This window comes from Ahaetulla prasina, chromosome 2, assembly GCF_028640845.1.
Source record: "Ahaetulla prasina isolate Xishuangbanna chromosome 2, ASM2864084v1, whole genome shotgun sequence".
In the NCBI taxonomy this organism is placed as follows: domain Eukaryota; kingdom Metazoa; phylum Chordata; class Lepidosauria; order Squamata; family Colubridae; genus Ahaetulla; species Ahaetulla prasina.
The window spans coordinates 159,001,571-159,145,749 of record NC_080540.1 but is presented as its reverse complement, the minus strand read 5'-3'; the positions used below and the strand labels follow the sequence as shown (position 1 = coordinate 159,145,749).

Genomic DNA, 144,179 nt, shown 5'->3' with positions numbered 1-144,179 from the left:
AACGCCAAAGGTGCATGGAATGCTGTTACCTTCTCACTAAAGGTGATCCCTATTTTTCTACTTGCATTTTTTATGTGCTTTCAAACTGCTAGGTTGGCAGAAGCTGGGACAAGTAATGGGAGCTCACCCTGTTATGTGGCACTAGGGATTCGAACTGCTGAACTGCCGACCTTTCGATCGACAAGCTCAGCGTCCTAGCCATTGAGCCACCACGTCCCTTTCTGTTATCATGGGAGCAACCAAATATGAGAGTGGGTCTTCCCATGGCTGCTCTTAGACTCTGGAATTCCCTGCCAAGGGACACCTGGTTTTCCTGAAAGATAAGCAGAAGCGTATCTTTACCACATTTGGCAAAAATGCTGTTTTTCTGGTATGTCTTTGTTGTATGGGCTCATATTGGGCTGCAGGATTAGTACTGTTTGCTTTCTTAATGTCCCATGTGTTTGTGTTTTGATTTTATTATTGTTAGATACGCTGAACACCACAGATCGGTGTGAAGCTGAAATATTTGTTCTTCCTAGGGCCTTATTTTACATAAGGTTCTAGACCCTTGCTGTCTTCCCAAATTTCTGAACAATGTATTCCAACTTGTTAAAAAGAGACATTCCGTTGCTGGTAGCTGTAGATTCTGCTGTTGTCAAGAGATACTTATGACAGAGAAGACAAGTTAAAAAGTGAAGACCAATTCTTCCAGTGACAACTTGGTTGGAAGCAGTGGTAGGATTCAAGTAATTTAACAACCGGTTCTCTGCCCTAATGATTTCTTCCAACAACCAGTTTGCAAAACTGCTCAGAAAGTTAACAACCGGTTCTCCTGAAGTGGTGCGAACTGGCTGAATCCCACCACTGGTTGGAAGTCACATTTTATCTCATCTGGAAAAAAAGAAGCTTCAAAAACAGCTCACAAAATATGCAAGTAAATTCCTTCTACCCAGAGGTGAAATCCAGCAGGTTCTGACAGGTTCTGGAGAACCGGTAGCAGAAATTTTGAGTAGTTCAGAGAACTGGCAAATACCACCTCTGGCTGGCCCAAAGTGGGGAGGGAATGGGGATTTCACAGTATCCTTCCCCTGCCATGCCCACCAAACCACGCCCACCAAGCCACACCACACCCACAGAACCAGTAGTAAAAAAAAATTGAATTTCACCACTGCTTCTACCCCATTCTATTAAAAATATCAGAATAATAGTTCAGGTATCCAATAATCACTCGTGTCCTTTAATTGAAAGCAGAAGTCCAGATTTTTTAAAAAAATGAAATGAGGATTAAAATCAATAAGTGACAGATTTGGGAGAAAGTAAAACGGGCAGATTTAACAGTCTAGATAAATGGATTTGCATACTTAAGCTTTTAAACACACACAGATACTCTGCCCCCAGAAACAAACCAACACCCCTATTCATCTTCCTATCTCATACCCACCCACAATCCTTAATATATATTTGTGATGCTCAATTAAAGCTGACATCAGGTTCTATTTCTCCCCTGCCATCTTTTAGAGTTACACAGTGGACAGACTATATTGGTCATCCCCTTTAGGAAAATTGCCTCAGCAGAGGAATAATGCTCAGGTTATTTATTTATTTTTTTAAAAATGCCAATATCTACAATTTTCTCCAAAAAGGGATGGAAAGAACATTAGAACAGAATAGAATAGAATTTTTTATTGGCCAAGTGTGATTGGACACACAAAGAATTTGTCTTGGTGCATATGCTCTCAGTGTACATAAAAGAAAAGATATGTTCATCAAGGTACAACATTTACAACACAATTGATGGTCAATATATCAATATAAATCATAAGGATTGCCAGCAACAAAGTTACAGTCATACAGTCATAAGTGGAAAGAGATTGGTGATGGGAACGATGAGAAGATTAATAGTAGTGCAGATTCAGTAAATAGTTTGACAGTGTTGAGGGAATTATTTGTTTAGCAGAGTGATGGCCTTCGGGGAAAAAACTGTTCTTGTGTCTAGTTGTTCTGGTGTGCAGTGCTCTATAGCGTCGTTTTGAGGGTAGGGGTTGAAACAGTTTATGTCCAGGATGCGAGGGGTCTGTAAATATTTTCATGGCCCTCTTCTTGATTCGTGCAGTATATAGGTCCACACATTTGTTTAAGCTGTGGTTGGTAAATTAGAATTTGCCAGGTGATATCTAAATGCTCAGGTGCTTCAGTCCAATTTCCACTCAGAGCAGGCAGTTCATAGTATAAGAATGAACATGCCACTTGCTTTTTTATCAGTATGTTTGGTACAGGTCATTCTTGACTTACAACAGTTCATTTAGTGACCTCAAAAAGTGACTTATGGCCATTTATCACACTTACGACCTTTGTAGCACCCCTGTGATCATGTGATCTATATTCAGATGCTTGGCAAGTAACTCATACTTATGACCATTGTTGTGTCCCACGGTAATTTGACCACCTTTTGCAACCTTTTGACAAGCAAAGTCAATGGGAAAGCCAGATTCACTTACAACCCTGCTACTAACTTATCAACTGTGGTGATTCACTTAACAACTGTGGTAAGAAAGATTGTAAAATGGGGCAAGATTCACTTAACAAATGTCTCACTTAACAACAGAAACTTTGGGCTCAATTTTGGTTGCAGGTCAAGGACTATCTGCATGTCCTTGGCTGATATTGCATAAATCTTTTCTATTGAATAAAAAACTGAATCTTCAACATCGATGGGGTGATGTGATCTCGTTTCAACTTACCTGCTAATGGGCCTGCTGGTTGCAGAATAGAAAAAAAATAACCTGGGTGGTGGTAGGATCTTGATTTTACTACAGCAATACAGAGATAGTTGCTATGTCGTCTGTATTCTTTCTGGCTCTACAGCTTTTAAATATCAAAGATCTGATTTCATTTAACTGAAGGGAGGGAAAATGAAAGCAATGGTGTAGAGATTTCTGAGGAGATTGCAAGTGGAAAAATAACTTAGGAAGAAATATTCAAAGGAGCTAATTTTAAAGCTATTTTTAAAACTAAGGGGTGTCATATCCTTTTCCATGCACTGGATAAGCTTAGATATGATAAAAAAAAAAGGGATCATGTATATTTTAAAATGTCTCACGTCCCTTATTAAAATCAAACTCTTGGTTTGATTGTTTTAACTAGAACCATGCTTGTTTGAAGCATTTGGGGTATTTAAGAAAAGTGTGAGAATTCTCATGTCAGATTTAGTTTGACCTTGACTTTAGATCCAATAATGCATTCAGCCAACTCTGTCAATGGTAATAATGCTGTTCATGTACTGAAATAGAAACACACGTGTTCATAATGCAATAAACAATGAAAGAACATTGCTATTTTTACCTTACGGTAAGATGAGCTAGGAAATGCCATTTTTGTTTTAGTGATATTAAAAAAGGTACAGGAATATTCATTCTGACACTATGGTGTAGTAATGAAGTTGTGGCTAGGATATATTTTCAAATCCTACATTATCCAGAAAAGCCAACCTGCCTATCTGCCTTCCTTCCTCCCTCCCTCCCTCTCTCTTTCTTTTTTCTTCTAGCATCTTTGCTGTTGCTTTGTCTGCAGAAAGCCCGAGGTTCAGTTGCTCTTTGGTATCCAGTGGTCGCATGGATTTTATCTACTTGATTCCATCTTCTAGTGCTTGTGAACTGGCAGTTAAATCTCCCTCTTTCTCCAAGGAGCCCAGCAGGTTCAGGCCTGAGTGGAGAGATCCTAGTCTCCAGTAAAAATAGTGGATTGATTGCCTCCAATTCTCATTGCCTGTATGCATGCCAGCTGCCTTCTCTGCAGCCATGACTGTGTGACTTCAAGTCATTTTTTTTTTACTCCCTGTGACCACTGGGACTTGTAGTTTTCTTAACACAGTTTTCCCCCCCAGAAATGGTTTGCCATTGCCTCCTTCCCATGGCTGAGAGAGGCTTAAGGTACGACTAGAATTCACAGTCTCCTGGTTTTTAGTCTAGTCAGTACACTAACCATTACACTAAACTGGCTCTCTCTATAGCCACAGCAGACCTTAAAGTCTTAGAATGTTTTTGAAAAGCAGGGCTTGAACTGCAAGATAGAGCAGGAAACCTCATAGAGCAAGGGGAAAAAAGGGGAGCCGGGATTTCCTTTAAAAAGGCTAGTCCAGTCCCAAGAAGAGGGCCCAAACCAGCCAGCCAAAATGGAGGATTATGGGCTGAGATGAGCTTTTGCTTGAGTGACAGAATGCCGTTTGCATCACATGAGGGATAGATAACCATAAATTATCTAGAAGGTTTCCACTTCAACTCCCAACAACCTTTCCTCTAAATAGTAACCCTTACAGTCCAAAATATCAAGAAGGCACCAGGATGCTCACATATATACCACTATATATACACCTATATATAGTATAGAATAACTATATATACCACTATCAACTTCATATTTAATGGATAAAAATTAGCAATGTTTCTTCTAAGTATGGATGATTTCATGAATGTATTACTCTGGGATTTTAATTTTTAATTAACTTTGCCTTGTACTTTCAGTGTTTGTTCTCTAATTGCTCTCTCTCTCTCTCTGCCTCCCTCTCTCTCTATTTCTCTCTCTTCTCTCTCTTTCCTCTGAATAATTACTCTCAGTGATTTTCAATTTCACTGTAACTCCTTCACCCACCTTTTGGGGATCGAAGACAGATTTAGGAATCTGAAACAATTGGTATTTATTGTTATGGAGATGGCTATCGTGAACTCCTGCCTCCTGTTGTACAGAGGAAAAAAATGGTCAACTATGGTATTACAAAAACAGCTGTATCTCAAAATGGATCTGTCATCTCCTCACTCTCGAGAAACAAATCGGCTTTTTTATTGAACAAATGAAGTTATTTAAATATCTGGGCTTTTCCTTTCAAATCCCAGGAGTCTGGAAAAAAACAACCGTGGGCTATCTATGTACAGGTCCACAGATTTTCTAATGTTATTTTGCATTACATCAGCTCTAAGGATAGCAATTATGTGCTCTGAACAATAATACTTTTCAGAGCAAAAGTTATTCGTTTTCTGTTAGATAGCACAGTATAATCCAAGCCTTCAAAAAAAAAAAAAAGGGGGGGGGAGTCCAATCGACATTTTTAAAAATCTTGCTTTGAATACCCAGGTCTGTTCTCAACTCTTGATGACATCTGATAACTAGACTGTTCTCTATAGCAGAGGTTCCCCAACCTTGGCAATTTTAAGACTTGTGGACTTCAACTCCCAGAGTTCCTCAGCTAGCTTTGCTTTGTGTCAGTTTTGGAAGGCAATTTTCTTTTTGCTTCTTAACTGCCACATATTTTAGCTGGGGAAGTTGGGAGGGGGTTGTTGTTGGAGCGGTAGAAAGTTAGTCATAACAACATTCCGTATTCAAGGACATCCTGCGTCTGACGGAGACTGCCTGAAGATTGTATCCAATTGAGTGTGAAGAGTTGATTGGACAATGTGATGAACTTATGGGTGTGGGGCAGGGCTGTGAACCATCAACTGGGTGTGGAAAACCTGGAAGCTTTCAATTTTGGGTTTTCCCAGCTGTGCCAACATAACATCTCTAATAAATTGGAACTTTGAGGAACCTCAAGCCTCAGAGCTTTATTTCATTGGGGGTGTTCCTTGGAATCCTGACACTTTGCTTTGCTGGATGAGGAACTCTGGGAGTTGAAGTCCACAAGTCTTAAAGTTGCCAAGGTTGGAGACCCTTGCTCTAGAATAGAAAAGAATTTTATTGGCCAAGTGTGATTGGACACACAAGGAATTTGTCTTGGTGCATATGCTCTCAGTGTACATTAAAGAAAAGATACGTTCATCAAGGTACAACATTTACAACACAATTGATGGTCAATATATCAATATAAATCATAAGGATTGCCAGCAACAAGTTATAGTCATACAGTCATAAGTGGAAAGAGATTGGTGATGGGAACTATGAGACGATTAATAGTAGTGCAGATTCAGTAAATAGTCTGACAGTGTTGAGGGAATTATTTGTTTAGCAGAGTGATGGCCTTCGGGAAAAAACTGTTCTTGTGTCTAGTTGTTCTGGTGTGCAGTGCTCTATAGCGTCGTTTTGAGGGTAGGAGTTGAAACAGTTTATGTCCAGGATGCGAGGGGTCTGTAAATATTTTCATGGCCCTCTTCTTGATTCGTGCAGTATATAGGTCCTCAATGGAAGGCAGGTTGGTAGCAATTATTTTTTCTGCAGTTCTAATTATCCTCTGAAGTCTGTGTTTTTCTTGTTGGGTTGCAGAACCGAACCAGACAGTTATAGAGGTGCTATAGAGCCGTGATGGTGAACCTATGGTGGGCGTGCCAGAGGTGGCATGCAGCACCCTCTGTGGGCATGTGAGCCATCATTCCAGGTCAGCCTTGGTGTACATGCATGCACGGGTGTGCCTCCTTCTGGCCAGCTGGTCTTCGGGTCTCTGCTGTGCATGCGTGAGGGAGGGTGGGGCACATGCAGGGTGGTGGGGCACGTCTGGGGGCACATGCGAGGGCCCATGTGTGGGACAGGGCGCATGCACGGGGGCCGCACGTACATTGCATTTTGGGAGTTCAGGCGCGCTTTGGGCACTCAGTCAGGAAAAGATTAGCCATCACTGCTATAGAAGATCTCATGTGGTTCTGATGCCTCAAATCCTAACTTTAGTTAGTCTTCACCAATAGCTCCCTATGTTTCCTAATCTTACCTAACTAACATATGGGGGAAAGGCATAGATTTGAACTTAACATTTTATGTCATACTGGCTCAATGGTTGACCTCAGCCAGCCTTTAAGGGCCTTGCTGAATTAAACAACAGATTGTTATTAGTGGATTTGTTTTTACCATGGTTATAAATGATATATGCATTGCTTTTAAAATTTTTTATGCTACTTTATTTATTGTTAGTTGCCCAAGGTCATGAACCTGACGTAGACAACTATATAAACTGAAATGACAATGATGGTAAGATAGATGGCAGATATGGATTTCAGGACTACAATGTTTGGTGGGAATTATTTTATGCAACGCTTCTGCCATCTCCCTAAATCTAAAATTAGATTATGACCTTATTTCGGATTAAAATATCTGTATTAGTTATTCAGTCTGTGATCAATCGAACATTTGAAATAGGAAATCCCCCATTAAGAACTAAATTTTCAAAAGCTGGCAAAATTATTCAGAGTTTAATATAATATAACAACAGAGTTGGAAGGGACCTTGGAGGCCTTCTAGTCCAACCGCCTGCCCAGGCAGGAAACCCTACACCATCTCAGTCAGATGGTTATCCAACATTTTCTTAAAAATTTCCAGTGTTGGAGCATTCACAACTTCTGCAGGCAAGTCGTTCCACTTTGATACTGTATGTTTCGGATTTCAGCTCTACCTTGTGATGTTGAGGGATATTTGAAAATTTCTGTTTATGATCTTTTTATGGTAGTGCTATGCAGCTTTTCAAATTCTTTTTGTTGCCAGCTAATTTATATTGCTGTTTCAGCTGGAGGGCAGAGGTGGGTTTCAACAAGTTCTGACCAGTTCTGGAGAACCGATAGCGGAAATTTTGAGTAGTTCAGAGAACCGGTAGTAAAAATTCTGACTGGCCCCGCCCCCATCTATTCTCTGCCTCCCGAGGCCTGCGGATCGGAAGGAAATGGGGATTTTGCAGTAACCTTCCCCTGGATTGGAGAGGGAATGGAGATTTTACAGTATCCTTCCCCTGCCATGTCCACCAAGCCACGCCCACAGAACCGTTAGTAAAAAAATTTGAAACCCACCACTGAGGGAGGGAGATCCACCCATGGCACAGAAGGCAAGCTGTTGGAGACCTTGTAATACACCTGCATAGATTGTCTTCCCACAATGAAAGAGATGAGAAATGGGTTATATTATGACCATCCACAGATCTACAATTCCCTAGCCCCTGGTTCCAGACATCTCACTCTAGATACCCAAAAGAACCCTCAAGTATATCAATCCTGAAATAGCTTTTTCTTCCCAATGTATCAGTAGAGTTAATGTCTCCCTGCTTTTATATATAATCATTTCCCCCCATTTTTTTACCTGCTGACTGTAGAAACAGGTAGCCTTCCCAATACCACCCATCCACCCACCCACTTAGAAACAGTGCTAAGACTACTTTAACAGACCATCAAGGCAGTTTTGAAGGTGATGTAAATAGGTAGACAGGTTTATATTTCATCAACTGTGTCAGAAATGATTATTCCAGATCAGGGGTGAAATTCAGCAGGAGAACCGGTAGCAGAAATTTTGAGTAGTTCGGAGAACTGGCAAATACCACCTCTGGCTAGCACCAGAGTGAGGTGGAAATGGAGATTTTGCAGTCTCCTTCCCCCAGGAGTGGAGAGGGAATGGGGATTTTGCAGTATCCTTCTCTTGCCACGCCCACCAAGCCACACCACGCCCACCAAGCCATGCCCACAGAACAGGTAGTAAAAAAAAATTGGATTTCACCACTATTCCAGATCAGAAAGCTTCGCAAATGCATCTGATTGTGGACCATACAAAATACTGGAGCCATTGCTCTGAGCAAGATGTTTCCCAAGCTCTCTTTTGTTTAGGAGTTATTGTAGATTTATTATTTTATTTTATTTTATTTTATTTTATTTTTTATTTGTAAAATATTTATATAGCCATCTATTTTACTGGTAGTTCTTGTTAACATTTATTTATTTATTTATAAAACATTTATATAGCCGTCCATTTTTCAACCAACTCTGTTCAAGTTCTGATATTTAGGGTGATGGTGGTGAGTATCAAATACAGTGAAAACACAAAAAAATGCAGCAAGATCTTCTTTATCTGAATCCCTAGGAATTAATTAGAAAAACAATCTATCCTTGTCACAGGAAATAGCTTGCGTAGAAAGAAGCACCTGAAATTAATCGTCCACTCTTTTTTAAGTGTGATACTTTTTACGGTATTAATTTTATTGCACAGCTGCTGATTCATCCTTCCAATAGGTAAAGGTAAAGGTTCCCCTCGCACATACATGCTAGTCGTTGCCGACTCTAGGGGGCGGTGCTCATCTCCGTTTCAAAGCCGAAGAGCCAGCACTGTCCAAAGACGTCTCCGTGGTCATGTGGCCAGCATGACTCAAAGCCAAAGGCGCACAGAACGCTGTTACCTTCCCACCAAAGGTGGTCCCTATTTTTTCTACTTGCATTTTTACGTGCTTTCGAAACTGCTAGGTTGGCAGAAGCTGGGACAAGTAACGGGAGCTCACCCCATTACACGGCAGCACTAGGGATTCGAACCACCGAACTGCCGACCTTTCGATCAACAAGCTCAGCTGTCTTAGCCCCTGAGCCACCGCGTCCCTTTTATCCTTCCAATAGTTGCACCTTATCTGCCAGGCATTAGGAGTAAGCCATCTGTATTAGGTAGTTCAGTATGGTTTAGTGCATGTCAACCCACAGCATCAAAGGCATCTTATACCAAGCACATGATGCATTTTTTGAAAAAAGGCAATCGTGTGAAAATTGCTTCAATTTTTTAAAAGATTTCCTTAAAGAATATAGCATTTCCTTAAAGAATGCTATATGAAAAAAAGGAAGTGATATTTAGCAATACATTTGGAATTATTCATGCACACACAGATACGCAAATGCTGCTTTGATTAAAACATACCCACCCTACTCCCAATTGCATGGAAAAATGATCCAAGGCAACATGCTTCAAGCTTTGCAAAATGAATACCACATGTACAGCAATGGAAAACAAAATCTTGCCTAATAATTAAACCAATTAAGGGGAATTCACAAGTTTCTTTCTATAGAACAATATAGTCGGAAAAAGTGGCCAAGGCCTAATTTAGCCAAATTTAGGTTTATTTCTTCCCTTGATTTTGCAGATATTGGTAGATGCCCTCCCACCATCTGAAAGCATTAGTGAAGTTGTAATTTAAGAAAGCCTGGAGAAAAAACATATTTGATTTTTTTTAAAAAAAAAATATTAATGTGGCTGCAACAAATAGATCTGATCTTAAGATCTCCCGATCTTTGTTTGATCTAAAATTCAGCATAAGCATTACATTGTATTTTAATAAAATATATAAAACCATAGACAAGGAAACCATTGTGTACACAGTGAGAAACTGGATGAGGAGTAAAATGATACAGTAGTTGTTTATGTGATGGGCAGAATAATCCTATGCGTGCTTACTCAATTCCTGTTCTATTTCATGGTCTTCACTCTTTAGGAAGTATATTTAGGATTGGAACCTAAAGCTACTACGAAAGCTTGCACACTTGGAAGTAAATAATGACAGTGCAATTGGTTTACAAGACCTAGGAGAGTATATTGTTTCTGTTTCCCAAATTTTCTCAGCCATAATTCTGGGATACCATTATTACCTCCAGAACCTGCAATTGTAATGCCTGGGGAGGGGACAAGATACCCAAACTAGATAGAGAGATGATGGAGGGAGGGAGGGAGGGAGATAAAGAATTTCTAGAATCCTTCATGCAAGGTTCTAGAAAACCTTGATGTGAAATTTAGCTAGCTTGAACCAGAGAATAAGAAAACAATCGGTGAATTCTTTCATCAGCGTATACAAACAGCTGCTACGTGCTCCTTTTGATCTAGGTCAACATCCTGGAGATCAAAAGGTACATCTTTTACAATTTGAGGTGAAAACGGATACACACTTGGATGTCCATAATAGATGAAGAGCCACTCGGATCCAAGAAGATCTTAATACACACTCTGTATCTGTAGCATATACGGATGTGTATTTGGCTCAGAAGAAGATGGTTAGCTATGACCTGCTCCTTTTACTGGCTCTCAGGATCTTTAGACTTTTTCCATCACTCCCCGAGGCAAAGTCTGGGGAGAGTGCAGCTCCATTGACTGCCTCCTGCGAACTTCACGCTCTTCCCAGTCCTCCTCTGGCTCATAGCCTTTGAAGATCGCTAGCCTCTCTGACAGAGTCTTTCTATGAGGGAAGAAAGCATAATTGTAGAGCAAGGAAGCCACCACTGCTCCAACCATGGGACCCAGCCAGAAGACCTGCGCATGGAAATGACAACATGAGAGAGACTCAGAAGCTGGCAGACACAAAGATTACTCTCGGATAACACAAACAATTGAAATAGCAATAGCACTTATATACCACCCCATAGTGCTTTACAGTATTCTCTGAGCAGTTTACAATGTCAGCACATTGTCCCCAACAATCTGGGTCCTCATTTTACCCACCTCGGAAGGATGGAAAGCTGAATCGGTCAGGATTGAGCTCATGGCTGTGGGCAGAGTCAGATTGCAATACTGCATTCTAAGCACTGTGCCACCATGCCACTACCAAAGACAATTTGGTAGATTTTTTTGAGTTAAACATCACATCATTTCATCTATGTTTTATTCGATAGACAGGAAGAATTTCGTTCAAATAAATTTAAAGTAATTTATTGGAGAAGGCAGGAGAAAAATGGCAGGCTGCTTCCTTCCCCACCATCCCTCCCCATATATGTGGATTCTGGCCCGGACAGTCAATTAATGAACTCAGTGATTCTACACTCCTCTTTTTCTTCTCCTTTTAGTTTTTATTTTATTTTATTAAATATGTTTTCTGCCCATCTCACCATTTTTGAAGGCCTCCTTCTTCCCTTCTATTTATTTCTCCAAATCACTTGTCTTCCTAGGTTTCTCCAGCATTTACAAAGCCATTTTTTTTTTTTTGGAAACTCCTGATAGCTTTTGATCCTTGCATCTGGAATTCCTTCTTCTGTGATCTCCAAACCTTCCTGCTTATCCTGAGATGTGAGTAACTCGATCAATAACAGCCAGAGATCCTTCTGCTCATAATTCAGTTCTTGGTGACAATGGGGCAGCTAAACTAATGATTACTAGTTCATCCTTAATATAAGGTAATTCTAGAATCGGTATACAACTCCTCATCGCAGTGGTTTTCAATCTGTTTCCAATCCAAGAAGCTTCATACAATTGTCAGACATTTCTCGTCAAGGAAACCGGGTATGAAAGCAAAGTATATTCAAGCAGCGGGCAATGGGATATATAGTTAAGCCCTACATTTGGAAAGCATAGTTTGGGAAATGTGGACTATAGAGTGCCAAAGTGCATCCAATGTATTACTGGAAAAGCAAACAAGGTATTGTTTCCTATTCTTCAGATGTCAGTGCTGAGTTATTTCATACCTTCCAACGAAGGCAACATAACTAAGATGCTAACAGTACAGTTCCTCTGGTGGGGAGTTCATGGACAACTGCCAGAGGATTTTGCTTCCTTCATTCTTTCACTTCATTGAATATGAATGTTAAAAGTTTCCAAAAACAAAAAACAAGAAACCAAAGTCACGTCCAGTAACAAACTGGCCTGAAACTGGTTGAAACAAGAGCCTGAAACATTCACATAGAGCTGGAATGGGGTGCTAAACCATTGCCAAACCATTGAAACTTCTTCTCATTAAAAATTTGTGTGCCAATTGCAGCCCTTCTTGGAAGGGCTCTCAATCATTCATACCTTAGTCCCTTCCTACTTTGACCATTGTAATGTAATCTAAATGGGGCTGTCCTTGAAGAACATTTGGAAGCTGCAGTTGGTCTACACGTAACAGTACTGCATCGTTTAGGATGCACTTGGTATTCCCAGGTAGCATCTCTGCTTCATAAACTGCACTGATTTCCAATATTTTTTTTTTTGTTTACATTTATACCCCGCCCTTCTCCGAAGACTCAGGGCGGCTTACAGTGTATAAGGCAAGGTATGCTTCTGGATACAATTGAAATTGTTAGAGCTCACCTGTAAAGTCCTGCATGGCACTGAGCCAGATTATTCATGGCACTGCCTATTCTCAGTTATTTCCGCTCATCCCACTGGATCAGAGGTAAAATCTACTTACCTTCCTTACTGGTCCAGAAGTGCATGCACCGCACACGCACTTGCTGCACATGTGCAGAAGGTAAAAAAACCCACATTACTTCCTGGTTAAAACCAGGAAGTAATGACACCCAGGCGGGTAGGTGGAGCTTTGCTCCGCCATCGCTACCGGATCACCGAACTACCTGTCACGATCGCTACCGGATCACGTGATCTGGTCTGATCCGGGAGCATTTCACTCCTGCACTGGAACCAATAGTATAGGCATACTCTGGATCAGTAGTTCTCAATCTTTACAGTGCTGCGACCCCTTTAATACAATTCCCCACGATGTGGCCACCCCAACCGTAAAAATATTTTCGTTTTGAATTTATCGCGCCTGAAGCCGTATTGGCTAACGATCTGAACTGCTTGCGATTGCCTTGAGGATGGAGGCATTAAAGCGGAGACTCCTCCCCTATTAAGTTTATCATGCCTGAAGCCAGATTAGGCTAGCGATTGGGAGTGATTGCAGCTGGCTTGAGAGGGAGACATCAGAGCAAAGATTTCTCTCTTTTTTAATTCATCGCGCCTGAAGCCGAATTCGGCTAGCGATTTGAAGAGCCTGCAGCTGGCTTGTGGAGTCAACCATTGGAGTGCGATTCTTCGACTCGCAAGTATACTTCCCATATTTCCGATGGTCTTAGGCGACCCCTGGCAAATCATCATTCGACCCCCAACGGGGTCCCGACCCACAGGTTGAGAACCGCTGCTCTGGATCCTTTCTCTGAAACAGAGCCATCTAATGGAATCTAGACAAAAGTACCTTTCAGTTGTGGTGCTTGCCACCTCCAAGATCTGGATGGTCCTGAGACCATCAGACATCTGCAAAGCCCTGAAGACTTGACTTTTCCTTCAGGCAAAGGAACATGTATGGTTCCGGCACTGTTATTTTATTAGTTCTTCTTTTTACATTTTGTTTTGTGAATTGCTGAGATCACAACAGTGAGATAGGCAGCAATATTGTAAGATCCTGAAGACATGGTTTTGCCAGCGGGCCTGGGGAACCCAGAGTGGGATGGAGGAGCCCATGAAATGGTTGATTGGAATGTATGTTGTCACCAAGGGTGTGTGCGTGTGAGGGTTTATTATTTTATTATTATTTTTATTATTATTATTTCTTCCACATTGTGTTTTGGTCTGTAAGTCGCTTAAAGTCTCCATGAGTGAGTAGGCGACGATATAAATTTTCTAAAATAAATTAAAATAAATTAAAAATATGACTTTCATATAGAAACAAACAACAACCAGCCCTCTTACGGAGGCAAGAGTTGTTCCTTGTTCACCAGTCCTGTTGCAACTGTCCTATGTGATAGTTGTTTCCTTCTTGTAAGGTTATGCTTTAATCAGAGGCTTGCAGAGAGGCACCTTGTGCTCAGGGGTGAAATCTAAACATTTTCCCTACTGGTTCTGTGGGCGTGGCTTAATTGGTGGGCGTGGCTTGGTGGTCAGGTGACTGAATGGGCATGGCCAATAATAATAAATAATAAAAATAATAAAGTATATAAAACTTGGGAGTGCACCGGTCTACCTTTTTTAAAAATAGAGGTACCGGTCTACTAATTGCCTTTTTTTGGAAGTGCACTGGTCTACCTTCTTTAAAAATAGAGGCACCGGTCTACTAGCCACCTACAGCGCTGATCAGCTGTAGTGTGGCCCTTTGAAGCGCCACGGCAGTCATTTAAGGCTGTTTGCAGCTATATCACCACCAAGAGCTTCAGGGACAGAGAAGAGGAACAGCGAGGTGTGGGCGGTGGGGATGGGCAGGGATTTTTGCTACCAGTTCTCCGAACTACCTGCCCCCATCACTACCAGATTGCGTGATCCGGTCCGAACCGGGAGCATTTCACCCCTGCTTGTGCTGCTAGAAGAAATGGACAGGGCCACATGGCCAGAGTGGATGATTTCATTTTGTTTCATGCACCTTGCCTTTTGCCTTGTCTATATGGCATTCATCCCTCTGTACTCAATAATTCTTGTGCACAGGCATGAATAAACCAGGTCAAACTCCAAGTCTAAGAGAATCTGGGGGACCTTGGTAGCCTCCTAATATTGTGGTGTCCCTTACTGTAAACAATCTATCCAGGGGTGGAATTCAAAACTTTTAGCAACCGGTTCTCTGCCCAGTTGCTGGGTGGGTGTGGCCATAGTGGACGTGGCCTACTCAGCCTCCTGCACCACGGCACGCGGGGGGACATTTTCGCCCTTCCCAAGCTCCAGAGGCTTTCCTTGAGACCCTGGGAGGGCGAAAACGGCCCCCCCTGAGCTCCGGAGGCCCTCCGGAGGCCGGAAATAAGCCTGTTTCCAGACATCCGGAACTTCTGGGAGGCCCATTTTTCGCCCTCCCAGAGCCTCCGCGCAAGCACTGCACTTACCTGGCATTCAAAATGGGCCGCATGGAGACTCCTGGGCAGGGTGGGGTGGGGTAGGCGGAGCCAGCCAGTCCTTACAACTACCGGTTCAGTGAACCAGAAGTAAAATTAGCATCCAGTTTGCCTGAACTGATCCAAACCGGCTGAATCCCACCACTGAATCTATCCCATCCTGCTCCTCACTTGTATTGGCACATGGATGTGAGTCGGAGAAGAGGGAGACTGTATTCTGAGGAATCACATCCATGCTCCCTGGTGTGAAAAGAAGGGCAGAAAATATGTTTATTCATCAAATTCTTGGTCACAGTTGGCTAGGACAAGGGCATGGATTGTGTGGAATCTTCAGCTTCGGTCTCTAAGGCCCGCCTCTTCTTTCATAGTTTCTCTGAGACTCAGCAATCCCAGTAAGGATATGTTGGGGTAGGAAATCTTGACACCTCCCCTTCCATCTAACTAGTTTTTTCCCCCCATCATGAATAGGAACAGAGAAAATTCCCCTTTTTAAAAATACTGAGAGAGGAGCAAAGGTGAAATCCAGCCGGTTCTGACAGGTTCTGTAGAACTGGTAGCAGAAATTTTGAGCAGTTTGGAGAACCGGCAAATACCACCTCTGGCTGGCCCTAAATTGGGGTGGGAATGGAGATTTTGCAATATTCTTCCCCTGCCATGCCCATCAAGCCACGCCCACATAACCGATAGGGAAAAAAATTGGATTTCACCACCGGGGAAAAGGGAATACAAGCGTGGCTTGTTTCATAAGAAGTCAGAGAATATCTGTCTATGTACATATGAGAGACAAAAGGAAATATGCAATTATGTGAATCTGTCAATGATCAAGTTAATGATTATGCATACTTATATGGATTATGGCATGTCCCCAATGGTTGAGACCCCTAAGATTCACAAATCCCTAAACACTGCCATCCCTTTTTAGTGATCTGTTGCAACTGTAGATTATCCGGAGCAGGTTTTCTCAACCTTCTTATCTGGAGAAAACTTTGAAACAATGTTTCGGTTTGTTAGAACTTTTGCATTAAAAATCACACACACACACAAAATGTGATAATTTCACAATGCATTTCATTTCTAACATACACCACCTATGTTTTCAACAATTACCACCACCACCATAGCAAAATGACAGACTAGCATCTGGGTTGCGGTGAGTAAAAATTACCTTTATTGCAAGCACTAGCATTGCACACTGTGTGAAATTTTTAAAAATGGGTTGTGTGTTTTGCTTTTTAAATCAGGATCTCCAGCAGAACCCCTTCCATAGAACCCAGTGGAGAAAGGCTGGTCGGGTATCTTACCAGAGGTGGGTTTCAGCAGGTTCTGACCAGTTCTGGAGAACCGGTAGCAGAAATTCTGAGTAATCCGGAGAACCGGTAAATATCACCTCTGACTGGCCCCGCCCCCCTCTATTCTCTGCCTAATTGGGAGGAATGGGGATTTTGCAGTAACCTTCCCCTGAAGTGAGGAGGGGATGGAGATTTTATAATATCCTTCCCCTGCCACGCGCGCCAAGCCATGCCCACAGAACTGGTACTAACAAATTTTGAATCCCACCACTGTATCTTACCCAATGGTTGTCAAATTCACCAAGAATCACAGCAGGGGCAAAAGATCTAGCAGGATTCATGGAACAGCCAGTGTAGTAGATCTAGGTAGAAAAATAAGATCAAATTATACAGTATATGACTCAAATGATGAAGGATGAAGGCTGGATGAAGGCTGTCACTGAAGGATACAGAACATAATCTCAACTGCGATGAGTCGATGGATGTGTGTGTGTGGGGGGGGCGTGTTTTTGGGCTGACCAGTCTAGGGCTGAGAGAGTGATTGGCCCAATGTCATCCAGCCAGCTTCCGTGCCTAAGCAAGGACTACAGTCTGTGTTTTAGTTATTTAGTTATTTTTCACATTTTTCTATTGCTCATCTCTCTCAGAGTTTTCGTGCTTATGGTCCGTACCTTAACTACTATACTGAAGCAAAGTGCAAAAGTAGGTCAAAAACAGATTGTTCTTTAGATAACAGAAATGTGTGAAGAAAATGGGAAATGTCAAACTTCAATTTTGCAAGTTTTGCAAGTATTGACATTTCTTGCGGGAAATCTTTCTTCAAGAAATGATTTCCTGAATCCTGGAGAGGAGGGGGGAGCAAAAAATTCAGCAGCTTTAGTAAAGCCACAGGAAGCCATGAACTAATTAATGCTGATATAATGTATTTCCGTGTTTTTTTTTTTTCTATTTTGTGAGAAGTATAAGAATGCTTGTTTGTCCACAAGGAAACTGTTCAGATGTTGATGTTGATCTGAACCTATTTTGTTTGCGCAAATAAAATACAGCTACCTTTGATCCCCAGGACACCTCTTCAGTGTATGTCAGCGGTTCTCAACCTGTGGGTCAGGAACCCGTTGGGGGTCGAATGACGATTTGCCAGGGGTCGCCTAAGACCACCGGAAATATGGAAAGTATACTTGTGAGTCGAAGAATTGCACTCCAATGGTTGACTCCACAAGCCAGCTGCAGGCTCTTCAAATCGCTAGCCGAATTCGGCTTCAGGCGCGATGAATTAAAAAAGAGAGAAATCTTTGCTTTGATGTCTCCCTCTCAAGCCAGCTGCAATCACTCCCAATCGCTAGCCTAATCTGGCTTCAGGCGCGATAAACTTAATAGGGGAGGAGTCTCCGCTTTAATGCCTCCGTCCTCAAGGCAATCGCAAGCAGTTCAGATTGCTAGCCAATACGGCTTCAGGCGCGATAAATTCAAAACGAAAATAATTTTAAGGTTGGGGTTGCCACATCATGGAGAATTGTATTAAAGGGGTCGCAGCACTATAAAGGTTGAGAACCACTGGTGTATGTCGAATAATTTCAAGAGAGAGAGGAAGGGTGCTTCAGCCACATGGATTCAAGAGGGAGGGAAGGGCGAGGCCAATCTCAAGAACAGATAGAAGCCATAGGTCTGACAGCAGCAGAACAGTGGTCTGAGGACTGAAGGGGACCAGGGTTAAGTCAAGCCCCCCCCCCCGAACCCTTGGTCCGAATCAATATAGGGGGCAATAAGGTGACCCTTTTAGTGGATACAGGAGCCTCTAGATCTGTAATTACTCAGTTATTGGCTCCCTGTTCTAAAGGTGTTATAAATGTGCAAGGAGTTGATGGCTCTGTGAATTGCCACCCTTTCTTAAAGCTCCTGAAATGCTGCATAAATGGGAAAGATATTGAACATCAATTCCTATATAAGCCTGAGTGTCCTATTCCCTTGTTGGGACGTGATATACTGTGTAAGAGGGGAGCAACCTTATCGTTTAGTGAGAACCGCATGGTTCTCACTAAATAATAATGAATAACACTAAATAATAATGAAACACCCCCCAGATGAGATGTGGCGGATGATGGTAGCCCAAGTGGTTCAAGTCCTTGATACCTGGCAGGAATTCAAAGTCCAGGAATTATGGGCAGAAGATAATCTACCATGCAGCCCACCATGCACCCTTAGTCATTCAAGTAAAGTCGTCCAGGCCTTAGAACAGGCAGCGAAACCACGAGTGAATATGTCCAAGCCCTCTTTAATAATACAAAAGACTGATGAGAGTCCTGAAGCCTTTTTCCAGAGATTAATTGAGGTTTATAAGACATACACTCCAATTGATCCCTTGAGTCCTGAGAATGCCTGAATGTTAGCAATGGCCTTTATATCACAAAGTGCCCCTGATATTTATTTATTTATTATTTAGATTTTTATACTGCCCTTCTCCCGAAGGACTCAGGGCGGTGTACAGCCAGATTAAAAAACAGTACAATATACAAATTAAAACAAAATTAAAACAAAATATATAGGAAACATTGTCCTAGAATATAGAAGATCTAATTTATTATGTGACATCAGAACTATGTGAGGTTAAGGATTATTTTACTGAAAGTATAACACCTTAGCAGCCAATTTGTTATAGTGGTTAAGACATAGATGAGAAATTAGGAGACCATGAGTTCTAGTTCCATTTTAGGCACAAAACCAGTCACTTTCGGTGACCTTGAGCCATTACTTTTCAGAAACAGGAAGGGGCATTGGGCATGACTATGAGTCAATTGATGGAAATTGCACGAAAAGTCTACTTGAATAGAGAGAAGGTGGAAGAAAAGAAGCAAGATGATAGGATGCAATGAAAGGCTGAATTGTTGGCAGCTGCACTGTCAGGTAGCTCCAGAACTTTGGAAAGAAACCAGTACTAGTTTGAAAAATCATATGGGGGACTTAAGCCAGATAGGGACCACGCGGGTGAGCCAGATGGTGGGCGAATTGAACAAGCAAATACAAGAAATCCAACAATATTGTGTGTCCCTCAGTCCACCTTTTTTGACTACCCCCAGTCATAATATCCGAGTAGGAAACAAAATATGGGTAAAACACTAGAAAGGGGAAAACTTGAAACCTAAGTGGAAAGGCCCGTGTACTGTGGTTATGTGGTTATGATAGAACTGTGGCCAACAATTCCAAATGTTGTAAGTATGATCAGTTAACTTCTCTTACTCCTGAAGAAGGTTCTGGGAACACTGAAAATCGCAAAGAGCAGGATCAGATTTAAGGTCCAGAGGTTGGGGTCCTCAGAGATAATAGGCAAGGAGGAACTGGAACAAGCTCGCTCCCACCGTCGCCGCTTTATTTCCAGATGGGGATGATACCCCGGGCCACCCCCGAATCCTACGACCAAGTATGTTACTCCTAAGGTACACTATGAGGTGCGTCAGAGGATGGGGGAGGGCCTTTGCAACAATTGAGAGAAGGACATTATCTACTTAAAACGTTGGAATTGGGCCAGACATTGATTAACCAATTTGACTCCGCTTTAGGCCAAAGATGTTGGTTGTGTTTATCTGCATCCCCATCTGCTTATAATGCAGTCCCAGTCTCACCAGACTTTTGGGCAGAAACCAAAGCCACCATAGCTTTTGAAAGGGATGCTGGGTGGAGAATTAACACGGTAGAGGCAAAGTTACATGGTGATTTCTATAACACCTTAGTAAAGCTGGGAATGAGCCATCTTCCCATTGTTGGTCCTGTGGCTGTTCTGTCTTGCTACCCCACTCCCCTACGACACATACACACACACTGCCTCTTTCTGCAGTGAGAGAAGACAGGAAAGAGCAAAGTTCTTAATTGTTGTAAGGCAAAGAAATGAAGACTAAGAGAAAATGTTTTATCAGAATTCATATTACTCACTCTCATGTTCATGGCTCTACAATGAACCCATGAAAGGATTTTGTCTTCTATTCCCCTCTGGGAATGAAAGCTCCTGCGATCTCCTTGAAGCTCCATACCTCAGAAATGAGCAAAGAGCCCCTAGACAAGAACTTCCACTAACTGGTATATTTATAGCAGGGACCTTGGGGTCTGGAGTAATGAGGGGAACCATCGAATTCATGCCTTTCCCATGAACATGATAGTGTGTTTAAGAGAAAATGGGGTATTTTTCTTATGTGGGAGAAATGCGTATATTTACCTACTAACTGGGCAGGGATATGTACCTTGGTACACCTCTTCCCGAAGATGGGTGTAGTCAGTGAGGAACAAATTCTTCCTGTTCCCCTCATGGGACACATTCAGAAGAAGGTACCCCTTGTAATACCACTATTAGCCATCTTAGGGATAAGCACTGCTGTTGGAACAGGTGTAGGTGGTTTAACCCACTCCACCATACAATTTAGACAACTATCTGAAGAGTTCCAACAAAGTCTGAACCAGATTGCTGGGACCCTGGTTGCCATGATCAGATAGACCCTTTAGTAGCAGTGGTCTTGCAAAATCGGCATGCCATAGACCTCTTGACAGCCAAGAAAGGTGGTTTATGTCTATTCCTGGGAGAAGAATGTTGTTTTTACATGAACAAGTCTGGATTGGTCAGAAAAGTGGCAAAGGATTTACAAGATAGGGCATCTAAAATTGGACTAAGAGTACAAGGTACCGGTGCAGGGTTCTCATGGCTATTGGGAACTGTTTGGGTCAAGCAAATGTTATTCTTGTTGTTATGTGGAATCGCAGGACTAGCCTTTTTCCTTGTGTAATACAAATAGTTATCAGATCTGTAAAAGATCTGTAAAAGATGTAAAAATTGAGAAGGAATTAGTAGTGATGGGGGGACTGATAAGAAATAAGTTTGCCCCAGATCTCCAGTTGGAAAATGAAAGTCCTGATGGTGGAGAGTATGTACGTATAGGACCTTGGGGATTGGAAGAAGTGCCTGAAGAAGATGAAATTTGGGAATAACCTCAAAAACTGCTTTGCTGTTTTAGACTGGCTGTAGGAAAGAAAAAAGGTGGGGGCCAGTCTAAAAAGTATTATCCTTACCATATTTGTGCTTCTCTAGGTAACCACAAATAGGATATATGATGAGACTAAATTCCTGATTGTAATAATAGTCTCAGAGGGGCGAGTGAAGCAAAGTGCAAAAGTAGGTCAAAAACAGATTGTTCTTTAGATAACAGAAATTTGTGAAGAAAATGGGAAATGTCAAATTTCAATTTTGCAAGTTTTGCAAGCATTGACATTTCTTGCAGGAAATCTGTAACTGCATCTTGGAGAGAAGGGGAGAGCAAGAAATTCAATAGCTTTAGTAAAGCCACAGGAAGCTATGAACTAATTAATGCTGATATGATGTATTTCCGTGGTTTTTTTCTATTTTGTGAGAAGTATAAGAATGCTTGTTTGTCCACAAGGAAACTGTTCAGATGTTGATGTTGATCTGAACCTATTTTGTTTGCGCAAATAAAATACAGCTACCTTTGATTCCGAGATTGGGTCTCGTTATTTTCTGCAACAATACCACACTGCTGGGTGTGCGTGTCTGTGTTTGTGTGTGTGTGCATGTGTAGTTAGTAGCAGAAAGGGAGTGGATTAGACTAGTGGCTCCCAACCTTTTGGGCACCAGGGACCGGTTCTGTGGAAAGAGGTTTTTCTGTGGCTCAGAGGGGACGTGATTTTGTGTGCTACCAGCATCCCGCAGATGGAGCTTTGCTTGTTTGTGCGGCCTGGTTGCTGCCACGGCCTGGTGCCGGTCCACAGACTGGGGGTTGGAGGACTCCTGGATTAGATAATTCTAAAATCCCTTTCAACTGTTATATACTTTGATTCTTTATGGGAAAATCTAGGTTAAAATCTCAATTCAACTTGAAACTGATGGAAATATCTTGGACTGTTGATTTACTGCACAGTTTTTTATAACAAGATTTCTAATGAGGATAAAAATGAGAGAGAGAAAATCCATATCTGTTGCTCTAAAGCAGGGATCTCCATCCTTGGCAACTTTAAGCCTGGCAGACTTCAACTCCCAGAATTCCCCAGCCAGCAAAGCTGCTTTAGAGCATTAGGTAAATTAACGTATGTAGTCAGATCTTTTGACAGTTTTCTTTTCCCTTATTTGTTTTCCCTGAGAAGAAAATAGCAGTGATATATTTTGATCAAGCAAAATTTTTTTTAATTTGCATTTATATCCCGCCCTTCTCCGAAGACTCAGGGCGGCTTACACTATGTTAGCAATAGTCTTCATCCTATTTGTATATTTATATACAAAGTCAACTTATTGCCCCCAACAATCTGGGTCCTCATTTTACCTACCTTATAAAAGATGGAAGGCTGAGTCAACCTTGGGCCTGGTGGGACTAGAACCTGCAGTAATTGCAAGTAGCTGTGTTAATAACAGACTGTCTTACCAGTCTGAGCCACAGAGGCCCAAATGATCTGAAGACCTTGAACACAGTTTAATTCAGCACAATGGCTTAAATTGAAACTGGCTAACGGTAAGGAACACCATATAAATATGTGTCCAAAGCATCACTGAGACTGAATAATCAGCAGAAAATGAGGAAGAGTGAATAGCAAGAGTGAGTAAAACTTTGGAGAGGATAAGAAAGTTTTAGATTTCAAGAAGAGCCAAAATAATCAGAAAAAAAATAAAGTCTAATCACTCAGGAGGAGTAGGACAGGATTGAAACAAAAAAATTAACATATACTTGAATAATTGGCCTATCTATGAACAGGATTTTATACTGGGTAATTATATGAATATCTCTGAATCTCAATATGGTGTCTTTAAAAAAAAAGCTTGCATTGCTTCTGTTAAAGCCAACATTTACTGTATTATTTTTTCAACTGAAAATTATGCTCTATTATACTTGTCATTCTACTGTGGCTTATCTTGCTATCTGTATATAGCAATAGCCCTTAGACTTATATGCCGTTTCACAGTGCTTTACAGCCCTCTCTAAGCGGTTTACAGAGTTAGCATATTGGCCCCCCAACAATCTGGTCCTCATTTTACCAACCTCAGAAGGATGGAAGGCTGAGTCAACTTTGAGCTGGTCAGAATTGAACTCCCGGCAGTGGGAATACAAAGTTAGCCTGTAATACTGTATTCTAACCACTGCGCCAGCATGGTTCATGGTGGCAATAAAGCCAAGATAGCAATAGAACAGGGGTCTCCAACCTTGGCAACTTTAAGAGGAACTCTGGGAGTTGAAGTCCACTAGTCTTAAAGTTGCCAAGGTTGGAGACCCCTGCAATAGAATATACAGCAGGACACTTGTTGGTAAAATAAGGACAATATTCTTCCTTGTAGCCACTTCTAAGCCTACAAAATCTATTGCAGAAGACTGAAATAATCTTCATGGAGAATTTTTTTGAAAATACAGGTCGTCCTTGACTTACCCACTGATATAGCGACTGTTCAAAGTTAAAACGGCACTGAAAAAAGTAACTTTTTTTCATTTTTCACGTGAGGATTGCATGGGCACATGAAAAAAATTCAGATGCTTGGCAACTGGTTCATATTTATGATGCTTGCAGTGTCCCGGGGTCATGTGATCCATTTTTTCAATCTTCTCACAAGCAAAGCCAATGGGGAAAGCCAGATTCATTTAACAACTGGGGTTCCTAACAACTGCAGTGATTCACTTAACAACCGTGGCAAGAAAGGTTATGAAATGAGGCAAAATTCACTTAACAGCTGCCTTGCTTAGCAATAGAAATTTTGGGCTCAATTGTGGTCATAAGTTGAGGACTGTAATTGGACAGAATTGGGAAAGAAGGAAGGAAGCCCTCTCATGCAAGCAAAAAAGCCACATTTTTATCACTGAGATTGGCTTATAACAACATATCAGCGAGGGCAGCCATTATGCCCTCGCTGATGCCACTAAACAGATTGATGCCCTGAACTATTAAATGTGATCACTTGTACTCACTGATTTCAAGCAAGTAGCTAAGGATGATTGAATCCCAATTGATGATAACATCCTCGTAATAACGTGATCTCTGATTGGTGGCTATCTAGAAAAGGAGGGAGAAGCAGCCAGATAGGAATGCATCCAGTGGTGGGATTCAAATAATTTAACAACCGGTTCTTTGCCCTAATGATTGGCTGGGTGAGTGTAGCCATGGTGAGCATGGCCAGGGGGTGTGACAGATTGCACTTGGCATCCTGCACTTACCTGGGAGCCAAAATGGGGCACGTGGGGACTCCTGGAAGGGGCAGGGCAGAGCCAACTGGCAATTTAACTATCAGTTTACTCGAACTGGCTAAACCAGCTGAATCCCACCACTGAATGCATCTATGTGCAGTCCAAACCTGTTGAATCGGATTCAATGAGTAGAATCCTTGTGTGTCCAATAACACACTTGGCCAATAAAGAATTCTATATGGAATGAATCCATAAAAAAATTGCTCTGATTTTCAGCCAGGAGAAACTTCACCTGAAAAGGGCCACTCCTTCAACTCCAAAATTTGGGTTTTATTGTCAATATTATTGTCCACCCCCCAGCAAAACTTTATTACATTTAAATTTAACATCCTTGCTTAATTTTGCACAGCAATCTGGTTACGCACCCCAATGAGGTGACCCAGGACAACCGAGAAACCAATGGACAAAGCTGGGGATCCCAGATTGTCGGTCCTATGATCATCAGTGGAGGCAAAAATGCACAGGACCAATTGAAAAGTGAGGAAAATCTCCATGGCGACAGCTTGCCCTGACGTTGTGTTATTTTGCACCTAGAAGAAAGCAGAAGAAAATTAAAGCTCCTTTTCTGAAATCAGTTGCTTTTATGGCAGCTGAAACACTTTTTAAAACATCTCTTCAGAATTTCGTATGTTGAATACAGTACTGTGGTCTTTAAAATTGAATGTGTTTATTCATTTATGATTTGTTTATTTCTTCAACATATATAAAACCCTATCTCACAATTGTGGTTTTGGATGGCTTACAACATTAAAAAAAAACAACAACACCATAGAAAACCTTAATATAAAACCTTAAAGAGCAGGTGAGGAACCAAACCAAGACCACATCATGAGCTCTCAGTAGCAGTCTAACCTACATGCCTAGGTTCACATCCAATCCTTTAGAGCAGGGGTCTGCAAACTTGGCTCTTTTAAGACTTGTGGACTTCAACTCCCAGAGTTCCTCAGCCAGCTTTGCTGAGGAACTCTGGGAGTTGAAGTCCACAAGTCTTAAAAGAGCCAAGTTTGCAGACCCCTGCTTTTGAGCCTTTTGAAAAGCCAGAAATCTGACCTTGGGGAGAATTGTGTTCCAAAAATCAGGCTTTGCAACAAAAAAGCCCTCCTTCCAAGGTCCCACAAGAGGGGTGGGGGGAAAGAGAAACATTGATTAACGATTAGAGATTAGGCCAAATGGTAAGATTAGTTATATAATAAAAATAAGGAAAAGAAAATAAAAATTAGAGAGAAAGAGTATTATGGTAAAAAGTGAAATATATAAATTGTGTTGGGAGATAACTAAAAGCTGTATAAATTTGTGACTCAGCCAATACTGTGTTCAGAAAAAATGCATTGTTTGTTTGTTTGTGTGTTTGTTAAAAAATAAAAAACTTTTATAATAATAATAAAAAAGATGACATCCTTGACTGACGGAATCAATAGCAGTTGCATCTCATTGTTAAATTTTGCTGAAATGGTAAGATTTTTTTTTTAAACAAACTACTGCTGGGGCCTTTGTCTACAAATAATTTGAATGTTGTATTTATATACAATGCTCAAATTCGTATAAAATGGAGTACAAAAGGAAGGGAAAGGCATGCAGTTTCATTTTCTTTCAGTTCCCTAGCCTCATTAAAGGTAAAGGTAAAGGTTCCCCTCGCACATACGTGCTAGTCATTCCCGACTCTAGGGGGCGGTGCTCATCTCCGTTTCAAAGCTGAAGAGCCAGCACTGTCCGAAGACGTCTCCGTGGTCATGTGACCGGCATGACTAAATGCCAAAGGCGCACGGAACGCTGTTACTTTCTCATCAAAGGTGGCCCCTATTTTTCTACTTGCATTTTTTATATGCTTTCAAACTGCTAGGTTGGTAGAAGCTGGGACAAGTAACGGGAGCTTACCCCGTTACGTGGCACTTGGGATTCGAACCATTGAACTGCCAACCTTTTGATCGACAAGTTCAGCATCTTAGCCACTGAGCCACAGCTAATGAGGCTGGTGACTCTATAATGTACCAAATATGCTATCCAAAAGACTTCTCAAACCAAGAAGCCTTTTGAACAGCATATTTGATACATTATATAAACTCACCATTTCCATGAAGGCCAAGTGTGAAACATCAGAGTGTTCCAGGATCACAATGGATATATTCAGTTGCTTATGTGTGTCACCAATAAAAATCTTCTAGTCACCCAGCCTCATTGGAGGTGTAAAAATAACTTACATTTTCCATTGATGAATTGGATACTCTATAGTAAGAAAGGTAACCCAAAATAAATGGAATTTGATATACAACATAGGTACTAAAAATGAATACTTGAAGAATGGAAAACCTACTCCCTTCTCTTATAAACAAACAAAATAGGTTGTTAGAATTACCATACCATTCTGAACATTCAATCCATTGCCATCTTTTTTCTTGTCTGCTATTAAGGTTGACATTTTCTGCCAAGCATCACTTTGGTGGCTGCCATTTTCTACGTTCTTGGATCAGTCATATGGATAATGGTTCGCTGGTAAGATGGAGATGGCAGAGGACACATGGCCACTACCTTTGAGCTATGTATCAATGTCAACACATGTGGATATGTTGACATATCAATGATCAAGAGTGAATTTTTATTTTTTGCCTTCCTAAAATGTTAATAGGGAATTGATTCCCATAGATCAGGGGTCAATCGGCTTTGCTTTGCTGGCTGAGGAATTCTGGGAGTTGAAGTCCACAAGTCTTAAAGTTGCCAAGTTTGGACACCCTTGCCATAGAGGATTATACACCCCTCAGGAAAATGGGCTGCCATGTATTTGCCTGGTTTTCTATTTCCATTACAATAGTACAGTATCCCTGTCATTGATTCAATACTATATGACTTCCCTGAGGAGAAATAATTGAATGAACTGAATAGATAAGATCTCTATTATTTGTTTCTTTTGCCATTCCAACTGTAGTTTGATTATTTTTGAATGAATCTATGCCATTGGGGAAGTAGCAGTCCAGTAATAGCAGATATTTTTATCTGTGACACACCTAAGCAACTGAATGTATACCATTGTGATCCTGGAACACTTTGATCTTTCACAGTTGACCCTCATGGAAATGGTGACTCCATAATGTAGAATAGAATAACAGAGTTGGAGGGCTTCTAGTCCAACCCCCTGCTGAGGCAGGAAACCCTACATCACTTCAGACAAATGGTTATCCAACCTCTTCTTAAAAACTTCCAGTGGTGGAGCATTCACAGCTTCTGGAGGCAAGTTATTCCACTGATTAATTGTTCTAACTGTCAGGAAATTTCTCCTTAGTTCTAAGAACAGCATCTTTGTACCAGATGCTGTTCAAAAGGCTTCTTGGTTTGAGAAGTGAATGTTTTCAAGGCAAAAAACCTCAAGAAAGTCCAGTTGCCTTTTGAACAGCACCTTTGGGACAACCATGACCTGCATGATTGAGAATCTCCATAGATCTGTCTCCATAATACAAGCCCATAAAATCTATGATCCACCAATCTGAATGCAGCTCACTAATGTACTCTGGATGGTGTAATATACGCTTCAAGGTCCCGATTTTTAGTGCCTTGCCCAGCACGCAGCAAAGAAGCCAGTGTTATTTTATCTTTGGTGGTCCACAGGTTGTGTTTGATCATATTTGATTTGCTGGGTTGTGACCTGTATCTGGGCTTTGTTGTAACTACCATTTGCTTGATCATTGAAGAAAATGGCCTCACAGAAGCAGTAAATGAATCTCCTTTATTAGGGAGTTTGTAGGGGAAAAAAAAATCTGTATTTCTCTCAAGAGCTACATTCCCTTAGGATAATCTCTTGGAGGCTGTGTGGTACATGGACCAAAAAGTTATCAGTATGTTTGTCAAGAGCTAAATGTGGGAGGGACACCAATTCTTTCTTGGATGTCATCATTTCCCTCCTTTTGATACTTTTTCTTCCTAGAGCAGAGCAGTTTTCTCTCCAGAGAAAGAGACAAATAACTAATAACTTCCTCAGAGCAGGCTATGAGGAAGAGACAAATAACTACGATAGCAAAAACTGATCTCCTACATTAAAAGTTAAGCTGAGGGCCATGAGAAAATCACACACGCTTCAATTTTGCCTCTCCACATGGCTTGTGACGTTCTATTAAGCGTTATCTCTAGGATGTAAGTTTGTTATCTAAAGAAAATAGTGTTAAATTTGCACCCTATGACTATCATTAAGTGTTGTAAGTGCTGTACCTTGATGAAGGTATCTTTTCTTTTATGTACACTGAGAGCGTATGCACCAAGACAAATTCCTTGTGTGTCCAATCACACTTGGCCAATAAAAAATTCTATTCTATTCTAAAAAAAACATTACTGGAGAGTTTTAAAATGCAGCATCCGGTGCAGGGGCGTCCACAGGAGGGTAAAAAGCTTAAGATTTATTTATTTGTCACACATGTACAAGATAACAGGTATGAATATGAACATGAATGAAAGAAATTAATACAAATAAATGGGGACAGTAGGACAAGAATGCTAGGCACGCTGGTGCGCTTATGCACGCCCCCCTTTTCGGACCTCTTAGAAATGGAACGAGGTCCACCGTAGACAGTTTATGGTTGAAGCTGTGAGGGTTTAAAGATGGTGAGTGTGACTGCAATTAAAGCCCTACCTTTGCATTCACATTAAAAGAGGAAGGGCTTTGATTGCACAGTCATGCCTATCATCTTAACATTTTAAATCCTCCCTGTGGTTGCCCTGATCCATAACAAAAAACCAGTTGCTCAGATACAGTTGCCTTGCATAAGATGTATGCATAATTCATGCTTTCAAGGAGCATTTCTCTCTCTCCTTCAGGTGCAGTTCCTGTGGTTGAGCCAGAATCTCATTTGGCAAGTAAACAGAGCCTATGGGGAAGAAAAGGTAACACAGAGCAGCACATCAGCATATTTTTTCTCTCTTAGTGGTAATCTATCTTGATAGGCATTTGGCATCGAAGGCTTTTCAAAGCTGCATTCCTTTTTTTTTTTTTGGCCTCGTTTGACTGAGGAGCACATGAATCTTGAAAGGGTGCTGCTATGACATCTTTCATCAAAAAGCTGACATGGTGGGTGTGGTTAATTATAGCATAGTGTACTTACTTATGAAGAGGCAAATGGAGGAAGGCCTCCCAGATACTCACTTATTAGCTCTATTTATAATATCTTTGCCTTTTGCATAAACTCCCTACCAGTTATACTCTCGACAAATGTCTCTTAAGTCTATGTAAGGAGCAACACAGTGAGATATTCTCCTTTATTAGGGAGTTTGTATTGAATCTGGGAGTTATTATTTTGCACTGTACCAAACAATCCCCTCCCCACCCTTTTTTTTTTCAGAAAAGGAAAAAAGGTACCAGAAAAATGTTAGTGGTGGGCCCGCTGATGTCCACAGGCTCTACGTGAAGGACCCCATGGTAAAGCAATTCCACGAGGGTGTTAAGTTGAGGAAGATCTGGTAGTTGTACATCCGTTTTATCATAATTGGTCTTTCTCTTGATCTAATGGGAACCTGTGCTAAAATAATTTTCTGTCTGGGGGATATTCATTGACATCCAAAGCAGTGGTGGGATTCAAATTTTTTTACTACCGGTTCAGTAGGTGTGGCTTGGTGGGCGTGGCAGGGGAAGGATACTGTAAAATCCCCATTTCCTCCCAATCAGCTGGGACTCGGGAGGCAGAGAATAGATGGCGGCGGGGCCAGCCAGAGGTGGTATTTACCAGTTCTCCAAACTACTCAAAATTTCTGCTACTGGTTCTCCAGAATTGGTCAGAACCTGCTGAATATCACCTCTGATGCAAAGGCTTTCAGATTCTCTCTGTCTGGCTTGTAGAATGCTCTTTTATGGTCCTTTTTTCAGCCTCTTCATATAAGATCATTTTCCTTTTTTTTCTCTGACAGTTATAATGTGCATGTGTGTTTATGTGTGTGTGTGTGTGTGGTATATATCAGAGGTGTCAATCTTGGCAACTTTAACACTTGTGGGATTCTGGATGTTGAAGTCTACAAATCTTAAAGTTGCCAAGGTTGGATATACCTGATATATATCTATCTTGTTTTTTTATTTTCTGTATCCATTAAATGTTCTTCTCTGTGTACTTATTCAATGCATGTACAGCACCACTTTTCTTCCCAGACCTAAAAGAGGCATATGGTACTCTCAGCTTCCACCCGCTCTCGTGTATCTACCCACACCTTTGCAAGAAAGATAAATTGGAGAATGGAGCTGGCTTATTGCACCATTTCATGGCTTGTGAGTTAGTTGTAGTTGTACTATTAATCTAGAATCAAGTATTAGTGTACTTCTCTAACCACTGATGTTCTTTCTCATTCTTCCACCTACCCCAAAGGTCCACAAAGGGCAGCATAATCTTAAAGAATGAACCAAATGTAACAGCTTAATATATTTATTTTCATAGTTTCACACAGTGGTGGATTGCTCCAGTTCAGTCCAGTTCTATAGATCCGGTAGTAAAACCAATGGGAGGCTCCGCCCACCCAACATGACGTCATCATGCGGAACTGCACATGTGCAGAAGCTTCTGCGCATGCATGCACGGTCCCATTGCGAACCGGTAGTAAAGGTAAGTAGAACCCACCCCGGGTTTCACACCATAGTGGTATCATGACATTTTTCTTTTGTTGTAGCCACTTTTTAATTTTTAACCAATATTTACGTGCTTCGGGGCAAGACCACCACATATGGTAATATGTTTCCTCTTTATTTTTACATTTCCAGCACATGGGAGACATTTTGGGATACATTTTCGCTAATCTCGAAGGGGGCAGGTGCCACCTATAGAACATTTTATATGCATTTTCTTTGTATGCTGCTGATTTGGTTAGTTTATAATTTCTGTTCCATATTTTCTCCCAATCTGATAAATTTATATTATGTCCAATATTTTGACCCCATGTGATCATACATCCTTTCACTACTTCTTCTTCCAATTCTACTTCTAGCAAATATTTATAAATTTGGGTAATATTTTTTGTCTGGCCCTAGTAGAATTTTATCTAATTGCTGTAGTTTAAGATATATTACATATTCTTTTATGTCTTGTTTGTATCGATTTTGTAACTGAAGATAGGCCCACCAGTCAACCCGTAGTCCTTGTTCTTGGAGGTCCTGTAGTGTTTTTAATTTTCCATGAATATCTAATAGATCTTTATATTTTAGCATTTTATTCAAATCTAAATTATTTGGGTGAATCATTGCTTCCATTGTGGATAGCCAGATTGGGATTTTATATAGTGTTTCTTTTAACTTTGATCCAATTGTTTTATTAGGGAATCTCTAATCAAATGTCTGTGGAAATACTTTTGTTTCGTATGGCCTGTTTCCCACAGAAAGGCATGCCACCCTCTCTGTAGGTCGTGGCCTTCTATAGTTAGTATTCTTTTATTCTTTAAATTGATCCAGTCTTTTAACCAAACTAGTGTTGCTGCACTATAATATAATTCCCAATTTGGTAATCCGAATCCTCCTCTGCTCTTCATATCTTGTAAATATTTCATTTTTATTCTAGGTTTTTTCCCCTGCCAAATAAATTTTCCAATTGTTTTATTAAGGTCATTAAAAAAGGTCTTTTCTAATTTGACTGGAATAGTCTGAAACAAATATAGGAATTTTGGTAGTATAGACATCTTTACGGCTGCTATTCTTCCTAATAGTGACAGCTGCATCTTCTTCCACAATTCTAAATCTTTTTTTGTTTCTTGTAATAATTTGTTGTAATTATTCTCCTTTTCTGGATTTTGTCTAATTCGTTCTAGTAATACTTCTAATGAAAGTATGAAGAGCAGAGGGGATAGGGGGCAGCCTTGTCGAACTCCTTTTTCTATATTTAAAGTTTGGGTATTTTCTCCATTGATTATAATTTTTGCTTTTTGTATCGAATATATTGCTGTTATAATATTCTCAAATTTGGTGCCAAAATTCATATCATATACTTGTTGAATCATAAATTGCCAATTGAGATTGTCAAATGCTTTTTGGGCATCCAAGAAAACAAGGGCTACCTGTTTCTCTGGGTGAGCTTCATAGTATTCTAAACTATCCATTATTATTCTTAAATTGTTTCTAATTTGTCTGTCTGGAAGGAATCCATTTTGGTCTGAGTGTATATAATCATTCAAAATTTTCTTTAGTCTGTTGGCGATAATAGTAGCAAATATTTTATAATCTACATTTAACAGAGAGATTGGTCTATAATTTTGTATCAGCCTAGGATCCGTATCCTCCTTCAGGATTAGCGAAATTAGTGTTTCCCTCCATGTATCCGGCATTTTAGCTGATGTTAATACCTCATTAAATAAATCAACCATTATTGATCCTATTTGTTCTTCTATTGTCTTATAGAATTCTGCTGGAAAACCATCAGGGCCTGGTGTTTTACTACTTTTCTGGGATCTATCTAGTTCCATGATAGTTATATCCTTAGTCAGCATTTCTTTCAATTCATCTTTTATTTCTCGAGTTCTTTTTTCCCTTAGATAGTTCCTAATCTGATCCTCATCTATTTTTTCTTTCTTATAGAGATCTTCAAAATATTTATGTGCAATCTCTTTTTTCTTTTCTATTGTATATTGGTTTTCTCCATTTTCATCTTGTAATTGGTAGATGGTTCTTTTCTCTCTCTCTTTTTTGAGTTTATAAGAGAGCCATCTTCCTGGTTTATTTGCTTGTTCAAAGTGTATTTGTTTGGTTTCTTTCAGATTTCTGACCAGTTCTTCCTGCTCAACTAAATTGAGTTTGTGTTTATAGAGAATCAGTTGTTCTTGTAGTTGGGAGTTTAATGGGTTATTCTGTAGATTAGTCTCTAATTTTTTGATTGTTTGAAATAGATTATTTTGCTGGGCATATTTTTCTTTGTTCTTTTTTGCAGTAAAGGATATTATAACTCCCCGAATCACAGCTTTCATAGTATCCCATAGGTTTTGGGTCGATGTATATTGATTATTATTTTCTTTAAAATAAAAATTTAGTTCTTCCTTAATTTTCTTAGTAAATTCCTCATCTTTCAATAATTGAGTATTTAGTGTCCATCTTCTCCTTGGTTTATTTTTTCCCCTTCCAGCTAATTCTAAGCGGGTTGTGGTCTGCCCATGAATTCAGTAAGATTTCTACTTTTGCCACTTCTTCTACTAGGTCTCCACTCATCTATGCCATATCAATGCATGACCAAGATTTATGGGGGTTCGAATAAAAGGTGAATTGTCTTTTTTGTGAGTTTAGTATTCTCCATATATCTATTAAATTTAATTCTTTAGTCATTTCTACAAATATTTTTGGTAGCTCTCTTTTTTTTTTCACTTTCTTATTCCCCCCATTGTAGTCTTTTTGATAATTTGATATCGCATTGAAATCGCCTATGATACAAATGTTTTCCTTTTCTAATTCAATAATTTTGTCATATAGGGCTTTATAAAATTCACTTTGATTGTCATTGGGGGCATAAATTACCACTAATAGGATTTTTTTAAAATTTATCTGTATTTCTATTGCCAAAATTCTTCCTTTAGGGTCTTCAAATATTAAATTTGCCTCTATCTCTTCCTTAATGTACACCGCTATTCCTTTCTTTTCTCCTGATCTGCAGAAGCTGTAAACAGCCTCCTAATTTGGGGCAATTTAAATATTTTTCATCAGTTTTTAGAATATGTGTTTCCTGTAAGCATATAATATCTACATTTTGTTTTATTAAATTTGCAAAAATCCTTTTCCTTTTTGTCATTGAATTTAGTCCATTTATGTTGATGGATAAGAGTTTCACCTCCTTTTCCATAGCCCTAGTTATCTTTCGCTTTTTGTCTTCTGATTGCTCTTATATCCCTTTCTGTTTGTTGTTGATTAGTATCTATTTCTTCTTGTTCTTTGTGTTTATTTTTTAGTTGGTCTTGTCTTCTTTGGGGATTTAGCTCTAAATCTTTGCTATTTTGGTCTGACCCCACCAGTTGTTTAAAAAAATCCTGAGCTTTTTCAAGTGTATCTATTTTAATTGTCCTTTCCTCCCAAGTAACCAACATCCCTTCTGGAATCAGCCATCGAAATAAAATGTTTCGTTTATTCAACTCAGTCGCCAGAAATTTATAATCCTTTCTCTGCTCCCTTACTCTTCTTGGGATTTGCTTAAGAATCTGAATTTCTTTACCTTTATGTGTTATTATTTCTTCTCTGGATATTTTATATATAATATCTCGCACTTTCCTTCTTGTAAATCGAATGTGGACCTCTTTTGGGAGTTTGTTTCTTCTCGCATAACTCGTGCTGACCCTATAAACGTCGTCCATCTCCTTTAACATTTCCTCCTTGTCTCTATCTAATACTTCAGCTAAGATTTCTGCCATCACTAGTTCCAATGATCTTATGATACTATTAGTTAGTTGATTCTGTTGTAACTTTTTGTGACTCTATAGAAATGAATTTTAATTTACCGGCATTTTTCTTTTGTTAATGCCAGTAAATTAAAATTCATTTCTATAGAGTCACAAAAAGTTACAACAGAATCAACTAACTTTACCTAGTCACTCTAGAAGTTGTATATCTTTGTTGCTTGATGGAGACTATACCAAATGGAGAATATTCTCAAAACTTAGATGAAATACCTAGTTGCAATATTAAGGGATCATGATAGTTAAATCTGAATTACTCTCATACCTCTTTGCAAATCAGGCCTAGGTCTATCATACATCTCATGTTTAACATTTTTATTGGGTTATGAAAAAAAATAAAATAAGACACAAAATATGAAAGTAAACATCATACATCTGACCAGCCAGATTAAAACAAAAGAGCCAGTTTCCAAGTAGGTCTTTATATTATCTTCAGTCATTTAAGTATGTTTATCATCTGCATTTAAGTGCAGATTAAAATCTGATTATTGTTACAATGTTACTGGCATTTACAAATCAGTCTCTTGCCCTGTGGCAGAGATCTATTCTGCTATATCTTACAGAGGATTTTGGCAAATAAAAATGCGGCTGACAGTGCTAAAAATGGCCGAGGAGATTGTCTCATCTTTGAAGAATGCCTGTCAGATTACCTAACTGAATGTCCATGTAGATTACACTTGTAAAATCTAATTGTATACAATCAGAAGCATGCAAACATTCCTGTTCTTCTCCTGCTTGTGTGTTGTAAAATCACCAATAATTATAGATTAGTTTAATTCCCAATAGGCAAATGTACTTTAATGATTCTTGGGGATGCCTTGATAGTCAACACAGGTCTCCAGGGGCTTGTAAATTATTCCTGAGCTATATGACTATGGAGTCTTCCTGCAAACAGCTCCAATAAATTATCTTAGTCGTCTTATTAGAGTAAATTGTCTTAGTGACCTTTCCCAAACTGATAAATTGCACATAAATGGAAGGGTTCCCAGAATTCTTAATCAACAAAGTTAAGAAGTCAAGCAAGCAGTAGAAATGATTTTCATGGTGATTAATGCAACCTTTTTCAATCACATCCTCAAACACTAGCACTAGCAATTAGCAATAGCACTTAGACCTATATATCACTTCACCGTGCTTTTATAACCCTCTCTAAGTGGTTTACAGAGTCAGCCTATTGCCCCCAACAATTTGGGTTCTCATTTTACCAACGTTGGAAGATTGGAAGGCAGAGTCAATCTTGAGCCTGGTGAGAATCAAACTGCTGGCAGTCAGCAAAATTAGCCTGCAATACTGCATTCTAACCAGTGTGCCACCACGGTTCTTTTTAATAAATTGAATATTGTTGGATATCACTAGTTCTTAAAAACATAAGGAAGTTTAATTAACTAGATTAGTTTATGGATAGGCAAATGGAAGGAAACAATCTTTGTTTATATACAGAACATCCGCAATACAGTATTATAATGATAATAAATACAACCATTACAATATTTTCAATTATCTTCAATGTGGATCACATAAATATTTAAAATAATCTTTAAGATGGAGCTGATTTAATTAACTAACAAGGGTCTCCAGAATAATGGTAGCTTAACCTGCCTCTAACCAACAGGATTAGGGCAAACCTGGTTCCTTGTAGTTATGGAAACACTTACAGAAACAATATGGAAACACTCAATCAATCGAACCGGACTCATCAATCAGGTGGTGATGACAGCTCCTGCTCCAGGTTATAACTGGTACACAAACTGGACTTGGGCAAACACCCTCCTGATCACAACATGTATCTGCTCACTCAGCAGTAGCCATGAATTTTCAGGAGGAGCCCCAAAATCACAGGCCCCAGAGGCAAGGCCGTCCCTTCAAGAGACATCCCTGGAGTCCATAAAGATCTTCAATGTACAACCAGCAACTCTGCCTTGCATGAGTTGTACATTGAAAATCCATCAGCTTGATCCTATCCATGTCCTAACAGCCTCTAAACATTTGGACAAAACCTTAATTGCATTTCGAGTGTTGGCCAGATTAGCAATGTATAATTGGGTATCATGAACATATTGATGATACTGATCCAAAGTCTCCCATTAGCTTTTTGCAGATATTGAAAAGTTAACAGGAGGGGATCAATGTCTGCTGCGTGCCATACATCAAACGCCACTGAACTGAATTTTTTTCCTCTAAAGCACAATGTCCTAGTCCCCAACCCTTGCAAGTAGTCCAAAAATATTCCATGTTTGATGGTACTAAAATCCACTAGAAGATCTAAAAGAGCCAGAAGGCACACGCACACATCTCTGTTAAATTCTAATCTAACAAGGTAATCCACAACTACTGTGGCTTTTGTGCCATATCCATGCCTGAACCATGGCCAGATAATTCATTTATTTAGGGTTTTATACAGTTATTTTCCTACTATTGCCTCAAAAATTTCCCTAAAAAGAGAAAGTTGAAAACAGGTCAATAGCTGTTTTATACATCTGGACCCAGGGAGGACCTTCTAAGATGCAGGTGCACTACAGCTTATTTCAAGACAGCAACCCCACCCCCCCTGCAACAAGACATTGGCTGTCTCCTGAATCCAGTGATCACCCAGCTAGGAGGGCATAGATCCAGCCCAGAAGGGACAGGAGACCTACCCTAGCCACTTCATTAGAGTCCAAGACTTCGCAAGATATTGTCCTAATGTTACTATGTATGATGCCATCCCTCATGAAGACTGAAGACTTTAGCCAAATGGCACAGCTGCCAGCTGCTAGTCAGGAGCCCAGAATTCTAATAAAGGCAGCTGGTTGATAGTGGCCAAGATAATAAGAGATCAGAAGCAACAGTCTTATAATATTACCATTATAATTATGTTATCTATTTTATGTTATGTTATCTATAATATTACTGTTATAATTATGTTATCTATTTTACTATGAGTCCAGTTTTCTATTAATGATCAAATGGATAACACGATGCCCTTCGGCATTAGGGAGCCCAGCTGTCATGCTAGTGACCGTGCTGGTTTAATGTTTAAAACTACCGTATATACTCGAGTATAAGCCGAGTTTTTCGGCACGTTTTTTGTGCTGAAAAACGCCCCCTCGGCTTATACTCGAGTCTACCCTTGCAGAGCCGACCCAGGGAGAGGGTTTTTTGCCCTCGGGAACAGCTGGGCCGGCAGGACGAGCCCAAATGCTGCCGGCATGCTTTGCCAGCTCGGCCGGCTCGTTTTGGGGCGGCGGCTGGCCTCCGGCGTTTTCTTCCCCCGCCTTTTTTTGGCGGGGGCGGCGGTGGTCGGCGGAGGCGGGGGCGGAGGGGGCGGGGCGGAGGGCGTTCGACATTTCGCCTCTCACTGCCTCCTCTTGCCCGCGGTGGGGCGGAGGCGTTGTCACCTCGCCCTCCTCTCCAGCCGAAATTGAGTGCGGCGGCAGTGGGGGTGGGTGGGGGAGGCCGCCGTGAAGTGCCGGCTGGGGAGCCCGGGAGCCAATCCCGGCCCCCAGCCGCACTCACGGTGGCCTCCGCCGCCGCACTCAATTTCGGCCGAGAGGAGGCGAGGGTGACAACGCCCGCGAGAGTGACAACAAATAGAGTTCTTCTCGCCTTGGCGTTTGTCACTCGCCTCCTCTCCAGCCGAAATTGAGTGCGGCGGCAGTGGGGGTGGGGGAGGCCGTGAGTGCCGGCCCCCAGCCGGCACTTCACGGCGGCCTCCCCACCCCACCGCCGCCGCACTCAATTTCGGCTGGAGAGGAGGGCGAGGGTGACAACGCCAACAGAAGAACTCTTTATTGTTTGTTTGTCACTCGCCTCCTCTCGCCTCGGAGGGGCGGAGGCGTTGTCACCGCCTTCGAAAGCCGAAATTGAGTGCGGCGGCAGTGGGTGGTGGAGGCCGGCTGGGGAGCCCGGGATTGGCTCCTGGCCCCCAGCCGGCACTTCACGGCGCCTCCCCTGCCGCCGCACTCAATTTCGCCGGAGAGGAGGGCGAGAGTGACAAACAACAGAGTTCTTCGCTTGGCGTTTGTCACCTCGCCTCCTCTCCAGCCGAAATTGAGTGCGGCGGCAGTGGGTGGTGGAGGCCGGCTGGGGAGCCCGGGATTGGCCCTGGCCCCCAGCCGCACTTCACGGCGGCCTCCCCTGCCGCCGCACTCACGCTGGAGAGGAGGCGAGGGTGACAACGCCTCCGCCCCCACCGCGGGCAAGAGGAGGACGAGTGAGAGGGGCGAAAATGTCGCCCCTCCGCCTCCGCCGACCACCGCCGCCGCCATCAAAAGCGGCGAAGAAAACGCCGGAGGCCAGCCGCCCAAAACGAGCCGGCCGAGCTGGCAAAGCATGCCGCACTTCAATCCGGGCCCCCAGCCGGCACTTCACGCGGCCTCTGCCGCCGCACTCAATTTCGCTGGAGAGGAGGGCGAGGGTGACAACGCCTCCGCCCCCACCGCTGGCAAGAGGAGGACGAGTGAGAGGGGCGAAAATGTCGAACGCCTCCGCCTCCGCCGACCACCGCCGCCGCCATCAAAAGCGGCGGAAGAAAACGCCGGAGGCCAGCCGCCCCAAAACGAGCCGGCCGAGCTGGCAAAGCATGCCGGCACTTCAATCCGGGCTCCCCAGCCGGCACTTCACGGCGGCCTCCCCACCCACCCACCCACCCCCACTGCCGCCGCACTCAATTTCGCTGGAGAGGACGGCGAGTGTGTCAAACGCCAAGGCGAAGAACTCTCTTTTATTTGTTTGTCACTCCGCCTCCTCTTACTGCCTCCTCTCGCCTCGGAGGGGCGGAGGGGCGTTGTCACGAATACATCCCAATAAAATGCAAAGGTTTCAAAGCATGTTTTGGAAAAGCAGCGAGGATGGGGAGAATGCTGCCTTGAATGTGAAAGAAACGTGGAAAACTCCAACTACAGTATAAAAAAAACATTTGCACTCAGTACTTTTTATTTTATTTTATTTTTGCCAAGTTTTCCCCAGGGTTTTTTTCCCTATGGAAATTGGGGAGGTGGGGAGAAAGAGGTGAAAAGAAAAGCCTCTTGGAAAGCGGAGAAATACGGCAAGAACAAACAATTTCTCCCCGAGAGGGGGCAGGAGGAGGAGGAGGAGGAGAGATGGGGCATTGCAAGCTAGGGTGGGAAGAAGGAGGAGGAAGAAGAAGGAGGCAAAAGAAACCGACCTCGCGAGATCAGCAAATTAGCTTTCCTTCTCCAAACCAATTTTTTAAAAACCGTTCTACCCAGAGCAAATGGCAAATAAGCAGCCTGCTTTGAGTCTGATTATTGTTTCATGGTGGTTGCCCTCTCTGATCTCCTTGTACATGACAAGGCACCTCTAACCCAGCGCTTTGTGTTTGTTATTGGTAATTCTCCTCTCCTTCTTCCATTGGAGTCCTCTCCCCTTCCTTTCCGAACGGGGCGGGCGATTTACCTTCTCTGCCTCTTTTTATTTTCCTGGAGGTGGAGGTGTATTCCTAAGGATGCCTTCAGTGCTGGGGAAGGAGCCGATCCATGGAGGGGAGGGGGCGACGCTGCCGAGAAGCCGCTGCTTACAGAGAGCGAAAGAGCCAGGGAGACCTTGGCATAGGTGGGCGGCTGGTGTAAGGCAGGGCAGAACCTTCGACCCGCAAGGATCCCGGGAGGTGGGGGACGAAAGAGAGGCAGAGAAGGAGGGAGGGAGGGAAGGAAAAGAAAAGAAAAGGGGGAGTGAAAATAAGAGCAGTCCGAGCAATAAATAAATATTGCTGGGCTGCTTTCCAAAATCCTCAGCACGGAACTAAAAGTTGCAAGTGTTTTGTGAGTTCAAACAGTCCCTTCCAGACTAACACGTTTCATTAAAAGATACAAAGTTTGGTAAACTGAAGCTCGCTCTGTCCAATGCAAAAAAATCATCATCATCATATAATAATAATAATAATAATGATAATAATAATAATAATAATGATGATGATGATAATGATAATAATAATAATAATAATAATAATAATAATAATGATAATGATAATAATGATAATGATAATAATAATAATAATGATGATGATGATGATAATGATAATAATGATAATGATAATAATAATAATAATAATAATAATGATGATGATAATAATAATAATGATAATGATAATAATAATAATAATAATAATAATGATGATGATGATAATGATAATGATAATAATAATAATAATAATAATAATATTCAGCCGTCCGCTTTTGATGGCAGCCTGACGAAATGGGGGCAGGGGATACATACACGGTTAGGGAAAATAACAAAACAATGTTTTGGGCTCAATTGCAGTCTTAAATTGAGGACTACCGTACTTGCAATTTGAACCTTATTGGACACTTCATTCCTGGAGGGTTTTAAAGAACAGACTGGACAACTTTGTCTGAAACAGTATAGGATCTCTTGCTTGAGGAGTGGGGACTGGACTAGAAGATCACTGTTAGTTTGGGATATGTTCAGAGCCCACACATCTGATGACATAAAAAAATTGGCAAAGTCATCTCAAGTCACTTTGGCCGTTATTCCAGGTGGGCTTACATCTGTATTGCAGCCCCTAGATGTCAGTTTAAATAAACCTTTCAAGGACCATGTGCGAAGGATGTGGCATGAATGGATGACATCTGGTCAAGCTCGTCTGACAAAAGTTGGAAATCTGAGAAAGCCAGACATAGAACTAATAGCACAGTGGGTTCGTGATGCATGGGAAGATATTCCAGAGGACATGGTGCAACGTGCCTTCAAGAAATGTGGCATTAGTAATGCTATGGATGGCAGTGAAGACAGCGCATTGTATGAGAGTGACAGCAGTGATGATGACGACTGTGAACTCAGTGATGACGACAACGTATATGCGGATAACATCACAGAAGCTGAAGTAGCTGAAGCTCTGTTTGGACAAACAGATGATGAGGAGGAGAACTCCAGTTTTGAGGGATTTTAGCTCTCGTTAGCTTGGTTGCTGTTACTTTTAAAGATACTGTATTTTTGATACCATATTCTTTTTGGGGACCCCCTTTTGCACTTTTATTGTTTTTCGTTCAAATAAATATTCATGTTATTTTACTTGGCTCTATCTTTATTTTTTACATTGACCAGTAGCTGCCTCATTTCCCACCCTCGGCTTATACTCGAGTCAATAGTTTTTCCCAGTTTTTGTGGTAAAATTAGGTACCTCGGCTTATATTCGGATCGGCTTATACTCGAGTATATACGGTATTTCAATTTTATATATTAAAATATATATATAAAGGAAAAGTCAGCATACTGCAAAGTGCCTTTATTTCTAAGAAATATCCCTGGCTTTCAGGAGGCATTCGAAAAAAATAAAAAAGATTCGATGGCAACTTATTTTTTTTTTCCTTGCCCAGAGTATGAGAAGACTTTTCGGTGTTGGTAAATTGGGAGAGCACATCCAAGTGGGGAGGAGATAGGGGATTATGGGCTCATAGAGAATGTCTTTAAATAACGGTTATATCAACCATGTAGATCTTCTAGTATTTGCCACACCATGTCAAAAGATACCAGAACCTGGAGCTTATGAAATGGGCAAATGGGCATTTACAATGAGAAGGGAGGACCTGTGATATTTAAGCTGTTAAGGTGCCATTCTTTGCAATAATACGTGGCATCAGGAAGTACTTGATTTTTTTCTCTGAACAAATAAATAAATATATTGGCAATTGGGTAGCAATTTGTCATGCCAGCATCGAGGCATAGCAACCTGGGCTTAGTACTGCTTTCATAGAGGAACTGGAAAATGACAGGGAAACAAATGGCTAATCCCTTAAATAGCATATGGCCCTTGTAGGAGAACAGAAACCAGAAAGGTTAAGCAAGGATTAAGCTTACAATGCTAGAAACATGCAAAGATCATTGCTAGATTTGGAATCCACATTGATAAATATATGATATTTACAATAACTAGCTTGCTCTAAAATGGATTGAAAAGACCCATAGTAAAATATTACTCTTTTTTTTATTTGTGATGGAATCTATGTATCTTTAACATCTAGATAGTGGTCAGGAAGATCTGTTGGTAGGTTTTTGGATGATTAACAATAAATCAGCAAGGTCAGTGGTGGGATTCAGCCAGTTCGCACCACTTCAGGAGAACCAGTTGTTAACTTTCTGAGCAGTTTGGTGAACTGGTTGTTGGAAGAAATCATTAGGATAGAATAGAATAGAATAGAATTTTTTGTTGGCCAAGTGTGATTGGACACACAAGGAATTTGTCTTGGTGCATATGCTCTCAGTGTACATAAAAGAAAAGATACCTTCATCAAGGTACAACACTTACAACACTTAGTCATAGGGTACAAATTTAACACTTAAATAGAGAACCGGTTGTTAAATTATTTGAATCCCACCACTGGGCAAGGTGATATAGCGATAGGGAAAACAAAAGGCATCCCTCTCCTAAATTAGATTACTAAAAATCTGATCGGTTATGTCCATCAAGTCAGTGTTGACTCTTCGCAATCACATAGATTTTTCTCTGTGATGGCATGATCCTAACATAGTATTTCAGATCTTCCAGTGGTGCACTCGTATTCCGCATCAGGTTTCAGAGAGTGGAAAGTAGAATTCTCATTAAAATACAAAATCTTGCAAGTCTGAAATTTCCACCATCAATTTAATGGAAGTTCCACATGACAGGAATGCACATGTTTCATTACTGGCATCTTTAGCTAAAGCAGTGTCAGTTGGAAGAACTGGGTATGGGGAGATCTAGTAGGCTAGGGAGAAGGGTGAGCTGGTCCAATAACTGAATACCCATATCCCACTAAATCAAAAATTACTATTTACCAACCACCCTGGCTTGGGATTACACACTGTGGTAAATCATAAGCAAACTGCCTATGGTTCAGCATGAATTGTGAACTTTGAGCCCCATATATTGAGTCCTGCATAGCATTGGACTTGGATAAATCAAGATAACATCCAAATCCCATCCACTTCTTCTAGGGGCCAATCATTGTAAAAATCTGTGTAATATCAAAAGCTCCAACTCTTTCCAACCATTTAGTGGTGGTCTGGATTTTTGCAATCCTGGTTAACTCTTATGCACGAAGTTTGGAAGAAAGGTACAATAAAAACCAGCAGTCAGGAAAAGCAAGATTGCATTGCTTTCCTTTACCCAAGTTTCTCAAAAGGAAAGACGGTAATCCAGTAGAAGTGTATCTACTTCGCAAGTAGAAACTGTTAGGTTGGGAAAAATTTGAGAGACCCACTATTGTTCAACATAAACATTACTGAATTAGCATGACCAATATTAATACACTTCCTATGGGCCATTGTGATGGCCCAGAAAGCTGGAGTCCTTCAGCCCTTCCACTGCTAAAAACAGTAAAATCCTTACCCTGTTGATGGCCAAGCTGCCCCGAATATGAGGCGGAGTGATTTGATGCAGGAGAGCAGCCCCCGTAACAGCTCCTAGGATCTGTGCCACCACGTAGAAGATGGCCCTGAGGAAAGAGACTTGAGAGCCCACCAAGCAGGCCACTGTCACTGCAGGGTTGATATGGGCTCCGCTGACATGACCCACCGCTTGAACCAAGGTACCAATGGCCAAGCCAAATGCGAAGGAGATCTGGAGGACATTGGGTGGGGAAGCAGGCCAGTTCAGAGCTGAGCCCAGGCCAAAGAAGACAAAGAGGAGTGTGGCTAAGAATTCAGCAAGGATAGCTCGAGTGAAGGCCACAGAGCGGAGTTCCCACATCATGGATGACAACTGTGCAGATCAGACTGGGTTGAAACCTATAGTTACACTATTCCTTTTCAACGATGCTATTATATCCTGGAAAGATGGTGGGATAAAATCCGTATGCATGTGTGGATTGTAGGCATAGCCGTAGAGAAAGAGAGAGGAGGGTATATATTTGTGTGGGTATATATATGTGTGGGTATATCTTTACCTGCAGAGCAGGTAAAAGTTATTTAAATGGAGGTGGGGTTTGGAAATCTAATGCTTTTTCATTCCTGTTCCAGCTGAGTTGTTCCAGTTTAGATTCTGCCTTCTCTGATAAACTGAAAAATTAATATTCGCTAGTCTTTCCTTCCCACTAGATCTTAACCTTTTATTTCATACTTTCAAACATATTTGGCAGAGTTTTGGGTTGGGTTTTTTTTGCCATTGTTTTTTTGACCTCTGTTTTCCATTATTTTTTTTAAGCTCACAGTTTTTAACTGAATTTATTTCAAGTAATCTATTGGGGTATTTTTAAATTTTTTTTTGGCTCGGCTTCGAATTTCCAACAGTTGATCTTCTCTCGTATCCTGTACTCCTAACTATTTAGATCTCTCTAAATCTCTCATCATTGGCCATACTGGAGCAGTGGTGAATTCTGGGGAACCATAATCTCTCCAATCTGATGTGCCTGGAAGTGTTGCAAATACAGATGCAGGGAGAGGAAGGACTGTAATGTCCTCTTTCAAGGTCACTGTCCATCTTTGGAATTTTGTAACAAAACCGGTTCTTTCTGGAGCCCTATCACAAACTCCTGCTAAGCTTCTGTATCTGCAACAGTATTCTTTGAATGGGAGAAACATGATTGCTTGGTGCCTAAGCCTTCAAACAACTACTATTTCAAATTTCCTACAGTGCAATGCTCTACAATAGGAAACCTCCATATATCTGACAGCAACTCAGGCCTATTCATAGCAGTTTGGCATCCTTGACTGATTTTGCGACCCCACCACATTGGTACCTGCATCTTCATCTGCTATGAATCTACCTTAGGCATGAACAAATTTTCTTCTGCCAGTAGTTGCATTTCCACAACAATACTCCCATGTGGATTGTATTTCATGCCAGTAGAAAATAAACCTATTGGAAGATTTGAAAAGGGGATGAAAAGTTTATGAAGTTATATTGAGGGTCTATTCCATGAACAGGCATGACGTTCAAGATAACTAAAGAACAGTGGCCCAGTGAATACTTGCTGGCTCTTTCACTTCCATCTTTTTAAATGCCATCTCATGGCCCTTGCTGGATCATAATCTATTCCTACAATTGTTAACCTTGGTTAGAATTTTAGTATTTGTAGCTTTAAAATTTGAAAATTTTCTAGCAAAGTTTAAAGTCCTTGGTTTCTGGGGTAACCTCCTGGCATTGCTACTCAAAGTCTAAGAATGTTATCCTTGTTTCTTATGTTTTTAACTATTACTCCCTCATTCCCTTTAAAATGTTGGTAATATCTATCTGTCCCACCTGAGATCAGGCAGGCTTTCTCCATAATCCCTTGATAATAGAAGGTCATTTCAGGGAATAGAGATATTGGTTGACATTCAGAGATGCAGATATGTGATTCTTAACACCAGATCTTCCTAAGCATGCTTTACAAACATGCTTGGCCAGGAATCCCTACAGCTGAGGGCTCCTATGTCTATATCAGGGGTCTCCAACCTTGGCAACTTTAAGACCTATGGCCTTCAGCTCCCAGAATTCCCCAGCTAGCCAAATTTGGCCACTTAGCAACTGGCACGAATTTATGACTGTTGTAGTCCTGGGGTCAGGTAACTGGGGTCAGGTAACTTTTGCGACCTTCTGACAGGCTGAGAAAGAATGACTGGCCAAAAGTCACCCAGTTATTTTATTCCTAAAGTGGGACTAGAACTCACCTTGTCAGTTTTTAATCCAAGTTATGGACTTGAGGAATTGTATGCCACTTAAATGATTAGAACAAATTATAAGTCCTGTATTATGTCTGCATAGATTTTCTATGTAGCTTTCAGTTTGAGACTACTTCTTTTCCAACATCTCATTCAATAAATTACAAATTCTTCTCGGATGTCCAATTATTTCCATATTATTAAGAGTCTTACCAACCAAATTGGCTTGTCTTCCAATGGACCTTTATCCACTATAACTTTCAGTCTATCCTCTCATAAAAGGTAAAGATTCCCCTCGTACATATGTGCTAGTCATTCCTGACTCTAAGGGGCGGTGCTCATCTCCGTTTCAAAGCTGAAGAGCCAGCGCTGTCTGAAAATGTCTCCGTGGTCATGTGGCCAGCATGACTAAATGCCAGAGGCGCACGGAACGCTGTTACCTTCCCACCAAAGGTGGTCCCTATTTTTCTACTTGCATTTTTTACCTGCTTTTGAACTGCTAGGTTGGTAGAAGCTGGGACAAGTAACGGGAGCTCACCCTGTTATGCGTCACTACAGATTCGAACCGCTGAACTGCCGACCTTTTGATTGACAAGCTCAGCATCTTAGCCACTGAGCCACTGTGTCCTCTCATACCATAGAACAAGTCTATAGTATTTTTTCCCCTATTCATCACAACAAAATGATTCTTCTCATCAGAGTCACAACAATTTCCTGGTAATTTCTCAAAACTACTTAGCATTCCAGTTCATATTCAAATAAAGGGCAATGGCAGAATAAATTTTTACAAATGCCCACCCCTAAAGAGGTGCATCCTGCTGTGGACCATGTAGTTAGCAAACTTGCTTTTAATTCTTTCTCTTGAGAAGGTAGCAGTTTATTTATTGGAGAATATAAGCTTCATTTGCCCTTTCCTTTTGCACACACAATTTATGGCAGGAATTATGAGATCATCTTGTTTTGATTGAGAAGAGAATTAGGGTGTATCTTCATATATGAGTAGCCTTTTGCAATTACTGCTGTTAGTTGACTTACCATAATCATTAGGAGATGCTAGACTTAACTACATTTGGGTGAAGTCAAATAATAAAAGTCCTTGCTGAGATTCTCAACTTGGATGTCCTCAACGCTGACCATAATATGGGGTCTGAAGTCCTGTTTCTAATTACAAATGCTCAATTGGATAATTAAAATGGCAACTTTCTCTCCATTGGAGGGCTTGGGTTTTAATAAATTAGCATCATGGATTCATTGAGGAGGCGAGAAAGGATTTGCTGCTGTTGCTTGGACATCAAGGTCTGGCTGCTTAATCTTGGCAAAAAGTGCTGCTTTTAATCTACTTTTGGAGATTAAAATCTGAAGTGTGCTAGTTGACAATAATACTGGGTTAGACAGTTTGACTCTACATAAATCTGCTTCCTGCAATTTTAAACAGAAAATAAAAAGCCACAGTCATCTAAGGACACTTTGTTACAATCACCCTGTAAAACAAACATTCTGTGGCTAATTAGTTTAATCAGGGTTAACATCTGGGCTTAGAGATGAATGATCAGCAAGTTGATCCTTTACTAGGCCTGAATGATTTAATTGTCTCTTTAAACAGAAGGAAAGAAATGTATGGGAAACCTCCAGCTCTGATTTTTGCCAACTAACTCCTGTGAGGCTAAACCATTCCTTGGAAATAACAGTGGTTGGAAAAAAGCCAATACAAGGAGACTGAATTCTATAAAGATAAAGGTTGTGTGCTCATGCTAGCTAGGTGTAGAAAAAGTGATCAGCTGAGATCAAAAGAGAAGGCCTTCTCACACCCTGCTTATGAAATCTCTTATCCAAGAGCCTCTCCTTGCTCCCATGGCTATTGATTTTCCTCATTTAACAACGTTAATTGGGATCCGCAACTCCATTACTTAATAACACAATCAAAATGTCCAACATCACATGAGCGCCGCCAATTTAAGATGGCAGCTGTGGTAGTCCCGGCTGACATCATTAAGTGAATCCCTTGTGTTTGCATCACCCATTTGTGACCTCCTGCCAGCTTCCCCATTGACTATGCTTGTTTGAAATTGACAGTGAAGGATGCTGTAATGTATCTTTAAATGTTTTGGCGGGAAAAAAGCACGTTGCTGATTGGTTGAAGCCTCCGGCTAAACTGTATTTAAGGAGAGGGTTTTCCCAGCCCGAGCTGCTGGGTTCACCATATAGTAAAGAGCTGTTGTCACTATCCTGGTCTCCTGCCTCGTTATTGCCCGAATCTAACACTGGCGACGAAGGTGGGATCTCGAGGCTAAGAGCGCCAGGAAAAGAGCTGAACTCACCAGGAAGACGCGAACCCAGCAAAACAAGGGCGGAAAGCAGCGATGTCCGGCTACACACCGCCAGCGCCATTCGACCCAGCTAAGGAGAAATGGGGGTCATATATGGCTCGCTTCGAGTGTTTCCTCGAAGCAAACGAACTTCAAGGAGTTTCCGACAACAGGAAACGAGCCTATTTCCTGAGCCACTGCGGTCCGGAGGTTTTCGACACAGCAGAATCCCTGGCTGAGCCAACGCCGGTACAGTCGGTACCGTGGCAAACTCTGCAGACTCTGCTGAAAGCACATTTTGCACCGATGCCATCCAAGTATGTGCAACGGTTTGAATTCGGGAGCGAGACAGCAAGAAGGCGAGTCCATCAGTGCATACATGGCCGCCCTAAGAAAAGCCTCAAAACATTGCAGTATCGAGACTTGACGAGGCATTGCTGGAGCAACTCATCCGCGGGGTCAGGGACATCCGTTTGCGGAGGCGGCTGCTGGCTAAAAGCAACCTAACGCTGGCAAACGCCTGGACGAAGCCAGGGCTCACGAGATGTCCACCCAAGCGCGGAAACCTTACAAAAGCAGGTCACACCAACGGCTGGTGCGAAATCAACCCCGTCCACAATGAAGAGGTCCAGGCCGAATCGGACGGTGAGGAGGAGGAAGGAGTTTTCCACACCGAGGCCGGAAAGAAGACTGACTGCGCAAGTTGCGGAGGGCAACACCAACGACAACAATGCAGATTTAAAGATGCAACTTGTCGGCGATGCGAAGGAAGGGCACCTAGCACAGGTCTGTCGAGCCCCAACCTTCCCGCCAAAAATTCAAACCACCAATCAGAGCGCTGGAACGATTTAAGCGCCCGCGAGTGGTCAGTTTAAAAAGGCGCAATTGAATCCAAACTGTCGTGAGAGTGGTCACGATCAACACGCCTAGAAAAGAAAATCTTCACAAAGCAAAGATTGAGGGGTGCCGTGCCGATTGGAGGTGGACACTGCTCATCGATCACGATCATGTCCTGGGACACTCGTGAGAGCCTTACCCGCCATCGCAAAGCGCAAGCTGCAACCACAAAGACTAAAAGTACAGGACTACCAGGGAATCGATCCCTGTTCGAGGGGTAACGTCCGTCCACGCCGAGTATGGACACTACAAGAAAACTCTGCCCATCACCATCGCCGATGGGACCCTGCCAAGCTTGTTGGGACTGGACTGGTTCCGAGCATTGGGCATGGGAGTGACTGGAATCTTCAGAAACGAAGTCGACCTCAAAGACACACTCACGAAGGAGTTTGGGGACGTTTTCAAAGACTGCCTGGGCAAGTACAAGGGACCCCTATATCCTTTAACTTAGACCCCAAGTTGCCCCTATCCGCCTAAAGGCTAGGAGGGTCCCGCTCGCCCCTAAAGCCCAGGATTGACCGAACTGGACAAACTAGTAAACCAGGGAATTCTAGTGCCAGTTGACCATGCTAAGTGGGAGACCCTATAGTCACCCCAGTCAAACCGGACGGATCGGTCCGGATTTGCGCTGACTACAAGGCAATGCTGAACAAAGCGTTGCAAAGAGTGCTTACCTGCCCGTGGTACAGCACTTACTGCACTCAATGGGGCAAGGGCAAGTTTTTGCCAAGCTAGACCTGGCCAAGCCTATCAACAGCTGCCCGTAGACAGCAGCACAGCCAAGCGCAGACAATTGTGACTCACAGAGGGGCTTTAAGTGTACCCGATTACAGTTTGGGGTCAGTGTAGCTCCAGGGTTATTTCAGAACCTGATGGAGCGGCTATTGCAGGCCTACCAGGGTGGTACCATACTTTGACGATGTACTGGTATCCGCTGAAAACCTAGAGGAATTAGGGTAAGGCTGCTAAAAGTTTTGGGCATTTTCCGTCTGCCGTCTCACGGTCAAACTAAACAAATGCCAGATCGGGGTTGAGTCTGTGGAATTCTGGGCTACCGGATAGACAGGAAGGATTCACCCCACTGAGAGCAAGGTACGGGCCATCAGGAAGGCCCCGTTCCAAAGAACAAAACGGAGTTACAGGCATTCTTAGGTCTGGTCAACTTCTACGCAGTATTCTTAAGAATAAGGCAACAGTAGCGAGCCGCTGCATAAATTATTAGCAAAGACGGCTGCATGGTCTTGGGGAAAGGCGGAAGCTAGGCATTCAAGGGGTAAAGAATCTCCTAACGAGTGATAGCCTCCTTATCCAATACAATGGCACGCTGCCATTAGTGTTAAGCTGCGATGCATCTCCCTATGGGGTGGGGCTGTGCTCAGCCACAGGTTACCAAATGGCACAGAAGCCCCTATTGCATACTACTCCCGAACCATGTCATCAACTGAAAGGAATTATAGCCAGCTTGATAAGGAAGCCTTGGCTATAGTCTCAGGAGTAAAGAAATTCCATGAATATGTATTTGGTCGTGATTTTGAAATCATCATGGACCATAGACCTTGCTAGGTCTGCTGGCAGGCGACCGCCCAACGCCTGTGGCACTTTCGCCAAGACTGACCCGATGGACTATCTTCCTGGCAGCGATTCTTACAAATTGCTACACCGGCCAGGAAAGGAATTAGGCATGCAGACGCACTGAGCAGATGCCCGCTACCAGAGACTATTGAAGACCCCACTCGGGGAATACCAGTTCTACTAATTGACTCTTGGACTCTGGCCCAGTCACATCCAAAGAGGTGGCTCGGGCTTCATATAAGGACATTACCATAAGAACTGTACTTGGTTGGGTACAAAGAGGTGGCCCTGCTCGGCGGCGTTTAAAGAGTTTGTAAAACGTGGGGGAACTGTCGGCTCAAGGGGTGCCTGCTATGGGGGATCGAGTGGTGATCCCAGAGAGATTGAGGAAAAGGGTGTTGGATCTCCTTCACGAAGGTCACCCAGGGATCGTGAGGATGAAGGGTCTAGCGAGAAGCTATGTGTGGTGGCCCTTAATGGACTCGGAAATTGCTGAGAGGGTAGGGAAATGCCAGGCCTGCCAGGAGTCCAGACCGCTACCCCCAACGGCCCCGGTTCGGGAATGGGAGAGACCCCAAGGGCCCTGGTCTAGGATCCACATCGATTTTGCCGGCCCCTTCCACGGCCAAACCTTTCTGGTGGTAGTCGATGCCTACTCCAAATGGCTGGAAATCATTCTCATGAGATCCATGACAGCCGAGGCAGTGATCTCAGTCCTACGGCACCTATTTGTAACCCATGGGTTGCCCGACACGTTAGTATCCGATAACGGCCCGCAATTCCACGGCAACCCAGTTTGAGGGGTACTTGGCAGAAGAGGGCATCCGCATGTCCTCTCGGCGCCTTTCCACCCTGCGACGAATGGCCTTGCAGAACGCTTCCGTCCGGAGCGCAAAGAGGCATTGTCCAGAATCAAGCCAGGCGACTGGCAAACAAAATCGATACCTTCCTGGCCGTCCAACACAGAACCCCTGTGTCACAACTGGCAGAAGCCCAGCAGAGTTATTAATGGGTCGAAGCTCAGGTGCCCACTAGACCGTTAAACCCAAACTACACACCAGACGGTTACAAGGGGCACTCGATAAAACAAGAGGGATGGCAATAGGCGACGAGTGTGGGCACACAACTATAGCGAAGGCCCGACCTGGTTAGCAGGAAAAATCCTAGAAATAACAGGTCCCAAATCATATTTAGTGGAGATAAAGGATGGCCGGGTATGGAAGCGCCACATAGACCAAATAAGAAAACGATAACGAACAATCCGAATTAGACGAAACAGGCCCTGACTATACAATGTTTGAATCCACAGCTGACTCAAACCCGGGGCAAACGCGGACTTATCTGACTTCCAGGAGGTCCAGCGACGCCAACAGGTTCCGTCAGAAAACAGCAGGACGACTCTGCAATAATCCAGGGCCGGATGGCCTAGAGGAGGAGCTGAGAGGAACAGACAGTCCCTCCGGTCAGCTCGACTCACTCCCAGAGAATGAATTGCGCAGGTCCGAAAGAGTCAGGAGACGCCCAGTCTACTTGCGTGATTACGTTGAAAAATAATATGTAAATCTCATGTAAATAATGGTAAAGTGTTTTCTGGGAGGGAAGGAGTGTAATGTATCTTTAAATGTTTTGGCGGGAAAAAAGCACGTTGCTGATTGGTTGAAGCCTCCGGCTAAACTGTATTTAAGGAGAGGGTTTTCCCAGCCCGAGCTGCTGGGTTCACCATATAGTAAAGAGCTGTTGTCACTATCCTGGTCTCCTGCCTCGTTATTGCCCGAATCTAACAGATGCAAATGGTGATCATGTGGCTGCAGGTTGTTGCATTCTTCATAAGTGCAAGTCAAGCATCCAAATTTCTATCAGGTGTCCAGAGAATGCGGTGACAGCTGCAACAACAAGGACCGATCATAAGTCTTCCTCATTCAGCACCATTGTAACTTTGACTGGTCACTGAACAGGTGGTCGTTTAAGGAGGACACCTGTATATATTGTTTTGTCTCCTACATTGACTGTTGTTGAATTTGAGTATTGGAGTTCTCTGTTTCTTTATGTTTTGTCTTGTTTTTGATTTTATTTTATCTAATATCCCCAGTGACTATTCAACACTGAGCAAATGAATGGGATGGATGGATGGATAGATAGATAGATAGATAGATAGATAGATAGATAGATACTAATACTTACTAAAGTATTAACTTTCAAAATGCCTTGGTTAGGATTAGTCCCCATAGATAAAACCACTTGGACTAAGTGAATATTCATTTTTTGCTTTTTGTTATTATTCCATGGACTCCAAAAATGAGATGTAAAAGAAATCTGAGCCTGTACTGCTTTGCACACAAGAACAGATAATTCATACCCCTAGAATTTAAATAGTAAATTAGAGGGGAACAATTTCTAATAGCAATAGCAATAGCACTTAGACTTATATACCGCTTCAAAGTGCTTTTACAGCCCTCTCTAAGCAGTTTACAGAGTGAGCATATTGTCCCCAACAATCTGGGTCCTCATTTTTACCAACCTCAGAAGGATGGAAGGCTGAGTAAACCCTGAACCTAGTGAGATTCGATCTGTCAAGTTGCAGTCAGCCGGCAGTCAGCAGAAGTGTCTGCAGTATTGTACTCTAACCACTGCGCCATTGCGGCTCTTAATCAGAATTTAAAAACAGAAGAAGATGCTGGTAGAAATAGATATCTTCCTTTTTCTTCTAAGTAGTAATGTTTAGCTACTTAGTTCACGGGAAGTAACATCATTACATTGTTGTGATTCCATACTGTGACATCCTGCAGGCTTCAGCCAATGAAGGAAGTATATGAGAAAGTTGAATTATTTTTGCATTATTAAATGCTTTTGGGCAATTTCCATTCAGAAGTACTTCCTTCAATTGTGTTTATTCCCTGGGAAGTATTAGACTAAGATGTATGAAGGGAAGGGATGCTTTGAATAAAGCATCACTTCAGAATGGCTTTGCATAACAACTCTAGGTTGTTAGTGTCGCAGCGGCACAGTAGTTAGAATGCAGTATTGCAGGCTACTTCTGCTAATTGCTGGCTGCCTGCAGTTTGGTAGATCGAATCTCACCAGGCTCAGGGTTGACTCAGCCTTCCATCCTTCCGAGGTCGGTAAAATGAGGACCCAGATTGTTGGGGAAAATACGTTGACTGTTTAAACCACTTAGACAGAGCTGTAAAGCACTGTGAAGTGGTATATAGGTCTAAGTGCTATTGCTATTTCTGAGGTGAAATATTTATATGACCTGAAGAGAAACCAAAGGCTCCTCAACAGAGACCTCAGGAGTAACACAAAACCTACTGGCAAGATAATTTCTGTCACTGCTTTCCCGCAATAAGGCACATGTTGTAGCCTCCGTAATATGAAGTGCCTTTTTGAATAGGACCTTTTGAATAGGACCTCATTCTGAATTGTAGCAAGGAATGTACGCAGAAGGATTAAAAAAGTTGAGATGGAACACGTGACTGCTTGATTGAAGTTCCACCTCTTTTTGATACATATATAAATAAAGGATGGGGCTTTAATTGGGCATGAAACCTGCCATCTTAACTTTTATTTACATAACATAACATAATAACATAATATTTGATTTCTTGTACTCCCTCTCCATGGACCCTGCCCCTGGAAGGCTCTGACTGGTGGAACAGGAGCAGGGCTATTTTTAATTGCACAAGGGTGTGGGTTTTTTTGGTAGAAATTTGAATGTAGTAGGAAGCCTTGTTAGAGAGTATGAAGCAGTGCATATGTATAGAGTGCTGAAAGAATAACAAGTAATTAAGTAGTAAGAGGCCTTATCCATTAAAAAGAAAAAATGTTCATAGCATTGTTGTCTTGGGTGCAGAGTATGACCTTAATCAAGCTTTCAGACATTATTATTTGTAGTAATTAGATTTATTACGAAATACATAGAATAGGAAGGCTTCGTTTCTACATTTCTATATCTGGGAGGGAGGGAGAGAGGGAAGGAGGAAGAAAAGAAGGAAGGTAGGAAGGAGGGAAGGAAGGCAGGGGGAAAAGAAATTTCCTTTATTTCTTAAACACATAAGATTCATTTGCCAGGTGAGAGACGGTAATGGTATGGGAATTGACCTTGGGTGACAGGTGGATGAGTCACAAACTAGACTGTGGTCAGATAAAAGGCAGCCAAGACTGTAGAAGGAATGTGGGCATGGCAAATATCTCAGAAGAGACCCTCCCTAGTTCCTTGGGCTGTAAATGGTGAGGGGGGGGAGGAGATATTTTGAGGCTTGCAAAATTCTGTTAATCTTACAATAAAGTTAGAACTGTCCTTTTGGGTGTGCTAATTGACTGGAGTACTTTATAAGACTGACAGAGACAACCTTCACTGGCTGTTGTGTCTCGCTCACTTTCCCCGCAGCCGGGCCCCTCTTATCTCCTTCCGAACGCTGAGGAATGTCCTGGCATGCCTCCAGGCCCCAGCCCTGGCACCATGCCCAGACAGGCCGAACAAGAAGGGCCTGACGTGCCCCCAGCCCTGACTCCATGCCCAGGCAAACGGAGCAACTAGACCCCTCCCCCTCCCCCACAGCATGTGAGCCTGAGGAAGGTCAATTACCAGCAGCTGGAGCCTGGAGAGACCCTCGCTTCAGGAGAATTGATAGGCGGCGTCAGCAAAAGGAAGGGAGGGGCAGGCCTGGATAAGTGCTGAGTCATGGAGCCACACCCCATGGCCTATATAAAGGATCTGCTTTCTGGCATTCTCTGAGTCAGGCAAAGTCTACCTTGGATTGCTGAAGTCACTTCCTGATCTCCTGCCTGCCTTGAGAACCTTGCTAGGACTTTGGCAGAGCTGCAGAGGCACGCCTGATACGGACTTCCCCGACCCGGCCATCAGTGGAGGAGTGGGACACGACACTGGCCTTCCTCTCACTTCTCTCTCTCTCTCCATTTGTCCTATTAGTCTAAATGGGTTCAGTGGTGCTAAGAAATGAAACAACCTCCAATGCGCTATAATCTCTAGCTCTGGTCTTGAAACGCCCATTGTACTGTATGCCTCGTAAAACAGTGGAAAGAGCTGGATCATTCCCAAGACCCCCAACTGGTTCGAGGTGGAGGGGGGATCAAAAGGTTTGATCAGGGGCCCAAGTATGGTGGTGCCTCATCCTTCTATCACCACCCTCTTCTTCTCAGCCAAAGTGATAACTGTGCCATGCCAGGCACCAATTGCAGACCATGTTGCTGGAAAATTCAGTAGAACTGTACAAGTGATCCACTTAAGGTACAACACCAAGTCTGTTCAATGATTGCCTGGAGACAGCCTTTTCTTTTCTCCACCTTCTTCCAGAAAACATATGCATAGTTATGTTCACAAAATGATTGTTCTGCTCTCTCTCTCTCTCTTTCTCTGTCTCCCTCTCATTCTCTCTTTCTCTGCTTCTGACTCTTGCTCTGTCTATGTCTTGCTGTGTGTTAAAATCACAGGACAAATTGAGCAATGGGAAAACTCAAAGGCTTTGAGCAGAAGTAGGTGCAGTGGAGCAAAACAAATGGCGCCAACCCCACGATGAATTTACATAGGAAGCAAGTTTTGCTTGAGGTGAAACAGACATTCCCTAGCAGAATCAATAGAAAAATGGGTTCAACGTTGCAGGCAGAACCATTCATGAGCTGCTGTGTCAAATCTAGGGGGACTTGTATGTCTATCACTTAATTATTCAGCATGCTGTATTCTGAGTATAAAGACAGAATCAGTGATTTATATTGTGTGTGTGTATATACATTTTACTGACAGTTTTGACAATAGTAAGAATGAATACCAAATGGAAATAATATGAAACAGAAGGAAGAGAAAGGGAGAAATTAAAGAAAAGCTAACAGCGAAAAAGATATAAAGAAGTTGTTTCTGATCTTCCTAGCAGTTATAAGTACAATGATATTTTAATCTCTCTTTAGGTTATATCAAATTTAGGTTTCATTACTACATTTAGGTTCCATTGAGGACCTGTATACTGCACGAGTCAAAAAGAGGGCTGTGAAAATATTTACAAACCCCTTGCATCCTGGACATTCAACTCCTACCCTCAAAATGACGCTATAGAGCACTGCACACCAGAACAACTAGACACAAGAACAGTTTTTCCCCCGAACGCCATCACTCTGCTAAACAAATCATTCCCTCAGCACTGTCAAACTATTACTAAATCTGCACTACTATTAATCTTCTCATCGTTCCCACCATCCATCTCCTTCTACTTATGACTGTATGACTGTAACTTTGTTGCTTGTATCCTTGCGATTTATACTGATATTGTTTCCTGATTGCTTATTTGTACCCTAGGACTATCATTAAGTGTTGTACCTTATGATTCTTAATGAACGTATCTTTTCTTTTATGTACACTGAAAGAATATGCACTAAGACAAATTCCTTGTGTGTCCAATCACACTTGGCCAATAAAAAAAGTTCCATTCTATTCTGTTCTATCACATTGCTCTTATTTTTTTTTTTAATTGAAAAAGTTTTAAAAAAACAAAAACATTTTTCCCCCTTTTTTCCCCCTCCCTCCCAAAAAAAAACAAAACACCCCTCCTCCCCACCCCCCGGCTTCCCGGGTCAATCACAAGGTAAAGTTATACATAAACCAAACATAGAATAAAATTTTCCCTTCCAATCCAAATAACCACATCCAAAGCTTTTCGTCTCCCAACCCCCTCCCCATTACATAAAATAACTTTCTAATTATTCAAAGGCAATCTGATATTTCTTAATCTGATATCTGTTTTGTAGATAATCAATCCATTTTTTCCATTCAATTAAATATCTTTCCTGCGTATTGTCTTTTAAAAACGCTGAGATTTTAGCCATCTCAGCCAAATTAATAACTTTCAATATCCATTCTTCTATTGTAGGTATCTCTTCTTTCTTCCAGTATTGTCCAATCAACAGTCTTGCCGCTGTTATTAAGTTCAAAATCAATTTAGTCTCAATCCCTGTACAATCCATTATAATTCCCAAAAGGAAAAATTGTGGCAGGAACTTTATCTTCTTCTTCAGTACATTTTGAATAATCCACCAAATTCTTATCCAAAAGACCTTAATTTTCTTGCAAGTCCACCAAATATGAAAATATGTAGCATCATCACAATCACACCTCCAACATTTCGCTTGGATATTAGGATACATACATGATAATTTTTGGGATCTAAATGCCATCTATAAAACATCTTATAAAAATTTTCCTTAAATTCTGTGCTTGTGTAAACTTAACATTTCTAACCCAGATTTTCTCCCATGTTTCCAACATTATTGGTTCCTGAATATTCTGTGCCCATTTTATCATACAATCCTTTACCAAATCCTTTTCCGAATCTATTTCAAGCAACACATTATACAATCTCTTTATATGCTCCTGGGTCTGATTTCTAATATGCTTGATTAAATTTTCCTCCTTTGCATTATACCAATTTTTGATCTTCTTTCCATCTAGCACTTATTTGCCCATATTGAAACCAAGTATAATTCCTCCTTCTTCATTTTAATACCTGTAATGATTTTAATTGCAATCTACCTCCTTCAGCATACAAAAGTTCTTTATATGTAATCATTTCCTGTTTCTGTTCTATATTTATATTCTCTATTGCATGTCTAGGGCTCATATAGGAATCTTGTAATCTAATTTATAGGAATATTTATTCCAGACCATAAAGAGCACTTCTCAACACATGATTCTTAAAAGCCCTATCCACTTTTTTCCATAAAATAAGTACGCATGCCATCCATATAACAAGTCATAACCTTCTATATTCAAAATTCTTTCCTCTGTTAAGTTAAACCAGTCACTTATTACTGAAAGGGTTACTGCTTCATAATATAGTTTAAAGTTAGGCATTCTTAAACCACCTCTTTCCCGTGAATCCTGTATTATTTTCATTTTAACCTCGCCTTTTTACCCTGCCATATAAATTTATTAATCCCACTCTGCCAATCTTCCAAATTTTTATCCTTTTTAATTATAGGTATCATCTGGAACAGAAACAAAAATCTAGGTAACACATTCATTTTAATAGCCGCAATCCTTCCCAATAGGGATAACTGCAATTTCTTCCAGCCACTCATATCATTCTGAACTTTTTGCCATAGCAAGTCATAATTATTCTTATAAAGTTTCTTGTTCGATGAGCTAATATAGACCCTAAATATTTAACCTTTTTTACTACCTCAAATCCTGTCATTTCCTCTAGTTTTTGTTTCTGTTGTATAGACATATTTTTAATTATCACTTTTGTTTTATTCTGATTTATTTTAAATCCTGATACCTTTCCATATTTATCAATTACTTCCAACAAAAATCTACTTGAATTTATAGGATTCATTAACGTAACCACTACATCATCTGCAAAAGCTCTAACTTTGTACTCATATTGTCTAATCTTAATTCCCTCTATTTTCATTAATTTCGTATTTTATCTAATAATGGTTCCAGAGTCAAAACAAACAATAATGGTGATAAGGACATCCCTGTCTTGTTCCTTTCGCAATCTTAATAACTTCTGTCAAACTACCATTTACTATAATCTGTGCTGTTTGCTCTCCATAAATCGCTTTAATTATTCTAATAAAACAGTCTCCAAATTGCATTTTCTCTATTAATTTAAATAAAAAATCCCAATGCAATCGATCAAAGGCTTTCTCTGCATCCAAAAAAATAAGTGCCGCTGAAGTATTCTTCTTTTCCAAATATTCCAATATATTAATAATCTGTCTAACATTATTCCTCATCTGCCTCCCTTTTATAAAACCAGATTGATCAGTATGAATTCTTTGTTGTAAAACTAACATTAATCTATTTGCTATTATTTTTACAAAAATCTTATAATCATTATTTAAAAGTGAAATCGGCCTGTAGTTACCAGGTTTAGAGCAGTCTTGCTCCTCTTTCGGTATCAGTGAAATAAAAGATGTTTTCCATGACGGGGGTATTCCCACTCCTAATTGTATCTGATTAAATAATTCTTTAAGTGGGCCTAATATTTCATCCTGTTTTTTTATAATAAGTTGCTGTAAGACCATCTGTACCAGGGTTTTCCCATTTTAATTGTTTAATTGCCTCCACTATTTCTCCAGTAGCTATCGGCCGGTTCAGCTCCTCCCTCTGTTCTAATGTTAGAATATTCACCTTATAATCTTTCAAATAATCATAAATGTCCCTATCCAATATTTTGTCTTTTGCATATAGTGCAGTATAAAATTCTGAGAATGCCTTTTTAATTTTATCCTGTTGGTATATCTCTTTACCTTTATATTCTATTTTTTGTATGACACGTGCTTTCTGTTTCTTCCTTAAATTATATGCCAACCATCTCCCATTGCTCTTATTTTTATAAACTATCCTATCTAATCATCAAAAGCAGATATCACAAGTTCATTTTTTCCTTTAGGAGAATATTTATAGCTCAGGGCTGACCCGAGGGGTCCTTTGTGCCCTCTGAGCTTGCTTGTTTTCTTGCAGAAATTTCATTACCAATATAGGTAACACCATCAATGCTAGTGATATCACTTGGTATTTTATTTATCAAGTGACCATTGGAAATGTAGACCTTCTGTAAATTTCCATCATTTGTCTTGTGGGCTCTGAAGTGAGGCCCATTGACCAGGCTCTGGGCGGCAGTTTCAGTCCTTATATTAATGCTTGAAAGGAATGTTGGATGTTTTTCAATCTGGAAGTCAGTGCCTTGAATTACATCAGGTATAAAGAACTCTATGCAGGCCATTTGACTATTCAATTGGTGAGTCATCATGTTCTTGACTGCCTTGGGTAGGACAATATGATCAGCCGCTCCAAAAGTTTCAGCTTCTCTCCTCTTTTTAGGAGGGAGGCGGGTTTTTTTTCTTCCCCCTTACCACAGAAAATGAAGGAAGCGAGCCAATCTCTAATGTGCTTTTGATGGCGGTTACACAATACTCGCTGATCAGAATCAGATCAGGGAGGTATCCAGGCTGCTCCAGCTCAAAAGAAAGCATAAACATCCGCTGCCTCTAGCTGTGCTCTGCATAAAAAGTCTGGAGAACCATATTAATACAGGTAGTCCTCGATTTACGACCACAGTTGAGCCGAAAATTTCGGTTGTTAAATGAGACATTTGTTAAGTGAGTTTTGACCCATTTTACAACCTTTCTTGCCACAGTCGTTAAGGGAATCACTACAGTTGTTAAATCGGTAACCTGGCTGTTAAGTGAATCTGGCTTCCCCATTGACTTTGCTTGACAGAAGGTTGCAAAAGGTGATCACATGATCTTGGGACACGGCAACGGTCATAAATATCAACTGGTTGCTAAGCCTCTGAGTTTTGATCACATGAGGCCACAAAGGTCGTAACTGTGAAAAATGGTCGTAAGTCACATTCTTCAGTGCTGTTGTAACTTTGTCACTAAACAAACTATTGTAAGTGGAGGACTAACTGTATTATAAAGCTGCTGCCATTTGAATTTGGTCTTTGAATTTGGGGATCTGTTTTCACCTATTCGGAGGTCGGTGTGGATCCACAGAGTTAGAGACCTGTCATGCTAGTTCTTTGTACAGCAGCCCAGACACACCCAGTTGATGTTGATTGTGGTGATATTGTTGTTTGAGAGTCAGGCTGTGACAGATAAGATTCCCTTTAAACTCTGTACTTGTTGAGATGTAAGATTCCTTCGATTAGACCTGTATACTGCACGAATCAAGAAGAGGGCCGTGAAAATATTTACAGACCCCTCGCATCCTGGACATAAACTGTTTCAACTCCTACCCTCAAAACGACGCTATAGAGCACTGCACACCAGAACAACTAAACACAAGAACATTTTCTTCCCGAACGCCATCACTCTGCTAAACAAATAATTCCATCAACACTGTCAAACTATTTACTGAATCTGCACTACTATTAATCTTCTCATTGTTCCCATCACTAATCTCTTTCCACTTATGACTGTATGACTATAACTTGTTGCTGGCAATCCTTATGATTTATATTGATATATTGACCATCAATTGTGTTGTAAATGTTGTATCTTGATGAACGTATCTTTTCTTTTATGTACACTGAGAGCATATGCACCAAGACAAATTCCTTGTGTGTCCAATCACACTTGGCCAATAAAAAAATCTATTCTATTCTATTCTATTCTAAAGTGCGTGACCTGAGGCAATCGGGCCTTTTAAACCCAATAAGCCTTAGGATTTGAGAAAAGGATGCAAAATAGAATAAAACAGAATTTTTAATTGGCCAAGTGTGATTGGACACACAAGGAAATTGTCTTGGTGCACACGGTCTCAGTGTACATAAAAGAAAAGGAATGGCCCAAGAAAAAAAGGTAACAGATACAAATTATTCTTTTCTCTAAATCAGAGGTCTTCAACTTGGCAGCTTTAAGACTTGTGGACTTCAGTCCCCAGAATTCTCCATGCTGTGCTGGCTGGAGAATTCTGGGAGTTGAAGTCCACAAGTTTTAAAGCTGCCAAGTTTGAAGACCTCTGCTCTAAATGGAAGGTAAGGAAATGAATGAGATGCCTATTTATACTGGCTCTGTGTGTCATTTAAAATCAAACCCTCTCTATGCCTTGATTTGAGACATCAGCATTCTGCTATAAGGCTCAGAGGAAGCCCGATGGGTTAGAATCCTGTGCTTAACAAGCTCGCTGGTTATTATAAATGCACGCATATTCATTAGATATTATGGAAATTGTCTTCTGTTCCCAGTCAATTCCTTCAAAGGAAATCTAAAACTGCATAAGTTAGGTGCCCCTGACAATCGTTATTGAAAAGTACACTATCTTCCATTATAGTATCGATTAAATAACCTTTAAAATTTTTACTCATCAGTTTTTCTTTCTTATGTAGTCCATATTTCACGTAAATCCATTCATCTAACCTCTGTATCTGTCTATTAACCATTTGTAGAATAGTTCCCATGTTATAAAATATTCCGAGTCTTCTTTTCCTTTGATTTTTAGAGTTAACCTATCCATTTCTGCACATTCCAGAAACTTTTTTGATTATATTATAATCTGTAAGGGTTTCTACATTTTTCCGGTATTGTGCATATACAATCCTGGCTGCTGTTAGAATATATAAAATTAAATATGTGTTACCCTTATTATAGTTTCCTTTTAAGTCATTGTTCCTTTGTTCCTTTGACCTGTATTTCCTTATTTTTCCCCTCAGATGCATACAGTGGAGTGCAATGAACTTTATCTAGGATGTGCCAATCCAGACATGAACGGGAAAAGCCCAAAGATGTAGCTTCCAGCCATGACATTAGCTATCCATGTGTCATATTTGTATTCAGGGTTTCTCCTTTCTCCCCTAGGACATCTGATGGTCTGAGTCTTTTTCTGTGTATGCTTCATCTTCCTGGTTATAAGATTCTGGAGGTCAGTTTGACAGCATCAATGTTCTTGGAAAGGAAATGGAGCCTCCTTGGATGTTGCAGCACAACTATCCAATAAGCGCACAAGGTTTATAAGGTAAATTGTGGTATATATTTATACATGATTGCTGCAAGTTCCAACAGGAAACAATACTGTCTGCCCTAACTGGTTCCTTTTGGACAGGGAGGATACAGCCTTCTTTGTGGGAAATTATTCTGGGTCCAAAACATAAAATTGAGCCAGGAAATTGGTTCCCTTCACCACATGCCAATTTTTGATCCATGCTAAAACTCTCAGCAGCCCTTTTCCCCCTTTAAATAATATCTGGCATATTTCCCAAAAATGTGCTTTTTAAATGACTGCCTTTGTTGTAACTGACTTCAAGCAGCACACTCAGTGTTCGAACGTGTTTTTGAAGTTTCTTTTGTATAGCCAACTTTATGATAATTGACTATATACTCAAGGCCCATCAGCAAATAAGGAATATTTTGCATTCATTTAGAAAGTATTGGTGTTATTAGCCTAGATTTATCTCTAAGGTTATTAAGATAACTGTTCATATAATGATGCAGATTTTGGATGTACCTGGATGAATGATTATGGATCTGTATAAGTAAAACTGTCTGGTGTGGCAACACTCTACAGCTGTAGATACTCCTAATGGGAATGTTTCTAATGGAAAATTTCTCCCCTCAAAAGAGAGAGGGAGGGAGAGAGAGAGGGAGGGAGGGAGAGAGAGAGAGATGATAGCTTAGATCAGGGGTCTCCAACCTTGGCAACTTTAAGACTTGTGGACTTCAACTCCCAGAGTTCCTCAGCCAGCAAAACTGTAGTCCACAAGTTGCCAAGGTTGGAGACCCAAGTCCACAAGTCTTAAAGTTGCCAAGGTTGGGTCAGACCCCTGGCTTAGATTATGCCTGGTTGCTATGTGTTTTTTTTTCTATTTGTTCTTTATACTTTGTATTTTGAGATGGGCAGCTGTATAAATCAAACAAATGACCTTGGCTGGGAATTCTGGGAGTTATTTTTATCCTGCCTTCAGGAGGTACCAAATTAAGCAAATATAACTAATCTTTTTACTAGCTTTCTTGAAGACTACAAATTTTACATATAGTATCCAATTACTATTATTAATTTTGAAGAATTGAGTTTGGTGGACTGGAAGATACCAGATTTTTCAGACTATAAGACCCTCAAGACTATAAGACGCACCTAGCTTTTCGGGAGGAAAAAAAGAAAAAAAAATCTGCCTCTGCCTCCCAGCAATTTACCTTCTTGCAGTAAACAGCAAACAGCCTGGTCAACTTCACCATAGCCTGACTTAGCACGAGCAACTGATTGGCAGTTGGATCGGCCTCCCAGAATATCGCCTATCAACTGTTCTAGGCTGCAGGGATTGCCACCGCCTGTCACCGCTGTCGCTGCTGCCTATCGCCGCCTCTGCACGCCCCATTTTCAGCCTCCCCAAATCCTGTTTTCGGCATCAATGCACCCCGTTTTTTGTTTCCACCGATCCCATTTTTTGCCTGTTCCAGGCAGCGGGAATCGCTGCCACCGCCACCTATCCCCACCACCTGGAACGGGCCAAAAATGGGACACGTGAAGGCTGAAAATGGGGCACACAGAGGCGGTGATAGGTGGCAGCAGCAACGGATGATGGGCAGTGGCGATCCCTGCAGCTTGGAACAGCTGATAGGTGGTATTTCCAACCGCCAATCAGCTGTTTGTGCTAAATCAGGCTGTGCTGAAACTGATCAGGCTGTTTGCTGCAAGGAGATAAATTGCTGGGAGGCAGAGGCCAAAGGGTGGGGACCAGCGGGTGGGCAGGGCTTCGGCAACATTCGCTGTATAAGATGCACAAACACTTTTTTTTTAGGGTGGAGTGTGTCTTATACACCGAAAAATACGGGTAACTAAGCTGTATTCTCAGCTATGAGGCTGTTATTTGTTCATATCCTCTATTGAGTATTGAAAAGTTCTGAAAGTTCTGAATCAGGTTTTGAGCATTCATCATGTCTGAGTCACAGCTAATTCTCCCTTTTCAGCTTTAGAAGTCCTTGCCTCGGGACTTCCAGGCTTACTGAAAACTTAAGACTCAAAAGAGACCTTGTGGGAATCACGTTTATATCTATATTTTAGATATAACTTTCAGAGGAATAATTCACCAGGACCTGAATCAGCTTTGATTCTGAGGAATTGGTATTTATGTTATTCTCCTTCTTTCCTCTTTCCTAAGGGGGCAGTTACAGTCAGTGGTAGTGGAGATGAGAGGTCTGCGTGGACACCTCCACTCTGTGAAAGGTTCAAGGCTCTCTGCTCTCCCCATTTCTCCTAACATCTACATGAAACCGCCAGGTCAGCATGGGGCCAACTATCATCAGTATGCTGATGAGATCCCATTGTGTATTGTAGTGCTGCATCAAACATTCTGTTGTCCAACTGAAATGTCATATTTTTCCACCCCTTTCCCCAAAGAAATGTTACAAAATAGTATCATTTGCTGTTGTTTTATCTAACAACTGGTTCTGATAGATCATTCTCCATTTTAGTTCCCTCTAAATCATGAAAGAGATTAGTTTAGAAACAGAATCTGCCATTTGCAACTGGGCCCTGTCAGAAACAAATGCCATAAAAAGTATTGCAAAACTGGGTCCAGTGGGATCTATAAATACAATGATGTACAACAGAAATTCCAATCACAGATATGGTTCTAATTCAAGGACTGCCTGTAGTACTTTTCCCTGTAGCTTTAAGGCCACACAAATTAAAGCTGTATTGCTCGGAGTGGGTTTCTCCACTCATCCTGTTGCTTTTGAGTATGGGTCTAGTATTCTTTGAAAAGTATGCTAAAGACATTCTTAAAAAAACAATCCTAGTGCCATTTTACAAAGTCTTGTGCCCATGTATAGAAGAGGCTCTTGTAATGCCTGACCAGTGTTTTCTGAAGTATCAAGCACCTAGAACAGGGGTAGTCAACCTTTTTATACCTACCGCCCACTTTTGTATCTGTTAGTAGTAAAATTTTCTAACCGCCCACCAGTTCCACAGTAATGCACCGTGTATCGTCGTCTGCACATGCCTCTTGCACATCGTGGATTGGGTTTGGGGGGTGGCGGCTACCAGCTCTGCTTGTCTGTTACAGCTGGGTGGTGTGGGGGGAGATGCGCGAGCTATTCTGGGACGAGGCTCTTTTGTTTGCGGTCACAGTATAGCGCCATTTAGTTTCACTTATGCAATGTGAACTAAACTTATGCACGGGCGATACAAATAGTATATTTTCAGAAATTTAAATTGTCATGGGGAATTTTATGAAAATCTAATGAAAATGTTTTTAAATAATGCTATGATTTTTTAAAAAAAAAGTTAATTAAATTTTTTAAAAAAGGAAAGTGCTTCAGTATCGGACACAACCCCTACTGCCCATCATGAAAGCTGGAACGCCCACTAGTGGGTGGTACGGACCAGGTTGACTACCACTGACCTAGAACATATTCCTGCAGTTGTTCAGGCCGAGCCACAGAACAGCCAGCCACATTTTTCCTCTGGGCCATCAGTTTAATGATTCAGTGCATGGGAAGAAATATCCATCTGGTTTAGTTCCAAGCTGGGAGAAAGACACTGGAAACATGGAGGCTGACTGGAAAGATGGCTTAATGACGAAGCAGAACCACATGGGTTTGTGGTTCTGGTGCAGCTGACAAAATGGAGTTAAGAGTGAGGGGTTTTTATATCTTCTTTGGGCTTTATATTTGAGCTTCCTGTTCCTGTGCAAGTTCTTTAATATTCTATAGGCTGTTGTCAGATTCCTATGGGGATATATAGGGGTCCTAGTTGGCTCTATAGGCAAAAGAGGAAATGCAAATCCTAGGTATTTGTTTGAGCTCCCAGGTTTGGTTGAAGTTTGGACTTCTATGGGCTGCTTCTAATCCTACCATTCTGCCTTTGTTTCAAAATATCCTGTCCTGAATGGCTTTGTACCTGCAGTATTTGCTTTGCCTATGAATAGAGCTATCTAGTTTTCAATAAGCTTTTTATTTCTTAAGTGCTAACATCTGCTGTGGGCTATTAGGGAAAATGGGGGTTGCTTTCTGCCTCTAAAAAGACACATTTCTTCATTTCTCCCTTTGGGAAATACAATATTCTGCTTTTTTAAAAAAAATATTCCCCAAAATATTTCATTCTTCAAGGAGTGGGGTGGGTGGCTTCCCACAAGTGTGTTTTGCCGCCCTATAACACTGGATTAATTGAATGCAAACTATGGTTAGGTTAACCATGGAGAAACTTGTGCAAACACAGCTAATGATTTCTATTAACAAATTCCATGGGGCAATTAAAAAAGGAACACTAAGGGCTTCCCAAAAGCAAAGCATGGATGAAGCTTGTGAAGTTTCTACTGTTCCTACCATATCATGTGATAAACGTTAACTGGTAAGAGCAAAGTGACTTTATAATTAATGGGAGGAGAAAAACTGATATGGAATCCTGCTAGAAAGTATCAGTTTTCACTTAATGGTACCTTTCCACCTGCCACAATTGCGTGGGGTGGAAAGGCCAAATTCTAACCATGAGCCTATGCCCTAAAGCAGGGGGTTTCCCATAATACTTTGGAGAAAAGGTAGAAAGAGGAATGTGTTAATTCTCAGAGGCTGTCTAGCTCAGTAATTCCCAGACAGTAGCCAGCCATGTGCCATGGGGAATTTCACCCAAAGGCATAATCATAATTTGCTTACACAGAGCCTTCCCCACTTATCTGAGGTTAAATATGATAGTTGCATACCCGAAATGGTTAAAAATGTCTATAGCTCTACACTCAGGATTTTAATTGGGTTAACTTAATTAGGTTGGAAGATCTTGCTGGAATCTGTGATTTTGATTCATCCTCCCTTTGCTCCTTCCTGTTCTCACTGTGAAAAGGAAGGACGGGGAGGGGCGACAGTTCCCATGTTCAGGCACCACTAAAGGAAGAAAAGAGGATTGTGATAAACAGGATAGATTGGAATGCTTTTTAGCTATAATTCCACTAATATGGGTGTCAGCAACCTGCGGGCTCCAGAGCCGCATGTGGCTCTTTGGGCCCTCTGCTGTGGCTCCCTGTCAGGTGATCCCACAACTGGCTGGCCCCGTCTCTCACACTCCCCTCCCAGTCACTCCTCGCCTGGCCTGAGAAAGTAAGGGCGACAGTGGGGGATGGAGAAGCGGCCGGGACAGAGACAGAGAGGTAGAGAGAGAGACATGGAGAGATACAGAGAGAGAGCGGGGGGGGGGAGAGGGAGAGAGACGGGGGAGGGAGGGAGGGGGAGAGAGAGATGTCAAAAGGGTTTTGTGATTCCCGATATTTTTTAACAACCGGTTCACTGCCCTAAAGACCGGTTGGGTAGGCGTGGCAAGGGGGTCATGTGACTGGTGGAAGTGAGTGACGTTGAATTAGCCATGCCCAGCCAGGTTTTGTGGCTCCCGGTGTTTTCTTTTCTGTGGGAAACGGGTACAAATGGTTCTTTGAGTGTTTAAGGTTGCAGACCCCTGCAGCAGTACAACAAGACCCCAACCCCAATAAAAGCATCCTCCTTGGAATGGATCCACCTATTCCTAGTAAGCATAGGCAAATTCTAGTTATGATTTCTTTGCAAACTCCTCTGCTTTAATACAGGGCTTGGAATATAGATATCAGTCCTTCCTAGCATTGCAACCAACTAATTCACTTCCCAAACAAAGCAACGTCTCAGTAGAGTCACATCAAGAGAATTGTTAACTTAGTGAGGTAGTCTGGACAAGAAGTGCAGGTAATCTTTGACTTACAACAGTTTGTCTGAAGTTACAGCGACCCTGAAAAAAGTGACTTACTGTATGACTGTTTTTTTTACACAGCATCCCTAGGGTCACGTGATCAAAATTTAGACACTTGGCAACCAACTCATATTTATGATGGTTGCAGTGTCCCACGGACATATGATTCCCCTTTTATGACCTTCTGACAAGCAAAGTCAATGGGGAAGCCAGATTCACTTAATAACCGTGTTACTAACTTAACAACTAGAGTGATTCAAGTGTGGCGAGAAAGGCTGTAAAATGGGGCAAAACCAGTGGTGAAATCCAAAGTTTTTTTACTACCGGTTCTGTGGGGGTGGTGTGGCTTGATGGGCATGGCTTGGTGGGCATGGCAGGGAAAGGATACTGCAAAATCCCCATTTCCTCCCCACTCCTGAGGGAAGGATATTGCAAAATCTGCATTCCCACCCCACTCTGGGGTCAGCCAGAGGTTGGTTCTCCAAACTGCTCAAAATTTTCACTGCCAGTTCTCTGAATGCTCAAAATTTCCACTACCAGTTCTCCAGAACCTGTCAGAACCTGCTGGATTTCAGTCCTGGGCAAAACTCACTTAACAACTGTCTTACTTAGCAACAGAAACTTTGGGCTCAATTAAGTTGAAGACTACTTATATCCAAGATGGCGAACCTTTGATGTTCCCGTGTGCCGACCTGCATGGCGGAAGTGGCACGCGAAACCATCCCACGAGGTATCCGCAGCCCGTTGGCCTTCGTGCACACGGGAGTGGTGATATCCGGAAGAGCGGCAGTCCATCGCACATCCACGAGCTGGCACCCAAACATACTGATACCAGCATGGAAGTGTGCCCAACGGCCAGCTGGCCATCGCGCATGCGCACGTCGATCCGGAAGGTCGAGTGATGGCCTGCGCATGTGTGCCAGAACGCTGCTCTTCTGGGTTCCGCCACTCCCACGCACACGATGGCCAGCTGACTGGCACACATGCGATCACAGGAATGTGGAAGAGGACCCAGTGAGGCAGTGCATTCTTTGCAGGATGGTTTTGTGTGCCACTTCCGGTTCACCGACACTGACCTATACAATCAGGAGCATTAGCTGTTTCTTTATTGTAAGGTTATACTAACATAATCTAGAAAGATTGAAAATACCTCTCCCTGCCTTTCCCTTTACTCTGGGTAAAACTAGTGTCCCTTCTCAAGTGTTTCCCATGCCCTCCTTCTTTCTGCAGATGGAGACATATTTTACACACTACTTATCCAATCTGGGTCCTCCTTTCTGTCTTCCCCAGACCGTTACAAGATTGTGTATGTAAGGTTTTTCTCTTTCACTTTCAGATTGGCTGGGAATGTGTATACAAGTCTAGATAAGTGTGTGTGTGATATGGTGAGGGTTTCCCAAATGATCAGAACGAAGCTTGATTATGCTGTGTAGATTTGACATTAGACTGATATGCAGGCATTGGTCTTCATTGAACAATAAAGTGATTAAGATTCTCATTTATTTTCTGCACATCACACACATTCATTCATTTCTTCGTTCTGACCTTTAGTATGCAACCTTCCAACCTGTTATGCTCCAGGTGATTCAAAACAAAATGATACATTGAAATAGGACAGATCAGTGCATACACAGAGAGAGAGATGGAGGGAGGAAGAGAGAGGGAGAGGGAGATTCAAAGAGCCCAAACCAGTGGTAGATTTCTACTGGTTCACCCCGGTTCAGGTGAACCAATAGTGGGGGTGGCGGGAGGCTCCGCCCACCCACCTGGACATCATTATGGATGCTCTGCGCATGTGAGGGGAGTGAAGGCGCGCGCACACACACTCACAGTTTCCAACTGGTAGCGAAGGTAAGTGGATCCCACTACTGGCCCAAAACCATAAGCCTAGTGAGAATAAATAAATAAGGAGGCACATCTTGCAGGGCATTCTTCAGGGGTGATGCAACAACTAAAGCTCACCTTCGTCTTTAAATTCAAGGGTGGGAATATTTAGATAAAATCTTACTTCATCACTTCAAAGTGTAGGAAATGTGATCAGAGATTATATGTTACTTTGAATCTGATGCCACTTGGAATTTTGACGATAAAACTCAACATGAGAACCAGTGAAGAAGCAAGCAATGCGCTTCTTTAAGCATGGGAGAAATATGTTCTCCGTGTCATTTAATAATTGAATAATTCTAGACAAGCAATTGTTAACCCCAAAACACTTTTAATGCAGAGGAAAAAAAGATGAATAATCTCCAAAGCAATCATCTAAAAAATTTGTCTGTCTGAACAACTGAAACACCCACTAGGAATAGTCATTAGATTTCATGAATAACAAAGAAACAGGTATGCCCAGGGTTGGGCTGCTATGGGTTCGGCCAGGTTCAGGAGAACCCATAAAATCCCACCCCTGGCTGGCCCTGCCCAGCTGACCCACCCTGCCCCTCCCACCCCTCCCCTCCCACCTCAGCCCTCTCAGGATTCTCCATGTGGCCCATTTTGGATGCAAGGTAAGTGCAGGGGCCGCACAGAGGCTCGAAGAGGGGAAAAAACAGGCCTCCCAGAAGCTCTGGAGGGCCTCCAGAGCCTGGGGGAGGCAGTTTTCACCCTCCCAAAGGCTTGAGGAAAGCTTCTGGAGCCTGAGGAGGGTGAAATTGCCGGCCCTTGTGGTGCAAGAGGTTGACTAGGCCACACCCACCATGGCCAGGGCAACTCAGCAACCCGGCAGAGAACTGGTTGCTGAAATTTTTGAAGCCCGCCCCTGGGTATGCCAAATGCATTTGGCAGAGATAATGACACTAAAGTTATAAAAGCAATACACTATAAGTTAACCCTTTCTGATGGGACAATTCCTTAAAATCTCAGAGTGGCCTTGCTGCCAGCCTCTAAATTTTGTGGCACATCTTTCTTTAGCTGAATACCAATCCTTGTTTAATTGTACCTAATTTCAAGCCTTAATCACAGGAAGTTGGTTAGGAAAAAGTGGCAGAATAATTGATTCTGGGGAGTGCCTTGTTTCAAGAATGAGGTTATACCATAAGATACTCCCATCTCATTCACTACCACACCCCCAATCTGTCAAATGTTAAGAATGTAATTTACATTTATGTCTAGTTTCGACTTGGTGTATTGGAGTGGAATTAATATTCAAGAATTTAAAATGTCACCGAATAGTTTCTGTTAAACAAAATCTCTATAGCTACAGTTTCTTGATTGAACAGCAGAGTAATGTAGCTTGGAAAAGAAATTAAATACACTAACGACATTGCAAAGGACTGGGGTAGGGTGGAGATCAGGAAATGTTAATCCAGATTTTAGAAATGTAGTTATTAGAATCTATTGCAGTAAAAACAACCAAGACTAATTGTTAAGTTCGGGCAATGAAGAGGCAGGAGACGATACAAGTGACAACAGCTCTTTGGTTTATTGTGATCCCAGCAAAAGCCAACAGGCAAAAAACCCTTTTTAAATAGTATTTTGGCTGAGGCATCAGCCAATCAGCAACGTGCATTTTCCCGCCCAAATTTCCCTCCTAAAATTCAAATACATTACACTAATTAAAGATCTTTTATGACTTACCGAAAGAAAAGCATTTTCCCCACAGCTATAGTAAAGTATTGTGAAATTTTCTAGTCCTTGAGTTGGCAGAAATCTGTGTTAGCTTAAATTGTTCTGCTTTCCTTGCTGAACCCTACTTAATCTTGGGATGAGGCCAACAACTGCTGCTGTTGTTCTTACAGATTTAATTTAGGACAAGTTAAAAAAAAGTGATTGGTGGTATCCAGGGGTGGGGTCCTGGAGGTTCGGCAGCGTTTGGGCAATCCTCTAGCCTAGGATCACTGGGGTTTGGTGAACCCACAAATGCCACCCTGGCTGGCTCCGCCCCACCACTCCCATCCTGCCCCACCCCTCCCAGGAGTCTCCACGTGGCCTGTTCATCATTCCAGGTAAGTTCAGGGGCCACACAAGGAGGGCAAAAAATGGGCCTTGGGGAAAGCAGTTTTCACCCTCCCGTAGGCTCGAGGAAAGCCTCTGGAGCCTGGGGAGGGCGAACCCCCCCCGCCTGCTGTTGTGCAGGCGGCCCACTAGGCCACGCCCACCATGGCCATGCCCACCCAGCAACGGGGCAGCAAACCCATTGCGAAAGGATCTGAAGCCCACTTCTGGTGGTATCCATGGGCTTCATTCCCCCTCCCACTGAATTTCTTTTGCCAAAACGGGGAAACATCACGTTCTCTCTTACCTGAAGAAGATGGGGCTGGAGAGAAGGTGACAAGATGGTCAGACTTATCTGGTTTGGCAACTGTCAGAACCTTGAATACAGGACCAAAAGGTAGGATCCTCTGATGATCTCTACCTTTTGGTCCTTCTCTGGCTTACGTCGACTTATCTCTCACTCTGTTTACACGTGTTGCAAGTTGTCTGAACATCAAGTTGCAGATATGGAGGTGTTTTCTACGTATGATTTATCATTTGGCAATATCTGTCTTTCAACCCCCGTTTTTCTCATTCATCATATCTCTGTCTTTTGCTTCCTTGCCTTCTCTTTGCCTTGCTGAATTACAATCCTCCCCTCTTTCAGTTGTGAAAAACCTGGCCCTCCTCCAAATCATTCAATCAATTATTATCTTGGGCTGAATTTTTGTATTCTTGTGGTTTCATAAATTATTCTCAATGCCCCATGTGGCTGATTTGTGCAGTATTTGTATTGGTGATTTATTATTTGTCATTTCTGGTATAAGATTGTGGCCAGCAATATGGAACTGATCTAATTAATAGTATGTAGCAATCTCCTTTCTACCACTAATGGCGAAGTTGTATTCACGGATTACACAACTAAATTCAGACTGAGGACAAAGCAGAAGTCTCCTTTATATCCTTTCTTCTCCTTTCTATTTATTTATTAAAGAATTTCCTAAATGATCTAGATCAGTGGTTCTCAATCTTTTCTTCACCACACAGACCCCCTCTGATGGCCATGGACCTCGGCCATAGACCACCAAGACTCAACTCAGGATTTAAATAACATTTCTTCAAGCCTTTGTGGACTTCCTCTAATCACATCCTGGCCCCCCCAGGTGTACATGGACCACAGGGTGAGAACCACTGATCTAGAGCTATACAAGCCATCCTTGGAGAGGCAACCCTTACTTTGCCTGCATAGCTAAACAAAATCATCCTGAACTGCACTGAAGGACAGGATATTCTCTTGATGGACAATTGGTGTGTCTAATGAATTACTGTTATAAGTAGTTAGAGATGTTGGCTTGGACCATGGGTGAAATGCTCCCGGTTTGGACTGGATCACGTGATCCGGTAGTGATGGAGGTGGGTAGTTCGGAGAACCGGTAGCAAAAATCCCTGCCCCACCCGCACCGCCCATGCCTCGCTGTTCCTCTTCTCTGTCCCTGAAGCTCTCAGTGGTGATATAGCTGCAAATGGCCTTAAATGACTATCGCGGCACTTCAAAGGGCCACACTACAGCTGATCAGCACTGTAGGCAGCTAGTAGACCGGTGCCTCAATTTTTAAAGAAAGTAGACTGGGTACCTCCCAAAAAAAGGCAATTAGTAGACCGGTGCCTCTATTTTTAAATAAGGTAGACCAGTGCACTCCCAAGTTTCATATACTTTATTATTTTTATTATTTATTATTATTGGCCATGCCCATTCAGTCACCTGACCACTAAGCTACGCCCACCAATTAAGCCACGCCCACAGAACTGGTAGGGAAAATTTTTAGATTTCACCCCTGGCTTGGACATGCATTGGATTCTGTCTTTAATGGGTAGCTAGCTTACACTTCCTTGCACAAGATTTCAACATTTAGTTTTGGATTACTGTGGCTTGTGGTTATGCGCTGGATATTTTCCTTTTACTCAGAGGTATCTCCTCTGGGAGGGGAGACAGCCACTGGCTAAGCTTCTGTTTGTGTGTGTTTGTGTGTGCCTTGGAGTCAGTTTTTGACTCTTGGTGACTGGACATGTTTTCTGCAATTTTCTTGTCAAGATTTTAGAAGTGATTTCCCCTTGTCTCCTTCCTGCAGAATTGGTGCACCCATCCACTCATCACACTAACACACACATTCTTCTTCCTATCTAATTAAAAAAGTGTCACTCTTCTCACCTTCTCCATTCTCATGCTAATGCTATGATTGCTCTGGGCTGTGGAATGAAAGGCTTCCTCCATTTAAGAATCAGTCCAGCTGTTTAGGGGGCTGTGGCAGGAGCGTGATCCTGATGTTGGATGATATCATGGCTTGTAATTAGGCTTCAAAAACAACGGGGGTATATTTGGTAGAAGTCCAAACTTGGCCCTTTGAAGAGTGGTGGACTTCAACTCCCAGAATTCCCCAGCCAGCATGAGCTATAAATATAAGCAAGTTGCTGGCTGGGAAATTCTGGGAGTTGAAGTCCACCACTCTTCAAAGGGGCCCTGTTTGGACATCCCTGCTCTAGATGGCCTGCAAATTTCTCATAAGTGGATTATCTGTCTCTGAAACAATAGCAATAGCACTTACATACTGCTTCGTAGTGTTTTACAGCACTCTCTAAGCAGTTTACAAAGTCAACATGTTGCCTCCAACAATCTGGGTCCTCCTTTTATCAACCTCGGAAGGATGGAAGGCTGAGTCAACCTTGAGCTGGTCAGGATCGAACTCCAAGATGTGGCTAGTGAACTAGCCTGCAGTACTGCATTCTAACCACTGTCCCACTGTCCCACCAAGGCTCCAGGAGCTTAATTTGCAACACAAGTTTTGGAATAAAAATGGAGGAGCAGGTGAGGTTGCCCCTCCTCCCCCGGCCAATTGCTTGAAAAGAACTTCAGAGGAAGGATACACAAACGGACTTTTGTATTTGTAATCCCCAAAACCAGTTTGGTACAAAAGCTGCTGGTCTAGAAGCTGGGAGATTACACATTCTAGTCCTTCCTTAGGCACAAAAGCCAGTTGGGTGACTTTGGGCCAGTCACTCTCAGCCCTGTATTAAATCACTGTTTTAAAAGAAACACTATAGGAACACAGGCCGGCTTTTCAATCTAGCCTGGTAAAGAAGTGCTCTTGTCCTATTTAATTTTACATAAGGGTCTTACAACACAGGAAAGCTTTCCTGGGAGTAAGAGATAAAACCAAAAGAAAAAGAAATAGCCATGACTGACATTCAAAGGCAGTAGCAATATGCATGTTTTTGATGGGAAAGTTGGAGTTTGAAAAGACAGCATAACCTTCTGTTTGATCCCCTTTCTTCTTTACTTTTACAGGTTTCCATAAGGATGGCAAGGTTGATATAACCTCCAGAGGGAACCACCTATTCCAGAAAGGGGAAACCATCACAGAAGAACCCCTCTTTCAAAGCCAAATCTCCTGAAGAACTGTCAATCTTCTGCGGTGGAATAGTCATACTGAATGGGTTGTTCTGACTGGAGGAAGCAGGCCAGCAAATTCCCTGGGATTAAGTTACCTAGAGCTTTAAAGATCAACAGAATAGAATACAATAACAGAGTTGGAAGGGGCCTTAGAGGTCTTCTAGTCTAACCCCCTGCTTAGGCAGGAAACCCTACACCACTTCAGACAAATGCAGTGGTGAAATCTACATTTTTTACTACCGGTTCTGTGGTGGGCGTGGTGTGGCTTGGTGGGTGTGGCAGGGGAACGATACTGCAAAATCCCCATTCCCACCCCACTCCGGGGCCAGCCAGAGGCGGTATTTGCCAGTTCTCTGAACTGCTCAAAAATTTTGCTACCAGTTCTCCAGAACCTGTCAGAACCTGCTGGATTTCACCCCTGGACAAATGGTTATCTAATCTCTTCTTAAAACCTTCCAATGTTGGAGCATTTGAATGCTCCATTCACATAATGCTTTGAATGACACCCAGAAAACTAAGGGTGCTTTAGGTGTCTCATAGCTATAATGGCTATTACCTAACAATAGGAGTGGGTGAGGGTAGAACTGTATTCTGTTCCAATTGCAGTTTATGAGTATTTTTCAAAGGAAGCCCCAGATAGAACCTATTGCAAGAGAACAGCCTAGTGTGGATGAAGATACCACTTTATGTGATCTAGTTGATTACAGATATCAGCTTGATATCAGCCAGGACTAAATCATTAATTTAATTGCAATATTGGTGTGCCATTTTGCAGTGCCTGCAATTAGAGGCAGATCTGAATAACAGCCTGATGTTAAAATTTCAAAAAATGGCAAATATCCATTGGTTGTTTGATCCCCCAAGACTTACGCACTGGTTAATCATCACACTACCCCCAAAAAAGATAATGTGACCATCCATTTTAAGACTAAAATTCCATTGTGTTTGGCCTCAGTGGTTTGTATCTCTGCCTCATTAATTTGTTTGCTTTGTTATCTGATGAATGTGAAGAATTTGAATGCTTGCAAAGTGTTTTATGTCACCCTTTAGATGCTCTTCTTTTGTATGGTTGTGCTCAAGTTGTTCTGTAGGAAGTTAGTATGCACCCCTCTCCTAGGAAAATGAAATATTCTAGGAAATATTAAAAAGGCAGAATATTATACCTCCCTGGATGAGAAATGGAGAAACATGTTTTTTAGGCAGGAAGCAGACTCACTCTTAAAAGCCCTCACCCTCCTCAATAGCCCACAGCAGATATCAGCACTTAAGAGATAAAGAGATAGCTAGGTCTATTCATAAGCAAATGTCCTCACCCAAGATCCAACAAAGATAGGATTAGCTCTCCTAATCTACTAGCAACAAAGCTCACCACATGGCACCTAGAGAGATTGCATCACCCAGCAAGGCTCAACCAAGCCTGGGACTCAAAAGACAACCTACAAAGTTACCCCTGCATGGACCCATGGGAGTCTGACAACCAATCAGACAGAATACAAGCTCAAATTCAAAGCCCAACAGAGAGTATACATCTCTCTCTCTCTCACCCATGTGCTCTTTTTTTGCCCAGGACCTCAATCCATGTGGTCCTGTCCACCATTAAAACATCTTTTCAAGCAGCCTCCATGTTTCCAGTGTCTTTCTCCCCACTTGGAACTGAACCCAGACGGACATTTCTTCCAAGAGTTCTATTATATTGTTTGTGCTGCAGTTGCTTGAGTGCCATTAAAATTCAATGCGTAGCTACCAGTGATAAGATCTCTTTATAAATGTCAATAAAACACAGCTCTCTATCTTTCAACCAAGATGACATGCACCAAGGAAATAGAAAAAAGGTGAGAGGGGAAAAAAAATAGATCTTGGAGAGGCCGGAACAAAAGACTGTATTGTTAACAAAGCACTTCGTTACATAAAACCTGGAGAAGGAGAAATTGTCTAACAATAAAATACCCTATCCCACCAGACTTGAAATCCTAGGCTTAGAAAACTTGGAACTCCGTCGCCTTCGACAAGACCTAAGTTTAACTCACAGAATCATCTATTGTAATGTCCTTCCTGTTAAAGACTACTTCAGCTTTAATTGCAATAATACTAGAGCAACTAATAGATTTAAACTTAATGTCAACTGATTTAATCTAGATTGCAGAAAATATGACTTCTGTAACAGAATCATCAGTGCTTGGAATACTTTACCTGACTCTGTGGTCTCTTCCCATAATCCTAAAAGCTTTAACCAAAAACTTTCTACTATTGACCTCACCCCATTCCTAAGAGGACCATAAGGGGTGTGCATAAGCGCACAAACGTGCCTACCGTTCCTTTCCTATTGTTTTTCTTTTCTTCTTCCTATATATATGCTTATACCTCCTTATATTTACCCATATATGTGTTTATTTACTATATAATCTTTTTGTATAATACCTACATATATTGTTGTGACAAAATAAAAATAAATAAAAAATAAAATAAATAAAAGTGTATTGCCTGAGATAGAATAGCAATGCTTGCCAATGTTTATGAGAACTGAAGTCCATCACATCTGGTGGGTATCCTGTTGGAAGAGACTAGTATACAACAGTTCATTTAGTGACCCCGCAAAGTTACAACGGAACGGCGCTGAAAAAAGTGACTTATGACCATTCCTCACACTTACGACCGTTGTAGCATCCCCATGGTCACGTGAATAAAATTCGGATGCTTGGCAATTGGCTCATATCTGTGTCGATTGCAGTGTCCCGGGGTCATTCGATTCCCTTTTGTGACCTTCCAACAAGCAAAATCAATCAGGAAAACTGTTAATAACTGTATGACTAATTTAACAACTGCAGCGATTCACTTAACAGCTGTGGCAAGAAACTTCGTATATTGGGGCAAAACCCATTTAACACATTTCTGGCTTAAGAACATACATTTGGCTTAACAACATACAAGTGGGGGACTACCTGTATATAATCCAAATGATCCCAATGATTTGGTTAAGAAACATTCAAGAATAGGGCCAGGCCTTGAAAGGGGAGAAGTATTATGCTGGTCTTTCTCTTGTTGGATGGTGGATCACTGGATGGTGGTGGTTCACGGTGAAAGAACAAGCATAACAAAACCTACATGGTGAAGGTCAGGCTATTTTGCAGTGCTGCCTTTTTCCTGTCGTTTTAGCTTGCTCCGCCAGATCTAGCAGACAGGACATGCTCTGGATCCCTTCTAACACATAGTGTCATCTTGTTACACATTGGAATGGCACTTTCTCAGTGGCAGTACAGCAGTAGTGAAATGTAAAATTTATTACTACCGGTTCTGTGCGCGTGGCTTGGTTGGGGGTGGTAATGTGACTGGGTGGGCATGGCCAACTTTTTTTTTTAACTTTTAAAAGCATTTAAAAAAAATGCTTTTAAAAGGGTCTCATGATCCCAGCTGAGCTGCACGATCGTCAGAGGCTTTTTTTTTTAACTTTTAAAAGCATTTTTTGGGCCGAAGAAAAATGCTTTTAAAAGTAAAAAAAAAAAAAAACCCTCTGATGATCGCGCAGCTCAGCTGGGCATGGGGGTGGGTGGGCAGGGATTTTTGCTACCGGTTCTTCAAACCACCACCGCCATCGCTACCAGATCAGGCGATCCGGTCCGAACCAGGAGCATTTCACCCCTGCAGTACAGTACCTGTTCTATGGAACTGCATCTTCCTTCAGAAACATCAAAGTCTTGGCTGTTTCCATAGAGGTTTGGATCAGCAGGCTAGATGAGTTCTGCTGTTGTTGAGGAAGTATGGTGTGTTTCTTTGCTTTGGATTTTTTTTTTTTTGGGTGAATGGGGTTATTGCTTATTCATGGAGACCAGGGGATTATTTGTTGTGGTTTTGTGTTTCTAACCCTTGCACATCACCCAGAATCACCCGAGATGGCCGGCCATTAAAATTGTATAAATAACAAATGGCAAAAACAGTGGGAAAGAAACCATAAATTGACAAATGGCAACAGCTTAAAAGGAAAATCTATATAAAATGTTTTATAGGTGGCACTTACCACTGGAGAGACTAGCAAAGATGTTTAAAAATCTGTCCGTCAGACGTTGGAAACGTAACCAGACATTGGGTACCTATTATCATATATGGTGGACTTGTGCAAAGGCAAAGAAATATTGGACAAAAATATCTACGTGGTTAGAAAAAATGTTAAAGCAGCACCCAGATTATAAGCCAGTGTTGTAAGAAATATCCATCTGGTTCAATTCCAAGTGGGGAAAAAGACACTGGAAACATGATGGCTGCTTGGAAAGATGGTTTTAATGGTGGACAGGATCACATGCCTTGATTATGTTGGGTAAAAAAAGGGAAAAAAAGGGAAGAGATGCTGAGAGTGCCTGAGTTTTATATCCTCTCTGGGCTTTTGAATTTGAGCTTGTATTCTTATTGGTTGTCAGACTCCCATGGGGCCATGCAGGGGCAACTCTGTAGGCTGTTCTGAGTCCCAAGCTTGGTTCAGCCTTGTTGGGTGATGATACAATGAAAGGGCTTTGGACAATTCCTATTATGGCTCTACCTGAAAGAGTTAGATCTTTGTTATGTAGAATAGACTGGCCCAGGCCTTAAAGGTGGGGGAGGGCTGAGTTTCTGCCTCCCTTTTAGGGGAAATATTCTGCCCTTTTAATAATACACTAACACGTGAAGTGTTAGTGCCACGTGAAGTGTTAGTGCCACGTGAAGTGTTAGTGCCACTTTATAATGCCTTGGTAAGGCCACACTTGGAATATTGCATCCACGATGTAAAAAAGATGTTGAGACTCTAGAAAGAGTGCAGAGAAGAGCAACAAAGATGATTAGGGGACTGGAGGCTAAAACATATGAAGAACGGTTGCAGGAACTGGGTATGTCTAGTTTAACAAAAAGAAGGACTAGGGGAGACATGATAGCTGTGTTCCAATATCTTAGGGGCTGCCACAAAGAAGAGGGAGTCAGACTGTTCACCAAAGCACCTGAGGGTAGAACAAGAAGCAATGGGTGGAAACTGATCAAAGAAAGAAGCAACTTAGAACTAAGGAGAAATTTCCTGACAGTTAGAACAATTAATAAGTGGAACGACTTGCCTTCAGAAGTTGTGAATGCTCCAACACTGGAAATTTTTAAGAAAATGTTGGATAACCATCTGACTGAGATGGTGTAGGGTTTCCTGCCTGGGCAGGGGGTTGGACTAGAAGGCCTCCAAGGTCCCTTCCAACTCTGATGTTATGTTATGTTATTTCCTAAAATATTTCATTTTTCTAGGAGACGGGTGGGTGCTAACTTCCTACAAAGCAATGTGCTTTATGGGATTGGCAACAAGTCACAGTGTGGGAGTCGCTGATGTATCTAGGCCACAGTGCGGTTGACCTATGATTTTACAAATAAAAGGAGATAAATATGGCCATAACATTTCAAAAAGGACTCCAAAGAAATCAGCTGGTCTGTGAGAGAGAAAGAGAAAGGGGGAGATATTTACTGAACTGAGCGGAGCAACAGGGATCCTATTATTTTGTGTAGTTATATTATATAACTATATATAATATCCTGTTATATTGTATAGTTATTTCATGTTTATGCTTATATATACTGTGTGACAAAATAAAATAAAATAAATAAATAAATCTCTCCCTGCTTCTGATGAGCAAAGCTTTTCATGTGCCAGAGAAATCTAATAGTCCCTGGAGCTGTGCTGCCAATTGCTCCCTAGGCTGCTGTTAGTAACAGAGGAAGCGGGTGCCTCTCAGCGCATCTCGTTTCATCTCTCTCCCTGCATCACCGCCTCCTCCCTTCCTGTTCCCACTGCAAAATGCTGGACCTCGACCTTCTCCTGCATCCTGGCATCCGCCGAGTTCTATCTGCGCACTGCGATTCTGCAAAATCGGGCCCAGTAAATACCCTTTAAAATAATAATAATAATAACAAGAACAACCACTTTCTTTCCTCTCTATTTCTCCCTTGACTGAGCTTGCTCTCCTCAGCATCACCCCCACCCACCCCCCGTTCAAAAGCTGGGCAATGGTATCGCCCCAGCTCCATCAGTAGAGAGATATGCTCTAGATGTTGCTGGAACGTAGGAGCATCATTGCAGGCTGCGGCAGAGGCAGAAGCAGTGCTCATCCGAGAGAGCAAATCCTAGCCCAGCTGGCTGCTGAAGGGGCATTATCCAAGTGAGGAGCGTCACTTAAGAGGAAAAGATGACGCAGGGGAAGGTAGGTTCAAGCTGGAGCAGGACTCCATGCCTTCGTTCATGTGGCTGAATGACCTCTATATGCGATTTATCAATTTCCCATCACCCTCTTTATCTCAAGGGCTTGTAAAAGCCATCTGCTTTCTCTGGATGCTCGGTGTATACAGATGGAAGAGAGATTTTTATTATTCAATTAATATAGGGCTGCATCACCCTGCATCCTTACACTCCCACCAAGATTAAGTTTCTTAACAGCCCTAGAAAAATTACCTTAATCTAGACGACTCACAAACTTTATAAAGCATTTTTTATTTCCCCAAGCAGGGAAAGAAGGGGAGGGAGGGACTTCTGAATCCGTAAGAGATGCAATTTCTCCATGCTTGCTTTGGTTCTCCCCCAGTACTAAGAAATCTGTTGCCGTGGCAACTTAGCAAGAGGATCTAATTGAATGTCTGTTGTGTTTCAGCCCTCGATAGGTTTCAGGAATCCTCGATGGCAAATTATAGTATGAATGGTGTATTTTATAATGCTCTAAATCCTGTTGGTTGCAAGTTATATGTGCTTCTTTACCTGGAGTCTCAACTTTGTCACTTGGAATGTCACAAGGACCAGGTACCAGGTCCTAAATCCAGAACCTGTAATTCAGGAAGAGGCATACATCTTCTCTCAGAGAGCTGCAATCATGGATTCAGCAGCAAACATATATTTTTGGACTGATATGCTGAATTCTGTGTTTTTCTCTTTCTTTCTTTCTTTCTTTCTTTCTTTCTTTCTTTCTTTCTTTCTTTCTTTTTCTTTCTTTCTTTCTTTCTTGTTTTCAATCCTCGGGCTAGCTAGATATATACCGGTTTTCAGATGTTCAACTTAATATATCATTTTCTTCTTTTAAAAATAAATAATTCAAATTATGAAATTACGACATCAACAATTCAGTAAAATTACTTAGCATCATAATGTGCAGAAGAGGAATTATGCAACTTTGGTTTGGGCAACAGAATGTAGCTGCAGGATGTTGAAATTTTGAATTCAAATCGCATTCCTCTGGCTACTCAGTGGCATTTAGGACAAAATATGAAACGATAGAATCTGTTCACCGAAGAACAGATTCTATCATTTTGGCTGGAGAGTTGTTCACTGTTCTCCCCATTTCCCACCTTTTCAAGTCTCCTTTTAACCACCTGAGATCCTCCAGATGTTATGGAACTACAATCCCCGAAGGGTCTGCTGACTGGAAATTTTGGTTATTATAATCCTAGTGAGCGCCAGAGTATGCGTGCATATGTGTGTGTGTGTCCAAGAGCTTGTTCCTTTGGATTAGGTCATCCCTGTCTCGGCAGCACCACAATGACGCAGTTCTGGGCTATCCTCTTGTTGTGTTTCTGATTCTGAATATTTAACGATTGCCTCAGCTTGTGCAGCTAAAATGTGCTTAATTATCATAATCTGTATAGAATTCACAACTGCCAGTGGCTACAGGGAGACTTTATTCAATCAAAAGAGCTTTCATCTTATTTCATCTGTCTTTATGCGGCTGTTAGGTGATGGACAGTAGTGACTTAACCCAAACTGAATGACAAGCTTACAATTTTAGGCAGACTAACTAGGATTGAAGTCGTATTGAGGTTAACAGGATTTGTAATTTGAATCAGTTATTTAAAGTGGAGATGTCAAGGAGTAGTGTCTATATTTTGAGAAATATATGGGAATGTGGCTTTCCTATCCAAGGATCTTTTTTTTTTTTGAACTGGCTGAAGAATTGGGTAATTTGTGTGCTTCCCACTAGGGTTTGTTCAGCTGCAACTCCCAACATTCCTTAGCTAAACTGGGAATTGTTCAATTACATGGAGAGAACCATTGTTTCCCCTTCTGGGCCCAAACTATAAGACACATTCTGGCATTCTCTTGGTTTCTATTGGCTTTCTGAAAGGAAGAATCAAAGAAAATACTCTTATGACTTTATGTCAACAGAAAATTGGATTTTATCCAATCTGTTCAGCATTTTTAAGTCTGTCATAGAATACTAAGAGCAATTTAGGAAATTTAAATATGAGCACTTTCAGAAATTAAATGAAAAATGTCAACAACAGTATTATTCTGAAATTAATAGTAGATTAGATGCTTAGGAAACTTATTTAGTCACAAAATAGCTGCCTTTGGAACAGGGGTGAAATCCAAAATTTTTCCCTACCGTTCTATGGGCATGGCTTGGTGGGCATGGCAGGGGAAGGATATTGCAAAATCTTCATTCCCACCCCACTCCAGGGGAAGGATACTGCAAAATCTCTATTCCCACCCCATTCTGGGGCCAGCCAGAGGTGGTATTTGCCGGTTCGCCAAACTACTCAAAATTTCCACTACCAGTTCTCCAGAACCTATTAGACTCTGCTGGATTTCACCTCCGCTTTGGAGATATATATATACCTGCAAAGCTGCCATTTTCTAGAATATCAGATACCCGCTTGTAACCCTCTATCCCAACTACCTTTGCATAATCTTCCACACTACTCCTTTTGTTATTTTCTTGGCCCGAAGACAAAATAGTGTCTATGATTGAGAGGGAGGTTTGGGGGCAGGTCCTTGGAGGAGGGGGGAGAAATTAAGACAATTTTGGAGGCTGACATTCATTTTTTTTTTTGAAGCATGGCAGATTCATTGTCCCTGAAACATAAGCCAATTGTGAAAATTAAAATATAAAATTTCTGATAGTTAGTTTACGTATCTATGACTGGTGTGTTTCAAATGGTATTTTGGTTAAAAAGTCCAGAGATCTCTTATCTAGAGATGGGCTTATCCATGAATATATGTGGTATATTTCAATATAATTTTAGATTAAAAGAAGTACCCATGGATACTTTGATGCTTGGGGCATTATTTGGAGACTCACATCTACCAGATTCTGCCTACCATTAATAAAAACTTCAGGAGATCCTTGAAGAAACACATTAATTATCTCTAACGGATAAAATAAATAAATTGCAAGTTTCATGATTCATTTGCCTTCATTCAGCTGCTATTGGCTAACAGAAAGGCTCTTGAAATAATTGACAAGCAACCTTATGAAAGCTTTATTTCCATGAAGTGCAGTGTAGCAGTGAGAAGGAAGCTGAATATCTATGTTTGGTTTCAGCCAGTAGCTGTTCATGGTGATATGTCATCAGCAGTAGGTGAAACAATGCATATATTTCGGTGTATAAAATGCACTCCTCTCCCCAAAAAAGTGGGGGGAAATATCTGTGCATCTTATAGAGCGAATGTTGCCGAAGCCCCGCTCACCTGCGGACCCCCACCCTCCCAGAATGCCGCCGATCAGGTGTTCCAGACTGCGGCAGAGATGGGTTTTAGCAGGTTCTGACCAGTTCTGGAGAACCAGTAGCAGAAATTTTGAATAGTTCGGAGAACTATTAAATATCACCTGTGACTGGCCCAGCTCCCATTTATTCTCTGCCTCCCGAGTCCCAGCTGATTGGGAGAAAATGGAGATTTTGCAGTATCCTTCCCGTGCCACATCCACCAAGCCACACCCACCAAGCCATGTCACGCCCACCAAGCCACACCCACAGAACCAATTTTTTAAAAAATTGAAACCCACCACTGGGCTGCAGGGGTCGTTGCCACCTATCGCTGCCTCCATGTGTCCCATTTTTGGCCTCTGTGTGTCCGGTTTTCATCCTCCATGCGTTCCGTTTTCAGCCTCTGCAAGTCCTGTTTTTGGCCTTCGCGCACTCCATTTTTGGCCTCTGCAAATACCATTTTTGGCCTGTTCCAGGCAGTGCCTGGAACGGGCCAAAAACGTGACACAGGGAGGCTGAAAACAGGATGTGCGAAGGCCAAAAATGGAGTGTGCAGTGGCGACAGCAATGGGCAGTAATGATGTCGATGGGCGGCAGCAATCCCTGCAGGCTGAAACAGCGGATTGGCAGTATTCTGGGAGGCCGATCCAACCGCCAATCAGCAGCTCATGCGAAACCAGGCTGTGCTGAAGCTGACCAAATGGGACAGTCATTCTAGATTATCTGAGCAATAGAAACAGGGTTATTATTTCAATTTAATCATCTTCTTTGGAGGTATCGTGAATTTAGGCTTGTTTCCTGACTGAAGCTAAAATTACAAGTCCAGTTCAGACTTGGAAGGTCACTTGCTTGAGATCCAGACATATGGTGGCTGTATGTTGTGAACCATTTTGTGCGTTACCGGTTGGCTTGAGATATTTTCAATACACCAGAGGATTCTTTTCAAAATTATCAGTAACTAAGCAAAACAAAAGAGAAATGGAGATTGAGGGGAGAGAGAAATGGAGATTGAGGGGAAACCTAGAACTTACCATGCAGGAGATGTTTTCCAAGTGTTACAGCTCCAGAAGCAATAGGCCTGAATAGCTCTAAGGCAGGAAAGCAAGAGCATCAATGAACACCAAATAGTGTCCCTGTGTCTTGTCTTGGGAATGGCGCAGCCTTAATGCCCAGAGTGCATTCCGAAAGAATATCCAGTGCAATACAGATAAATTAATACAATATTGCACTGGACATTCTTGCAGAATTCTCTCTGGGCATTAAGGCTGCCCCATTCCCAAGACAAGATGCAGGCACATAATTGTAAACCTCCATGTAAGATGCATGATCAATCAATCAACTGACAGTTCTCAATGGGCAGGGAAAACCAGAGCAGGTCAGAAAAACAGGGGGAAAGGCTTCCGAACATGCACCCCTCCCCTGCATTTATTCCAGGCTAGGAAATTTGTTGAGCATTCATCCATACATATACAGGTAGTCCTTGACTTATAATGGTTCATTTAGTGACCATTCGAAGTTACAACGGCACTGAAAAAACTGATTTATGACCATTTTTTCACACTTATGACCGTTGCAACATCCCCATGGTCATGGGATTTACATTCGGACGTTTGACAACTGACTCACATTTGTGTGATCAACTTTTGTGATGTTCTGATCAGCAAAGCCGATGGGGGAAGCCGGATTCACTTAACAACCGAGTTACTAATTTAACAATTGCAGTGCTTCACTTAACAAATGTGGCAAGAAAAGTCATAAAATGGGGCAAAACTGACTTAACAAATTTTTCACTTAGCAACCTAAATTCTGGGCTCAATTGTGGTCATAAGTCGAGGACTACCTGTACCTCAAACCCTGGACCTCATCTACTTTTGATTCTCTTCTCCATCTCTCCCCATGTAAAATTTACAAGAAAAATGGTCATTCTTTTTTTAAAAAAAAAAATAATTATTGTTTTTCTTTCCCTTTTGCAGCTCTCTGTGAATAACAAGCCTGCAAATTCTGAAGGGCAGCAGGGAAATGCCGAACGAAAGCAACCTAGTGCCCCAGCAGTGCCACCAACCTATGAAGAGGCAACCTCAGCAGAAGGGATGAAAGCAGGGCCCTTTTCTCCCCCGCTGAATGTCCCTCTCCATCCCACTTGGGCATACGTGGATCCACGTGAGTTGTCTGATTCAAACAAAATAAACTCACTTGGTTTTGAAATTTGGCGGCTTCTGGTCCCATGTCGGTCGGTTGAATTTGTAGTAGAACTGAAATTCACTTCAGGAAGGTTTTCTGCGAAGGACCGGCCTGTGGTACCTCTGCCAGCGAAAATGGAGCATGCACCCTCCACCCCACCCCCAGCTCCATTTTTGTTGGCAGAGGGCTGCAGGAAGCCGCTGCGGCTGAAAACAAAGCCTGGGGGCCCCCGCACACAGCCCCCCAAGCTTCACTTTCACTGGTAGAGGTGGCAAGAGACCATTGCAGCTGAAAACAGAGCCTGGGGCCTCCCGAACTCCACTTTCACTGGCAGAGGGTGGCAAGAGACCATTGCAGCTGAAAATGGAGCCTGGGCCCCCCCAAACTCCACTTTCACTGGCAGAGGGTGGCAAGAGACCATTGCAGCTGAAAACGGAGCCTGGGCCCCCCCGAACTCCACTTTCACTGGCAGAGGGTGGCAAGAGACCATTGCAGCTGAAAACGGAGCCTGGGGCCCCCCGAACTCCACTTTCACTGGCAGAGGGTGGCAAGAGACCATTGCAGCTGAAAACGGAGCCTGCCCCCCCCCCGAACTCCACTTTCACTGGCAGAGGGTGGCAAGAGACCATTGCAGCTGAAAACGGAGCCTGGGGCCCCCCGAACTCCACTTTCACTGGCAGAGGGTGGCAAGAGACCATTGCAGCTGAAAACGGAGCCTGCCCCCCCCCGGACTCCACTTTCACTGGCAGAGGGTGGCAAGAAACCATTGCAGCTGAAAACGGAGCCTGGGGCCCCCCCGAACTCCACTTTCACTGGCAGAGAGCTGCAGGAGGCCATTGTGTCCGAAAACGGAGCCGAGGGCCCCATGTGTGCCCCCCTGAGCTCCGCTTTTGCTAGCAGAAGGCAGCAGGAGGCCATTGTAGCCGAAAATGGAGCCCGTGAGCCCATTTTCATTGGCAGAGCTCTCAGGCTACCACAGAGACCTCTGACACGAGTGACATCAAGCTGGCCACGTCCACCCTGGCCACACCCACCCCGACCCCCAAAGTCAAACACAATCCTGATGTGGTCCTCAATGAAATCGAGTTTGACACCTCTGTTCTAGATAATAGCCAGTATGATTAATTTACTTTTGGCTGAACACAATATACTACCGTTATTATGGCCTGGTTTTATGTGTGAATCCAGCCTTTGTGGTTGCCTAATTAAAAAAAAAAAAAGCAGCCTAGCTATGAATATTGCCAAGTCAGTGGCTATTATTTAGCTTATAGTTTTAGGGGCTTTTTTTGAAGATGGATGGTGGTTCCATCAGGAATCGAAGATCAGGAGGTGAATGGGGCAGTGAGAATATACCAAGAAGATGGGGGTGGATGGTGAAGTAGACACTGGGGAAAAGCAGTGTGGGCCGGAAGATGCCAGAAAGATTGGGGATGGCTACATCCAAAGTATGCTTTGCCTTTTTTTAGATAACACCTTTGAGTCATAGCTGACTAGAGATGAGAAATTGAACCCCAGAAAATCATGACAACGGTGAATGGGAGATACCATCAATCTCCTGAAGACTCCAGTCCTGTGTCATCACAATGCAGTGACTTGGAGGACAGGATAACTATGCACCAAAACATTTCTCCCATTGCTCTTCATTGTTTTTAGTTTTTATTTTAACCGCTAGAGCCTTTCAATGCCTTTGGAGAAGTTTTTTCTGCGTAAAACCAACACAAAGCTGGAATCTCTACAGAAATACAGTAAATGCAACTGATCAATTAATTCTTAGCTTAGCTATTACTGTACAAATGGGCATTTGGAAAGTGGATTTAAAGTAATGCCAAAATGAAACTGTTCCCCAAAGGCCAAAATTATTGACCATTACCACAATGGCAAGTTGTGAGGCTTGATGTCTCTTAGCTCTTTATGGGAGCGATTTAATTTAATCAATAACTGCTTTTATAGGATATTGATCCTGAAATCTTATAGTAGCACAAGATTTTAGTACAATTTACTGGCAAACGCTAGGGTTATCATTACATTTTAAGCAATAACATGGATAAATCAGAATTATTCCCCTATACCCTGTTACTTCCCTGACTAATAATGGTTATGTGAAATGTACCATATCAAGCAGATCTTGGGAATATTCAATTTGGAGATTTGATAAAAATGGGTAGCCCCAAATATGTGTCTGAGAGTCCTACTTTGCGATATGTCCTTTGTATTATTATTAATATCTGTAATGTTTAGAGGATAAGTGTAAGTGCCCACAGCACTTGGTCATTAGCAATTTGGTCATTAACATAGCATATATAGCAGCAAATGAAATCATCTGAGAGAACTTTTACATCTGTTTAAAGAACCTCTACCAGGAAATGTAATTCCCAATGTCTTCCTTTTGTAACTAATCCCGATACCAAAGGAAAAAGAGAATGAACATCTTACAGGCTAAAGATGAATTTTAATGATAAGTATTGTTGGAGCATAGGGACGTGGTGGCTCAGGGGTTAGGACGCTGAGCTTGTCAATCGAAAGGTTGGCAGCTCAGCGGTTCGAATCCCTAGGGCTGCCGTGTAATGGGGTGAACTCCCGTTACTTGTCCCAGCTTCTGTCAACCTAGCAGTTTCGAAAGCATGTAAAAATGCAAGTAGAAAAAGTAGGGACCACCTTGGTGGGAAGCTAACAGCATTCTGTGCGCCTTTAGCGTTGAGTCATGCCGGCCACATGACCACGGAGACGTCTTCGGACAGCGCTGGCTCTTCAGCTTTGAAATGGAGATGAGCATCGCCCCCTAGAGTCGGCAACGACTAGCACGTATGTGTTGAGGGGAACCTTTACCTTTACCTTTATTGTTGGAGCAGTGGTCCCTAACCTTTTGGGTACCAGGGAACGGTTTTGGAAAAGACAAATTTTCCACAGTCTGGGAGAGGGAAGGAGGAGCTCACAACATAGATCCCTTGCATGTGCAGTTTACAGTAGGGTTTACTCTCCTATGAGAACCAAATGCCTGATGAGCTGACGTGGAGCTGAGGCATTGATGTTAACGCTGGGAAGCGACTGCAAATATAGATGAAGCTTCACTTGCTCGCCCACTGTTCATCTCCAGCTGGGTGTCCCAGTTCCTAACAGGCCTAGGACCGGTATCGGTCCATAGCTTGGGGGGTTGGGGACCCCTGTGTTGGAGCATAGATAGATTAGGTCTATGTTTTAAGATAAGATGTAGCCACACCCTTACAAAAAAATCAATTTCTGGTTTATTCCCGCTCTCATAGGAAACATGGTTTGTGCATGATTAGGTGAAGCTATAACTTGGGATATTTTTGCTCATTTCATCGGGTCTACCTGCCTGATCCTTCCCTAGGGCAAGTGCAATATATCTTTGTTACAACAGGTGAAATGATCCAGCATCCAAGGAGGTTTTGGCAAATTTAGTTGTGCAAAATACGGCACTATGGATATTGATTGAGCCATCTGCAAAGTAGCAACATTTTATTAGCTGCCATTTTTTGGTTGGTCAATTTCCAAGCTTAAATTGAAAATTTTGCTACTGGGTGTTAAGCCCTAAAACATTTTTGAGTATCAAGTGTTGCAAAAATAATTTCTTACGCTACAAATATGTAGACTATAAAAACAAATATGTACACTATACAATTCTGCTTTGTTTCCTCCTGCCGGTTGAGATATAGGTATATTAAGTGGAGCCTTTTTGGTGACAGGAATCAGCTTGGAGAACTCAAGGAGCCTTACTAAGCTGAATTCCCCACATGAATATTAGGACCAGAATTCTCAGAATTCCAAACAAACCTAGTTAATGGCCATATAGGGTAAGAATTATGGGAGCTGTAGTCCCAATCCATACAGAAACCATTAGCCTAGAGCAGGGGTCTGCAAACTTGGCTCTTTTAAGACTTGTGGACTTCAACTCCCAGAGTTCTTCAGCCAGCTTTCCCAGCTTTCCCAGCCAGCTCTGGGAGTTGAAGTCCACAAGTCTTGAAAGAGCCAAGTTTGCAGACCCCTGGCCTAGAGAAGAATGTTGTAGAATAATACCCTCTCCAGCCACCTTACATATGTGACTGAGAGATGCTTTTAAGAAACTTTTGACAAGATATTTTAAAGTGTATCATTATTCGATTTTGTAGCGATTCCTTTTGAGTGGTGTTTTGATTATCACTGCTGTGCTTGAAGTGGTTACTTTATTTTATTCATTTTATTTTGCTTTACTGGGGTTGTTGATAACCACTTTGAACTAGTGGGATAAAGTGTTTTAAAACTGTATCTGTCTAAACTCCACAGGAGTCACCGTGCCATATTGTATTATAGAATGTTTGTAGACTTTGATTATTAATTGAATCTGTCATCATATTAAATTGGGTGTCTATGCATCCTACAGGATGGCCCTCAATTTAAAGGTTTCCTCTGTTTGGACTCTTCAACTGAGACCAGTTTCACGATAAGTAGAGAGAAAAGGAAGGATCTTGCCATTGTCCATCAATATCCACCACCTTAATAGAGTGATGTTTTGCAGGTGTGATTTGGTTTAGATTAGTATTATTATTTCAAGATCAGTCTCTCTATAAAACTAAATTATTTTTTTTTGGCATTTATATCCCGCCCTTCTCCGAAGACTCAGGGTGGCTTACACTATGTCAAGCAATAGTCTTCATCCATTTGTATACTATATACAAAGTCAACTTATTGCCCCCCAACAATCTGAGTCCTCATTTTACCTACCTTATAAAGGATGGAAGGCTGAGTCAACCTTGGGCTTGGTGGGACTTGAACCTGCAATATTGCAAGCAGTTGCTGTTAATAATAGGCTGCATTAGCCTGTTGCGCCACCAGAGGCCCATTTAAATTTGGATATACATATTTTAAACAAAGAAATGCCTAGCTTTCTTCTTAATTGGATATAGTATGTGTAGTAGCAGTCTGGTTGTTTATCAAAGAATTCAACTGTTATTTTATTTCAGAAGCTTGGATAATGTTTTTCTTAGTTGTTAGCTTAAGCAAGACACCAACTGTTCAAAAACAAAAAAAAATCAGGCTGGTGCAGCGGAAACACATCTGTCTCTGGAGGGACAGAGTTTTCATCATAAATTATGCCAAGGTGGTTAATCTCAGACAATTAGATAAGGCCAAGGGAATCCATCTGCACAAGGATTAATTATTTTTACGAGCTTGCTTAATATTCAAGAGTAGGGAAAGCCTTTGATCCACAGCTGAAAAATAAAGTCTGATCTATACAAAAAATATAGTTTTCACCATTTTGTTTTATCCTATTGCTAGCAAAATGCTGCTTATTTGGTTTGGAAGATGATTTCCACCCCACCCCACCCCACCCAGCTTTCCGGAAGTATGGACTTACAATCACAATTGGGACTAGAATTTCTGTCATTAGTCGATGTGGTCATAAAAGGAATCATCGTCATGTGATCAGACTTGAATTTATTACAATTTTTTACCAAGCTAGCCACGTATGAACCATGTCGTCATTAAGCAAATTCAGCTTTCCTAATTGAATAGACTTGTTGGAAGCTGGCTGGGAAGGTCACAAATCCCATTTACGTAACTGTAATACGCTGCAAGTGTGGAAAATAAGAGCTAGTTGTAAGGCACCTAAGTTGTGATCATATGACTATAGGTGTGTGTGTGTGTGTGTGTGAGAGAGAGAGAGAGAGAGAGAGACAGAGACAGAGACAGAGACAGAGACAGACAGAGACACAGGTAGAGACACAGAGAGACAGAGAGAGAGAAAGAGAGAGAGAGACAGATAGACAGACAGACAAACAAACAGACAGAGATAGAGAGATGGTTGTAACTTTGAGGATAGGTTGTAAGTCACTTTTTCCAAGACCGTTGTAACTTTGAATGGTTGTTAAAGAAATGGTCATAGGTCAAGGACTACCTGTCTTACAATTTCTGTGCCTTATGCACTCATCATACCATGTGCTTGCTTGCTTATCTGACTTCTATAGGGCTCCTCTTGATGGAGAAAGGATTTCCAATTGTAATCACTGAAACGTGACTTCTGAGATATATTTGAAAGGAGAGACTTAAAACAAAAAAGATCCCGCATGATCAGATAGCAAACGGCTCCATAAAATTATCAACCAAGCATGAGGTGGCAATCAAACAGACAAACCCTTTGCTTGAAGGTATTGGGAAAAGGAGTGAAAATAAAAGAGAGCATTGTAATACCACAGTGTTATTTGGAGTGCATTATTACAGTGCATTTTCTACAGTGGTAACTGTGTTGGCCTTTGGCAGCAAAAACAGCAGAGAGTTATATTTCACCTTACGAAATAATAGTTTCTTTATGGCAGAGGCTATGATCCATGATAGACTATATTATGATAAATGTTTGTCTTAAAAATATTGGAAATTCTTGGTGGTGGTAGTGACGATGGCGATGTAAATCTCCAATGCGCTGCTTTTGGCTTCTTGCTCATAATCCTGGACTGGCAACGCAACCATCCCTACAATTATATTGAGACATGATTCCTGAATTTGGATCCCCCCCTAATATTGAGCTCCAATATGGGAAGTTAATCAGTGGTTTTGCCAACCCCGTGGTGTTTTCTCTGCCTAATTTCCCAGAATCCCTCTTTCTTCTTGACACAGAATTGTGGGAAAAGTTATGATAGAGTTTTCAGATTAACAAATTGCATTAAAAGACATAAGTTTTAATGAGCTACAGTTCACTTTGTGCAAGGGAGTGAGATGGAATCTCTGCCAATTGCCAGTGGTTGAGGATAGTGATAAAAGAAGGCTGTTGCTTCAAAATTTATTTGTAGCCCCCACTCCCCACAAGGCGTGGGTTCTTTTCGTGACATTTAATACATATTAAACCAACCTCCCATCCACCCCATAGCATTACAGGTAGTCCTCGTGTTACAACCAGTCACTTAGCAGCTATTTTAAGTTATGACAGACCTTCCCAGAGCTACTTACAAGCTAATTTTGAAGTTCCAATGGCTGCCCACCTGCTTGTGGTCATGTGATCACATTATGGGCACATTATGACCTGCATATACAGTCTTTAGCAGCATCCTGCAGTCATGTGATTGTAATTTATAATGTCTTTTGCCGGAAACCAGCGTTTCTAGCAAAAAAACACCCATTGGGTACACTGCCGATTGCAATGAACAAGGACACACATTCAGTTTTGTAACTAATCAAGATTATTGGGTGAGCAGGCACAAAAACAGCCAGGGAAGTGATTGATGCCTGGGAAAAAGGCCCCTTGTTAGTCCATAGGAGTGCTGAATTATCACCAGCCTATCAAATATTTAGGGCTTGGTAGCACAAGGAAACAACAGCCAATTGCCAGCCATCAACACACCAATCAGCCAATAGAAAAGCACCACGTAAACATGAATCTCAGAACAGCCCAAAGCATGTATTCCAGTAGAGAAATTCCCTGAATACGGGCTCCAGCATGAATCCGAAAGCTCTGAAGAATAAATCTGTGCTCCCGGTGACTGACCCAAATTCAGTTTCGCACAATGGGTTTGCCATGTTTGTTTAATAATTGCGGAGTTTGCTTAATGACTGCCGCAAAAAAGGATAACCACAATTCCAGCCTCAATCAAAGTTGCAAGTCAAAGACTAGCTGTTTAGTGTTTCAATAGATAAAATGTTAATGGAATAGTTGAAACATAAACATGATTTCTGTGATACCAATCACATGACCTTGGCATGCAGTTCTTGCAGTTTCACACGTCACTGGAGCCTAAACAAATTATGAAGCTGTTGCTTTCTTGAGATATTCACATGATCCCAAGAGGACAACATCTGCCCAGACTGTCCTTGCCTTGTGGCCTTTTGATCCCACTTTGCAGCTTGTGGGTCAGATCTTTCAGCAGAACTGGAACATGCAGTTTTCAAAGTCATCTTTGGCATTTTTCTTTTTCATTAGATCTTTGACCTCTGATTACTGTCACCTGTGACAACTTTTAAAATTGCCCATCTAGGAGATGGGAACTTTCCATGCACTTCAGCCTCAAAAGTAAATTAAAGTTTGCTCTGTTTCTGTCTCTTTGTCGCTCTTTCCCTATACCTTCGTATGTCCAGGGTTCAAATGCACAGAACCTACATAGTCCAGAAGCAAGGTATAAAACAGGAAAACTCTTTTTTTAAAAAAAATCTAAAATAGACTTAACAGAACGGCAATTTTTTAAAAATACCTAAGTATCCTACTTAGACTTTAATTTTTAAATTGTGTGTTTATCTCTTTAGAATTGTAAAATACTCTTATTTGTATAGAGAGATGGCCAGTGATGATTCTTTTTCCTTGCATGACTTTATTATTTTCAAGGCATGTTGGTTCTGTCCTGTTTCTGCCTCAGTTGGAAATTAGCTGTTCTTAAAAGATTCAATCATGTATGTACATGTGCATGCATATTTCCAGATGCAAAATATATATCTCTGCACTTTCCCCTCACATTTTCTGTGCCATTTCACTAGTCCACTCATGATATATATTTTTTATTTGCATTTATATCCCGACCTTCTCCGAAGACTCAGGGCGGCTTACACTATGTTAGCAATAGTCTTCATCCTATTTGTATATTTATATACAAAGTCAACTTTATTGCCCCCAACAATCTGGGTCCTCATTTTACCTACCTTATAAAGGATGGAAAGCTGAGTCAACCTTGGGCCTGGTGGGACTTGAACTTGCAGTAATTGCAAGCAGCTGCTGTTAATAACAGACTGTCTTAGCTGTCTGAGCCACAGAGGCCCAGTTTTCTCTTAAGTAGGCATTTTATATAAATTTGTGGGAGTTGGAGATCTATGTTGCCAAAATCTGGAGATGTTCAAAAACCCAAGTCCAGCTTCATTTGCACTCCTACCTGAATATAAGAATGGCAGATTCACCCAGCCCATATTAAAATTGGTATATCTTTCTCCCCTTCCCTGTTTATTACATTTATTAATTTAGTACAGTATTGTGTGATATCCAATTTATAGGAATGAAACATCTCTTAAAATAAAGTATAATCAAGATAGGTTCAGTTTTCTTTGTTTATTTGCAGCTTTTATAAGGTTCCCCAGTCAAAAGACTCATGGTAGGTGAGATTAAAAAAATAAAAATTAATCACATGAATACCACTATTGATCAATTAGGGCTAAAGGCTCAGTGGGTCACAGTGATTTTTTTGTTATTTTTGAGTACCATGGGAATGTTTTACTATACTGTTGATAATAAGTTAGAAGCAGGCAGAGGGAATCATCATTTCTTGTTACAACTACTTTGACCAGATGGGTTGGAAGCTTTGTTTGTTGTTCTTCCTCATGGAGTCCAACAGTCCTATGAGGTACGGAAGGGAAGCACCATCACAGCTTGCTAATTCAATGAATGGCTGACAGGACTTTGATCATTTTCTGAGCCCAACTGCCCTGGGAGAAGAAATAGGTGCAAGTGTTCTAGAGCAGTGCTTCTGAACCTAGATGACTTGAAGATGTGTGGACTTCTAGAATTCCACAGCTGGCATGGCCGACTGTGGAATTCTGGGAGTTGAAGTCCACACATCTTCAAGTCGCCAAGGCTGAAAAACCACTGGTTTAGAGTAATGGTTTACTTCTTAAGGCCATTTCTGTCATAGCTGGCCATTACTAGCATAGGAAAACAATGCCTGACTTGGTGCAGGGAATGAAGTGATATGCAACTCACAAAAGTGTATGCCTTTGAATAAAATGTGTTAATGAGAAAAAGTATGGCCAGACTCCTCTTGCTTTTTAGTACCGTGAATTAGCATGACTTTCCTCCAACAGTGTTTGATCTCCATAGGGGGGAGGAAATATCTCCCCATAGAAGATTGACTACTAATACCTGCAAGTGATTTCAGAAGAAAGGAGAATGGGGTGTGGATGAAGGAGGGAAGTTTTCATCAAAGCTGTTATGTTTGAAGTCCAAGTAAGGCATTTGATAAAGTAGACAATAACCTACTACTAGATAAAATAGAAAAATGTGGGTTAGGCAGCATCACCACCAGATGGATTTGTAACTGGCTGACCAACTGCACTTAACGTGTAGTCCTCAATGGAACTGCGTCTGCATGGGGGTGAAGTATGCAGTAGGGAACCCCAAGGCTCTGTTTTAGGTCCAGTACTCTTCAATATCTTCATCAATGATTTGGACGAAGGGATAGATGGGGAACTCATCCAATTTGTAGATGACACCAAGCTAGCAGGAATAGCCAACACTCCAGAAGATAGGCTCAAATTACAGAAAGATCGTGACAGACTTGAACATTGGGCGCTATCTAATAAAATGAAATTCAATGGTGAAAAAAGTAAGGTTCTACATTTAAGCAAGAAAAACAAAATGCACAGGTACAGTATATGTGGTATCACGCTCATTAGTAGTAACTGTGAGAAGGATCTTGGAGTCCTAGTGGACAACTATTTAAATATGTAGCTGCCAAAAAAGCCACAGTTCTAGACTGCATAAACAGAGGGATCGAATCAAGATCACGTGAAGTGTTAATACCACTTTATAATGCCTTGGTAAGGCCACACTTGGAATACTACATCCAGTTTTGGTTGCCATGATGTAAAAAAGATGTTGAGACTCTAGAAAGAGTGCAGAGAAGAGCAACAAAGATGATTAGGGGACTGGAGGCTAAAACATATGAAGAACGGTTGCAGGAACTGGGTATGTCTAGTTTAATGAAAAGAAGGACTGGGGGTAACATGAGAGCAGTGTTCTGATATCTCAGAGACTGCCACAAAGAAGAGGGACTCAAGCTATTCTCCTATGCACCTGAGGGCAGGACAAGAAGCAATGGATGGAAACTAATCAAGGAGAGATGCAACTTAGAACTAAGGAGAAATTTCCTGACAGTTAGAACAAGTAATCAGTGGAACAACTTGCCTCCAGAAGTTGTGAATGCCCCAACATTGGAAGTTTTTAAGAAGATATTGGATAACCATTTGTCTGAAGTGGTGTAGGGTTTCCTGTCTTGGCAGGGGGCTGACTAGAAGACCTCCAAGGTCCCTTCCAACTCTGGTATTCTATATGTAGTGGATTAACATCCCAGAATGAATGTGGGCTGCTGAAACCAGCCAGAAGAACTAACCAGTCTATAACATAGACTTCTATACTTTCATGGTCCCTATGGAGGCATAATTTGCCTTCAATATTTTCTTTGATTAGCTCAGAAAAAAAATCAGATAATAGGTTAATTCAATTTAATTCAAATTAAACCTGAAACTTTGTGTAAAATAAATATTCAGACCATAAATTTCAGTAGGGAAGAGCACAGTCTCATCTTATATGACATACTCCTTTGCTTAGACAAATTTTTTATTTTTCACCTGTTTCAGATTCCAGTCCTAACTATGGAAGTGGATACTCAGGGGAAACTGAGACCCTCACAACTTTCAGCTGGGATGACCAGAACGTGCGCAGGGTATTCATCAGGAAGGTAATGTCAAAGCAATTAAGACCAAACCAAACTCAATGCTTAATCAGTAGTGAGGAAGAATGGCAGGTTGCAAGGTCTTAGTTCATTTTATGCATACCAGAATGAAGCACAAGATCAAGAACAGGTGTTAGAACAAAGACACAACATTGGATAGAATCAGAGGCTAAAACAGATTCCAGAAAGAGTCCAGTCATGGAGAAGGGCTTCAGAAATAATAATCAATGCCAAGGTCAAGTGTCTACTAAATGAAATCACATTGATTGTTAAAATTACACTCAAATTTTAGCCCTCAGGCCATCTAAAAATTCCTGCCTCTTAGTTTTAGATCTGGATCATCAGTTTCCTCCAATTTCTGGGACTTGAAGGTATTCCAGCTAATTTTGGCAAAAGCCACAGAAAGCTTTGAGCCTGGAATTGTGTCTTGAGTTAGACTCGGGAATGTTAGGCCTAGATTCAAGACTTTGTAGGCTCAGTGGCTGTCTGGGAGTTTCTGTCAGGCCCCAAGAACCAGGAACAACACAAGGAATTATTTCTGAGTAGTTTGTTTATTGTTGTTACCCACAGACATAAATCTTGACAGACTAAACTAATTATAACTATAGATGTTACTCTGAGAACTGTTAGTTGGGAGGTCCATCTCTGCCTATCAGACATTCAAAACTCCACTGTCTCTGGGAAAGAGCCCCTCCCTCCCACGAATCTGGATTACATTCCATTATAGGTCGACAGTGCATTCTCTACTGAGGACTCCTTCATAGGAGGTAGCACCATCACCCATGGATCTTGTTCTCATCAACACCTAAAACAGTTCCTTCACATGGACACCTGTCCACGTGAACAACTCCTTTCTTCCAGTATTGATTATATGGGCCTTACGAAGATGGTCAGAACAAGATCACGTAAGGAGATTACAGTATAATGTGTGAACTTCCCCCAAAAAGAATGGGTGGTAGAACTAGGTTGATAGGGTCTGGCTTGCTTTTTAATTATCAGGTCCTCCGAATCATTGCTGAGCATTAACCAGGCTGATATTTATTCTGTTTCTTTGATATTAGGTTTATAGCATCCTTTCACTTCAGCTCCTCATTACAGTCAGCATTGTGGCTATCTTCACATTCTGGTAAGTCTCTGTCCTAGCAACCCTGCCTGGCAACAAACCTTTTGCAACTGCTTTTCTTTTCTGGTCTGCTATTTTTTTCCCCCCTATTGGTGTTACTCCTCCCATATTTTCACATTCCACATTTTACAAATGAGGAATTAAACATGCAGAGTGTTCTGTTGTTATGCCCCCAATCATACATTTATACTGCACGACTCAATCATGTTTTAGTTTAGTGCACATTTGAAGCAGTAAGGAAGGCCACTTAGAAATATTCAGATCATAGCATCTCTTAAGGGAGGATATTTTTAATCAAGCACTAAAATCCAAATTTGTCTTGATACTTTCATAAATCAAACATAGTGAACGTTCTAATTTTGTTTTCTATGTTTAGCCATAACCAGCATCAATCAATATCTGTTGTTCCTAGCACAGCAGAAAGGCAGGCAGGCAGGCAAGCAGGGTGGTACTTTTTTATCATTTATAAAAGCATTCTTAGAAGGATGATTAGGTCAGTATTAAAATTTCTTAATCAAGGGTTTTAATCAGTAGTGGGTTGTTACCAGTTCGCCCTGGATTGGGCAAACTGGTAGCGGCAGTGGCAGGAGACTCCACCCACCCACCCGGACATCTCTGTGCATCCGCAGAAGCGTCACAAGTGTGAGCATGCCCACAAGCGAACCGGTAGCGACGGGATTTGAATCCCACTACTGGTTTTAGTGCTCCATATTTTGCTCTCATTCTTCTAATCTCTTGTGTTTTTCATTGCAGTAAACCAGTTCAAGGATATGTCCAAGCAAATCCAGCCTGGTACTGGGCTTCCTAGTAAGTACAGATTTGATCTCAGAGATTATTTGTATGTCAGCCGTCAAAGTTAACCTAACACCTTATAGGATAAGAAAACAAACAGTATTTGCAAAATTACTCTGTAGCTTCATTTCATTTCCCCCCCAAGGATAAGGTAACATGGAACGGCTTAGCCAACCAGGATCGAAGTGTAAAAATGGTGGTAGCCAATTATATTTATTTATTGTTCAGTTTGTTTGAGGGGGTTTAATCTGGTCACCATTTCTATACAGGTAGTCCTCAACATACAACCACAGTTGAGAATTGGGATAGGGATAGGGATAGGGATGGGGATAGGGATAGGGAGAGGGATAGGGAGAGGGAGAGAGGGAGAGGGAGAGAGAGAGGGAGAGAGGGAGAGAGAGAGGGGGAGAGAGAGAGAGAGAGAGAGAGAGAGACTGGCTCAAAGTCACTGAGTCAGCTTTCATGCCTAAGGCAGGACTAGAATTCAAAGTCTCCTGATTTCTCACCACTATACCCAACTGAGGTTTTCTCACCATTTCTCAAGACCCAATAATATTTCATTCTTCTCTGCATAAGTTTTGGGGTTATGGTGAGGGAGTCAGTTAAACACTCAAGAGACGTATAGGATTGGATGGGACCAGAGGTGGGCTTCAAAATTTTTAGCAAGGGGTTCTCTGCCTGGTTGCTGGGTGGGCGTGACCATGGTGGGTGTGGCCTAGTCCAGGAGTTTCCAGCCTTGGTCCCTTTAAGATTTGTGGACTTCAACTCCCAGCAAAGCTGGCTGAGGGATTCTGGGAGTTGAAGTCCACAAGTCTTAAAGGGACCAAGGTTGGAGACCCCTGGCCTAGTCAGTCTGCACCATGGGGGGGGGCGCGTTTTTGCCCTCCCTGGGCTCTGGAGGCTTTCCTTGAGCCCCCGGGAGGATGAAAATGCCCTCCCCAGGCTCTGGAGGCCCTCTGGAGGCCGGAAATGGGCCTGGTAGGCCGGTTTTTTCCCCTCCCCGAGCCTCCGCGATTGCCCTGCACTTACCTGCATCCAAAACGGACTGCTTGGGGACTCCTGGAAGGGGAAGGATGGGGTGGGCAGGGCCAGCCAGGAATGGGATTTGGGGGTTCTCTGAACTGCACAGAATCTTAGCTAGAGGTTCTCTCGAACCCCTGCGAACCCTCCAGCAGCCCACCCCTGGATGGGACAGACCAATAAAAACCTAGGTTGCTGGATGCAAAAGAAAAATTACAGCAAGACCAGCTTGCGTGACAAGAGGCTTGCTGAATTTTCGTGTTCTGCATAACTATTTAAGGTGCAGTACTTTTGTCCTCTTCAACGAGTGCCAACTTTTCACAATTGCATGGCTTCTTCAGCCTAATGGCATACCACCTGACTATTGCAAATGTAACTGGAAACCTGCCTTCCCATTAACAAGCTGATTTCTTCTTTACCAGGCAGATGTTGACTGTCTGGGGAGCAGTTTAAGGTTACATTCTATTAAATTCTATCTTGTGGAAAAGTACTGGTGGAATGCTTAGGGAGCAAGGGTTAACCTTAGCCTCCTGTTCTCTTTTGAATCAGAAGCCTTGGGTCCTTAATAAATCTCCTTTGCATTCCGCTAGTTGGCTACAGTACATGGATGACCTATTAGAATTGAATTGGGGATCAGAAATATCTATTTTCCACCCTGAGATGGGGTCTGAATTTCAACATAAAACTTAAAAGACTTGGAAAATGTATGCCAAATTAGCCATCCAGTTGAAGGCTAATTTTCTTTAGACCAATAATCTCTTTTGGGCAATATATTGTACATAGAGAAATAAAGATACATACTGTAGATGGAGAGAGAGAGAGAGAGAGAGATGATAGATACAGAGATAGATGATAGATAGATAGATAGATAGATAGATAGATAGATAGATAGATAGTAAATAGATAGATAGATAGATAGATAGATAGATAGATAGAGTGATAGAGTGATAGATAGAGTGATAGATAGATAATACATGCGTATGCCTTCTAGTCAGTCTTCACTCCTGATGACTGCCTATTCCATTCCCCGAAATTTTCTTGGCAAGGATTTTGAGAAATGGTTTGCCAGGTTGGCAAATAGGATTGCTGTTAGTCTGAGCCATCCGTCATGGCCTGTTTGCCTTGGGAGACCCTCCTGGACATATACATGTCCAACGACATAGTCCACTATTTCGTTTACCCCCGCCCCCCATACACACACATGCCCTTCGCCTCATCAAGGCCCCGATCATAGAAGGAATTATTATGTCTAGTATTTATATAGTGCTTTTTTCCTCAGAATTTGTTAACCAATGATCATCTAAGATAGAAAAAAAGAAAAGATTAAGAGCAACAGCAGGCAGGATTCCCTCTCCTCCCCTTGGTTCATTCTCTCTCTCTCTTTTCTCCTCCTAGTGCTGTTTTCTTTATCACCTATTTGATCCTTGCCTGCTGCTCTGGACCAAGGTAACATTACACAAGGGGTTTGGACTATTTGTGGTGGGTTAATTCTGTTTGGGGAAGAGACCATGCGATGGTGGAAGTGTGGATATTCTAACGTCACTTGAGCTAGTCTTGTTGGCCTGTCTAAAGAACCAAATATGGCCACCAAATTTTTATGGATTTGCTTCCTTCTGGGAATTATAATGTATTGTTATTGGGCTGATTAAAAATGCAACAAATAGTGTTTGCTTACAGGTCAACATATTGAGTATAAGGGGGGGGAAAAGCATATAGACAAATGAGTCCTGAGTTTTTATTTGTTTATTTAATAAATGTTTATGCCACCCATCTCCCCTAGAAGGTGATGGCCGTCAGTTTTCAAAAAATATTTAAATTTTTCTTTGCACAAGCTCTCCTTGGCTTGTTAACCAGAAACTCAGTCATCTGCCCTTGGGGGGGGTGGCCAGAGGGGGCTGAATCAAAAACATTCCATTGGTTTATCTCAAATCCTCAGAGTAGCAGTTGAATGCATCAAATGCATAGTTAGCCACCAGCCATCAATGCTCTTTTCGAAATGCACCTTTTTTTTTTTTTTGCATTTATATCCCGCCCTTCTCCGAAGACTCAGGGCAGCTTACACTGTGTTAAGCAATAGTCTTCATCCATTTGTATATTATATACAAAGTCAACTTTTATTGCCCCCAACAATCTGGGTCCTCATTTTACCTACCTTATAAAGGATGGAAGGCTGAGTCAACCTTGGGCCTGGTGGGACTTGAACCTGCAGTAATTGCAAGCAGCTGCTGTTAATAACAGACTGCATTAGTCTGTTGAGCCACCAGAGGACCTTGTATCCAGTCATGCTCAGTGAAGAAACACTCTCATCTTTTTAATTATTAAAACATTTAACTAAGTCATTACCTTTTTCATCTGCAAGTCTAGCATAAAATATTCAGTTCTATATGGTTCATAAGACTTTGTTCTAATATATACACAGAAATACTCTGCGAGTGGGAAAGGGATGAAAAAGGAAACATTCTGGAAAGAAAGAAAGAAAGAAAGAAAGGAAGGAAGGAAGGAAGGAAGGAAGGAAGGAAGGAAGGAAGGAAGGAAGGAAGGAAGAAAGCAAAACAGCTTCACATAATGAATGTGACTAGCTCAGATTCTATCTTTCAGTTGCATCAAAAGACATTTCCTATATTTCAATGCTTTGTCTTGGCATTTTATGGTTGGGGGAAGTTGTCTACTGCATATGTCCACTGTTTATTATACACTGGCTTAGAAAGGAAAGGAAAAGTTCTCATTCATCTGATTAATTTGCTTGAAAGGATTGATGCATCTCAATGCTATAATATCTTAGCTAATATCTGATTCAAATTAGGCTAGCTAGCTATTCAATCAGCTCTAGCCGCCTCTTTAATAGCTGCCCAACTCCATCCACAGTTATTAGGAAGTGAGAGTTAATTTCCATGCCATAAAAATGTTTCACTCAGTAACTCCTGTACTTGTAGGCTTAGCCATCATTCAAATGAAGCCGGTACCTCGATATCAGGCCCTTTTGTGTAACCAGGATTCTTGCAAAATTGCACATGCTGTGGCCTGATTGCTTTAATTACTGTTGTTCTTTAATGATTTTATTATGCAAGTTAATGATGTACAACTTTCTTTTCGTGATGATGTACTTTGGATAACCTAATTCACTTGGCTCCCTTTCATTTAATTCATAGGAGGTATTTCCCATGGAACCTGATCCTCCTCAGCATCTTTGTAAGTAGCTTAGTAGTCTGTGCTGGGACAGTTGCTCGGCCCTAGGGGACTTTTACAGCACACTTCCCACCTTAATCTGTAAATTCAAAAGGCGATATTGCCCATCTATTTCCAACCACAAGTAATTATGGTGTTCACTACTGGTGGCACCCATCCAGTAGATCAATAAGGAATAGATTGACAACTCTTAAAGATTCCAGCTCCTCATGGGTGCAATAAATAAACAAAGCACATCAATCAACTAACAAGAATATAGTAGGAGTTTCAGCCTATGAACCTGACCTGCATGTAGCTGTTCAGCCTGAGTTGTCTGTGCAATACCTTCATTAACTTGCACAATTATCTAGTTCAGGGGTCTCCAACCTTGACAACTTTATGACTTGTGGACTTCAACTCCCAGAATTCTGACTGGAGATTCTGACTGGAATTCTGACAGAATTCTGAAGCCCACAAGTCGTAAAGTTGCCAAGGTTGGAGATCCCTGATCTAGTTAACTACAACTCACGCCTCACATGTTCAGCATTATTGCTTCTTAGAAGGATCTCTTCTTTGCCTAAAACCTCACTTATTCTCTTCCTAATTTTTCTACCATGAGATAAACATAAAATGGTTGGATGGCTAATGGAATATGGTAAGACTATAGAATGTGGTCTTCCAGCTCAGTTATCTTGAATAGGCTCAAAGAATGATATCCATAAACAGTTTTACATCCCTTTTCCTTCTTAGCCTCCAGCTTTTGCTTCTACAGTAACTAAATATTTTTATTTTTATTTTTATAGACTCTGTCCATGGCTTACCTGACAGGAATGCTCTCCAGGTAAATGTCTATACTAGGCACCTGAATAACACGTTGGGTGTTTATATGTGTGTGCGTGATTACATTTTTCCCTGGCATTCTGCATTCTTCTGCAATCGTTATTTCTGAAAATCAAGGCCTATATCAAATATATAATTTAATTTTAATTGCTAGACTTTCTAAGACCATTATTCTCCAGTGTCCAAATTGTAGCCCAATTCTGTAAACTTCTTAGAGAGGACTGTAAAACACTGTCAAGCAGTATATAAGTCTAAGTGCTAGTCCTATTGCTCTATAACTGGCAATGAATAATGACTGAAATCTTACAAGATTACCAAACCTCATACTATTTTAATGGAATATGTTCATTTTAATGTAAGATCTTGAGAACATTTAACCATCTTGAAAATCAGTGATTTTTAATGGAATGGACTACTTATACATTGCCTAAGATCACCCAACCAAGTGCTTAAAATGTGGTTGATCGTTAAGTTATAATTTTTTTTCCTATCCTTTTTTCTATAATAATGAAAACCATATTTTTCTGGGAGCTCTGTCTTGTCTGTTTGATAATGTACCTGTGCAGATGGGCAAAATAAAATAGCCAATGAACTAAACATCTATATTGCTGTGTCTCTATATACACTTCTGTGTATATTCTGCACTCTAGTACAATGTTTATAGCTTCACAATGCACGTCGAGAAAGGTTTTAATGAGTAGAGAAGAAGTGTTAACAGAAGGACTGTTCCAAAGTTTTACTCCTCTGCAATGTCGTTGTTTCAGGCAACCAAGATCAGGCTGATAGCATGCAAATGCTGTACAGTAGCTCTAATTCTGCCCAGAAATGAATAGATTGAAGTGGGGAGAGGAGGAAGAAAGAATCTTCTTTTTCAGTCCGTCTCTGGTTTGGGTTTTGTATAATCCTCCCTTTGTTTCTGCTGTAACAATCCCATGTAGGGTAACATGATGGATTTCCATTGTTCTTTTTTTATCAAACGCCAACCAATGGTGTGTGTGGGGGGGCAAATGTGAAGAGCAGATAAACAATGCTGTCACTCAAGCATTCTGGATAACTGAACAGGTCAATAACCACTATATTTCCCCTACCTATTCAGCAAGCTTTTGCAAAAGAATACAAAAGCTCATGTAAATTGGGACACTCTAAATACTGAGTGTATTTTTCTAGGAGCAGGTTCTATTAAAATCTAGGGCTAAGAAATTTCGATATAATATACTGATGGAACAGTGGGAAAAATATGTTTTAAATTAAATTTAAAAAATGTTTAAATTGGGATTTACATTGTTATAACTTAAAATAGATTTGTTACAAAATGATACACTATTGGTATATGACTGCAGAAAAATGGTCTTCGAATGTTTAAAAGTGTTGATAAAACACAATAATTGTAGGTTGGGGTTCAATGTAAAGTCCTTGGTGCTCTCTGAGCTTGGTGATTTTCTTGCAGATGTTTCTCTAGCAATAGGTAATTTCATCATGATGTTAATTAGTTTGGTAATGAAATCTCTACAAGAAAAGCTCAGAGAGCATCAAGAACCCTACTGCATAAAGATACTTATGATAGATAATTTCATCATGCCTGGTGGACTTCTGAAAAATGCATTTACTATACAAGGAATGTTCAAGGATTAATTGGTGGTTAATTAGAAAAAAAAAGTCCCACAGATGGTTTTCTATGTCCCCGAAGATGCAAATTGACCATTTGATTAACAACAAATTGGTCATTTGATGGCTCCATAGACAAATTTATAAATTTTAAGCTGACTTTCTTATGGTATGTCTGATGTTGACTGCTTGACTCCTCTCAACAATGTCATGTCATTACTCCTTTTGCAGCTACTACAACACCACATCTGTCCTCCTCTGCCTGGGAATTACAGCTTTGGTTTGCCTTTCCGTCACCATATTTAGCTTCCAGACTAAGGTGCATAAATGCATTTATACCATAGTTCTCTGATTTTACCATCTCCTATGTAAGCAGAGCAGTTTTTTTTCTTTGTTAAAGTTAGCAGGCAAACATTTTGTGATTACTCTAGACCAGTGGTAGTCAACCTGGTCCCTACCACCCACTAGTGGGCGTTCCAACTTTCACGGTGGGCGGTAGGGGTTTTGTCCGATACTGAAGCACTTTCCTTTTTTTTAATTTAATTAACTTAAAAAAAAATTCATAGCATTATTTAAAAACATTTTCATTAGGTTTTCATAAAATTCCCTGTGACAATTTAAATTTCTGAAAATATACTATTTGTATCGCCCGTGCGTAAGTTTAGTTCACATTACGTAAGTGAAACTAAATGGCCCTATAGTGCGACTGCAAACAAAAGAGCCTCATCCCAGAATAGCTCGCGCAACTCCCCCCACACCACCCAGCTGTAACAGACAAGCAGAGCTGGTAGCCGGAGCCCCCACCCAACCCAATCCACGATGTGCAAGAGGCATGCGCAGACGGCGGTACATGGCACATCACTGTGGAACCGGTGGGCGGTTAGAAAATTTTACTACTAACAGAGATACAAAAGTGGGCAGTAGGCATAAAAAGGTTGACTACCCCTGCTCTGGAGCCATGTTTCTCCACCTCAACAGCTTTTAACATGTGTTGAAGATTCTGAAAGTTGCTGAGGTTTAGAACTCTGCTTTAGAACTTACATCATTGAGCAAACTTACATTGCTTCTTCTCTCATGCAGGTAATGGTGGCCTCGAGAAGCAACTTTTCCAAGGAATTAGACTTGCCCCTCTCCCCTCTCCCTATCCAAATTTGAGAATTGGCTCAAGAATTGCCAACTAAAAAGTTAAAATGAATTTTTCTCCAAACTGGGAATGAAGTTAATCGGCAACTTTTTAGATGGAGGGGGGGAAAATGCCATTTAAGACCTCTTCAAACAGTATAACAAGTTTAAAAAAAAAAACACCCACTGTATATCATCACTCATTCAGAAGGGCTTTATCAGGCAGGAACAGCAAATATATATATATATATAGTAGAGTAATTTAAGAGTCTTTTGCCCTTTCCATATTGCAAATCAAACATTCTCTGTTGTTTGGAAGGGCTGAGTTCGTGCTGCATTGAGAGCTACTCTTGATCTGATCTGATCCAATCAGTATGGAGGGCTGTGTTGGAGTTTATAGATAACATAAAAGGGAATATACAATATATAACAGGGGTCTCCAACCTTGGCAACTTTAAGCCCGGCGGACTTCAACTCCCAGAATTCTGGGAGTTGAAGTCCGCCGGGCTTAAAGTTGCCAAGATTGGAGACCCCTGATATATAATATACATCGTTCAGAGAACATGTAGCAAAGGCTATAAAAAGTGGTGGTATGTTCCATATGGGTGTTAAACAAAGCAGCAGATATTGGGGATTTTTAAATTCATTTATGGGAGCCCCCTCAATCTTGTGACTTGAAGATTCATTGTATAATCAACTTCATTGGTGCTCTAAGGTAGCAGATTCAATGTGCCTGGTAAATATTAATTTGGGAAAGGCAGATGTACGTATTACTTAGGCCAGGGATCCCCAACTCCCTGGTCCGTGACATGCCAGAAACCAGACTGTGCAAACAAGCGAAGCCACGCCCCCTCCGGTCTGTGGAAAAACCTCTCTCCATGGAGCCAGTCCCTGGTGCCCAAAAGACTGGGGGCAGAGGTGGGTTTCAGCAGGTTCTGACCAGTTCTGGAGAACCAGTAGCGAAAATTCTGAGTAATTCGGAGAACCGCTAGTAAAAATTCTGACTGGCCCCGTCCCCATCTACTCTCTGCCTCCCAATTCCCAGCTGATCTGGAGGAAATGGGGATTTTGCAGTATCCTTCCCCTGGATTGGAGAGGGAATGGAGATTTTAGGGTATCCTTCCCCTGCCACACCCACCAAGCCACACCCACCATGCCATGTCACACCCACCATGCCATGCCACGCCCACCATGCCACACCCACAGAACCGGTAGTAAAAAAATTTGAAACCCCGCCACTGGTTGGGGGCCACTGACTTAGGCTATCCAGGAGCTAAGGGACTTTCAAGTTAATCCATGCATCTTACACTAATGTCCCCTTGTTTTCTCCCACAGTATGATTTTACGTCTTGCCAGGGGGTGCTCTTTGTGATGCTGATGGTGCTGCTGTTTAGTGGGATCATTCTGGCTATTATGCTTCCTTTCCATTATGTAAGTTTCCTATTTTTGCCAACCAAATCCATATATGCATATATACCAAAAGTGTTATTTTGCCACGTCTAGTAGCAGAGGAGGTGCAGAACTATCTTTCTATGCCCAGTGATGCAATTTAGTTAGAAGCAAAAACCCCCCCCCCACTACAGGTGGTCCTCGACTTACAACAGTTCGCTTAGTGACCGTTTGAAGTTACAACGGCGCTGAAAAAAAGGGACTTGTGATCATTTTTCACAGTTCTGACCGTTGCAGCATCCCCATGGTCACCTGAATAAAACTTAGATGCTTGGCAATTGACTCATATTTATGATGGCTGCAGTGTCCTGGGGGCATGCGATCACCTTTTGTGACCTTCTGACAAGTTATTTGAATGGGAAACCAGATTCACTTAACGACGGTGTTACTAATGTTAACAACTGCAGTGATTCACTTAACAAATGTGCTAAGAAAAGTAATAAAATGGGGCCAAACTCACTTAACAAGTTTCTCACTTAACAACATAAATTTTGGCCTCAATTGTGGTCGTAAGTTGAGGACTACCTGTATCTTAAATTTTTTCAGTATGTTAATTTTCCATATCTGCATTACCTTCACTAATCAAACTACAGAAAGGAAACATGGTTCAATAATGTGAATCTCACTAGATACTTGAAGGGAAATCATTTCTTTTCTCCTTTGTCACTAGACACTTTAGGGTTGAGTTATTTTTCTCCTCTATTTTTTAAAATGTTTGCTTTCATCACAACTGCTGCTGGCATAGCTAGTATAAGGCAGAAGACTTGGGACAGATTGTCAGCCAAAAGGAAAAGTGTCAGTTATCATATGGAGGTGGTAAACAATTTTGGAATATCTTGCTTAAGACAGGAAAGTACAGATGAGTTAAAAAAAAACCCTATTGGAATCTTCTGCTGATCTTTCGTTCTGTTTTGTTTTGGGGGCTGCTAATTGTCTGGTGTTGGGACGCGGTGGCTTAGTGGGTAAGACACTGAGCTTGTTGATTGAAAGATCAGCAGTCAAGCGGTTCGAATCCCTAGTGCCGCGTAATGTGGTGAGCTCCCGTTACTTGTCCCAGCTTCTGCCAACCGAGCAGTTCGAAAGCAAGTAAAAAATACAAGTAGAAAAAATAGGGACCACCTTTGGTGGGAATGTAACAGCGTTCCGTGCGCCTTTGGCCACATGACCATGGAGACGTCTTCGGATAGCGCTGACTCTTCGGCTTTGAAACGGAGATGAGCACTGCCCCCTAGAGTTGGGAACGACTAACACATATGTGCGAGGGAAACCTTTACCTTTAATTGTCTGGTATCTTTTCTATATATTCTCGCTCAGTAACAGAATAATGGAATAACAGAGTTGGAAGGGACCTTGGAGGTCTTCTAGTCCAACCCCCTCCTCAAGGAAACAGGAAACCCTATACCATTTCAGACAAATGGTTGTCCGATCTCCAGTGTTGGAGCACCTGCAACTTCGGGAGGCAAGCCGTTCCACTGATTAAATGTTCTAACCGTAATTTCCTCCCAAGCCTTATCTCAGTTTGTTTTGCCATAACAATTACCTGTGTTTCAGGCCCTGTTATCACTTTGGCAGCAGCAGATTTTGTCACTGGGTTGCGTTTAGTTTTGAGTTGCTCATGAGGCAAATATGGGCCGGTTTAGCTCTGCCTGGTAAGGCCTGTTATTAAGAACACAAAGCCTGCAATTACTGCAGGTTCGAGCCCGGCCCAAGGTTGACTCAGCCTTCCATCCTTTATAAGGTAGGTAAAATGAGGACCCAGATTGTTGGGGGGGCAATAAGTTGACTTTGTAAATATATACAAATAGAATGAGACTATTGCCCTATACATTGTAAGCCGCCCTGAGTCTTCGGAGAAGGGCGGGGTATAAATGTAAACAAAAAAAAAAAAAAAAAAAAAATTTATTTGTGAGAGGGAAAGAAATGGGTAGAATGGAGGCAGGTTAGTATCTCTTCAACAACAGAGTTTTCATTCTACCATTTGTTACCACAGGAGCCTTCTAGATATTGAGAAATATTGATGGGAGGGAAAAAAAAGGGTTTGTATGTGTGTGTAAACTTATCTTGTGCTGGTCTACGTGGTGAGGTCCCTTTGATAGGCATACTTTGTTTGCTTGTTTTTTGGCTGGGCTGGGCTTCCCATTAGCTTTGTTGGCTGGGATCATTTGTCATCGCTAATTGTTTCCCACTGGAAACCATTTTGAACTTCCATTCACATTCTTCTGTTGTTATCATTCTGCTGCAGCAGAAGACGTCATTTGCAGTGGGAGTATTTTGTAATATCCACTATTAACAGTTCAGCAGTTCAAATCTCGCCAGGCTCAAGGTTGACTCAGCCTTCCATCCTTCCGTGGTGGGTAAAATGAGGACCCTATTGGGGGCAATAGGCTGACTCTGTAAACCGCTTAGAGAGGGCTGTAAAGCACTGTGAAGTGGTATATAAGTCTAAGAGCTATTGCTATTATCTTTAAAAAAAACAAACCCCCCCCATAGGCTTCTGACAAGGTGTGGGAGAAAAGAGTTACACTATTTTATTGCTGGGATTTTCGAGTTCTGGGAGAAACAATTTCTTCTTCTTCTCCCCATGGATGTCCATTAAAAAAACAATTGATGGATTGGAAATAGCATTTACCAACTCCTTTCACCATATCCAAGCCATTGAGTGTGATCGGCTTTCCTTTTCATTTGTTAGAATTAAAACAGAGAAGCAACTTAGAACTAAGGAGGAATTTCCCGACAGTTAGAACAATTAATCAGTGGAACAGGGACGGGTTTTAAAACCTGTCACTACAGGTTCGCTCGTGAGTGCTCACTCACGCGACACTTCTGCACATGTGCAGAAGCATCTGGGTGGGTGGGCGGAGCCTCACACTGCCGCTGCTACTAGCTTGCCCAATCCAGGGCGAACCGGTAGAAACCCACCAGTTCTCCAGAAGTTGTGAATGCTCCAATACTGGACATTTTTAAGAAGATGTTGGATAACTATTTGTCTGAAGTGGTGTAGGGTTTCCTGCCTAAGCAGGGGGTTGGACTAGAAGACCTCCAAGGTCCCTTTTAACTCTGCTATTCTATTCTATTCTATTCTATTCTATTCTATTCTATTCTATTCTATTCTATTCTATTCTATTCTATTCTATTCTATTCAGTATGGAGAAATGCTGCCCTTCAGAGGAAGCAGCAGACAAGTTGGGAGTTAGCAACAGTTTTTAGCCTGGTCCTCAGAGTATCTAATCCCTCTGATCTTGGACCTCTCTATGTCTTAATTTGCCTAACGTCTAAAACTCTGATAGGTAAGGCTACCAAGAAAACAAAAAATGGCTAGATAAAAATGCATTGTTTTCTTTCCCTGGAATGTTGAAGGTGGTGAAAATGATTGTTTACAAAATTGTGTATGTCAAGAGTTTCATTTCAATATTCCATCTTCTCCAAATGGTTTTCAGCACATTCTTGTTCTCTTATTGTTTTTCCCGGTCACAATTGTAACTTTGGGCAAGTCTGCAGATTAGAGCAGATCATGAGGTGAAGTTAGTTCCAATCGATCACAAGATGATGAATGGTATGCTTGAATGCATTCAAGAATGGAGGTTGAGAAACAGACAGGATACAGTGAACTAGCTCGACCTAGAGAAAGTTGTCCTCTTTCTTAATGTGATTTCTACGTGAAAAGGTAGCAATTCCCATTTTTATTTGGTCTTTGACTTTAAATAAATCTTGCTAGAAAGATTCTTTATATAAAGGAGCTTCACTCATGTGATTCCCCCATTTACATTTGCTGCCTAACAGTGCAACAAGCTAAAAAAAGCTTTACCATGTGATCTATGCAGATCCTTTTAGTGTCCCTATAGAAAACAACAAAAGGTTTTTACAATACACAGACACAAACCAACAACACCCCCCCCCCTTTATTTGAACATGGTAATTCTAAAAACTGATAACTATTCAAAATCTGATTGTGGGGAATGTAAGCTTCCGTCATCTACATGAGGCCGGATAATGTACAAATGAGATGTTATCAGCTATATAAAAATTTATAACATTCCGGTCATACAGTCATCTTAAATATTAACAGAAGCAAAAATGGGAAAAATAATACTGCTTGCATGTCTGAATTATTCAGGCCCAAAGTAAATTTAATGGTGCTTTTTAATTAGTCTCCCCATATGAAAACACTGAAGCTCCTTAATTACACATATATGTTCACAGAAAGTTACACAGTGATAGAAATAGTAGGGACTAGATACTGAAAATTGTAGCCTTCAATTAATTAATTAATTAATTAATTTTTATTTATTTGTCAAGCATATATAAGATAACAGGTAAAAGTATAAACATAATTTGAATATATGAAAAGAATAAGTAAAAATGAATATTAGGACAGGGACGGTAGGCACGTTGGTGCACTTATGCACGCCCCTTACAGACTTCTTAGGAATGAGCTGAGGTCAACAGTAGGCAGTTCAAGGTTAAAGTTTTGGGGGTTTGGGGAAGAAACCACAGAGTCAGGTAGTGCATTCCAGGCGTTGACCACTCTGTTGCTGAAGCCATATTTTCTGCAATCGAGTTTGGAGTAGTTTACCTTGAGTTTGTATCTATTATTTGCTTGTGTATTGTTGTGGTTGAAGCTGAAGTAGTCATTGACAGGTAGGACATTGTGGCAGATAATTTTATGTACTATGCTTAGGTCAGACTGAAGTCAGTGTAGTTCTAAGTTATCTAAGCCCAAAATTTGGAGTTTGGTGGCATAAGGTACGGGTAGAGGAATGGAGGACTCTTCTCGTAAAATATCACTGGCCTCTCTCGATTGTATTTATGTCCGATATTTGTCCCATTAGCTTGGATGAGAAGGTCACCAGTGAAATTCTGCAGGCACACAAGTCCATAAGGAGGTCCCAGCTTCCTGCAAGGCAGAATAATTGAATGACTAGAAAGATAATGGTCTCATCAAGGCCTCAACCCACAACATCCCTAACTCTGTTTGCTGTGCTGGTGAAGGAGAGAGCTTTGCAACCATTTCAAGAAGAATACTCCACTGCCACAAACTTCTACCTTTGAGATACTCTTAGAGGTAGTTAGCATCTGCTCCCCATAATATTTAGGGGTAGTTAGAATCTGCTTCCCTATTATTTTTCACCCAGAAGGCTACCTATCATTATGTTCACTTGATTCTTTTCCTTCTTCCAGAAACATTTCTATTTTGGATAATGCACTGGAGACAAATTTCTTGTGTGTGTCCAATCACACTTTGCCAATAAAGAATTCTTCTTCTTCTTCATTATTTGGGAATCAACTAAACCTTCCTTCTTTCAGCAGCCATTTGGATGTTTCACATAGGTTATATTACATTCTGTCTTATTAGGTTGACCCCAAAGCTCTGTCCCTTTCTCTGCAGGTGCCATGGCTCCAGGCGATTTATGCTGTTCTGGGTGCAGTTGTGTTTACAATGGTAAGTCACAGGGGGGAAATCCAGCAGGTTCTGACAGATTCTGGAGAACCGGTAGTGGAAATTTTGAATAGTTCAGAGAACCAGCAAATACCACCTCTGACTGGCCCCAGAGTGGGATGGGAATGGGGATTTTGCAATATGCTTCCTCTGGAGTGTAGTGGGAATGGAGATTTTGCAGTATCCTTCCCCTGCCACATCCACCAAGCCACACCATGCCCACCAAGCCATGCCCACAGAACCGGTAGTAAAAAAAATTGAATTTCACCACTGGTAAGTCAGCATTGCTTGTGTTGCCTAGGTTCAAGCAGAGTCCTGTCAATGGATATGGGTGGTAATTTTGCAGAGGGAGGGACAGCAAAGGGTGAAAGTGGGCTTGGTGATAATGCAAAATGGTTGGAGTTAAATCATGGACATGGGCGAGGAGGTTCTGTTTTGGGTGACTTGTCAAGTAGATTTTTTTTTAAACACTGTGAAACCTATTTTAATGTACATGTTACCCCTTCAAAGTGATGGGAAATTAATTTGGTGATGCTGTTGGAGAGGCTCTGACAGCTTGAAATATGGGGCTTAAGCGCATTCTATCCCTAGAGCTGAAGATTTATGGAGATTCTCAGTCATGCAGGTCATAATTGTCCCAAAGGTGCTTTTTCAAAAGGCAACTGGACTTTCTTTGTTTTTTTCCTTGAAGACATTTCACTTCTCATCCAAGAAGCTTCTTCAGTTCTTCAGTCCTTTAAGTCAGCAACTTAAAGAAAGAAAATCCAGTTTGAAAAAGCACCTTTGGGACTTAAAGCCGAAGTCTGTCCATATTTGGGTTAAAAGTAGTGAGATTTGCATGTCCCTTTTATGATATTACAGTAATCTTATAAAAATTAGGTGAAATATTTTCATCATTCCTCAACTGCCTTCAAATGGAAGATGAAGCCCTTGGACAATGCCATTCTTCAGTTTAAGAATCTGAAGCAGAGCAAAGCATCCTGAAAAATGCAGGCCGAGGAAAGCTAAAACAATATAGGCTACAATGTGCCATAGACATAAGGGGATTGTGGAAAGTATACTGTGTCAGTGATCCGTTTCAAGCCAGCTGGTCCCAAAATACGAATCTGTGGGTGGAAAGTATGCTCAGCCTGATTCTTATCCCCATAAAAAGTCAATCTCCTCTCCTAGTCATGTTTTATTGTTTGGATTTCTACACCAATGTAAAACATCCAGAAATGTGAACTATTGTCAGGTGGATGAATGAATGGTCTCAATAAAGCCATCAACTTTTTTTTTTAAAGGCACATGCTAGAAGCTTGTAGGCCACATACATGTATTGAAGGGATGGCTAACAAGTACATTCATGGGAGAAGACTGGCTGTATAGACTTTGCCCCTTCCCTATTCTGGGCTCTGCCATGCTGAAAGAATGTGACATAGTCAAAAGACCAAAGAAAAAGGCAGTGAGGCAGTGAAAATGTTATAGGCTGGTCTCACATCAGATCCTCTGCCATGTACCATTTCCCTGTCCACTATTATATTCTAAGGACAGATTCAGCCCACTGGGTCAGCAGTGTTTTCAGCTCAACAGTTGGCAGTCCTATTTCTTTGTTCAGTAATCCATCTGATAGCAATGAACCTCCTTATTTGAGATACATGCCTTCTGTGTGCTAGAACATTTCTGTCTTTTTGTCAGGGTTCCTGAAAAATCTGTTTACTTCTCTCTCTTTTTTTTTTGGCCCCAACCTTCCCTCAGTTTCCATTTATCTTCTCTGCTCCTGATTCTGGACCTTTGAATGTGGTTCTTACGCAAATAGTGATAGGAGAGATATACGCATATCAGCTAAATGGGCCAGTGCCTTGAGCCAACAAGGTTATCTGGCCTATTCCTGTAATCCTGTTAAGAATACTGGAATAAACCAGTTTACTACTTCCAATTCCAAACAAAGAAAGGCTGTTCTCCTTGCTTTCTGATCATGTCACTTTGCACCTTTGATAACCTAGGATTGCTCATGGCACTAAACCACAAATATGAATGGTGAGTCCTGCCAAGCTTCTTTTATGTGGATTTTAGGAAACAATCATGAAGCAAAGGAAAGAGGATGGAAAATAACAGTAGTAGTTGTTATGTCCTGCACCAACGGGTCGGAAGCCCCGATTGCATTCTTTTCTCGAACCTTGGCTGCCGCGGAACGCAACTACTCACAGTTGGATAAAGAAGCATTGGCGTTGGTTGCGGGGGTCAAGCGGTTCCATGAGTATCTCTACGGTCGCCCGTTTGAACTTGTTACAGATCACAAGCCGCTGTTGGGGATTTTGGCTGGGGATAGACAGACTCCGCAAGTACTATCACCAAGAATGACCAGATGGTCGGTGTTCCTGGCAGCTTATTCCTATTCCCTGGTCTATAGGCCTGGGAAACATTTGGGCCATGCTGACGCGCTGAGCCGTTGCCCATTGATGACCAAGGTGGAAGACCCGGCTCCAGCGTCCCATGTTTTTCTGATTGACGGTTCCGCCTTTCCCGTTACTGCTTGTGACATTGCTAGAATGTCTGGCTTGGACAGAGTCATCTCAAAAGTTCTTTTTTTTTTTGTTCAAAAAGTTTTTATTAGTCAAAAAAGGTTTATACAAATACATATCAGGTATGGTAAATTTTCATTTTTCTTATCTAAAATAAGAATTTTACTCAAATTTTTTAACACATACAACAGCCATAAGGCAAGCAGGTGACACGAAGTAGCAAAGTTTGCAAATTTTAAATACGTAATAAAGAAGAGTCAAGAATAAACAGAATATCGTACAAAAGAGAATAAGGAAAACCAACACAATCCCAAATATCTTTATCACTTCCTAGTTTTGGATCTCAGAACTCTGGGTTCAGCCTGACCCAACTCCAGGGCCGCAACAGCGCCAGCCGCTTCAGCCCCATGATCTATAACCTCCCCTTCTTCAATTCCTGGGTCATCTGATTCCAGGAAGGCTTTGTGTTCCTCCACATAGGCCGTAGCCTCCATAATTGTACTGATTTTTTCGTAATGCCCTCCCGAAAATCATCAATCCTCTGGCATCAGCCATCTGAAGCCCACTCCTTCTGGTACAATTTGCTTGACAAAAATAATATTTCTTTCTTTTTCACGTACCTGTCTGGGAATCTGCCTCAGAATGGCTATCTCCTGCCCCTGTAAATCAGTGCCCCACTCCTATGTTTTCTAAGAATTTCATCTCGCCTCTTCTCACAAATTTGACATGAACCTCTCTGGGAACTGCATGCGTGCGTGCATATTGCTAATTAACTCTATAAACTCGATCCACATCCCAATTCATGAAATCAACACTTCTCCCAAGAAATTCTCCCAACAATTTAGTCACAACATCTCTCAAGTCTTCTTGGTCCACTTCTTCCAAATTTTGAAACCTAAGGAAATAAGACATTTTATCCATCTGTAGTCCAAGCACAGCATTGCCTGTCGTCTCCTCTCTTTTCTGCACTGCCCGCATTTCACTCTCCAGACCTTCCACCGTGCCCACTTACGAATAAGAGCCCAGCAGAGTTACTCATGGGCAGGCGTTTGAGGACCACACTTGATAGATTGCACCCCCAATACTCACCTAGTCAGCCATTGGACTCCATGGGGGCAAACAGGAGATTTGATGTGGGGGAGGCGGTGTATGCCCGGAATTACAGCGGCCACCCCCTATGGTTCCCAGGAAAGATCGTGGGAATCACCGGCCCGTGCTCATACAGGGTCGAGTTAGATGAGGGTAGAGTGTGGCGCAGACATTGTGACCAGCTCAGGGCCCGGCGTCAGGTTGGGGATGGGCAGCTGCCAGAGTGGGGCACTCAGGAAGAGCCAGGAGGTAGCCCAACCCAATCATCCTGGGCAGAGGAGCTAAGCTACAAGGGAATAAGATGCCCAGCCCCTGTACCTGATAACCGAGAGGAAGCCTTGTCTGCTCTGCCGGTGGAGGGGCTAGGGGTCCCTGGGCCGGAGACATCCCCCACAGAAGAGGCTGAGGAGTTGGGTCAGCCAGTGACCATGGCTACAACGGAGCCACGAAGGTCCAGCCGAATCAAGCGGCGCCCAGCGTATCTCCAGGATTACGATTGTGCAAGCTAGGGGGAAAGAAGTGCTATGTCCTGCACCGGCAGTGGCGGCCCCTAGTGGTGGAGATGGTTTCTTGTTCTGTTCTGATTGGCTCCCGCTTTTGGAGCTGAATAAAAAGAGGGCTGTCAAAGCAGGCCTGGTCTGCTGGTTGTTGCTGGTCTCTGTGAGTTAAAATAAACGTTATGTGTGAACATCTGTGGAGCCTCAATTATTACGGAACCCACAGAATATAATAGTAGTAGTAGTAGTAATAGTAGTAGTAGTAGTAGTAATAATAATAATAATAATAATTCACCAATACATCACGCAGTCCTAAACCCTTGGGAAGTGTTTGACTAGTTGTCTGTGATATGAAATCCAGCATAGTTATCTCGTTTGCTGTGTATACTGTCATTTTGTGTAAATAAAATTAATAATAATAATAATAATAATAATAATAATAATAATAATAATAATAATAATAATAATAATAATAATAATAATTCAAACAATCCAAACTGCCGACTTTGCAATAATAAAGTCGAAACTGTTTCACATTTAATATGTGAATGCAGCAAAATTGCACAAACTGATTACAAAGCTAGACACGACCGAGTAGCTAAATTAATCCACTGGTCATTATGCAAAAAATACGACTTGCCTGTATCCAAAAAGTCATGGGAACATAAAGTGGAAAAAGTTATAGAAAATGAGGAGGTGAAGATTTTGTGGGACTTTCGAATACAGACAGATCGTCACTTGGAACACAATACACCAGATATCACAGTTGTCGAAAACCGAAATGTACAATTTATTGACATCATGGTACCAGGAGATGCCAGAGTCAAAGAAAAAGAACTGGAAAAAATCATGAAATATCGCAACCTGGCCATCGAAACTACATGGCTACGGATGAAACATGTAACAGTGATACCCATTGTCATCAGGGCAGTTGGTATACCATGTCCAAGAATTTTATAAGATACATCAACAAATTGCAGCTTCCTGCAATAACACCAGCAGAACTGCAAAAAACTGCACTACTTGGAACATCATATATCTTAAGAACATACTTGGTTGATACCTAGGATACTGGCAGCAAACATCGTATCAAACATCAGCACTAGTCAATGGTATTTGTGATGCCTTTTTGAATGTTCAGTTGACTGAGTTTCATATTTAATGAATAAAGATGATGATGATGATGATTAATAAAAACAGCAGCAGCAGCAACAGCAACAACAACAGCAACAGCAACAGCAACACATCAAGAAATTGCAGCTTCCTGCAATAACACCAGCAGAACTGCAAAAAAACTGTGCTACTCGGAACATTGTATATTTTAAGAAGATACTTGGTTGATATCTAGGACGCTGGCAGCAACCCATATCAGCCGTTAGCACCAGTCAGTGGTATTTGTGACACATTTTTAAATGTCCAGTTGACTAAATTTCATGTTTAATGAATAAAAGAAATAATAATAATAATAATAATAATAACAACAACAACAACAACAACAACAACAATAATAATAATAATAATAATAATAATAATAATAATAATAATAATAATAGAAAATTAGCTTGAGGCTCCCCTGGGATGGTGTTTGAATGATGCTAAAATACAATTTGGACTTAAAGCTGCCTCATTTATCATCTGGGATGAAGCGGCAACAAGGGAGAAACAGTATAAAGGATTGCCAGGGCGTGTTTTTGTAGCAGTTTGGTTTTGTGGTTAAGGCACCAGGTTGGAAACTGGGAGACTGTGAATTCTAGTCCTACCTTCTAGTCCTACCTTAGGCACAAAAGTGACCTTGGGCCAGTCCCTCTGTCTAAGCTCTAGCAGGCAGGTAAAGGCAAACCACTCCAAAAATCTTGCCAAGAAAACTCAGGGATGCAGCCTGGCAGTTGCTAGGAGTCAAAGCTGACTTAAAGGGACCAAAACTAAAAAAAAAAAAAGTAGCGTTCAGTCAGAAAAGCAGGTGTTTGAAATTTAAATCATCTAAGTTTGATATGATTAATACCACTTCATTTGTAGTTGTGGAACTAGCAGCGCCATTTCATGAAGCTTGTATGGATGTGACAATAATGCGAAGAATATAACCCACAGATTCATATCTAGCTTGAATTTTAATCTAGTCCAGATGAATCCTCAGGAGCCAACTTTATGTCACTTCTGAAAACTACTGGAAAAGAAAAAGAGACTTTCATATCTTCTACCCCATAAGCTTATTGCAAGGAAAAGTAGATTGGTAGAAGTCCCCAGCTGGGATCCCAAAGAAAAGTTAGGATGTAAATCTAGTGAATAGCCTACCCATTTTTTTATTTTAATATTTAAATTCTGATCTGCCGATAAATATGCATCAGTTATAGTGCGTGGTTTGATTTTATTTAGCATATTGTGTGCACCTAGCCACTGTGGCTTGTTTTGACAAACCACAATAAAACTAAGGCTAGTTCAACAAGGCTAGGGAAATCAGGACACATCTACTGGACTGGATGATTCCTTTTCCATGTTCTTGCTCTGTCATTGAACACACTGGAGCTTCGTTTGGCCTATAGCTGGAGAAGATCCTCCATTTATAATCCAAGCCAAGGGAACCTCCATAGTGAAGAGCAGAGCTGGGTAGGAGACAGAGGTACTATTCAGCAGGTTCTGACCAGTTCTGGAGAATCAGTAGTGGAAATTTTGAGTAGTTCAGAGAACTAATAAATATCACCTCTGACTGGCCCCGCCCCCATCTATTCTCTGCCTCCAAAGTCCCAGCTGAACGGGAGGAAATGGGGATTTTGCAGTAACCTTCCCCTGGAGTGGGGTGGGAATGGAGATTTTACAGTATCCTTCCCGTGCCACGCCCACCAAGCCATGCCCACCAAGCCATGCCACACCTATCAAGCCACACCCACAGAACCGGTAGTAAAATTTTTTGAAACCCATCACTGGTAGGAGAAGGTGAATATTCACAGATGTGATACATTGATGGGATCCAGCTGGTTTGGGCTGGTTCAGACGAACCGGTTGTTAAAATTCTGGCTGGCCCACCATTAAATCCCACCATTGGATGTCAATCTAGCTGCACTTCTAACAGAAGTATCTGGGAACATCCATGCACAGGACTATAGGTTTTGCACACTTTTTTTTCCTTACATCTCTGCTAATTCTTTTCTTCTTATTTAAATTATGCGATTTGGGAGTAGGGATTGGGGAACCAACAACCTTCCAATTTTTTCCATCTAACGCCTTCGACACCAAAAGATTGCATTTTAATCGCTGTCTGCATTTGCTTTTTTTCTCCTTAGTTCCTGGCCTTTGACACCCAGCTCCTGATGGGGAACCGTCGCTATGCCATGAGTCCAGAAGAATACATCTTTGGAGCCCTCAACATATACCTGGACATCATCTACATATTTTCTTTTCTCCTGCAGATCTTTGGAAGCAGTCGAGACTGAGCAGTCGAGGCTGAGCCTCTAGGCCTTGTGTCTGATAAAACAGAAATATATTTAGAGAGAGAAAGAGAGAGATTTATAATAATACAACAAGCAAGAAAGGAGAGAGGAATGAGAAGTAACCTCTCAGTCCTTTAGCGAGCTTCATTGCGTCAAGTGAGCATTTGCTCACCCACTGGTCTACTTGAGCTCCCGATGCAGCCATGTGTGTATGTGTGTGTGCACGTGTGTGTGCGTGCATGCGTACACGTGTGTGTGCGTATTTATATACACATGCTCTTAGGGTAAACTTAGGGTACATATGCTAGGCTTTCCCTTGCTTTCGTAACTGCTTTCAATACGTATATTGAAATTAGTGTAGCAATAGCGGAAAGAGCACTGAGGAGGAAAAAAAAACACTATTGATTTTAACTTAAAACTGAACAAATGAAGAAATGAAATAGTCAGAAACTTAAGTTTGCTATATCCAAAGTGAGCAGGTTGTAAAAACGCCTGAAAATTTATGTGAACTTCATTTTGTATGATGTGAATTGTTCCAAATTTCAGAATTCTGGCACAATCCTAGTCTGGATATTATTGTTCTTTCTACTTATATCTGCCCCCACAAAGATTAGTTTTCGGATATTTTTTCAGCCAACTGAATAACAAGATTTTATCTGCTGAAATTTCTTGGTATTCTTTAGGGGGCCTTCATTTTGTCTAGACGGTAGAGGCACCCCCTGCTGAAATCATTTTATCTGGCCTTTTAATTTGCCAATTTCTAGTTGAGGATATCTTTCACACACACACACAAAAAAAAAGATCAGTTATTTTGCATATTTTTGTTTCGGCCCTAATTCCAGGCTAGCCAAAAAAGGGAGAGAAAAGCGAACCTCATAAAAACGACCTTTGTGATCTTGTTTAACTAAGGACAATGTTGGAGCTGGTTATGCTCTGGGCCCCAATCACTGGTAGGACCACCGTTTGCTTTCCTTGCACTTGTGCTTCTGCAATATCACGTCTTCCACTTGTCCTTGCTTTACCCCAACCCAAACGTAAGCTCCTTGGGACATTGGTGGTAGTGCAGAGGAGATCTCTTCAGGAGCTTATCAGAGCCCAGAAGATGACAAGGCAATCAGCAAATAAGAGAACCATCGTTGATTAGAGCACATTCGTATTCCCCCATTATTTTGTGAGTGGGTATTGAGTGGGCTTTATAGAAGAAGGAGTGCACCTTATGGCTGTTTCATACATATTGTACATAATGAAATCTAAAGAGGATTTCTGAAAAGGATTTATTCATTCCCTGCAAGAGTCTTCGATAACTTTGCACTCTCCCTGTAATAATCCCTTAGATAAAAGATGAAGGGACATAGATGGCAACCTGACTTCTCCTATAAGACATTTTTGTAACCCTGATCACTTTTACCCATTAAAAAGTATCTTGCTACTTGTCCTGTGCAATGGTCCAGAGCTACTTTTTTCTACTTTTGGGTAACCATCCAGGCCTAAAAACGTAACTTGCAAGTTGTCCCTTGAAGTGATCCTACTATATCTGCTTAGAGGTGATGAATGACTATGGCAGCGGCAAGCAGCCTTTTTTAGAATTTAGGACTGTAAAAAAATATATCCCCAGTGCAATGGCATCACTTGTCAAAAACACTGTTCTTCTTTTTCGGAGTGCCTTTTAAAAAATGGTAAAATAGTGAGAGATGGTTTAGAATTATTTTTTTTAAAAAAAAAGACCCAAACCATGCTTTACTGACATATTTTGGCACTATAGTTCAGATGGCTCATCGCTGGTTGTTAAGAAAACTACTAAAATTGAAAGTAAATGGGTCTGGGGGTAGGGTATGGGGAAATGGAGTCCCTCTGCATGGGTTACCTCACTCCTCTCCCAAATATTTTCTGGTTAAATGACAAAGCTGATACTTGTCTTTGGTTTGGGTGGATGTTCTAGCTAGCAGTCTTCCCCCATTTGGAGTCTTTGAGTTCTGTTTATCTAGACTCCTATCCTCCCCAGCACGACAGATGGGCATTGGTGTCCCATGAATCTGGAAGAGCACCAGGTACAATAAGATTATTTTGAATGATTTTACGATGATACTGGGTATTCCTCAGTGGGCTGAGTTAACAACAAGAGAACCACGTGGTTGAGAAAGCTGAATTCAGGTCTCCTTTACCACCTGGATCTTCAGACAGGTGCACTGTATGGGATGATGCGGTGCCTATTTTCATGATTTGCTCACTGGGTTGTGCTTTTCATTTTTGAACGTCCTCCTAAGCCTCCGAGGATCTCTGCGCATGAGGCAGAGCTCACCAGCAGCCTGTCATCCAAGCCGTGTTCGGTCAGAATACCTGCTTAGCTTTCCCAGTGTTTATAGTATATTGTGTTCCCAGGTTGCTCAGTTTATTCGAACAGTACATTCTGTCCCAGGTTAATGTACGCCTTTGGTTGCATTGCTTGAGTGCATCAGGTCCTGGTGCAGACACATTAAGTTGCTTCAGCTACTCCCTCCCTGCCCAAGTTGCAGGGCTGATTTCAAGACTGGAATGAGCTCGTGCTTGTAGTCTCCATCAGAGCTCTTCATGCCAAGTAAGGGAGCGTGCCAATGCTCCTTGCTCTAGAAAAATTATTCCCTGGTATCTAGTTGGCATGACTCAGGCAACTACACGTGGGGTGGGGTGGGGTGGCTGGGGGGGGAGAGAAATCAGAGCTGAAGTCAGCAATTAGCCATCCTCTCCCAAATTTCAGAAGCTAAAAAAAATGATAAATGATGGCTGTGAGGTGTCAGTTGGATTGAAGAGATAAAGAGTCTTGTCTAGAAAGAAAGAAAGAAAGAAAGAAAGAAAGAAAGAAAGAAAGAAAGAAAGAAAGAAAGAAAGAAAGAAAGAAAGAAAGAAAGAAAGAAAGAAAGAGTGAGTAATTGTGACCAAGGGTCTTTAGAGCAGAGAAATTTGTGGAGGGGAGCGGGGGAGGGAAGCAGGGGATGAGTTAAGAGGACTTTTATTGCTAACCAGAGGGCAATCTGAGTTTGGAAAGGCAGGGCGATGACTTGTTTTAGGTGCCACCTCCCACCTGTGCATGTCTCCAGGCTACAGTCCAAATGAACTCAAGGGAGTACCCAGAGTATCTTTCCATCTCCATTGGGCTCTTAATGTTCCTCATGTGGAAATCAACCAGTTATTTTCTTATTGTGGGCTGAAGGCTAAGACCAGCAGCCTGAAACTATTATTTAAAAGGTGATGCTTCCAGCTGATAGGGGTGGTTTATCTGAGATCTCCCTGAGAACAGAGAAGGGAATGCGTCATCGGGCGGTCTGTGGTAATTCTGGCCCACGAAGAAAAGAGGATTTGGCCAGGAAGGGCCCAAATCTCCTGTCCCGAGTACCGTCCGGTTGCAGCTGCTCTTCAAGCGCTCCTGCCTCTGCCGTCCTTGGACATCAAGCAATTAACATCAAGTTAATGCCATGGCAGGACAGAAAGAGAAAATTGCCATGCGCCTACCAACAAAGGCTTGTTTTGCACCCCCCTCCACTTTTTTTTTTTTAAACTTTTCTACACAATTTGTCTAATTTTATGTTTCAAAGCCAGGCTGGAAGGTTGGCGATCAAAAGCACCTCCACAATAAACAGATGATGCAGGGTGACTTGCAAAAAGCAAAGAAGCACAGCCAGTTTAGGGCTGGAAGAAATGGTCCCTCCTGATGTTCTGCCATGATTTGTAGCAAATGTAAGAGAGGCTGTTCAGGCGTGAAGAATTCTGTTTGTAGCAATAGCACTTAGACTTAAATACCGCTTCACGGGGCTTTCGAGCCCTCTCTAAGCACTTTACAGAGTCAGCATATTGTCTTCCAACAGGAAATTCTGTTCGGTGACTCTCTAACAGTGATGGCTAACCTTTTCTTGACCAAATGCCCAAAGCGCACGAACCCACAAAATGCAATGCAAGTGTGACCCCCATGCATGCACTTTGCCCCAGGGCATGCGCCCCGCCCGCGCATGCACGCCCACCCTGTATGCAGCCCACCCCCTACGCATGCGCGGCAGAGACCCAAAGACCAGCTGGCCGGTGGGAGGTGCACACGCATGTGCGGCGGAGCTGAGGTGGGTCGATGGCTCGTGTGTCAACAGAGAGGGCGCTGCGTGCCACCTCTGGCACGCGCGCCAGAGGTTCGCCATCACTGCTCGCTAAGTTGCCAAGAAAGTGATTTTCCCACTCTTTTCCTAGTTCTGTAATACATATTTAATAGTAATTTAAAACTGAATCTAAAACATGATGCTGATTGGCGTGCAACTTCACCCAGGCAATCCTTTCCCATTAGCCTCTTTTAAACTAGCTAAAGCACCATAGCAGCCAGGATCACATTTCAGCGTTGTTCTGAAGCACAGAGTGTTCAGCTTATCCTTGCATGGTGTGTTCCTGGTTACAGTTTACACCCACATATATGTATGTGTGTGCGTGTGTGTGTGTGTGTGAAATAAGCCAAACATGCTTGAAATGAAAGTTAGGAAAGCATACAGTCACTGCCCCCTTGTGTCTTTTTCCCCCAAATTTACCAGAGCAGTTTCCTTTTGTGCATGTGGTTTGGTTGTTGCCATCTTCTGTGGACAACTAATTCTCTATTCAGTAGCTGAACCTTTGCTGCAATTCCAAATGAAGTGAACAGCGAAGGATCTGGTCATCCAGTTCTCACTGTGGAGAGACGCAGCCATGGGAATCACCTGAACGATGCTTGGGAATGGCTTCTCATCAGAATCTTATCTAATACGGAGATTAAGGATTGAGAGTTTTATCTGGCAGGGGCTCCGTATGTGTGGATTCTCCTTGCACATCCGGCTACCTTTGCTTATCTTCGTTTTAGGAAGGGAATCAGTTGACCCAACTCTTTGATCTTGTTTTCAGTATGAAAATATTACACTTTCTTCATCTGTGTGGCTAATCAAGTGTTGCAAAACAGCAACCGAGTTAAAGGGTTCTTCATCTGAGGACCAGGAAAGACCAAGGAGCACTTGCTAATTGCCAAAGTTCACTGTTTAGGTGTATGACAGAAAATGCAGTAGGAAATAATGTGAGATTGATCCCAATAGAGAATAAATGGTGATGCTTACTACCTTTGAGAGTTCTCCCTCCCTCCTTTCCTCTCTCTACTTCATACCAGAGGTGGATTTCAGCAGGTTCTGACCAGTTCTGGAGAACCAGTAGCAAAATTTTGAGTAGTTTGGAGAACTGGTAGTAAAAATTCTGACTGCCCCGCCCCCATCTATTCTCTGCCTCCCATGTCCCAGCTGATTGGGAGGAAATGGAGATTTTACAGTATCCTTCCCCTGGAGTGGGGTGAGAATGGAGATTTTACTGTATCCTTCCCTTGCCATGCCCAAGCCACGCCCACTAAGCCACACTCACAGAACTGTTAGTAAAAATATTTGAAACCCACCACTGCTTCATACATGCACATAATGAAGGAAGTACAGTCTTAGGACAGGGGGCCATTGTAATAATAATTTCTCTGCTGGCCCCCAAGGAAGGTTTCTTTCCCTGATGTAATGTTGATGCTGGATCAAAAGACAGTTATTTTCCCGTGCTTCTTAAAAATCGATCGTTTGCTATTTTGATTTGCTCCACTTAATTGGTTCTGTTTTGGTTATCATGTAATACATGCGGCTGTTCAAACAGAGGTTGGACTGCAAGAACAATAAAACCAGGCTCCAAAATTATAACGATGAAGCATCATTCTTCTGCACTGATTCATATATAATTAAGTTTTCTGACTACCAGCAGATTATTGGAATAGTGCAGTCTCAAACTTTACTCAGTTACTGCAAGCTCCCTTTACTTGACGTTCCATCAAGGTTTGATCTTTGCATCCCCTTAAGCCATATCAGATTGCTGCTACCGTGTTTCCCCAAAAATAAGACCCTATCTTTTTTGGGTGGAACTCTGAAATAAGTGCTTGGCCTTATTGCCATGTGCTCAAAAGCCCGATTGGGCTTATTATCAGGGGATGTCTTACTTTGGGAGGAAACAGGGTATTAGTCTTAATAATCCACAATGACATGATGTCAGGAATGCTTCCTTTCAATACTCAAGAAAGAAAAACCCCAACTCTATTGTTTGTAGAGAAAGGTACTTTTACTGAGTATGAACTGAAAATAAACAAAATGAAAGCAAGCTCTGAGGTATTTGGCGCGGAATACACATATAAGAAATGTGCCTCAAGCCCTCCTCCCGGGAGTCCAGTCAGTCTTGTCCAATCCACATCCCCCCTATGTGGCACATGGGGTGCATCTTCAGATGATTTCACCCTCTGGCATGCCGTTAACCTTGACTGTTATCAGCCCACCTTCCAACTGCTGAACACATTTGAAGAAAACTCTTCCTTTTTCCTCCAGCACTCCTTACCCCACTCCCGTCACCATGACAGCAGTAGCAAGCTAGGTAATAAATGCATAAATCAGGAGACAGACTACCCAGAGCAATAAAGCAATAAACTTGTAGCAAGCAGAGGCTGACACATCCTATCTTTTATCCAGGAAAGTTCTAGAGAAATCACACTAGCTTGTAAAATGTGTGTGTGTGTGTGAGTGAGTATCTATGTATTGCATTTATATGCTGCCTGTCTCACTATCCAGAGCAACTCTGAGCTGCTTACAATAAAATCATAAACATAGAACATTAACAGGAATTAGATAAAAAGCTAGAAAACTAAGAGCAAGAGCAATATGATGGCAGACTCTTTCCTATTAATCCACTAGTCATCTAGAACAGGGGTGTCAAACTTGCGTACCACGGACATGCACTGGCCACGCGCACCACCGGTTTAGCCAAGGGAAAAAAAGTAGCAATAAGTCACGTGATGACAATGTGGCGCCATGAGTTTGATACCCTTGATGTAGAGCATTTAGTGCGCTCATTAGCGCCCTAAGCCAAATGAAAGTGCCAGGTTTTAATGCCCATCCAGAAAGCCAAAAGGGTGGGGGCAGATCTCACCTCCAGTGGCAAGATATTTCAAAGTAAGGGATCATGGTAGAAAAGGCTCTTCTCCTAGAACAGAGCTGTCAAACTCCCAGCTAGCGGGACAGATGCATCACATGCTGGCCACACCCACCTCCAGTTTAGCGAAGGAGAAAAAAGTTCTGATACGTCACGGGACACCGCCTTGATGACATGAATTTGACACCCTTAGGTCTAGGCCCTAGACCAAACTTGGCAATTTTAAGACTTGTGGACTTCAACTCCCAGAATTATCAGAATCCCATGGCTGGCTGAGGAATTCTGGGAGTTGAAATCCACAAGTCTTTGGAGATTCCTGTCCTAGACTCTGCTAGCTAAAACTCTTTAACAAACTGGGCCCATAGCATGCTCTTTTTCCCAGACTAATTTGGACTCTTTCTTAACCATTATGAAAGACAAGATATTGATAGCATTAATCAATGGATTTCAACATCAAGTGCTTGAGCAATAGGTAGTTAATGACTCAGATTTGTTACTCTAAAAGAATAATAGCAAGTATGCTAAGTATCTGTGGGTAACATTTGTGGACTAGTAGTGACCTGACTGTTGACTCACCTATGATGCTCTGAAAAGTTATTTTACTTCGAGGTATTTTGTGATATACAATCATTTTAATCCTACTCTATAGTATCAAAGCAGATGTTAATATTTTTGCTGTAACGAAATATTACATGCTTTCAGGAAATCACATCTGCTTCAGCAGTGTTCGTTAATTAGGGGAAGTTTTGACTAAGAAGTCTGTGGAGGCTGCTTTGTATTTGCTAATACAAAGCTATTAGCCACAAGGCCCAAATAAGAATGGGTGAATCTGTCAATCACTCCCCTCCCAATTTAAGATAATTTCTTCTCATTTCACATAAAATCTGATTCTCTTTATGCATGGTTCACATCAGGGGTGGTATTCCACTTACTTTCCCTACCAGTTCGCAAATGTGACTGTGCGCACCCACTTCCACGCATGTGCACAGCAGAGGTGGGTTTCTGACTCGTTTTGGAGTACCGGTAGCCGAAATTTTGAGTAGCTTGAAGAACCGATAGTAAAAATTCTGACTGGTCCCGCCCCCATCTATTCTCTGCCTCCCAAGTCCCAGCTGATCGGGAGGGAATGGGGATTTTGCAGTAACCTTCCTCTGGAGTGGGGAGGGAATGGAGATTTTGCAGTATGCTTTCCCTGCCATGCCCACCAAGCCACACCCACAGAATCGGTAGTAAAAAAATTTGAAACCCACCACTGGTGCACAGCCTTCCGTGCATGCGCTTCACTCACACGTGTGGCTTCCGTGCACTTGCCTGGGCTCAAAAATGTGCCTAAATAGGACAGCATAGAGCCGGGCTGGGTGGGCGGGCCCCACCTGCGATTTTCACTACTGGTTCACCCAAACCGATACAAACCGGCTGAATTCCACCTCTGGTTTACGGATGATATCTAGAGTTATCCTGCAATTTCCAATTTCTACTTGTATCCTCATGTTGAGATGATGCCTCTTTTACAATCACTGGCCTGCCAAGCAGGGGTGAAATCTAAAAATTTTCCATACCAGTTCTGAGGGCGTGGCTTGGTGGTCAGGTGACTGAATGGCCATGGCCAATAATAATAAATAATAAAAATAATAAAGTATACAAAACTTGGGAGCACACCGGCCTACCTTCTTTAAAAATAGAGGTACCGGTCTACTAGCTGCCTACAGCACTGATCAGCTGTAGTGTGGCCCTTTGAAGCACCGCGGCAGTCATTTAAGGCCGTTTGCAGCTATATCACCACCGAGAGCTTCAGGGACAGAGAAGAGGAACAGCGATGCGTGGGCGGTGGGGGGGGAGAGATTTTTGCTACTGGTTCTCCGAACTACCCTCCCCCATCGCTACCGGATCGCGTGATCCGGTCCGAACCAGGAGCATTTCACCCCTGCTGCCAAAGTGAACGAAGTCATGTATTAGGAGAGCCAGGCAAAATAGTCTTATAAACAAACACACATTACCATCCATATCTAAATGTTCAATATTCAACCCTTAAGGATCTTTCCACAGATAGACAGACAAGCAACGAATTAAGTCTTCAATCTGGGGCCGTGGATTCTGTGGTATTGTCCATGACTCACTGCTCTCAGTGTAGAATGAAATATTGTAGGAGTATAACCAGTGGTGGGATTCAAGTAATTTAAAAACTGGTTCTCTGCCCTAATTTCTTCCCACAACCAGTTTGCCAAACTGCTCAGAAAGTTAACAACCGGTTCTCCCGAAATGGTACGAACTGGCTGAATCCCACCATTGAGTATAACCCTGTCAATGAAGTATTATATTATATAATGAGGTATTTACATTATATAATGAGGTAGCCAGCTTTCTGGTGACCTGTTTCAGCTTACTAAGTCATGCAAATAGATCCAGTCTCTTAGTTTTTCATCATGATTTTATTATACAAAAGGCAAGGCTGTATGGCGAGTCTCGCCCAGCTCCAGGTGTTAAGGCAGCTACTTTATGGAGCTACCTGTGGTAGAACAATGATTTCTAGAACAAGGCATATTTATACCGTAGATGAGGAAAACAATGATTGCAGTAATGATTTCCATTCCTTCTGATGCTTCAGCACTTTGAAGAAGGAGCTAACTAGGGATTTATTATCCTTCAGCCAGGTGTATTTGTATTAATTCAGGCTTTCTGAATCTGAGCGATTCCTAAAAGAAGCTGAGGGATTGTCTGTCTGGAGAAGAACGAACAGGGTTCCTGGCAGAAGCATCATTAAGGAAATTGCTTTCTTTATAATTTTCAGAGCTTGGATAAAATTATTGTTCTACCACAGGTAGCTCCATAAAGTAGCTGCCTTAACACCTGGAATTGGGGGAGACTCACCATACAGCCTTGCCTTTTGTATAATAAAGTATATTACTGTTGCTGAGTGTAGAAATATGTTTAGGAAGATACTGTTTCTTTCAAGAAAGGTACACATATTTAAAATGCTTACATTTTTTAATGGCAGAATCTTGGACACTGGTCATTTTTCAAAAGTCATATTTTCTGATGTTGCATGCATGGTATTTCTATTGACCAAATATAGATGGCATTCTTTTCAACCCAATTTTTGTGAGAAAAAGCTTGTGTGTGTCTGTAAAACCTCTCTTATATATTTTGAAATAAATTTTTCTTATTGCTGCTGCTGCTGCTGCTGCTGCTGCTGTTATTATTATTATTGTATCGTATTGTTACATTAGCCAAGAGACCACAACGCTTATTCAGAGTAGACGTTTGGCTGCCGATTTACTAGCTCTGTTGTGGTACATGCTTGCTCATGCATTTCCCAAGGTACACCACAGGAAGGCAAGCTAGCATCACAGCAGAAAGAATGACCAGAGGCTCTTCCTGCAGCACCATCCAAGCCCACCCCCCTTTCCTACACCAGAGCTGCCTTGCAAACGGGCATCACAAATGAAAAGGTTCAAAGCTGGCAGGAATCTACCTGCCTGCATAGAGCTTGTCTCTTCACCAAAGTGGTATCTATTTATCTACTCGCATAGACCATACTTTCAAACTACTGGTATTAGGTGGGCAGAACCTGAGGCAAGTGGCAGGAGCTCATCCTATCACAGTGCTAGGACTCAAACTGCTAGAGCAGAGACCATCTCCAGCATCATTAAGCTACTGAGTCACCACATCTCCATTTTTCCCTATTATAATGTATATGTATATGTATACATTATAATGTATATTTGTATATTTCTTCTGCATGTATTTCTGCAATATTATTATTGTATATTTTGAGAGGAGGGCTTAAAAATTACCTAGAAAGGTAACAAAACTGTGAAGAACAGCCTCATTTCGGTTTATTGTAAAGATCTGAGAAATTTGAGTCAGATACATCCTTATTAAAAGGCAAACCAATTTTTCCCCAATCTGTATGAACAGGTTTCTCGAAAATTCCCAAAATAAAGATTTCTTTCTCCTCACAGAGATGGTTAGACAAAAGAAAGTTGCCTGCCTCCATTACTACAATCTCAGTGAATCAAAGACATTTTAAAAGCAAATTATTTGCTGAAAAACTAGTATTCTTTTCTTAAATAAATAAATAAAATAAAAAAAACTTTCCAAGCAGTGCAATTGTATTTTTCTAAGGAATTCCCTGGGATTCCTCTCCTCCATAGATCAGTTTCAGTCAAACTTAAAGCCTGGTGTATTAATGGACATCTAATGATCTACAGTTTGAAATCTATACAGATTCTGAGCAGGCTACCTCTGAGTTTGAGAATATCGGCCAAATGCTGCCACCTGCAGGACTGTGAAATTAGATGACAAGGGGAAATATCATAAGAGAAGTACGGACAGTAAAAGCAAGTTATTTCCATACTCTTGTCACAAGAACAGTATGAGTATTTCCCTGTACTCACCAGCTGAAGTCGCATCTTAAATATATCTTTATACATTCCTGGGCAACCTTCCAGAGGAATCTTGTCTCCACTGGTCAAGTTCCTCTAAAAAGGTGAAAACCAGTTTTACTAAATTTTCATATCCAGCTTAATAGGGCAAATTCACACCATTGCAGAGAATAAATGACGTGGAAAATCTGGTATGCAGTCCAGAACTAAACTCCAATGCAACCATGAAGGACAGGGATGGTAATAAATAGAATACAGAATAACAGAGTTGGAAGGGTCCTTGGAGGTCTTCTAGTCTAACCCCCTGCTCAAGCAGAAGCTCCTATACTATTTCTGGACAAATGGCTGTCCAATCTCTTCTTAAAAACCTTCAGTTATAGGGTATCCACAATTAATGCTAGAAACTAATGAAACTAATAAAACTAATAAAAGAGCCCTGAGCATTTTAGATTCTTTAAAAATAAACAAAACTGAACCATCACCTTTCTGGCTTTGGTTGGGGCTTGTGAAAAACAAGACACATTGCTAATTCACTACAAAATAGGAGCAGAACCTTTTAACTTTTATCTTTTTTGAAAACCAATAGAATTATTTAAATAGCTTTATTAAATCAGTGTCTCTCTAACATTCTGAAATTGGTAAGACAGTTTTAACTTATCTTCTCCACCTTCTGCTTCCAACCTGAGTAATCTCTTCTTCCACCAATGACTGGAAAGCAGGACTCTGCAAGCTATGAATTTGAGGAAACATCTCCCTTAAATATGCCACTCCAAGCTAAAGACTAGTACAAAAACCACAATTTTTCTGTATCGATAGGTATAAAGCAAACGTATGATTGTCCATATGATTTTTCCACATCTATGGCTCTTTTTGTCACATCAAACATTATAGCATTCTGGCCTCTTTCAGATGCCTCACCTGGTTACTTCTGTTGTCAAGTGATTCTTACTTGCACGCGACTGTGCGCGCAACCAAAATATGGTTTTGGATTCAGTAATTGTGATGATAATATCATCCTGGCATTAGAGGTGGAATACGGTAGGACAGCAATCCAAAACCTAGCCAGCAACTATAAGCAGAAAGGACAGCCTTTTGCTAATGATGTGGAGCAGTGGTTAGAATCAGTATTGCAGGCAATTCTGCCAATTGCCGGCAGTTCGAGTCTCACCGGCTCAAGGTTGACTCAGCCTTCTATTCTTTCGAGGTCAGTAAATGAGGACCCAGATTGTTGGGCACCAATATGCTGACTCTGTAAACTGCTTAGAGAAGGCTGTAAAGCACTATGAAGCAGTATACACAGTAAATCTAAGTTCTATTGCTGTTGCTTTGCTCCCTAATTAGAAGAACAAATAAAGGATGTGTCCTCTTTTCTTATACTGTAAAAGGTTATTTGAGGGACGCGGTGGCTCAGGGGTTAGGACGTTGAGCTTGTCGATTGAAAGGTCGACAGCTCAGTGGTTCGAATCCTTAGTGCTGCCGTGTAACGGGGTGAGCTCCCGTTACTTGTCCCAGCTTCTGCCAACCTAGCAGTTTCGAAAGCACGTAAAAATGCAAATAGAAAAAATAGGGACCACCTTGGTGGGAAGGTAACAGCGTTCCGTGCGCCTTTGGCGTTGAGTCATGCCGGCCACATGACTACGGAGACGTCTTCGGACAGCGCTGGCTCTTCGGCTTTGAAACGGAGATGAGCACCGCCCCCTAGAGTCGGCAACGACTAGCACGTATGTGCGAGGGGAACCTTTACCTTTACCTTTTTAAAAGGTTATTTGATTTCAACTAGTCCTCATTATGTCCAAGATCATGTGTGTTTTATCTGCTGAAATTTGATCTTTCTGACAAATATCAAATGCGTTGAGAATTTTTCTATTCAGGAAAGAAAGACGCCATCTTTATTAATATCTTCTCTTTCCTGGAACCTCCCATTGCTATTTCTTAGCCTTCCCAAAGAGCTGTCAGAATTGGTTTTTCTCCAAAAAAACAAAACATACACCAACACCTCAGGTTAGCATTTTTATTATTTTTCATTCCTTTTTATTTTCACATCTTTATTTTATTTTTGCAAGCAACCTACCGTAGTAAGATAACTCAGAAACAGTGGATGGCCCAGGATCATCCAGGGAGATTTGTGGTTTAAAGAGCAGAGTATCTAGAAGAACAGCTGACCTCAGATTTCTCCACAAAGGACAGATGCAACCTGCTGAGAAACAGGTTAACAAGGTAGAAAATACAGCAATGCTTTCTGCCAGTTAAGTAAAAGTGATGGTTTGTTTTATTCTGGAGAACAGCATTGCCTTTCAGCACATTTTCTTTCAAGCGAATGACTTACAAGAAAAATCAAAAGAAGACAATGTGAATCAGAAGGGCTTCTAACACATTAAGACTGCTTGCCACTTATTTGTATCATGGTCAATAACAGATGGATTAATGAAAATTCTCAGGTCATCAAGAATGGCCTGTATGTTTATACAGCCAGGCAGGAATTTAAGCAGGGGAATTGTGATAATGAAAACAAAGCACAGAGGACAACTATGAGAGCTGCAAATGCCATAGTTAAAGAGAGTTGGTGATGTTTCTACTTTGGGGTGTATGTATAGTGCCTCAAATTCCAAAACAAAAGGGTGTTTCAGATGCATTCGTATGCACACACACACACACACACCCCTTCTTCAAGCAGCTGCTCCATCTTTCCCTGAGGCTGCTCCACAACTGCACTGCAATCCACATTATTTGGTTTAAGGAGTTTCAGACTCAGGCAATGTGAATGTCCCTAGACACTTGCCTCTGAATCTGTAGCTTTCCATAGCCTTTCTCCATTCAGGTCTTACATTTAAACTTGTGTTCCCCCCTTTCCCCCAAACATTTGTGTGGCTCTGGCAACTCTCTGCTTCTATTATTGCCAGAAATTGATGGTCTCACCAGGGGTGGTATCCACTTACTTTCCCTACCAGTTTGCAAATGTGATCGCTTGCGCTCGCACCGCCCCGTCCATGTATGCACATACGCTTTGCTCTCTCATGCACCCGGCCTCAAAAACATGCCTTAATAGGAAGGCATAGAGCCGGGGTGGGGGTGGGGGGTAGGCGGGCCCACCCACGGTTCGGGTGAACTGGTCTGAACCGGCTAAATACGACCTCTGGGTCTCACTATTCTGATTTGGGAAACATAGAGGAACTGTTGAGTAGATCTAAAAATAGAGTTAATTCTTTTTAAAGAACAGAGCCAAATGTTGTGTGATAGTTACAAAAAACAAAGGAAAGAAAGGATGGGGGAGACACCCTCTTTCCACTGAAGGCAGGACAAAGATGGTGTGCGTAAGATAAGCATTGAGGAATTGAGGAAATCTAGTATAAAGACTCAGCCCTAAAGCTTCCAGAGAAGACTGTAAAACCACCTTGCCAGAATTAAGAAAAAAATGGGCAAGGCAAATGCATAGGTCTTTCCAGACCCAAGGAGCGTTCATGACCACATCATTTCTTCCAGACCTAAAAGATTTTTATGGTTTCCATTTCAAAAAAGCAAAGAAAATTTTAAAAAAAGTCTTTCCAAAAGAGCTGTCTTTCCAACAACATGACCAATTAAGAATGCTAAAGCAGAATATTCTTAACACGGCCTCATCCTTAAGCATATTTAATTAAAACTTTTAAGAAAATAGCTGCTGAACTAACTGACATTTACAGATTTCTAAAACAGATTTTGGGGCAGAGTCCTCAAAAAGTAACTTTCATTTTAAAATAAAGCTTAATATGAACATCCTTACTTCAAAATGCATCGTTTCCTTAAAAATGAATCTCAGTGCCGTGAATCATAAACTATTTCTGAACCAAAAACATCTTGGTTTTTCCCTCCCCAAATAAAATATGGCTTCAAAAGGCTTTTCTGGGGGGGGCGGGAATTGACTTATATAGGATCATTGCTGAAAAAAGACCTGCTAGCTTTTTAACCTTGGAATACTATTATTACAGAAATGATCTTTATTTATTTATTTATTTATTTAATCATATTTATATACCGCCCTATCTCCCGAAGGACTCGGGGCGGTTAACAGGCACTTAAAAAACATATAAATACATAAATACAACATAAAAACAATTAAAAAACTTATTCTAAAAGCCCGATAGTTAAAATTATGATTAAAAATATAAAACTAAAACCCAATTTAAAACCCATAAATTTAAAATCTAACTCAGTCCCGCGCAAATAAATAAGTGTGTTTTAAGCTCGCGGCGGAAGGTCCGAAGGTCCGGAAGCTGACGAAGTCCTGGGGGCAGTTCGTTCCAGAGGGTGGGGGCCCCCACAGAGAAGGCCCTTCCCCTGGGCGCCGCCAGACGACATTGCCTCGCTGACGGCACCCTGAGGAGTCCCTCTCTATGAGAGCGCACGGGTCGGTGAGAGGTATTCGGTCGCAGTAGGCGGTCCCGTAAGTAACCCGGCCCTATGCCATGGAGCGCTTTAAAGGTGGTCACCAAAACCTTGAAGCGCACCCGGAAGGCCACAGGTAGCCAGTGCAGTCTGCGCAGGATAGGTGTCATGCGGGAGCCACGAGGGGCTCCCTCTATCACCCGCGCAGCCGCATTCTGGACTAACTGCAGCCTCCGGATGCCCTTCAAGGGGAGCCCCATGTAGAGAGCATTGCAGCAATCCAGGCGAGACGTCACGAGTGCGTGAGTGACCGTGCATAGGGCATCCCGGTCCAGAAAGGGGCGCAACTGGCGCACCAGGCGCACCTGGTAGAACGCTCTCCTGGAGACGGCCGTCAGATGATCTTCTAGAGACAGCCGTTCATCCAGGAGGACGCCTAAGTTGCACACCCTCTCCATCGGGGCCAGTGACTCGCCACCGACGGTCAGCCGCGGACTTAGCTGACTGTACCGGGATGCCGGCATCCACAGCCACTCTGTCTTGGAGGGATTGAGCTTGAGCCTGTTTCTCCCCATCCAGGCCCGTACGGCCTCCAGACACCGGGACAACACTTGATAACCGTTGGGGTGGTCCGGTGTAGAAAAGTATAGCTGGGTGTCATCCGCGTACAGCTGGTACTTCACACCGAAACCACTGATGATCTCACCCAGCGGCTTCATGTAGATGTTGAACAGAAGGGGCGAGAGGATCGACCCCTGCGGCACCCCACAAGTGAGGCGCCTCGGGGCCGACCTCTGCCCTCCCGTCAACACTGTCTGCGATGTTAAATGATCTTAAAGATTAATAATAAAGCAAAGATTGACAGGTATGTTGAAAAAAAATATAGAGAGAGTGAATAAGCAGTGAAACGCAGGCAACCGTGTACCCGAGAAATAACAGCACACAAGCAAGGGGAATAAAGGAGCAAAAGCTGGCACAAGTAATGACATCATTATGTAACATTATTTGCATCAGATATCATGATACAAGTACAGAATTGTAGGGCGTGGGAGTTGATATCATCATGTACATGATGTACATTTTGATATCACTGCTTTTGGGTGCAGGTAGGAAGAGGGGTGACCAATCCTTGTGCTATATCGAATCTTTGCCATCATGAACCCAAAATCCATTAACTAGTACGATTACTGTTTGACCTCCATGGTACCATAATTGGTTTATTCTTACAAGTCTTGAAATCAGTTAATATCTTAGATTACGGGAAGAGAACAGAAGGGAGGTTTGAAATCTGAGATGGGTTCAAGAGGCACTTTACATTTAATTCATGATAAGTAAATCTAAGATAGCCACCACCTTCAGGATATTTTGAAGAAATCTGGATCTTCAATGGTTTTCATTCACCTTCAGGCTAAGACAGCCATAGATATGAGCAACAATCCCATTTCTTTGATACAATTTTCTAGCAAATCTGGAAAGGCTGGTTTCTTTCCTTGAATCTGTCAAGGTGGCCTTCAGGATGACTCCTACAAAGAGACTTGACTGAGGAAACCCTTCAAAGATGTATGCAGCTGAGGTAATCCCAACTAACTTCTTCTCTGGTCTCTTTCTTCTCCTTCCTTCGGCCATCCCCTGAGAAAAATAATCATTCTGCCATGCCAGGAAAAGGTCAAATGAACTTTGCCATGGTGGAATCTTTTTGAGTCGGTCATGGCTCCTGGCAAGATAGGTTCCTGCAGTTTTTGGGGAAAAGATTTTGGAAGTGGCTTGCTCTTGCCTTCTTTCTAGGGCTGAGACAAAGTGCCAGGCTCAAAGTCACCCAGCTGGTTTCTATACCTAAGTTTTGACTAGAACTCAGGTTTCCCCACTCTTAGTCGAACACCTTAATGCAGGGGTGAAATCCAGCAGGTTCTGGAGAACCGGTAGCAGAAATTTTGAGTAGTTCAAAGAACCAGCAAATGGCACTCTGGCCCCAGAGTGTGGTGGGAATGGAGATTTTGCAATTTCCTTCCCCCAGGAGGGGAGGGAATGGAGATTTGGCAGTATCCTTCCCCTGGAGCGGGGTGGGAATGGAGAATTTACAATATCCTTCCCCTGCCACCCCCACCAAGCCACGCCCACAGAACCGGTAGGAAGAAAATTTTGGATTTCACCACTGCCTTAACGGCTATACCAAACTAGCTCTCATTTTGCTATTAGGATATGAAAACTTAACAAGATAGAATACAGTCTAAAGCAGGTTGGTATAATTATGAGACATTTTCAGTGACTCTCTTAACCTAGAGCCCTTGGCCTGGGTCAGATAATAACTGCATAATTAAAGAGACCCTTTGCAAAGCATCTTGACAGGAAATTAGGTTCTTAAGACACTGCCATCTGCTGGTATATAAAAGCGCTGTTTGATGCCGAGCGTGAATGTGCTCACAGAGAGGCATTATTGATATGAATGGGTACCAGTCCCTGGGGAAGGTCCAGATCATCTCTCTTTGTTTTGGCTCGCCAGTGGCCAGAGGAGCTGGCTGTAGAGTCAGACAGTGAGGAGGTTGGGGAGGAACTTGGGCCAGTCCTGGGGACTGGGGAAAGCTTGGACGAGGGCTCTGCGTCGGAGGCAGAGAGGGAGTTAGACAGCAGCGAGGCAGAGGAACAGCTGGAGCCCATTCCCAGTGTGTGCATGTGCAGAGCTGCCAGAAGACAACTCAGAAAGCAGGGTCAACTCGGAAGTAAAGCCACACCTTGGAGGTGATTGGCCCTCCCATAGGTAATAAAAGAGGAGTGAACAGGGAGTGGGCTTTTGCAGGAAACAATTCGTTCGTTCCGTGACTCAGAGATTCTGTGCCACGTTTTGCCTTGTACTTCAGTTGGAAACAAGTTACGTGGCAGCTTGCCAAACGAGATAAGGTGTGTTGAGAAATATTCCTTTGAAAAAATGTTTGGACAAACCCTGCTGACTATGAATGAACGTAATTCACAGTCGTGTAAATAAAAGAGGTTTGCCGGAACCAATTCCTGCCTCTTGTTTGTTTTTTTTGTTTTGTTTTTCATAAAAAAGTTTTATTTTTACAATCATATCAAACAACTCATCCAATGTACAGTTATATACAATTAGTTGGGCTTGCCCAGTCATCACCCCCCTTTTTAACACTCTTCCCTCTTTTACCTTCTTCTACTTTCCAGACCTTCGTCTCCTTTTCTTATCTACATCCTCTCCTCCCTCCACCCTACACCTTCCTTCTCCCTCTTCTACCCCTCTTCCTTCCTCTTCTCCTCTTTCCTACCTCCTACTCTCTCCTCTTTTCTCCCTCCCCATCGTTCTAAAATGGTAACTGGGCAGACCCGACCCTACATTAATTATATTTATACATCTTTAATAATCCCTGTACATTAACCATCACTCCATCCTTTACCCTCAACCCCCCAATTCCCCTCCCCCTTACCCCCCCCCCGACTTCCCAGAACAAAATGCAGGGTATCAAAATTAACAATCATAATCCAAAATAATTCCTAAATTATAATCTCTAGTCATCCCACACATAACTCTCAATTCCCCTCTCCTTCAAAGATATATCTAATACAAAATATTTCCTAAATTTACTCATATGCTATTCAATACTTTTTTATCTGATACTTATTTTGAATATAATCAATCCACATTTTCCATTCTAAAATATATTTTTCTTGTGTATAGTCTTTCAAGTAAGCAGAATTTTTTGCCATTTCTGCCAGATTTGATACTTTGAGTGTCCATTCTTCAATTGTAGGTAATTCTTCTTTCTTCCAATATTGAGCAATCAAAAGTCTTGCGGCTGTTATAAAGTTCAAAATCAATTTAGTCTCTATAGCTGTACAATCCATAATTATTCCTAGTAAAAAGAGTAAACTTAATCTTCTTTTTCAAAATATTCTGCATGATCCACCATACTTTAATCCAAAATGCTTAAAGTTTTTTACAAGTCCACCATATATGGTAATAAGTGGCATCTTCACAATTGCATCTCCAACATTTAGCCTGTACATTAGGATACATACATGACAACTTTTGGGGTCTAAATGCCATCTATAAAACATCTTACCTGCCTCTTGTTTGTTAAGGGAGCCTAGGTCAGAACACTCTTGCCATGGATAATTGCCATTCTGGCTAATACTTTAGTGCCGTGATGGCTATCCTTTTTGGCATCACATACCAAAAGCGGGGGGAGCACAAGGGGTCACACACATGCGTGCCCACACCCATAATTCAATGCACCACACCCCCTGCGCGTCCGTGTTTGACCCCCCCCCCACGCTCCCCACGCTTTTGGCACGCAATGGCCTGGTGGGCCCAGTAGGCCCATTTTTCGCCCTCCCCAGGTTC

General features: G+C 41.8%; 2 protein-coding genes and 1 long non-coding RNA gene across 3 annotated transcripts; 2 read left to right on the top strand and 1 right to left on the bottom strand.

Annotated features, from left to right (window-relative positions):
* Positions 1-10,396: 10,396 nt before the first annotated feature.
* On the bottom strand, positions 10,397-45,217 carry AQP2 (aquaporin 2). The gene is made up of 4 exons (XM_058166205.1): positions 44,444-45,217; positions 25,107-25,271; positions 16,810-16,890; positions 10,397-10,989 (listed from the first exon to the last, which is right to left on the bottom strand). Exons 1-4 carry the CDS (start codon positions 44,804-44,806, stop codon positions 10,774-10,776), a joined length of 825 nt encoding a protein of 274 aa, XP_058022188.1. The 5' UTR covers positions 44,807-45,217; the 3' UTR covers positions 10,397-10,773.
* Positions 29,683-31,298, top strand: LOC131189785 (uncharacterized). Its single transcript, XR_009153128.1, has 3 exons — positions 29,683-29,788; positions 30,060-30,136; positions 31,140-31,298. It is a non-coding gene; the product is annotated as an uncharacterized LOC131189785 (long non-coding RNA).
* Positions 45,218-82,861: 37,644 nt separating the features above from the next.
* Positions 82,862-125,515, top strand: FAIM2 (Fas apoptotic inhibitory molecule 2). The gene is made up of 12 exons (XM_058166203.1): positions 82,862-83,184; positions 88,426-88,612; positions 99,953-100,053; positions 101,109-101,173; positions 101,924-101,977; positions 104,378-104,428; positions 106,132-106,171; positions 106,951-106,988; positions 108,824-108,911; positions 111,050-111,145; positions 116,550-116,603; positions 123,969-125,515. The coding sequence occupies exons 1-12, from the start codon at positions 83,170-83,172 to the stop codon at positions 124,116-124,118; spliced, it is 939 nt and encodes a 312-aa protein (XP_058022186.1). The 5' UTR covers positions 82,862-83,169; the 3' UTR covers positions 124,119-125,515.
* Positions 125,516-144,179: the final 18,664 nt, after the last annotated feature.

Coding starts and splice junctions, on each gene's coding strand:
- AQP2 (XM_058166205.1), bottom strand. CDS start 44,806: ATGATGTGGGAACTCCGCTCTGTGGCCTTCACTCGAGCTATCCTTGCT. Junction 16,891..25,106: donor TCCTGGGTCACCTCATTGGG/GTGCGTAACCAG, acceptor TTTTCTACCTAG/ATCTACTACACTGGCTGTTC. Junction 10,990..16,809: donor GTGAATTTGACAACCATTGG/GTAAGATACAGT, acceptor TTCCATGCGCAG/GTCTTCTGGCTGGGTCCCAT.
- FAIM2 (XM_058166203.1), top strand. Junction 88,613..99,952: donor TTGGGCATACGTGGATCCAC/GTGAGTTGTCTG, acceptor CACCTGTTTCAG/ATTCCAGTCCTAACTATGGA. Junction 104,429..106,131: donor GCCTGCTGCTCTGGACCAAG/GTAACATTACAC, acceptor TTTAATTCATAG/GAGGTATTTCCCATGGAACC.